The sequence below is a fragment of the Trematomus bernacchii genome, unplaced genomic scaffold (assembly GCF_902827165.1).
Source record: "Trematomus bernacchii unplaced genomic scaffold, fTreBer1.1, whole genome shotgun sequence".
Lineage (NCBI taxonomy): Eukaryota > Metazoa > Chordata > Actinopteri > Perciformes > Nototheniidae > Trematomus > Trematomus bernacchii.
The window spans coordinates 2384189-2528367 of NW_022987608.1; the positions used below are offsets into that span (position 1 = coordinate 2384189).

The 144179-nt window shown below is 40.0% G+C and overlaps 7 protein-coding genes and 1 long non-coding RNA gene across 11 annotated transcripts; 2 read left to right on the forward strand and 6 right to left on the reverse strand.

Moving 5' to 3' along the window:
* Positions 1–427: 427 nt before the first annotated feature.
* Positions 428–14746, reverse strand: si:dkey-14d8.1 (zinc finger protein 354C). 2 transcript variants are annotated; one of them, XM_034131492.1, is made up of 7 exons: positions 14527–14746; positions 10620–10819; positions 9760–9843; positions 9559–9651; positions 7651–7761; positions 3956–4079; positions 428–2885 (listed from the first exon to the last, which is right to left on the reverse strand). In XM_034131492.1, the coding sequence occupies exons 1-7, from the start codon at positions 14549–14551 to the stop codon at positions 1237–1239; spliced, it is 2286 nt and encodes a 761-aa protein (XP_033987383.1). In that variant the 5' UTR covers positions 14552–14746; the 3' UTR covers positions 428–1236. The 2 variants fall into 2 exon arrangements, with proteins under 2 accessions (XP_033987383.1, XP_033987384.1); XM_034131493.1 differs by lacking the exon at positions 14527–14746 and adding an exon at positions 11305–11335.
* A 2107-nt stretch (positions 14747–16853) lies between these two features.
* On the reverse strand, positions 16854–22083 carry LOC117483247. The gene is made up of 7 exons (XM_034131494.1): positions 22023–22083; positions 20540–20647; positions 20377–20433; positions 20125–20283; positions 19837–19996; positions 19149–19249; positions 16854–17938 (listed from the first exon to the last, which is right to left on the reverse strand). The coding sequence occupies exons 1-7, from the start codon at positions 22032–22034 to the stop codon at positions 17774–17776; spliced, it is 762 nt and encodes a 253-aa protein (XP_033987385.1). The 5' UTR covers positions 22035–22083; the 3' UTR covers positions 16854–17773.
* A 7882-nt stretch (positions 22084–29965) lies between these two features.
* On the forward strand, positions 29966–40630 carry lmod2b (leiomodin 2 (cardiac) b). The gene is made up of 6 exons (XM_034131472.1): positions 29966–30453; positions 31232–31702; positions 33467–33727; positions 34894–35100; positions 36647–37069; positions 39867–40630. Exons 1-6 carry the CDS (start codon positions 30178–30180, stop codon positions 39891–39893), a joined length of 1665 nt encoding a protein of 554 aa, XP_033987363.1. The 5' UTR covers positions 29966–30177; the 3' UTR covers positions 39894–40630.
* A 5548-nt stretch (positions 40631–46178) lies between these two features.
* LOC117483099 (protein NLRC3-like) lies at positions 46179–56786 on the reverse strand (the record flags this gene model as incomplete). The annotated part of the gene is made up of 6 exons (XM_034131260.1): positions 46179–46908; positions 46986–47026; positions 50106–50276; positions 50671–50828; positions 54037–54205; positions 54988–56786. Coding segments are annotated over 6 exons (2370 nt in total), but the record flags the coding sequence as incomplete, so codon positions are not given.
* Positions 56787–57192: 406 nt separating this feature from the next.
* LOC117483073 lies at positions 57193–60274 on the reverse strand. The gene is made up of 3 exons (XR_004555953.1): positions 60238–60274; positions 59773–59874; positions 57193–57229 (listed from the first exon to the last, which is right to left on the reverse strand). It is a non-coding gene; the product is annotated as an uncharacterized LOC117483073 (long non-coding RNA).
* A 4301-nt stretch (positions 60275–64575) lies between these two features.
* Positions 64576–91896, reverse strand: waslb (WASP like actin nucleation promoting factor b). Of its 3 annotated transcripts, XM_034131525.1 has the most exons (12): positions 91526–91896; positions 90758–90782; positions 83989–84123; positions 83546–83632; positions 81909–82005; positions 79626–79649; positions 75390–75573; positions 74115–74157; positions 71690–71843; positions 69387–69916; positions 67934–68042; positions 64576–65543 (listed from the first exon to the last, which is right to left on the reverse strand). In XM_034131525.1, the coding sequence occupies exons 1-12, from the start codon at positions 91561–91563 to the stop codon at positions 65482–65484; spliced, it is 1488 nt and encodes a 495-aa protein (XP_033987416.1). In that variant the 5' UTR covers positions 91564–91896; the 3' UTR covers positions 64576–65481. The 3 variants fall into 3 exon arrangements, with proteins under 3 accessions (XP_033987416.1, XP_033987414.1, XP_033987415.1); XM_034131523.1 differs by lacking the exon at positions 90758–90782; XM_034131524.1 differs by lacking the exons at positions 79626–79649; positions 90758–90782.
* Positions 91897–98993: 7097 nt separating this feature from the next.
* On the forward strand, positions 98994–107612 carry LOC117483249 (hyaluronidase PH-20-like). The gene is made up of 8 exons (XM_034131496.1): positions 98994–99082; positions 99952–100674; positions 101417–101583; positions 102409–102577; positions 103138–103356; positions 104419–104580; positions 105798–105887; positions 106810–107612. Exons 2-8 carry the CDS (start codon positions 99964–99966, stop codon positions 107245–107247), a joined length of 1956 nt encoding a protein of 651 aa, XP_033987387.1. The 5' UTR covers positions 98994–99082; positions 99952–99963; the 3' UTR covers positions 107248–107612.
* A 4195-nt stretch (positions 107613–111807) lies between these two features.
* Positions 111808–115706, reverse strand: LOC117483314 (transmembrane protein 229A). The gene has a single exon (XM_034131604.1). It carries the CDS (start codon positions 115585–115587, stop codon positions 114517–114519), a length of 1071 nt encoding a protein of 356 aa, XP_033987495.1. The 5' UTR covers positions 115588–115706; the 3' UTR covers positions 111808–114516.
* Positions 115707–144179: the final 28473 nt, after the last annotated feature.

Consider the following 144179-nt stretch of genomic DNA (forward strand, 5'->3'; position numbering starts at 1 on the left):
TTTATATCAATTTTTTAAAGCTTTATACCCCAAATCAGCACTTTTGAAACAGGAAGTGAAATAGAGGGATATGAGGCATGGCTAGAATGGGTGATCTGTTTGGTATTTTGAGCAAAACACTTCATAGACATGTTTTTGATATCTTTTTATATATATCTGAGACCTATGCTATTGCCTAAAAATAGCATGATAGGTGACCTTTAAAAAAAAAGTTTGGATTTTGTTGTCATTTAAAATGAGAAATCTATCAATTTAATGTTATATATGGATCTATTTGGTTTAATTTAATGGATGGCAACTTATCAACCATTATTTGTGTAACTTTTGTGAAACATAAACCCTTATTATTAGGTACCTTTCACAGGGCTCATGACACACAGCTTGATTAAGAAAATCTTCCACAGATAACAAACCAGTGAGACAACAGTTCTTTGCTATGTGTGTTTATTTTTCTGCAAAACATCAAAAACAGGTATATATTCTTATTGACTTGAGTTAAGATTCACAGCAGAAACTCATCAAACCTTTGAAAAGCTTTCATCGTGTCCACGCTAAAATAATATTGTCATATTTTCATCATCATCATCATCATCATCAGAGCAACAACACACACCTACTGCTGGACGAGATGATATCCAGCCTGTTGTCTAAAACAAAAGCAGAGTAGCTGTGCTGTTTACATGGTTACGTAAAAAAGTGAGTGGTAAAAGTAGTTCCTACAGTTTCCACAAAGACTACAACATGTTATTATCACATTATCTACAAGTACATGCGTTGAAATGCTTCGTTATATCGTTACATGATTCATTGAGGGTTGGCTACGTTGACTAAGTACAATGTTTGGAAAATGACATTTCTTTCATCCTATGATTTTGTAATGAAAATGATTGACAACTCTGAAAAATACTTTTAAATGTTTACTACTCCCTTGTAGGCTATCTCACAAGTTAAGGGTAACATCATTTCCTAAACGTATTGTGTCACATCACCTGATTATATGAAACACAGCAGTGACAACAAAGGGCTTTATTTGTTGAAACTGTTAGAGCCAACCACCCATCATAACTCAAATTGGTAGTTTTTAAATCCAATGATCAGAAAACAATATCCTAACATTATTCTATATGTGTTTTCACTACCTTAACCACCATGGTGGCTTAACACACGCTAACTAAACGTTTATAAAATGACAATTATACAGTAGCTATGTGGAGAAGATACGAAATGTTTCTTTGATTAATAATCATCGCTCGCCTCCTCTTCCTCGTCGTACTTCCTCTTGACCGAGTGCTTCTTGTGCTTACCCCGGTGTCTCCGTTTCCCGGCGAACTCGGGGTTAGCGTCCCTCGTGTGCGTCTGCTCGTGTTTCTTCAGCAGGCCGGGCACGGAGAAGCCCTTCCCGCACGTTTCACACGTCCACGGCTTCTTGCAGGTGTGCGTCCTCTTGTGCACGTTCAGATGGGACGCCAGCTTGTAGGTTTTGCCGCAGACGTCGCAGCTGAACGGCCGCTCGTTGGTGTGCAGCCGGATGTGGACCTTCAGATTCCCCACCTGGGTGAAGGTCTTCTCGCAGATGGAGCAGCGGTACGGCCTCTCTCTTGTATGGATCCTCAGGTGGACCCTCAGGCAGTATTTGCTGGAGAACTTCTTCTGGCAGACGGGGCAGGGGATCTTAGCTTTGGGCACGTGATCCTGCTGGTGCCTCTTCAGGTCCGACAGGTACACGAAGGTCTTTCCGCACTGGGAGCAGAGGTACTGGCGGTCTCCGATGTGGTATCCCATGTGTCTCTTCAGCAGGCTGGGGACGAGGAACCTCTTCCCGCAGCGCTCGCACATGTGAGGGCGGTCTCGGGTGTGCCAGCGCTCGTGGTTGGACAGCTTGAAGGCCGTGGGGAAGCTCTTGCTGCAGTGCTTGCAGGGGAACGTCATCTGGCTGGTGTGGCACTCCATGTGGCGCTTGAAGTAGGTGGACTGCGTGAAGCCCTTGTTGCAGATGTTGCAGTAGAAGGGCTTCTGGCCGCTGTGAGCCAGCATGTGTTTGGAGAGGCTCTGCAGTTTGGTGAAGCACTTCCCACACTGCCCGCAGGCGTAGGGGCGCGCCGTGCTGTGCGTCTTCAGGTGGTTGTTGAGGAATGCCTGGGTCCTGAAGCTCTTGTTGCAGGCGGTGCACACGAAGGGCTTCTCTCCGGTGTGGATGCGCTCGTGGTCCATCAGCTTGGACTGGTACGGGAAGCTCTTGTCACAGACGCTGCAGGTGTATCGGTCCGCCGGGGGTCGGATCTGCTTCTTCCTCCTGATGCTGGGCTTCGAGTCGTCGTCTAACATCAGCCGGGCGGGGGGGAGGGGAGGCAGGGCGGGGAGCGAGAGGGAGTTGGTGGCGATCTGTGACACCCACTGATGCAGCGTGACCCGATGAGTGTTGGGCCTTTGGGCGTCTTTTGTTGCTGCTGCACTCTGAGAGGTGGACTTCACGGGCATCGAGACGACCCGGAAAGGGATGGCTTTTGGAGCCGGCTGCGCTTCTGGTTTATCCGCTGCTTCCCGTTCCCCTGGTGGTTCCTGTGTACTTTTCTTTTGCACCGATTCCTCCGTCCCAACGGTGTTTGCGGCACTTTTTTCCTTCTCTGCTCCTCCATCAGCTGTGTTAGCACCCCCCCCTGTCTCCTGTGGTCTGATGTCAGGGGTTTCAGCATCGTCTGACATCACTCCGAGGTCCTCAGCGTCACTGAGGGAGGCTGAGCTCGTTTCATTGGTTGTTACTTCTACACGTTTTGGGGATGGCGGCGGTGGAGGTGGAGGAGGCGGAGGCGGAGGTGGCTCGACTGGTTTGGGTCGGAAGGCGAGTGAAGAGAGGACGCAGTTTCCCACGGAGGACGAGATAGTTGCTGCATGAATAGAAAAAGTATGTCAACATTTAAACATATATGTACATTCATACAGTTACTACTGTTTATTTGTATTATTATTATTATCCTTATTTATGTGTATTCTCATGTGTACTCATGAGCGTCTTTGAGCATTAGGAAAAGCGCTATTAAAAAACAATGTATTATTATTATTATTATTATTCTGTATCTCAAGGTTCAAGGCGTTTATTGTCATGTGTGCATAGCTACAGTGTAGTTATGACAATGACAATGTTAGTTCCCAGGCTCCTCCAACAGTGCAACATGAATAAAACAGATACCAGGGTATATGCAGGAATCCTGAAGTGAAATGGAATACCTTTTAAGACCTTTTTTAAGACCCTTTCCATACATTTTAAGACCTCATCTCCACTTTGAGTTTTAACCGGTTACATTGGCGACACACTTTACCTCACATTTACTATATACAGTATTGATTGTCCTTCCTCCTTATCTTCCAACCATTTGGACGCAAACTTGCATTTCCCCATAACGATGTTGTTTAACAACCGGCGTAAACGGACCTTCGTGCGCTATCAAGCAGTGAGCGTGCGATGTCCTGTTCAGATGACGTCAAATCCAACGGGATGCCATAAATAAACTACACAGAATCACACTACACACCTACGCAATGATTACATTCAGGCAGACTGTAGAATACAACCTCTTTGGACAATTTATATACTTAATGAAAACAAGCTACAAAATGTAACACCTTGGAAAATGCCGTTTAATACTTTTAATACTTTTAATAGCCTTCATTTTCGCTAAATTGATTTATCAACTTTTAATACTTTTTAAGACCCCGCTGACACCCTGGAAAATAGTGCAAGTAAATAAAATAAAATATAATAGAAATTGTGCAGAATAGTCTGTATACAAGTAATTGGAATATTGATATATATAAGTTGCAAACAGATGAACGTTCTTTCAAAAGTCCAGGTGTTTAACAGTCTTATGGCCTGTGGGATGAAACTGTCCCTGAGTCGGCTAAAACACCTGGATTTCGGGGATCACTAAGGGTCCATCTTATCTTATCTGAAGTGTACCTTTAATACCCAGCAGCCCCTTGGCCTGCTGGTGCAGGAGGAGGGTCTTCAGGTCCCGGCTGTCGGGGATGAATCCGCCGCAGGCCTCCAGCACCGAGGGCTCGGCGGAGAGCATGGAGCCGAGCTGAGGACGAGAGGAAGGAACACGGACACAACAAATGAGTTAAGAGCATAGATTTATTGTTCAATATTAGGTTAGATCGTGTTTTTCTTACATGTACATTTAGAATTGTTAGACATATTTATTTAGAGTAGATCACTATTATATTATTTATACAAACACACACATGTCTGAAATTAAAAACCTGATATGAAGTAGTTGCTGTAAAAACGATAACATTTTTACAGCAACAAATTAGTTAAGAGTAGGGTTGCAAAGGGGCGGAACATGTACGGTAAGTTTCCGGTAAGTTTCCATGGGAAGTTAAGCTGGGGAATTTTTCCATATTGAAAACTTTCCATGGGAATTTATGGGAACTAACTGGGAATTGAGGGTAATGTAATCGAATTGTATCATTTTTAGGGTTGCAAAATTCTGGGAATTTTCAAAGATGGAAACTTTCCATGGGAATTAACGGGAATAAACTGGGAATTTTCTAAATTGAAGGTTGGCTGTTCATAGTGAACTTAAATATAGTTGGGGAAAGTATATTTTAGCATAATCTTGACTAAAACAAACAGATGCCATTCAAGCACACTTGAATATCCATGCCATTCCTCCATCACATGCACATAGCACACTGCTTACTGCATGGCTATTGAGACCACACCCCCTACAGGCACTGTGCATTCCTCCATCACATGCACACATGATTTCTAGAAGACTGGACCACACTTTTGAGCCCAAAGCACATTTTTGAACGAGTGGGGTTGGGGGGATGAGTAATATTTAACTCAACATTCATGTTTTTGTTCTTCAATGAAACAAATGATTGTTCAATACAATAATTAAAACTTGTTCTGTTCTACTTACAAATAATCTGTTGAAATGTCATGTTTTTTTAATTGTATCATTTTGCATGGAGGTTTTCTTATGACAAAACAAAATGCTTATATTTATGCTTGGATACGATACAATTCGATTACATTACCCTCAATTCCCAGTTAGTTCCCATACATTTTCCAATATGGAATATTTCCAAAATTCCCCAGCTTAATTTCCCATGGAAATTTACTGGAAATGTTCCGCCCCTTTGCAACCCTAGTTCCAAGTGAATCTGCGGCCCCCTGGTGGCCAGTACATAAATGATGTGGCCCCCACCACCATCCAAATTGCCCATCCCTGCTGTAGGGGGTGTGGTCTCAATAGCCATGCAGTAAGCAGTGTGCTATGTGCATGTGATTGAGGAATGGCATGGATATTCAAGTGTGCTTGAATGGCATCCGTTTGTTTTAGTCTGTTTGTTATGCTAAAATATACTTTCCCCAACTATATTTAAGTTCCCTATGAAGAGCCAACCTTCAATTTAGAAAATTCCCAGTTTATTCCCCGTTTATTCCCATGGAAAGTTTCCATCTTTGAAAATTCCCGGAATTTTACAACCCTAGTTAAGAGTATAGATTTGTTTTGCCTGTTAGGTTAGAGCAGGGGTGTCAAACTCAAGGCCTGGGGGCCAAATCCGGCCCATGACTTCATTTTATGCGGCCCCACAAGAGCTTGCAAAGAATATAATATGTTTATTACATGGTTACATGCCGATTTACAGAAGCACGTTGCCCATAAACTACATGTCCCACAATGCATCTCAAATTTGACTTTTTTCGCAGAATCTTATTTTTCAAAATGTCCTTTATTTTTTTTGACTTTTTTTCCAGAATTTAGCTTTTCTTTTTAAATCATTTTGTGACATTCTCACTTAAGAGACTTATGAAGTTATTACCCTATCCGATAATAATCCAATGCAGAGGCAATCATGTAATATAATACATTATTTTATATATATTAAATATTTATATATGTATTTTTATATAGTCTTATATATAAAACTGGCCCTTTGAGTGCAACCATGATGCTAATGTGTCCCGAGATGAAATTGAGTTTGACACCCCTGGGTTAGAGCATGTTTTTCTTTACGGACCGACAGATTATGATTAGGAAGTTTCCCTTTTTTCTATTTCACAAAGCTTCTGTTAAACGTTGCTCTCAGGTTGTTGTCAAATAGGTCAACATCTAAAAATAATCCAACCAAAACACAGCTTTTTAAAAAGATGTTCAATTAGTTTTTGTAGTCAGGCTTTACAATGTCTACAATTTGTCCAGTCTAAGAAACGTTTACATTTCATTCTTACTTTGTTTCAATGTAGAGCTATTATATTCGACACCTGGTCAAATGAGTTACTGTAATGTGTCCTGTGGATCAACTACAGAAGACATTTATTTGTTTTAATCCCCTAGGATCTGGGAGTAGCGATGGGTATCGTTAAGGTTTTAACGGTACTACTACTTTTATCGATACCGCTTATCGATCCGGTCTTTTAACGGTACTCTTATCGGTTCTTTTGGAAAACTAACTAAACAAATTGTGAACAAAATTAACATGTTTGTATCATTGAGTTAACTCCGTGTGTTGCTGCTAGCATACATAACACCTGACGTGGAAACGTTACTCGTGGATGGGGCTACAGAGCTACTAGAAAGACAGTCGAACCCGGTGCATTCCTCCGTCTGGATGTGGAGCACTTTTGATAAATGTTTAGACAAACTGCTCGTGTTACCGCCCTGACATGCTAAACTCTAATTGCACTTTTGGTAACGAGCATTGTCCACATCGAGACAGGTAAAGTTTAACCACACATTGGAGCGCGTTCTCTCCACCATCTCCTCCGTGTGTGTGTGTGTTGCTGCATGTAGCAGAGCGTGTGTGTGTGTGTGTGTTGCTGCATGTAGCAGCTGTGTGTGTGTAAACTGCCCCGCCCCCTCGCACACAGACGGGGGAGAGAGATCTCTCGTCTGGATTGGAAAGATCGAAATTACTAAAAATAATCAGACGCATTTTGCAGTCTTTTTGCGTATTAGAAACGGAGTTGGCGACACTAAAACTGCAATATAATGTTTGTGTAGCAATAATACATATGACATGTATTTTTTAGATGTCTCCAGTACCGATAAAAAGACCGATAACGTCGGAGCTTAACGGTACCACGGTCTTTAATAATTCAGCCCCGGGGCCCGTTTAATACCGGGGCTCGGTACCCATTCCTATCTGGGAGGAAGCTGTCGCCTCTCGGCCAATCAGATAAAAACGCACTTCCTGTCTCCAACCAGAAGCCCAATCAATGCAGTCTCTGTAGTTGGGCGTAAAGAAGTGGAATTCTTTGCCGAATGATTTAAAGGGCTAAAAGAACATTTTTATGTTTAAAAAAATGTATAAAGAAAGTGTAATTAGAAAGTATGAAGTTGACTTTTGATTGTGTTCTGGTTTTATGTTTCAGTATTTGTAATCAACTGCGACTGAAAGAATATTGCTGACTTTTTAACGGTCATTTCATTTGTTGTTGTTGTTTTGTAAGAAGCGGCAGGTAAAATAAGATTTTCTTCTCCCTGCTCCTTTCCACCATGCGCTATAAAAAAAAACACCCAGTATATGGTTTGTAAAGTGTACATGTTTTGTTTTAAAATAACTGCCATGTGTGGAATAAACAAATAAATCGAAAAATAACAACAAATGTCAGAAAGCAAATGTACAAGTGCATACCTGGGAGAGATTGGGAACAGGAAGAACTTGCTCCAGCTTGCAGACCAGACCTGCGGTGAGAGCCTGCAGCGCCACGTCGAACTTCGTCCCGTAGTGAACGGGGAACACTTCCTGCACGGAGAGAAAGACGTTTGAGTTGTGAGCGCCGATGTGTAAGAGCCATTTAGGCACATTATGTGAAGGTAGTTATTTATGGTTTGGTGAGCCAATTCCATATTCTTTTAAGTTAAAGGTCACCTATTATGCAAAATCCACTTTTTCATGTCTCTTCTACATCAACATGTGTCCCCTCTTCTTCATGTCTCTTCTACATCAACATGTGTCCCCTCTTCTTCATGTCTCTTCTACATCAACATGTGTCCCCTCTTCTTCATGTCTCTTCTACATCAACATGTGTCCCCTCTTCTTCATGTCTCTTCTACATCAACATGTGTCCCCTCTTCTTCACGTCTCTTCTACATCAACATGTGTCCCCTCTGCGTGAAGAGACTCTGAAAGTTTCAGTAACAAAGATTCTCTCACTTTTTGTCCTGATCCATTTCTATAAAAACCTGTCTGAAAATGAGCTGATCAGATTTTGGACACTTTATGATGTCATAACGATGTTTTGGCTTGTGTAACCATTAGCCAATCAGCAACCAAGGTAACCCCCCACCCCCCCACCTTATCACCTGAATCTCCTCCAAGAGCACCATTGTGTTCTTTGTAACCAAATATCTCTCAGAGGGGCGTGGGGAGGGGCTCCTTATTTTCATCTAAAGTAACAGACAGAGGGTGTTTCTCAATCGCGAGTAAAGCTGCTGCAGAGCCACTATTTCAAGCATACTACGTCATCGAGTGCCGCCGAAGTACTGTTCCAATCTCCAGCATACTTGGAAATCTACCGAGCCCGGCGTACTCCGTTTGGAGAAATATCGAGGCTGCACATGAGTAGACTTCGCCGTCTTAAAATCCCCACAATGCTTTGCGCACGGACCAATTTCCCCAAATCTGTGGCGGAAGATGTAAGGCAGGGCCTCTCATATGACGCACACCTGCACACTTGCTAGCCTGTTCCACTCTTTGTTTTCCGAATGGCAGGAAGTATTCTTGCCTCGCTTCTGAAGCAAGATGCTCGGCAGACATGTGCTACCAAGCAAGCGTACTCGCGATTGAGAAACACCCAGAGAATCAGCACTTTTGAAACAGGGCTGAAACAGAGGGGATTATGGGATGCTGCAATGATCTGTTTGGTGTTTCAGCCAATCAGAGACAGGTTCTGTATATATCTGAGACCTATAATATATTGATGAAAAACAGGATAATAGGAGACCTTTAACTCAAATGAACTGAATAACTATGAATTATAATTATAGCGTTTTTGTAACTTTTTGTTTTGCTTATGGACTGCTCTAGTTTTATGATTTCTTATTATTTATAGAAAGCAGAATGTAGTGTGCGTTCTCAGCTATAAGTGACACAGCAGGAAGTCTAGAGAGGAAGTCGGAAAAAGTTTGTGACCGCACAGATCCCTACGCCTGTTGAATTTGTTTGTTTGTTTTATTTAAATGCCCTTCAAATGTTGCAAGTCGGCAGTGGGCCGCCAGCTGATCCATTGACCCTCCCAATAAAGCACTTGAATGGAACAAGCAAGGTATTTAGATTTCTTAAACGTACGAGAGTCAATACTCGAATTTGCCTCGTCGACTAAGTGGCCTTTGAACATTCTGTTTTGCATAATCGGGCACTACAACATGGTTGGACAGATATAAATGAATGTATTGTGCTATAAACACATATATACATATTCACTGTGTTTTAATAAAACCACATCTAAATGAGTGGCAGATGTTAGTGTAAAACAGGAAATAGCTTTTTGTGATGACAACCAACGATGGTATATTACTATATTAACACAGCTGAGGATACCTGGAAGAAGCGCTTTTTTTCTGCTGGGTTTTTGAGCAGGTTCTGCACAAGCACCATGAAGTTCGTTTGGGATTTCTCCACCTCTGGGTCCTTCTGTAACACAGGACATACCGTCACTTAGGTTGAATTGACACACACGCCATGTTTAAACGCGTCCACGACTGCATGATTTCTCAGGGAACAGAAAAAGTCCTTTCTTACCGCTAAGACTTTCAGCTTATTTATGAGCGTTTGAATGGCTTTAGAATCCGGTGGGCCGTCCTTTTGAAGCAAATCCAAAATGATCTACGGTACAGGAAGAGACACTGATTATTATAAGTGAAAGCATGAATCAAAACCTAAGTAAAACAAATCTCATAAGAACTGAAATAGACCTCCTCGTAGGCCTCAAGTATTCAGGACATTCTGAGCAGCTTTTTAGATGTCCATTAACTTGAAAGCAGAAATTCTGCACAGTGAATAGAATAAGAATAGAATATATCTATATTTGTCATCACACAAAGTACAATGCAATTTCCTTGGCAACTCTCACTGCAGTAAAAAATAGACACAATAAATAAGCCTACATCAAAGATACAGGGATATAAGCTATAACTTTAAACACACGTTTTGTTCTTGATGCATGTAATAGGAAATATACGGAGTTCATCTTAGGGTACAAGGACAGATATAGGAAAACAAGCTTTTGTACAACAGCTACTTTGCACAATTGTAATGTATTTATAATGTAATGTCTTACGTATGCATGCATTTTCTTAAAGGTCCCATGTCATGGCCATTTCTACTGATCATAATTCCATTGTTGAGGTCTACTAGAATAGATTTACATTGTTCAATTTTCCAAACTCACATTGGTTTCTCATACAGCATTATAGTATGTGTATTCACTCTCTGTCCTACACGGCTTGTTTTGCCCCTTCTGTTTGTTTGTTTGTTCACCATGTAAAGCAGCCTTGGGTCCCTTGAAAGGCGCTATACAAATGTCATCTATTATTATTATTATTATTATTATTATTATTATTATTATTATTAAAGCTCCTTTGAATTTGATATTCGCTCACCCTGGCTCTCAACCCCAGGACGAGCTGCGCCGTCTGCTTGAAGCTGATGAGGTCGGGGACAGTTTGCGTCACCATGGTAACAAACTCCTCCACTTTCCCGTACTGCTTGACGTTTCTCTGCCGGATGACCTGCCAGATGTACGAGTAGGTGAGCTGCAGGGGGGAGGCCATGAGGCGGAGGGAGGAGAGGGGGAGGGCACCTGTGAACAGTCAAAGTCAACTTTATTGTCAATCTGTCAGTTTGTGAGAACGAAGCGGTATAAAAACAGTTTTATCCCAGCAGCTATTGCACAAATTAACAAATCATAGGAGCGTCACACAGATGCCTATTTATTTGATTATGAATTTTGAATGTCCATGTTTGTACTAGTGTTTTTCTTTTTAAATGTTTTTAAATATTTTGAGAATTGACGGAGCAGGGTCTACTTTTATTAGAGATGTGTCTGTTGTCTGTGTTTGTTTTAATGTGTTTTTATCTGCAAACTAAATCTACCTACGGGTACAAATAAAGAACCTGAACCTTGTGTGTACAGACAGAGAGATGGAAATACCGTTTCCCACAATCCCGAATATAAAATATACAAATATATGTATGCAAATATGTATATACCTATATACAGGGGTGCACATAACTTTTTTAGTGAGTTACTCAGATGAGTACCAAGAGACAGCGTTTGGTACTCACCCCACACGAAGCGTGGTCCTCCTCAGTGTCTCCTTCACTGTCCTCAATTTACACTTCTTGCATGCTAGATGATGAAGATGATGAAGATGCACCTCCCTGTCTCTTTTTAAGCCTCCGATTTGCTTTCTCCAAAACTTGTTGCCAAAACTGTGAAGTCCTTGCATTTCCTGAGGCCAAGTTGAAGGATCAAATACTAAGAAATGATCACATGACTTGAAGTCATATCTGATTTCAAATGTGGGAAGTAACAAAGCACACTTATTTACTCAAGTACAATTTTGAGATACTTGTAGTTGACTTGAGTATTTCTATTTTATGCTACTTTGTACTTCTACTTTTACTCCACTACATGTATTTAATACCTTTAGTTACTTTACAGATGTGGATGAATGATGTGAAATCTAATCAAGTGTTAAATCAGACTTTAGTTCCACCTGGAGTAAATCCACAAGCTACCCTGCAGTATACAAAGTCATTCAAACTAGCTGCACCTTTACCAGCTTTGAGAACACTTGATCAATCATTATAAAACATATCATATATATTATTCTGAAATGGACCAATCTGCACAATGACTACTTTTACTGTCTCTACTTTCACTATATTTTGATGAGAATACTTTTCTAATTTTACTTGAGTAACATTTTGAATGCAGGACTTTTACTGTAACAGAGTATTCCTACACAAGATCTGAGTACTTCTTCCACCTCTGTCTGATTTCAAACTCTTCCATAACACCCTGAGTAAGTTTGCAGCTGTGTGTTTCACTCCACTTTGGTGTAAATAAAACTGCAGCAGCTTGACCACAGAGCGTGAACGTTGTGATCAGATGATTTTGCGCAGTTCTCCAGTGTGTGCGCGGGGCACAGAATGTGCACAGGGGAGTCTCCCACCGCAGCCAGTTGGCGGACTTTTGGCACAATTCTGTTGTTTATACCGACGTTAACCCTGTCTGTGCACACGGCGACCAACTCTGTCGTCCAGTGATCTAAGCCTCTGCCTCCTGGAAAGCTTCACAGGTCCGTCGGTTATGTCCTGCGCGGCTCACCCAGCTCCAGTTCAATCAGTCATAGAAAGATTTTTTGCAGGGAGCGAAACGGCAACGTAGCTGCTTAATGTCTTTGGGTTTTTTGACATGCCTAGTAGTTTACTCCATTGAGTGTTGACAAGAAACACGTGTAGACGAAATATGTGTTTTGTTTTGATGTTTTGAGGTACGCAAAGGCGCGTAGTGACACAAGTGACGTTATGCAATTCAGATTTGTGCCGCGCATGCGTACCTGCGTACCAGTTATGTGCACCCCTGCCTATATATACACAATCAAATACACATTAATACATATACACACATTAAGACCTAAATAAAAGCACAACAATCAATATATACAAAAATAACAGTTAGGAAGATTTCTGTCAGAGAAATAGGAAGCAGGTTTACTTTGTTTTGGTCTATTGACAGAGAAGTAATCGCCAGCTATATCGATATATATCTTAACTATTCATCCATGATTGACAGGAAAGGCTGTTTTCAGCTTCTCAAATATGGCGCATTTTCTCAGTTCCTATTAAACTGGATATCTTCTGGTTTTGGACGGACAAAAGCAGACAACTGAAGACACCACTTTGGATTTTGAGAAATTAGGATAGACATTTCCATAGACTAAACAATTATCCCAAAATGATCTGCATGTTAATCAATAAAAAGGAATGATAGCTATTATAATACATATCAAAATGATAACAATAGGGCTTCCACTAATTGTTAATTGAAGCAGGGCCACCGCTTGCAGACAGGCAAGTGCTTGGGGCCCCGGACCAGAAGAGGGCCCCCAAAGAAGGTAGGCCCACAGCAATGACAACATGAAACACCCTTTAATTTACTGCAACGACATGTCGGGAAACCCCTTCAAGGCGGCCCCATGCATAGCGCGCCGTTATCTTAAGTTCCGTTGCCTTGCTCTGCTCCGGGGGGGGTTCTGTCGGCTGTGCGTGGTGATGAAAAGCTGCTTCGAGGGGCCCCCAGTGAATATTTGCCTAGGGCCCCCACAGACTCTAGAATCGGCACTGAATTGGAGCAAAGGGTTGCATGAACACGCCTGCATGTTTTAAAGCTGTGAATGTTGAGCCTGTTTTAATGATAATGAATTATGGTTTTACTGAAGTTTAACTAACTTATTTGCCCTTCAGTAACAATGTATATCCACCGTCTATAAATTATAATAACATAACAACGTTTGTAACACGTGTGTTACAGACAGTGGTGTAAAGTAACTAAGAAAATGTAATTTTGAGGTACTTGTACTTTACTTGAGTATTTCCAATGTTTGCTTCTTTGTACTTCTACCCCACTACAGTTCAGAAGTAGATGGTGTACTTTTACTTCACTACATGTATTTAATAGTACCTTTAGTTACTTCACAGATGTGGATTAATGATGTGAAATATAATCAAGTGTTAAATCAGAGTAAATTCACAAGCTACCCTGCCGTATACAAAGTCATTCAAACTAGCTGCACCGTTACCAGCTTTGAGAACACTTTAATGATCAATCATTATAAAACACATCATATATATTATTCTGAAATGGACCAATCTGCACAATGAATACTTTTACTTTTGCTACTTTAACTATATTTGATGCTAATACTTTTCTACTTTTACTTGAGTAACATTTTGAATGCAGGACTTTTACTTGTAACACAGTTTTCCTACACTCTGGTACTGCTACTTTTACTCAAGTACAAGATCTGAGTACCTGGTTACAGTAAACCACAGGATGTGCAGGGGGAACCTGTAGGGGGCGCTGCAGAGCTGACACATGATGAATGCAGATAAGCTGCAGATGGGTTGGTTTAGGATGAAACTAAGCGGGTACGTTTGCGTGTGCACGTACAGTCGGGAAGAGAATGAGCGCCAAAGTGTTACCTAGTTAGATTCAAACTAGTCTGATTAGTGTTTAGTGGGAATACTCCTGGTTGTTGTTAGCTTAGCTTACCACGACGCATCCGGAGCAGAGGACGGTTTTATTTTAAATCCAGCGGCATGGACCATCCCTGCTTTATCTTGTATTATTAAACAGCTGCAGAATAACCTTAGAAAACTCTGCAACACGTAACATCAGAAGCGAAAAGCCAGTTCTCCGCAACACGTGGTTTTCTTTGAGTCTCATTTTCTAACCGTTGTTCCCTTAGCTACAGTTAGCTTGGTAGCTTAGCAACTTACCTGTGGTATCGGACCGTTTCTCCATCCTGTGCCCGCGTGGGTTCCCCTACTTCATGAGAATGTGCACCGACTACACAGATACACTCACGGTGTTGTAGTTTAGCCCCAAATATAATGTTTAAAAGTCATTAAATGCCTTTCTTCCGACAGTCAAGCCAGGAAGAATAATGGCGGCCGCTGGGTAGCAGCTTTCCAAAACAAAAGTCCGAGTGTTTCCGGCGGAAACGAGTGTACAAAATAAAAGCACGGTGAATTTGCAAAGAAGGAGCAAGTGGAAGAGCGATTTGTCAAATAAATGATCATCAGACTTGTATATAATGAATTGTATTTTGATGTTATCATTTATTCTTACTAAGAAAAATAATAACAGTTAAAAAAAAAAGTATATCTTAATGTGTAATAGTTTCTTTATATACTTTTTTAAATGTTATTTTTTCGTTCTTGTTTTTTCCTTTTTTTCAACTGTGTTTGTGTATGCACCGTGTACAGTTGGCAATACAATTGTTCCTGATTTCTGATTTAATATTTTGTATATTGTAAATCCTTCACATTTCTGCTCCACACTACTTCTTGTCCGGCAGTGGCTCAGACAGTAGGGGCTTGGACTGTGAGTCGTAGGGTCGCCGGTTCAAGTCCCCAACCAGACCTAAATATGGAGTGTGCTACTTGGAGATGTCCCAGTTCACCTCCTGCTCTGCCGTGGTGCCCTTGAGCAAGGCACCAGACAACCCCCTTACCCCCCCACTCCCATTGCTCCCCGGGCGCTGTACAATAGCTGCCCACTGCTCCTAGTACTAGACTCCTGGCACTACTGTGTGCTCTGCATGTGAGACCATTAAAGAGGGTTTCATCCCTCTGATTCTATCTATCTATCTTTTAAAATCTGCACATTTCTCCACTTTCAATATAGTTTATAATGTTTGTCATATTTTATTATATTTGACTGTACTCATTTTATGACATAATTATATGTTGTGTAAATATTGTCTTTATTCTGGATGTTTTACAATAGTCTTAACATTGTTTTTTAAAATAGCTTTTATAATAGTACTATTTTAATTTGATTCTATTCATTTGCTACATATTCTTCTTTCTGTGTCTTCGTATGCACCATGTATACCAAAGCAAATACCTCGTATGTGTAACTTGGTAATAAAACCGATTCTGATTCTGATGTATAGTTAAAAGACATTACATTTGTTAGATGCTTTTATCCAAAGCAACTTACATACTCAATACTGTGGGCAATCCCCACAGGAGCAATTTGGGGGGAAGTGTCTTGCCCAGGTACACAACGACATGCTGACTGCAGTTGGGTTTGAACCAGTGCTCCCCTGATCGGAACACCAACGCACTAGTCCACTGCGCCACACGCCACCTGACAATATGACAATATCCATCATTGCTCATTGTGTTGCATAACAAATGGTTTAATTATTACAAATTGAATCACCAACACATTTTATTGATGCTATTGTCATTTGTGCAATCAACAACTATGGCAATAAAAAAATGCATCATTATTTTGCAGACAACAATAATATGATGTACCAATATATATATATTTTTGACATTGTCACAGAAAATACATATACAGTAATACTGACATTGGGCAGAAAAAATATTGTAAACATTTAGTAAAACGGGCCAAATGATCATTATAATCTGTTACATCTTCTACAGTAGCAGATTATAATGATCATTAAGGTACTTATAATGTGTTTTCCCAGAATGTTCACAGTATTTTGTCAAACCCTGTATACATTCATTACTTGGTCTATTTTCCAATTGCAAAATTACAATAAAAACATCATTAAATGTTTTTTTACTAGTAACAAAATAACTTAAACATCTCATACAATACAAATGCACATTTCCACCGAATAAAAAAAAAGAAAAGTATGCAATTTGGTCACCAGAAAAAAACAATTGTTGTAGACCTCATGTACTACATTTTTAATAAAGGTATATCTTTCCATATTTCATTGATGTGTCTCGGCAGTAAATCATACAAGTACAGAAAACTGTTATTCAGATACTGACCATCCTCTGTATTTGAGGCTATACAAAGCGTATGTGGTCTGAAGATTCTTTGCCTGTCGACTCATACGGGTCTGCCGACATCAGTCGCGTTTGTAACTGGCATTTCCTCCAGCCTACGGCCAGTTCTTTTGTGGCGAGAACAAGCCCTCCTTATGCTTCTCACTGAGCTCATCCGACCGTCCATCTATCCATCCCTATCTCCCTCACTTTCCCCCGTCCTGTCTGTCCTGTCTCTCCCTCCCTCCCTCCCTCCCTCTGACACATGCAGCACAACAGCGCTCACACTCGGGTAAGTCATGTTCTCATGACTGAACATGATTGACTCAGTGAATAAGGCTTTAAAAACACACTGACTGTGCCCGGGCAGCAGCGATAGATCACTGGGCAACAGCTTTGAAATACAATGAAGGGATTCAAAGAGCCTCTGGCGATGGCTATCTGCCATCTGGTCAGATACACAAAGCAGAGCACTTGTCAAAGTGCTCGGCCTGTTGTTCGTGACTATAGCAGGTTTGTAATTTGACCGATCGGAATAAAGTCAACAAGTCAACAAGACAAGCTGCTCTTTGATTCCCCTTTTTACCTCTGATGCTTTACCGAAAAGCAGTATTGATAGGAATGTGCATCATGTACCCCCCAATATGTTTTCAGTAGACGTAGAGCAGGTGGGATTCAGTGTGTTGACTGTTTACTCTACAGCAGTGAGTCTCGGAAACTAACAGCAAACAAATTGATGACAGGAGTCCCATCTCAACAGGTAAAGACTTCTGCCAAACAAAGTGATATCATGTTTGATTCAAGCCTCCGCGGATAGCTCAAAACTGGAGCATGGCAACACCCTGAATTGACATGAGGCAGTAATAAATAAAAAAAAACTCAGGCTGTTAAACACTGGCCAAGACAAGACAACTAATGTACTTCACCAGCCATTTTGGATCACAGCCAGCCAGTGTGTAGGGCGTTCTTCCACTGGTCCCAAAAACCTCTTTGGATAGTTAAGTGCCAGAAGTGCTTGGGGAATATTTTGTGACACACCTGCTTTCACAGCAGGTGAGTCGTCTCTCGTAGTCCGTGCACTCAGATGAGTATAAGCAGTGTCAGAAAAAACATTTGTTTATCCAGAAGGCTCCTGGCACTAACAGAAGAACCTGGAGAGTGAGTTGTTATTCTGTGTTGCAGATTTCCCTTTTCTATTAATCATGCTTCATCCGCTCTCATGTTCAGGGATCGCCTCCCCCACTGGCTGAGTGTCAGCGGCGTGGGTGAGTGTTTGAAGTGGGATGGAGATAGACACAGTTGAGAGCGTGTCAGAAGGGGCCATTTGGCTATTTTCAGTGTTGCAAACTGGTAAAAGCTTCCTAGACTTGACCTGAAAGTAAAAAGAGAAAGAGAAAGTAAGACTCACTGTCTCAAAAGTGTTTTTTCGTTCCTGTTTTCTATGACAAATAATACACTTCCAAAGCGGAAATCATCACTTTAGGTAATGATGAGTTCTCAAAGTACTGCTGAATATTTCATGATGTTAACTTACCAGGAATTGCCTTCCTGGAAGTGCTCACCAAAATGAAGGCACATTATCATGAAGGGTTAATTAGGGCGAACCACAGTAACCCAAAGAGATTAGAGTGAGTGTTGTTAATGGAATATTTTCTACCAATAACGGTATGTTTAGATGGAGGCGCCTAAGTTTCTTTTAATATAACAACAACAACAGGATAACCACTATAATTTGAGGTATATGCCATCTGTTATATAACGCCAGGATATGGTCCTCTATAAATAACTAATTGTGAAATGGCTCCCAGCGGAATCATTCATTTATGGAGAGCCGGAAGTCCAAAGTGAAAGTGCTCCTTGTGGTATAGAATCTATTCAGTCCTTTTGAGTTGGACATTATCACCCTTTTATACATTCATGCAATTATTAGCAAAAGAGTTATTTCTGACGCTAGTTTCTACAGCATGGAGTATGTACATTAATGCATAGTTTTTGTTTCTTAGTCCAATTTATAATAAAATAGAAAGCATATGTTTAATGGCTAACTTGTGTTTTACCGGTTGCTTTATGGTGTTGTGTTTTGCCTTGTAACTTAAATCCTTGTGTCCTTTTTTACCTGCTAGAAAATGTATTATTTTAGCATTTAGCTTAACTTAGCTTCACTCTCTGTGACACTTTTGGTTGCAAAACACAACATGGCCACAACCTACTTCTACTTCTTACATGCCATCTTTGGTCTACTTTGGTTTACTTATTGCACGTTGCTTTGGATAAAAGTGTCAGCTAAATGCAATGTAATTTAATAATATAATGTCTACAGCCATGGTAGCATCTCTGTGGTGCAGCAGTGCTTCGAGCTAAATGCTAACATCAGCATGCTAACATGTTCACACAAACAATGCTATCATGCTGATGTTTAGCCAGGATTTTTACCATCTTCACTGTCTTAGTAATGACCTCATGCTGGTCAATTACTTTTTTTCACACATGTGTCTATGTATTGTATATTTATCTATCATACAAAGTGAAAACTAATCTTCATGTTTCATAAAGTAGCTAATCCACTCTGAATAATTACTCACCAGCCACACTATGATGACAACACAAGCTGTGAAGGGGATGAGAGCCAGAAGCAGTGGATATCTGTTGGACCAGCTGTACTTACGACCCTCCCGCTGACCACCTGGAACAAGATAATATATTTAGAAATCTGATCCTGACTATGCCAATCATCTTTTTTAAATTCTTTTACTTTTTTTTTATTCCACAAATATATAACAGACATGAAGATGTACATAACACAAATCACACCCGCCTCAGTTTACAGTCTACTCAAATCTACACGTTATTGCTCACACATACATACATTACCCCTTTCCTTCCAAGTCTTGGCAAATGATATATGAATATAGACATTCATTCATTCATTCATTCTCTGACGTTTCCCTGGGTAGACAGGTATGCTTACAAATCCGAAACAGGTTGCTAATCATCTTCATGCTTTTTTATTGAAATAGCATCAGGGATTCAAGTGGTTCTGTCTCTCAAAAAGACTCACGTTGACAAATGCATGGTGTAAAAACACACTTAGCAGGCTTTTATGACCTTATAACCCCTTAATTACCTGTGTGTTCAGGGTTAGCTTGCATATCCGGTTCCTATCCCCGGTTGTGTTTTCTTGACCACAGAATCAATATCTGCCAACAAATAGGCCACTAAGCTTCTTTAGTTGTTGAGGAAGCCATTACAAATGCAAATGCATGACCATACCTGGTTTTTGTTGTGAATTAAGGCATGGTGGTGGCTTGCACGAGAAACCGGATGTTCCTTTAGAGGCCGCATGTAAGACGTCTTTGATGTAGTCAAAGTAAAGGCCCGACGTCAAGCTCCCTTCCTGATAGTGACACTGGAAGAGTTGCATCGCAGTTTCCTGGGGGATCAACAGCACAACAAGCAGCTCTGATAAACCTCAATTATGTAATTATATGTGCAAAACAGACCCTGAATGTGCAAAATATGACTTCCTAAAACTGAGCTCAATCCTTTCCAATTACTTACGAGCTCCTCATGGTCAAAGGTGAAGCGTAAACTCTTCAGCATCGCAATGAAGACGACTACGTTTTCTTTGTTGGAGGAAATGGTGCCAAACATGTTGGCTAGCTTCCTTAGACTCTGCTCCAAAGGATAGATGTTCAACACGACCCAGCACGTGCCAGCCTGCAGATGTGTACCAAAGAAATTATCACTATTTGTTCAATCATTAATAATCTGTTTGACATTATTCCTTCTTTCACTTCCTTATATACTCACCACTTCTTTGGGAATGTAACTAACAGGAATCTCATAATCAGAGGGGATATTCTGCTTCTACAGCGGAGAAGATGACAGAAAGATTTGTGTAGGGTTAAATACAAACACTAGAAACATGTATATGAATGTATGGGTAATATGCATCAAGCCTGTATTAACTCACCAATAATGACAGCTTGCTCACATCGTCAGTAATCGGCGTCCCAAATTTTCCAGAGCAGAGATTTAAACTTGTGAACAGACTCAAGAGGAGACAAGGTGCTTTCAAGATCTAAAAGACAGAAGAAAATTAATGCTCTGAAAAAACTGAAAGGTTGACTTTAATTAAATGTTTTATGTCAACATAACCTTATTGTGAGTAATTTCTTTTGACATTTAAGGATTACAGAATATTTTTATATACACAACATCAAAGCAGTCAACTCTTTGATGACCATAATTTCCATTACAACATGAACGGTATATGAAAACACGTGCAAATAATGTCATATATTATGTGTACAAAAAACAAAGAAAGGACAATTTCTTTCTCAAACAGGATTCGATATACTGTAGTATAGTTTTACTTTGTTTTCAAGGACTCAGGGACTTTCAAATTATACCAAATTCTCTGCTTTTCTTTTCTGAACGAGACAAGCTACACCTATAAATACATTTGTCCAAAGGTAATACACTTGTTTTTTGAATTTTTAAAGCAAAAAAAGCCAGACATTCTCCTCCATTTGCTGTTTTTTTACATTAGCTTAGGCAAATTAATCATCAATGAAACTGATAAAATACATAATAGTTAGTTACAACCCTAGTCCAAAATAAAAACTATTTAGTTTTATTATCATTAAGGCGTGAAATGAATCCACGGATTCATTTCACGCCTTAATGATAATAAAATAATAAGACACTGCAGGACCAAATGCACAGACATTTTTTTGACATCTGCTTTGACTATTTGCCACTTGAAAGACTTTAAGATATCAAATGCAAAAAGCATGCAATGAGGTTGAATCTGATGAATCACACTTCAAAGTTGCCAGAGTGAGTGTTGGCTTCAAAGGATTTTTTCATCCTTGTAAAATGAATGAAATGAATGTGCAGATGGACGTCTGGGAACACACAATCTCTTCTGTTCGATATATTGAGTCAAAGTAAGTCCTTTCTCTTGACTTCCCCTTTCAGGAGATTACTGTCTGCTTTTTGTGCGACTGTGTCTTTGTGTGTTTTGAAAAGCGCTATATAAATTAAATGCATTATTATTATTATTATTATTACAACACCAGCAGTGACTGTAGACCTCTTAACACGTTTAGAACTGATGTATTTATATATTTAATTGACACATTTATCACTATTAAAAGAAATACTGAGGTTTTGTTAGATGAGTTATTCTTATTTTTTACACTGCATGTTTAGATAGGAAATATTTAAGCACTGATGTCTTAAATTCACACATTTTTCACTACGATTTATTCAACACTGAAAAAATAAACACTGTGAGATAATTGTTCTGATTGTACAGTAATATATTGTAAGAATAAAGAAGAATATACAAACATACATCTCTCTCTGTTATTTAACCATATAATACAGCTGCATCACTGAATACACTTTTACAACAAACTGTTTATGTAACAGAAATAAATTATACTTACTTTCTTCCTCATATGGAGCAAGAATCCGTGGTTGCTTAAATCCAAGGCATGAAATGAAGTGTTTCCAGTTGAGAGACAGAGCTTATTGTGTGTGTGTGTGTGTGTATATGTACATGTGTGTGTGTGCGTGTGTGTGATGTCCGAGCGTCTAGTGAAACTTGAGGATGGGCTGCAGTCTGCTCTCGCTCCAGACAGATTGGAGAAGTGATCTGACGCGGTGGAGAGGCCGCCTACAGGCTGAGTCACCGTGTCACACACTGCATCTGTCTCAGACTTTTTCCATAAACTCCTACGTATCAGTGTGTTCATCAGGAGAAAGTGGGCGACTGTTCTCCGGAGGGAATATTCTGCTTAGAATAAGTCAAGGTTACTCCCAAAACTACTGTTTTTTGACAAGTGAGAATTAGGTTTTTGGTACAGCTTGAAGGTGTTTTGAGGGTGGCTGATTTTCATTTTTTCAGTATTATTATCCATTTGGATTAATGGATTTCATCATCATCATCATCATCATAATTTATTCACAACTAAAAAAAATCATGAGACATAATGGAGACATGTGAAATGGGACACCTCAATAAGCTATAGGAAGCTTGAGCCCAGACAATAAGAACATAAAACGTAACATATTTTCTTTATATATCATTAATACATAAGGAATTGAGAGAGTTCACGCATTATTATGAAACATTACAACCCAAAAACATCCGACACCGCATTTCATCTGATATATTTGCTTAACAAGTGTCGCTTTAAGTGGGTTTCAGGCTCGAAAATGACATGCCCAAAACAAATGACTACAACTTCACTTCTAAAAGGGTTATATGAATAATTTCTTTTATCAAAGCAAGGTTACATCTGTGAGTTGGATGTAGAAGTGTCAGAATCAATATAGATTTTTCTCAGTCAGAGTAAATTCAGATGGAACATAGTAAAAAAAGGTAAATTCTTACCTCCGCCTACAAAAAACCCATTACTTATAGTGAAAACCACCCTTGGATGATGGGTTAGTAGACTAAAAGCTTTAGGAATCCAAACTGTAACATACAATAAGTACCCTGTATCAAGATTGAGGCAAAACAAGTTAAATTTGACCTTTTTAGAGAGGTTTAGCAAAAACAAGTTCCAGGCGGAATAGGCTTTCGGCACATTTGGGTATATCTGGTTCCATCAGTGCCATTTGACCTTTTTCAGGGACCAGACTATAAAAATGATGTATTACATTGAATTATCACCATAGGTATTCATTCCATTCAAAGAAAAAAAATTTAAATTAAAAAAATTAATAAAAAATTAAAATATTAAAAAAATACTTTTTTTTTTTTTTGAATTTGTGAAAATAAAAAAGACCCGCCGAGGGGGGCTTTGGGGCTTAACAGGCAGACAAAGATACACAATTTCTTTTTAATAGATTTTATAGATAGAATAAGATTGTTTTGCCTATTAGCAAATACACCGTTGAAGTCAGTAAATATGAAGTAAAAGCCAATATCATGTATGTTGTTGTGTCCCTGGGAAAGACACTTCACCCCAGGTTGCTCCTGTAGAGATTGCCCATAGTGAGTATGTAAGTCACTTTAGATAAGAAGTGACATGTAATGTTGATTTCTATTATCAAATCAGTATCAATCACAAAGGAAAACACGTAAAAAACAAGTAAAAGTGCTGCACGTCACACAGTATTATCACTAACCTTTGCCATCACTGCGGTGTGGAATGTTAAAGCATTGCACAATATGATATAGCCTGATTTTAATACAGTCTATGGATTTAGCGTATGCTCTGTAACAGGTATGTGACCAAATGACCTCTCGTGAATGAAGTCACAATCAGGGTACTTTGCACAGGAGAGGTGGAAGTGAAAACGCAGCAGAGCTGAGTCAGGTCGTCTAGAACGGGTTACGTCTAACCCAGACATAACAAACACACGACTGCAGGCACGCGCTCACATCAAAAGGTGAGACTCATTGTTAACATAATTACACTTTTGAGGTGTTAGGTGTGACAGATTTACACAGATGTGACGTTAGCATGTTGTAAGTGAGTCCAGCTTGAGTTTGTTTTATGATAATAATCTTTATTGTGAGCAGGAAGATATAAATGAGGAACTTATGGAGTTTGCCTTTCGATGAGAGCATTCAGGATGCCTACAAGCGGCCATGTTCAATATAAAAATGTTTTTTCATATCGTAGAAATACGACATGGTTGCAGGAGTGTCTCACTGAGTGGACAGCCACTCATGAAGGTAAACATAATACTGGTTGTTAAAACATTAGACAATCACAACAGGAGAACGTTCATATTGTCACAACATGTATTTAATCCCTTTAGTTACTTTGCAGATGTGGATGAATGATGTGAAATATAATCAAGTGTTAAATCAGACTTTAGTTCCACCTGGAGTAAATCCACAAGCTACCCTGCAGTATACAAAGTCATTCAAACTAGCTGCACCTTTACCAGCTTTAAGAACACTTTAATGATCAATCATTATAAAACATATCATATATATTATTCTGAAATGGACCAATCTGCACAATGACTACTTTTACTTTTACTTTAAGTATATTTTGATGCTAATACCTTTGTACTTTTACTTGAGTAACATTTTGAATGCAGAGCTTTTACTTGTATCATCCTTCACTCTGGTACTTCTACTTCTACTAGTACACGATCTGAGTACTTCTGGTACTTCTACTTCTACTAGTACACGATCTGAGTACTTCTCCCACCTATTTTCACATCTATAATTATTGAATGTTGAGTACAGCACACAACCATTTTCCCACCACCATCAGATCTTTCTGTGTGTTTCTGAGCTCCACTAGGTGGTGACGTGTTCGCCAACAAAGTCCTGTATGATGCGTCTGGATCTGGAAACTTGGAATGCATCGAGCTTCTTCTGCAGAACGGAGCCAACCTCAATGTAGCTTCGCCTGCCAGCTGCCCATCCACAGAGCTGTGAGGACTGATACCAATCATCCAGCATTACTCCCATGCATACATCTTAAGAATATCAGAGTTTTAGATGTCACCTATAATGCAAAATCCACTTTTTCATGTCTCTTCTACATCAACATGTGTCCCCTCTGTGTAAAGAGACTCTGAAAGTTTCAGGAACAAAGATTCTCTCTCTTTTTGTCCTGATCCATTTATATAAAAACCTGTCTGAAAATGAGCTGATCAGATTTTGTAACCATTAGCCAATCACCAACCAAGGTAACCCCCCCCCCCCCCACCTTATCACCTGAATCTCCTCCTAGAGCACCATTGACTTCTTTTTAACCAAATATCTCTCAGAGGGGCGTGGGGAGTGGCTCCTTATTTTCATCTAAAGTCACAGACAGAGAATCAGCACTTTTGAAACAGGGCTGAAACAGAGGGGATTATGGGATGCTGCAATGATCTGTTTGGTGTTTGGAGCCAAACACTTCAGAGACATGTTTTGTATATATCTGAGACCTGTAATATATTGATGAAAAATAGTATAATAGGGGACCTTTAATGTATATGATATAGTTACAGAAAGAAAGACATTCCTGGAGTCAAGTTGCCATTCCTCTCCTCTCACTTAGAGGCCAAGTTGATCAAACTGTGAAGTGTCTCTCTCTGCACCTCACAGCTCTGCCGTCACTCTGGTGATTTTCCACAAAGAGCCTTCTGTGTATCACTGCAGTTTCATCACTGAACAACACTGCAGCAAAACCACAATCTAATGAACATGTTTCCCGATGTCCTGTTTTCTGGTTTAAGCATTTGTTTTTCACTGTCTCTGGTTTTCACTCTCATGCTGTTTCCCTCCCTCCCCTCTCTCTGTCCTTCTCAGAAAATATTAAATTCCAAAACAGCTTGATTGGCACCAATGTAACAAGGACAATTGCAGAAAATCCTTCTTTTGTGTTTGTGTGTGTGTGTGTGTGTGTGTGTGTGTGTGTGTGTGTGTGTGTGTGTGTGTGTGTGTGTGTGTGTGTGTGTGTGTGTGAGAGAGACCCATGAAGAGCTGATGATATATATACGTGTCCAAATCAACTGTTTATCGTCACACATGTACACTGCACATAAGTGGTAATTCAGACTCTGCATTTAAGCCATCGTAGTATTTGGATGTACTATACTAACCCTCCATCATAGAATTATCAGAATCATGTGTGCCTTGCTCAAGGGCACCACGCCAGGTGAACTGGGACCTCTTCAAGTACCAGACCACACTCCATATTTTAGGTCTGTTCGGGACTTGAACCCTACTGCCGGACACAATACTATACTATACACTATATATTATTTACTATATACTATACTATACTATACTATACTATACTATACTATACTATACTATACTATTCTATACTATACTTTGCTTACTGTACTATACTAACCAGGTTGACTGATGACTGATATACTGTGTATATACTGTATATGTGTGTTTTTTAATTAGTTGAAAGCATTACTATTAAGTTTAAATACAAAATATGTATTGCTTTCAACTAACCTAATAAAGTTATGTGAAATCTTTTGACCTAATACATTTAATTAAAGTCAACATTTCAGTTTTTCAGTGCATACAACCCACCAATGAGCCAACAAAACAAAAACATTCAATAAACCACTTCCCAGATTTTTGTCTTTTTCCATTCTGTGAGTTTGTCTCTGTGTCGTGGCTCGCAGATGGTCGGTAACTTTGTAAGGAACTCTTGGACTACGTCGGTCAACATCTGTCCTGTCATCAAGCGAACCTGGAGAAGACGCCAGAGTGGGAGGAGATATCTGACAAACTGAGTAAAACTTTAAATCTGTCCAGGATGTTTAGCCATGGATAAGAATGTGTAACTGGAGGCTTGTTGTTATTTCTGTGTCTCCAGGCAGGCAGACATCTCTGCAGCACTTCAGTCGACTTCTAATCAGAGGTCACATGACCCTCGGGATGCTGAATGACCCTGAATCTTGCTTTCCATTATCCTCCGAGACTAAATAGCTACCTGACCTACAGAGAGAACGACCTCTAGGGCCGCCTCTCCTCTACGTGAAACACTTTTTATCTATACCTGTGTGATGGAAACACTCATCAAGAGTCACTTTTCTCAAAATATATTAAATGGGAATGCATTTTCTCTGAAGGCCTACCACTTATTTTAAGTGTCAGAAAAAAATATTACTTCCTATGCTTGAAAAGTTAAATGTTTTCTCTCTTTATTGAGTCTTCTTATTTTGCATTGACATAGCACATTCTGTCTTTGTTAAAAGGCGATTGATTAAGGGCCATGATGGATTACAATTCTTTTTTAATTAAGGTGTTAGGAAAATATCCTGTGTGTCCTTTCACAAAGAAAGTACTTTGTGAAAGGACACACATGGCTTTCATTTACTTGTTGGATTGATCTGTCTGGAAACATCTTTAAATCTGTCCAATAGCAGGTTTTTATTTGATGTTTTACAGACAGTTAGTGACAGTTTTTACAAAAAAAAACCTTATCATTAAGAAAAAGACGAATGAAATAGGTGTGTAATATAGCATATGCTATCATTTCAATAAACGTATGTGTTTCTTTATTTTTTGAACCCTAATGTCAATGTGTCAGTGTGAATTTCAAATACCAGGCTGTTCACCCATGTCCCATCTACCTTGTTTACCTTGACTTTTTTACGCATAAGAGCTTACCCGGGTAACCTAAAAAGTGCAGACTAAAAGAAAGTGTTCATAAAATGTCTGCAAGAGAGCAACGAAACAGCTGGTCATTCGGATAGGGCCTTAAATGCACTTTCCACTCACACAGGTGTTTTCACTTCATGCTTATTAGACCTCAGCTCAAAGAGAATATAGGCAGGGAACTCGGCAACCAATCAGAACCATTTAGAGGTGAGACGTCCCGCCTTAACAGGTGCAATCAGACGCAGTCCTGAGAAGAAGTCTAATTAGGAGGTTAAGTGAAAACACCTCACTTTGTACTGGCTATACGTGATCATATTGTCTATAATCAATAAGGCCTTCTACAAAGTATTGTCCCATATGTATAAGAAGTTATTTAGCAATAAATCATTTTTGTTAAACAAATACTGGAACAACTGTGGTGTTTTTACTTTAAAAGCAGTTTAGGGTTTTTGTGCTCTTATTCCATGCTGGGTCTGGCTGTGTCTAACAACAACTATCACTCAACAGCAGATTAGCACAACAGAAATATGAGCTGTTTAAAGCCCTTAATAATATCAGCAGAACTCCTGTTATTGTATTATGATCTCTGTGCCAGATTGAAGGATCTGTGATGATAGTGATGGTGGGGCAGTAATGCATTTGCATGTGAAAGTGTTGATGTATTTAAGAGACATATAACCTCACAGCAGAAAGGTTTGCATTCTCTAAATACAAGTTGAGTAAATTGGCACTCAACCAGACATAAAAAGGGGAACATGTGACAGATTTAATCCTGAAGTCAAGCTTATTTACATCACAAATTCTGTAATGCAACACAGGTCATAATTCTCCCACTGTTATCCATTTGAAGCATCAAATAAAGTCGAAGCATTTAAACAACAGTCAACCACCATGCTAGCAGTTCTCTGAAGCCTGCTTGAAGCTAAATGCTAGTGACATCATTTTCACATCTCTGTCTATGAAGATGCTAACATGCTCACGTTAAGTAGGTGCAATGTTCACAACGTTTACCATCTTAGTCTAGTGTGTTAGCATGCTAACATTTGCTAATTAACACTAATGTAATGTGTAGTGACAGGCCATCGTCCAACCCAGTCTCACGGCATTTCGTGTTATAACCACGAAATTAATTTAATCTATTGATTTGTGTTCACCAACATGATTTTTGATGTGTTTTCGTGTCACACAGAACGATTTTAAAAGCAATGTATTTCTATTGGTAGTATATTTCGTGCCTGCACCACGTCTTTTTGTCCGGTTGGGTCTTGGAATACCAGAAGCTGGTCTTACTCAATATCTTACCCTAAGCCTAACCCTAACCCTTTTATTTTAAATTGTATGATGTCGGAGTTTTTTTGCCGTCCGCGAGGAAAATAAATGGGGCTCAGAGCCTCAGATTACTGAAATCTGTATTTAAAAAAAAAATGTTTCCTTCGAATTTGTTATTATTTGGTGCAGGCACGAAACATACTACCAATAGAAATACATTGAAATCGTTCTGTCAGAATACTGAAATCTGTATTTTTTGTAATCTCTTTTTCCTTCTAAGTTGTTATTATTTACATTGCTTTTAAAATCGTTCTGTGTGACACGAAAATCGTGTTGGTGAACACGAATCAATAGATTAATTTCGTGACTATAACACGAAATGCCGTGAGACTGTGTTGCATCGTCAAACTGCTAGCTAGGCTAAAAACCCTAGAAGCTGAATTAATGTATATTACTGGAGCTTAGGGCCTTATTTGAGTTTTGATGGTGACTCTCATGTCAAAATCTACTAAGTTAACAGAAAGCTAACAAGTTAGAGGGTAGGAAGAAGAAAGAACCAAAAAAAAAAAAAACGTACATATCTCAGCCCAAACCTTAATCCTAAAGTAACAAAACATAAATAAACCCTTCAACCCTAGCTATCTTCTTTGTTTCATCCTCTAAATGTATATCCGGCAGTTTTAAAATCATCCAGATCAACTGACAACAACAACAACAACAGAAGATATACAATTGAGTATTTGGGTGATAGCTTATCTCTGTTTATCGTTTTATAGCTCTCTTCTGTTGTGTCCAGTTGTTCTTTTTTGGCCCTGAACAAAGCCACTCATGCTGTGGTGACAGACAGCTACGTTGACAGGCCACAGTATCTGAGCTCACATGCTTTTTGTGGCTCTCAAAGCAGTGCCTCCTAAAAAAGACGCTGCATCATGGGGCCCACACTTTGGTACGTTCCCCTCTGATCCCTCTCTTAAGGCCAGAACGGCAGCTGGAGAGATTAGACAGGAGAGGAGAGGACACACACAACACACTCATAGCAGTACGAGAGGCCAGGATAGATCTGGTTCAGACCGGTTGGAGTACGTACTTCACCCAGAACCATTCACCTGAACTGGACCTCTTATGACCGTGGATAGCTAACTCACGTTGGACCTTTCGTTGGACTCTCTATCTCGTTCATTTTGGGATTCAGCCTGGTTAACGTAAAACTCTAGTGTTTCTGCGGTTCAAACGCTCCGGCCATGAGTTTTTTCGGGTACCGCAGAGAGTTGAGTAAGTACGAAGATGTCGATGAAGACGAGCTTCTGGCTTCCCTCAGCCCTGAAGAGCTGGCCGAGTTGGAAAAGGAGCTCGTGGACATCGATCCTGACGCCAACGTGCCCATAGGACTCAGACAGAAAGACCAGACGGACAAGACCCCGACGGGCACCTTCAGCAGAGAGGCCCTCATGAAGTATTGGGAAAATGAGACCCAGAGAATATTGGAAGACGAGATAGCTGGAGGAAGCCTCAAACCGGTCAGTATTGATGTTTAATTAGATTAGCTTGGCATTTCTACAATGTGCTAGTGGCCTAAACGGCTTGTTTGAAGGTGTATTAGATGGAAACCAAGACAAAATACTTTAAAAAGTTCAAAGTAAGTAGCAATTTAAAGGGGACATAAGAGGAAATTAATAACTTTCTTCCACTGTTTCTTCAAAAACCATATGCGATCATTTAGCTCAATAATATACATGTCTTTAAAGTGGACCCATCATGCTATATTTGAATAATATAGTGTAGGACCATACCTATATAAGGCATATTTATCCTTTTTTTTTTTCAAAATACCAAACAGATCATGCATTTTAGCCATGCCTCATTTTGCTCAATTTGCACTTTTTTAGCCCTGTTTTTGCAAGGGCTTATTCAGTGAGAACAGCACCATCTAGAGGCCTGGCATATGTACTACAGCGTCTCCAGCGCTTTCGAACGGCAATGGCCGTGGCTGTCTCCTCCTGATTGGTGGAGTTGGCCCAATAGCCGTAGCGCCACCGTCCTGACGTCAGGACAGTGTTCAAATCTGGATCAGTTTTTATCAGATCCGTTGCAGCCCCTTTTTTAGAGATTTGGGAATGGAGGAAAATAGAGAGGGTTGTGTTTTCTGACACTTGGTGAGTTCCCTGGAACACCGGGGACACATATTCATGTATAAAAGACGTACAAAAGTGCATTTTGCATGATAGGTCCCCTTTAAGAAAACTAAAAGGTACAGCTTTGCATTTGAAACACTAACAAAATGTGATCAAAATACAGGATGAAGAACAAGAGGAGTGTGTGACAGAAGAAAACAGCGGGGAAGAGGATGAAAAAGATGTTGAAAACGAGAAAGAAGACAAGAAGGAGAAGGAAGAGGAAGAAGAGGAGGAGCCGGATGAAGAAGAAGAAGAAGAAGAAAGTGAGGAAGAGGAAGAAGCTGTAACAGAGGAGGAGGAAGAAGATGAGGAGGAGGAGGAGGAGGAGGAAGAAGAAGATGAAGAGGAGGAGAAGGAACAGAATAACAAATCTGAGCCTGAACCCTCAAAGGATTTTGGGGCGCTGAGTTCAGCCCCAATGCTACTGAGGCCACAGAGGGCGGAGCCTATTAGACTGACTCCTCCCCCTCCACCTGCCGACCCCAATGCCACCGGAAACCCCACCGTTGTTGACGAAGCTCTTCAACAAGCTTTGAACAACAGCCCTGAACTCACGGAGGTCAATCTCAACAACATTGATGATATCTCTCAGGTACGAATGCAGACAGGAGAAATTCACTGATGTAAACAAACGAAAATCAAAGAAATAAGACAGAAATTAACTAAAAAAATATAAATTCCGCTAGTGTTACGCAGGGAGTGATCCAAGTCTTGTTTCGTAAATATATTTGTTGATCCAATATCCTCCAAAAGTACAATTATCACGTTTCCAATCATTAATTGCCCTGTGCCTTTTCTATGGCATGCTTGTTTCACCTTGGTAAAAAAAACATTTGCCTGTACTGGTGCGCTAATCCCACCAACACCTGTCTCCAATATGTAAACAATAACAGCAAGAAAACAAATCTCGAACCATTAAATTACATAAAGCAATAAATAGCTACAACAAAACCTTCAACATTTCCCATGATCCCCTGTTTCCAACATAGCTTTGAGATTTAAAGTGTATGTTGAGCTTCCTAGCATCCTGGTCTTTGCTGTTGGGTAACGTTTGGTTGTACACCAGCTTATTTTTAGAACCGGGCATTTTGTCATGGTTGTGTAACCGATAGCATAGTTACATCTTTGGCAAAGCCCACATATTATGATTGGAAAATTACCAAAATAATGGCGTCCACAGCTTTGACAAGGAGTCTGTTTTCAGTAAGATCTGGAGGTTTGAATGCTGGTCAGAGATGGCAAAAGTACACACATCCTTTACTCAAGTAGAAGTACAGATACTTGTGTTTAAAAATACTCTGGTAAAAGTAGAAGGACTGAGTAAACTTCTTTACTCAAGTTAAAGTAAAGAGGGCTTTGAAATGTACTTAAGTAAAAAGTACCCATAACTAGCAGCTGTTTTAAAGAGTACCTGACCTCCCTTTATATTAATAGAACAATAATGTCATTGTTAGCTAATGAATGTTTCCATGCTGAACAACGGCAACATGACAACGTTTTCATTGGTCCCTCTTCTTTAGAGAAGACCAGGAAATGATGGATACACGGATCGTGTTCAAATCAATAGGCACGCAATGACTCTAAATAATAATGATCACGCCACCAAACACACATTCAAACTAAAGGAACCAGCCTGTTTGGGAAATGTGAGAAGTAGAAAGTACAGGTATTTGTGTTCAAAATGTAAGAAGTAGAAAGTACAGGTATTTGTGTTCAAAATGTAAGAAGTAGAAAGTACAGGTATTTGGGTTCAACATGTAAGAAGTAGAAAGTACAGGTATTTGTGTTCAACATGTAAGAAGTAGAAAGTACAGGTATTTGGGTTCAACATGTAAGAAGTAGAAAGTACAGGTATTTGGGTTCAACATGTAAGAAGTAGAAAGTACAGGTATTTGAGTTCAACATGTAAGAAGTAGAAAGTACAGGTATTTGAGTTCAACATGTAAGAAGTAGAAAGTACAGGTATTTGGGTTCAACATGTAAGAAGTAGAAAGTACAGGTATTTGAGTTCAACATGTAAGAAGTAGAAAGTACAGGTATTTGGGTTCAACATGTAAGAAGTAGAAAGTACAGGTATTTGTGTTCAACATGTAAGAAATAAAAGTAAAAAGTAGTCAGAAAAATAAGTAGTGGAGTAAAGTACTGATACCAGAAAAATGTTCTTAAGTACAGTAACGAAGTATTTGTACTCCACTACTTCCCACCTCTGATGCTGGTCAAGTAATAAGAATTTCGCAATAGCCCTAACACTATCAATTTATCAATTTTTCAAAGCTCCTTGTTTCAAATTGTCCTACAGTATAGGAAATATTTTTCTTGCAAAGAACTTTGATGATACTCTTTTTATACTTTTTAGGAAACCCTTATCCGATTTGCTGAAGCGCTGAGGTCCAACACACACGTCCGGGTCTTCAGTCTGGCGAACACTCACGCTGATGACCCTGCGGCTCTGGCCATTGCTAAGATGTTGAGGGAGAACTCGTCCATCACCAGTCTGAATATAGAGTCCAACTATGTGACTGGGAAGGGCGTGATGGCACTGGTTCAAGCTCTTCCTGGGAACAACACCCTGACCGAGCTTCGCTTCCACAATCAGAGACACATGTGTGGAGGACAGGTCTGTTCACCTTTACCTCCCATTTTGTCTCAATATAACAAGCAGTTTAGGGAGTAACAGATTACATGTAAAGGGATTAATTCCAATGTTATCAATAAAGATCAATATATTATAGGTAGGCCTGGAGGAAGGATCTGAAATTACAGGAAAATTATGATATGCACAACCAAAAACAACTATAAATGTGTCGAACTTGTGACACTTTTACTACATTCTTAATGCAATATGTGGACAACTGATTTGTTAAAGCAAAAATACAGTTTGCTTTAAATCCATGAACTATACCATAACATGTACATGCACTAAAACAGTTTTTGTCAGCTCTACTATTCTATAGCCTAAATTTAAGAGTTTCTTATTTTTTCTAAGGTTGCATTGTTCTGTTGTCTTACACAAAATACACTGAAGTAAAAAACATCTTATTCATATTTATTTCTCTTTAAATAATTTGCATTGATGTTGAGGTAAACCAAAAGTAACGGAAAGTAATCAGGTTACATTACTTTTATATTGTGCTACTCAGATTACGTTACTGAATACATTACCCTTACAGGTAACTAGTAGTTGTAATGGAATACATGTTTTAAAGGTCACCTATTATGCAAAATCCACTTTTTCGTGGCTTTTATACATAAACATGTTTCCACTCTGTGTAAAGAGAATCTGAAAGTTTCAGGAAAAAAGATTTGCTCACTTTTTGTCCTGATCCATTTATATAATGAAAAAAATGAGCTGATCAGATTTTGGCCACTTTATGATGTCATAACGATTTTTTTGGCTTGTGTAACCATTAGCCAATCACCAACCAAGGTAACCCCACCGCCCCCCCCCCCACATTATCACCTGAATCTCCTCCTAGAGCACCATTGTGTTCTTTTTAATCAAATATCCCTCAGAGGGGCGTGGGGAGGGGCTCCTTATTTTCATCTAAAGTAACAGACAGAGAATCAGCACTTTGGAAACAGGGCTGAAACAGAGGGGATTATGGGATGCTGCAATGATCTGTTTGGTGTTTGGAGCCAAACACTTCAGAGACACGTTTTGTATATATATATATATATCTGTGACTATAATATATTGATGAAAAACAGTATAATAGGGGACCTTTAAAGTAACCCTCCCAACCCTGATAACAACTCTTGCTTACTCAACCTTTGCCCCTCCAGGTAGAGATGGAGATGGTGAAGATACTGAGGGAAAACAACACCTTGATCAAGCTGGGATACCAGTTCAACCTCCCTGGTCCCAGGATGAGCATGACGGGGATCCTCACCAGGAACCAGGACCGCCAGAGGCAGAAACGTCTTCAGGAGCAGAGACTCCAGCAGCAGGGGGCGCCAGAGGGAGCCGGATACCCCAGAACCAACGCACTGGTATGTAGCTTTGTTTATTCCCATTTCGCCCCCAATCTATTCCCATTTCGCCCCTTTCCCATTTCGCCCCCTGTCCCATGCAGCCCCAACAACAGCCTCTGATTCGTCAACAGACTTCATGCAATGCTTCATGGGATGCATCATTAGATCTATAAACTCTAACCCTAACCATAACCCTACCCCTAAGACCCACGACCAAGCAAAACAAGTATAATTTCTTATGTGGCCTAATGTAAAAAAGGGGCGAAATGGGAAAGGGGCGAAGTGGCAATGGGGCGAGATGGGAAAGGGGCGAAATGGAGAAGGGGCGAAATGGGAATATTTAGGGGCGAATTGGGAAGGGCGAAACGGGAAGACACCATGTAGCTTTGCGATCACATTGTTGAAATAAGCCGGTTGTCGTGGCTTCCTTCATTAGGCACTTTCACACCGGAGTACTTTTCCCAGTATAGTTCCGATATAGTTCAGAAAATGTGCGTTCACACCAAAAAAGAAGCTGGGAGTCCCAGCAGCTTCTACTGAAGCCTTCCCCAACTCCGGGGACTTCCGGCCGGGGACTTCGGGTGGCAGTATACGCCGTGAAGTTGTTTGCGGCCTGCCAGTAAACCCAAAGCAGAAGAAGAAGAAGTGACGTCAGCGGCTTCATTTGCCTAATCCTCCCTCAGGGACTTATTCCGGTGTGAACGCGATCTGTACTTAGTTAATCAGAACTGAAGAGTTCTGATGAACTAAGTACTTGGTGTGAAAGCGCCTATTGTCTTTCTATCAAGCCACTATAGACGCCTTAATAAAGAGACATTTTTAACTCGTTTTCTTTCCTTTAATTGAAGAGTTGCTTGGCCTCCGATGGTTTGGATGATGTTATGCGATGTGTTTGCTCAAAATAAAATAACAAACTTTTACACATGCAACAAAGAAAAAAGGCCTTTACAATATTCAAAACAAATGGGCAAAACTTAAATAAAATAACACACAATTACTGTAGGTATCCTTTCTTTCTTGATAAGGCTTATATAACTTAATAACTTAAAGGGTAATTGGACGGTTAAAAACTGCTTCGACGGCGTCTTTCTAGCAGGTTGCCCATCACTGCCACTTTTTAGAGGAGGCACCGTGGGAATTGTAGTTTTTTATAGTGTGTTGACTACAGACGTCACAATTAGGTGGCCTTTCTTATAAAAACAAAAATACTGGCTCTAACACCGGTAAAACTTACATTTTAGGTACGTTTCCATTGACAGTGACAGAGGGCCAACTTTACAATCCCCGAATGTCAACAAGCGCTCCGGTCCCAGCTGTGTGTATCACTTTTTAATGTCCCCGTTGCCGTCGTGTTTTGAGCTTCTTGCAGCGCTTCATTTATGCAAAATCTTCGAGTAAACACAGCGCATGTTTCGTCAAATTTGTGAATGTTCCCTAAACATTTTTGGGCCTTTGAAGCGTATTTGCACCTGTTGGCCACTGTACATTTCAACCACTTTCAGCACATTAGCCTTTTTTAGTTATAAATACATTTCTAATAATCCATGTTCCTCTCTGTCTCTAGAAAGGAACCTCATCACCTTACAGCTCACCCAGAGCCTCTCCTTGGTCCTCACCCAAACTCAACCGCAGCGACCTGGTTAAAAAACAAACTCCTCCGCCTCCTCCACGACCTCCGCCTCCTCCTCCTCCTCCTCCACCTCCTCCTCCACTGCCACAGGAGAAGAAGAAACCCACCAGGATGATTGCGGAGGTCATCAAGGCACACGAGGCGGGCGGCAAGAAGGTGAAGAAGACGAAGGGTAAGAAAGGCAAGAAAGGGAAGGAGGAGACGAGCAGCATCCTGAAGGAGCTGAAGAACGCCCTGAGGCCAGTGATGGTGGAGCGGAGGGGGGAGGAGGGCAGCCGGCCGTCCACACCAATGAGGTCCGCCCACGACCAGCTGATGGAGTCCATCCGAAACAGAACCGGCGGCAGCCTGAAGCGGGTGAGTGGAGGACGTTTAAAGGTCACCTATTATGCAAAATCCACTTTTTCATGTCTCTTCTACATCTACATGTGTCCCCTCTTCTTCATGTCTCCTCTACATCAACATGTGTCCCCTCTGTGTAAAGAGACTCTGGAAGTTTCAGGAAAAAAGATTCTCTCTCTTTTTGTCCTGATCCATTTCTATAAAAACCTGTCTGAAAATGAGCTGATCAGATTTTGGCCACTTTATGATGTCATAACGATGTTTTGGCTTGTGTACCCATTAGCCAATCACCAACCAAGGTAACCCCCCCCCCCCACCTTATCACCTGAATCTCCTCCTAGAGCACCATTGTGTTCTTTTTAACCAAATCTCTCTCAGAGGGGCGTGGGGAGGGGCTCCTTATTTTCATCTAAAGTAACAGACACAGAATCAGCACTTTGGAAACAGGGCTGAAACAGAGGGGATTATGGGATGCTGCAATGATCTGTTTGGTGTTTCGAGCCAAACACTTCAGAGACATGTTTTGTATATATCTGAGACCTGTAATATATTGATGGAAAACAGTATCATAGGGGACCTTTAAATCATACTTGTCATCCGATGGTCATCTCCTGGTCCTTTTTTCAAACTCCAATCTTGTTATCGGTGGTAGTGTCCCCTTACTACTGTGTCGGATGGAAGAAGAATCAGAAACAGGTTTATTGCCAAGTATAAGTTTACACAAACGAGGGATTTGCCTTGGTGTATATGGTGCACATGTAAACACAGTCAAAGAAGATACATTGTAAGAAAAAGACAAAAAAATAAAATGATTATTACAAAAACCCATTATTAATTGGAGAGAAGAATCTAGATAATTATTTACATGAAATATAGATACCAAAAAAGTACGTACAGTATAATATGACACTCGAAAAAATAAATTAGAGTAACAATGAATTATGTACAGTATTGGCATGAAAAGTGGAATGGTGTGCAGATATAAAAAGAGGTAGCTTTGTATTCAAAAGTGAAGAAACTCGGAGGGTAGAGCAGGACTGACAGTATTGAAATTAACTGTCAGGGAATAATTTCCATAGATGTTTACCTTTTGCCCTCTGACGTAGATGACCAACCTTGGCCATCTGTTATCTCCCTCAAGGAGGGGGCTGCTTTAGCCATGTGTTGTTGTTGCCAGTTTATGACCGGGCAACTTTCGGTCAGAGATGGTTTATTGTTACGACCGGGCAACTTTCGGTCAGAGATGGTTTATTGTTATGAGGACATATGGAACGCTTCCTTCTCGGGGCTTGATGAACCCAAGGTGTGACATCTTCGAGGCCATAAGCGTCAACTGCAAGTCATTCAGTGTCCCCAGCTGTTTAGTCTATCTAGTGAAGAATGTTGATTACCCTCATCCAAACTGGTTAAAACCTCTACGAGAGGACGGTTTCTTCAGAATTGATTATGGCATCTCATCCGTGTGGTCAGATGCCATATGATATGTCTTGTGAATTCTCCGGCCGAAGCTCCAAATAAACGATCAGTGTTTGACATCAAAGCTCCAGCTCTCCATCGTGTCTCTCTTTGAGTCCTGACTCCAATTGCTTCAGAAGTTTCCCCCACATTAACAAGATATTGTTCGTATAGTGTGCATTCATGTAATGCATAGTGTCTACGAGCAGGTGATGCAAAACTGCATTACCCCTACAGGCAAACTGAAGCAGAGAGAAATGTAAATGAGAATTACACAGAGTCATGTTATGTTCTGGCTCTCGACTGTGGTATTATCACAATGCTTTTACAACATATAAATACAAAATATAGCCAATAATAATGTGGGGCAAGCCTTATAGAAAATAATGCATCTGAACTCTGTTACCTTGGTGAAGAGGGTGAAGTATTACCCTGGCTGAAGCTTTAGTAAAGCTTGTTATATTGTTGGAGTGGAAAATCAGCTCTGCCCTCAGATGCCGGGGTCTTCTGGCTGTGAAATTCCTGCCACTTAGAGAAGGTATTTATAGAAACCGTTCAGTGAAACGTTGATAAAGACAGATATGACACTTTACATGCACACACACACCAACAACACACATCCAACAAGAACTGCCCACACACACTTCATCTGTTTACCCCACTGAGGATTGCAGGAATTATAATATTAAAAACATTATGTTTAAAACAAAGTGGTTCCTCAAAAATCCACAAACAATAATAACAGCTTGAATGTCAATCAGCGGGTTACTGTACGTTAGCATAGCATAAAGACTGGAAACAGAGGGAAACAGCTAGCCTAGCATCTTCCAAATGTGACAAAAAATGTTCACAAACTTTCTCTGAAATGTACGGAAGACAATTAGGGCCACATAAATTCTTCTTAATGTCAGAATTATTTTTTGTCAGAATTAAAGAAAATAATTTACCTTTGGTCAGATCTAAAAATACAAAATGTCACATGTGGCCTTAATCCTCTTCCCTAAAAATGACTTGCAAGCTATTTATTTGTAAAAAATAATGACTTACACATTTTTGAGAAACTTTAACAAAATAATTAATTGAAAATGTCTCATTATTTTGAGATTAAGATTAATAACAAGATATTTTTTGATTACATTTGTCCTACATTAACAACTATAACATTTTTGTTAAAATGCTTAAAGATCTGTTAAAATAAAGATTTCACAGCTGAGGAAAGTTGGAGTCTGGCCAGTTTATACCACGGAGAAACCAGCCTAAACCCCATGAAAAGTGGACAATAAAACAGTGGTTTGAAAACCCATAATCATCTATTTTATTTCCTGTATGAAACTGACACAGCATTGATATTTTCCAGGTGGAAATCCAACATCACCTACGATAAAACAAGCAGACGTACAGTACAGAGGGCTGTTGGATGCCATGCTGCCGAATGATGACCCTGGAGGGATAGAAACACAAAATGGGATGCTAAGTAGGCAAAAACTGAATTCTTACTCATGAAAAAATATATATTTACTGGTAATTTGCACTGCAGTTATAACTTTACATGTTTTGTTTTTTTTACGTATTTACACATAGAAATGAAATAATGTACCTGTTTATTGATAAGCTTTCAAATTCAATGTTTTCTTGTAAAATTGTAAATATGTTGTTGGTTGAATTATGTATTCATTTCTTAATATAGCCATTTGGTGTTTACATTACTTCTTGTCAGTGTCTATTCTGTCTTCTTCTTTGGTTTCTGGATGAGGTCCATTTCAAAGAAAAGGGTCACGCTGTTATGTAGCAGAGTTTTTTCTTCTTCATTATCAGTGAGTCAGTTTACTGGTCAAGCAGCACTCATGCATATTCCCACTGAGACACACTCACAATACACCCACTCCTGTCAGAGCGCGTTAGAGCACGGCTTTTGCTGTGTTACTGTGTTTGAACAATTCACAAAGCATGACGAGTGAAGGGAGAGAATAGACACTCACTGCTATTAACACTGACAGAGATGAGACACAAATCACAAGATCACATTTGGAGCAGCTACTGGGTGACGCTACACTACATAATGAATAAAAACCAAGACTGTGACACTGTAGAAATATCTGTTTTAGGGCTAAATATACTTAAAGTCTGTCATCAGCACAGAAACTGAAGCATTGCTGTGGACGGAGGCATCGACAATGTTATATATTAGCCACCTATCCAAAAGGCTCACCTAAAAAAATCTGTTTGAGTTTATGTTTTATTAAAAAAAAAGTCCCCTGACATCAGACAGTGTTTTCTGAAGGGAAGGGAAGTCGCTTTATTCAACGTCACCAGACTCCTTTCACAAAAACAGTGTACCTGGTTTGTTAGTTGGGATTCACTTGAGTCACACAATTACAATAACTATCTTGTTGAGGCAACGGTATATCAGCAACTGTTGTGTTCTGCAAAGTAAAGATACTGTTTTTGAGAATAGAGCCTGCCTGCTATATCAACCCAGTCTCACGGCATTTCGTGTTATTAGTCACAAAATAAATTTAATCTATTGATTCGTGTTCACCAACACGATTTTCACATTTTTTTCGTGTCACACAGAACGATTTTAAATGCAATGTATTTCTATTGGTAGTATGTTTCGTGCCTGCAACACGTCTTTTGGTCCGGTCGGGTCTTGGAAGACCAGAAGCTGTGTGGTTCATAAAAACATGTTCTTACTCAATATCTTACCCTAAGCCTAACCCTATCCCTTTTATTTTAAATTGTATAATGTCTGAGTTTTTTTGCCGTCTGTGAGGAAAAGAAATGGCTCAGAGCCTCAGAATACTGAAATCTGTATTTTATGTCATCTTTTTTTCCTTCTAATTTGTTATTATTTGGTGCAGGCACAAAACATACTACCAATATAAATACATTGCTTCTAAAATCGTTCTGTGTCAGAATACTGAAATCTGTATTTTTTTAAATGTCTTTTTCCTTCTAATTTGTTATTATTTACATTGCTTTTTAAATCATTCTGTGTGACACGAAAAAAATGGCGAAATCGTGTTGGTGAACACGAATCAATAGATTAATTTCATGACTATAACACGAAATGTCGTGAGACTGTGTTGGCTATATAGAGACCTGTTATAGTTTACCATCACTTTTGACATCACTTGTCCTAAAGCAAGTGGTGAAAATATTATTAAAATAGTGCTGACTTTCTCTAAAGTGGCGATAATGTGTTTAGTTTCTGATGCTCCAAACTGATGGCTAGTGTAGGTCGTACATTAACTATTAATAAGTACCTCATACTTCAACAAATCTGAACCAAGAAGAAAGACATTTTAACCAAAAAACAGGTTGAAATGTTAAAATGAAAGTAGTCGGTACAGTAGGTAAAACTATTCTCGATTTATTCTGGATTGGTGGGATTAAATTTGAGATTTATTGATTGAATAGGGGTTAGGGTTTAGGTGTCAGGTTTTTAAGGAGAGACCAGGGGGTGAGAGATGATAGAGTCTGAAGGGTGTGAGCTATTAGCATCCTAATCCTGGTCGTGCTTTTGTTAATGTTTCTTTCAAGAGATCCTTAATCCACAGTGCAGCTGTTTAAAAACAACACGGTCAGGGGATCAAGGGTGGCAACAAGGAGGAAAATACAAATGACATAATAGTTAACCCTTTACCAAAATAAACCAGACCTCTTAGGAGAAACTTTACACTTACATAATCATTGGATGGTTTTAAAAGTGGGCAATTAGTAATGACAACATAGATATTTTGCTGGCTCACATGTTGATACTTTAAGTTCAGTCAGACAACTCACGTGTTTCTTAATATGTTTATTAGAAGCAGCGTATAGTTTGAGTTTGGCGTCTAGGCTCGGGCCTCATCACTCCACAGATTTTCAAAGAACATTGAGTGATGATTAGATAACTATCCCCCGAGCCTACAGGTGGAAGCTGGGGTGGAGGCTGGGGTGGTGGTGGGGCAGGCAAGCAGCAGCAACATGAAACACAGCAGCAGGAACATGAACGTAGCAATAGCAAGTGAACACAGCAGTGCAGCAGCAGCATGAGCGAGGCAGAGGCAGGAAGACCTGGCAGCTTAAATAGAGCGGCATGTTTAGGAGAAAGTGTTTGGTTGGTTGCAAGAGGGACGAGGTGTGTCACGTGTTAATGTATCATTGGTGCTCGAGTTGACTGCCTGAACTAGCTCGCAGGCTTTGCCCCATTTTTTATGTTAAATACCAATGGTGCAGTATACCCTCCACATACTGAAAAGCAGTTCTCAATGGCATTTCCACATCAGTTCAGTATGCACAATGCATTCCTCAGACTAAGTGTCCTAAGAATAAAAACTTCACTTACTCAAGCACAGCACTTTGTCATATCTGTCAAACTGTCAATAGGGATCCTTACACAAAATTCATGCATAAAATGGAGAGACTTCCTGCTTGTTAAATGGGGTCTCAGCACTCAGGGTGGTCAATTGTCCTCATTTACAATTCATGATGGAGGGTTTCTGCACTGTAGGGAAATGAAGTCATCATAACTGTTAAGTGTACACGAGTTTACGTCATATTTCTTCAACACTGCTCTTGTATAACATCTAGCTTTAAGGGCAATTTCACTAAGAGTTGTCTTAAGATTCCTACTCAGCTAAAATCAGATTATTTAATGTCTTGCTGCATCGTAACAGCAATAATAATTGTGTAAATTGTATCAGACATTATGAGGCACTTTTGCATCATCTCCCAAAAAAAGACATTTGACATCCAAGGTGATGTAAGAGACATAATAGCAGTATAAATAATACCCGTTAACAGCCACAAAGTGAACAATGAGTGTTCAAATGGAAAGAATCTAAAGGCAAATAGTGCCACATCACTTCTATAAATGCTTTTGTTTATGTGCTTGTGTGTATTGTATTGTGTGTGTTGTTCAGGGGGGGGGGGGTCTCTATGGAAGCAAGCCTTGCTGACACACTCGTGGAAAGTGTAATACCGCTCTAATCCCCTCATAAACTCTGCAGCACACAGGACTAAAGCTGATGAGGACCATCACCTAAAAATAAATGGTACAGGCGTAGAATTGTTGTGGTCGTTATTGTGACAGTTAATTAAGGTCAATTTTTTCAGTGACTTTTTATAATATTGTTGGAAGTGCAACTTTTACACTTAAACAAATGTACTTTTTCTTTTGAGAAATTGGATATACAGTTTGAACTGTTAAATCGCTATGATGGTTTTTAAGGGTCACTAAGGGTAAAAAAGAATTTACGCAGCTGTCATAATCGAGAAAAACATTGAATTTCCGAGAGTTAAAATGACAAGGAAATAAAACGAATAAGGATAAACTTAAAAAACAGTCTTACATTCCCAGAAAAACATCCCTGAAATTAAAGTCATAAACTTACCAGGAAAACAACAGGTGATAAAAACATGTTTTTTCCTCATCATTTATTCCTATTGCATAAAACACACAGCATGGCGTTGATCTAACCTTGGAAAGTGAAGCAATATGTTGTGATTTTCATTAGTAATATTACCCCTCTCCCCCGGCTCAATATTTATTCATTTTATCCTACATCCATTGGCCCTGATAAACAGGTCATACACACAGCTGTACTGCTACCTGGCTCAGTTGTTGATGTAGAAGTACAGTGTGATAATCCTCTGCTCAGCTGTTCCCAGATCTGTCCAATGCCCGTTACTGCAGGTGATGAGGCCTGTATCCATCACACACACACACACACACACACACACACACACACACACACACACACACACACACACACACACACACACACACACACACACACACACACACACACACACACACACACACACACACACACACAACCTTGACAGACATCATTGCCCTCTTTAACACTGGAAATTATGAATCCTAAAAACATGTTTTGTTAAGGCACATCTATATAAGAGGCTTTGAAGGCAAAGGAAGCCAAAATGCAAGCGTATGTAAATACCCAACCCAGTCTCACGGCATTTCGTGTTATTAGTCACGAAATTAATTTAATCTATTGATTCGTGTTCACCAACACGATTTCCCCCTTTTTTTTGTGTCACACAGAACGATTTTAAATGCAATGTATTTCTATTGGTAGTATGTTTCATGCCTGCAACACGTCTTTTTGTCCGGTCGGGTCTTGGAAGACCAGAAGCTGTGTGGTTCATAAAAACATGTTCTTACTCAATATCTTACCCTAAGCCTAACCCTATCCCTTTTATTTTAAATTGTATAATGTCTGAGTTTTTTTGCCGTCAGTGAGGAAAATAAATGGCTCAGAGCCTCAGAATACTGAAATCTGTATTTTATGTCATCTTTTTTTCCTTCTAATTTGTTATTATTTGGTGCAGGCACGAAACATACTACCAATTTAAATACATTGCTTCTAAAATCGTTCTGTGTCAGAATACTTAAATCTGTATTTTTTTTAATGTCTTTTTCCTTCTAATGTGTGACACGAAAAAAATGGCTAAATCGTGTTGGTGAACACGAATCAATAGATTAATTTCGTGACTAATAACACGAAATGCCGTGAGACTGTGTTGAAATACCAACCTTTTATTGGAGTGAACAATATAATAATTCATTATTTGTCACGCCTCACTGATAAGGCTTGGAGTCCATAACATCTTATTAACCGCTATAGAAGCTAACATCAGCAACAACATCGCTAGGTTTTCCCCTAAACACATCTTAACAAAGGTAATTTCTTACATCAAACAAGTGGAAATGTGTCTCTAAAAGACAAATAATTTAAACCGTGAAAAAGCAAACACATTTTGACAGGCCACTGTGTGTTTGTTGGATCTTTGTTACACCGTGGTAAAGACGTTTTGTATTAAATCTGCTAAAACCTAAATTAAAATATGATAGCAATATTAGCATGCTACTTGTTAGCATGTATAAAAAAGCCTAACATGGCAGACTGGAAGGCCAAGATTACGACTTAAAAGTAAGATGGGGTTAGCAGTTAAGAGCTATTTAACGCAAAGATGAAATTGAGGAATTACAACCTTTGAAATATTTAGGAATAATTGTGTAGCAATACACTCTTGCTGCTAAAGCCTGGTCTGGTGTGACCAGGTAGCATATACAGGCTAATGCTAGCTAGTAACTTTATTGTTCGATTAAATACATCGTTTTTCTCCATTTGTGCTACCATTATATTAGGTTTTGATGTAATTGTTACATGTGTTTTAAGTAGCTGCTCTTGCCTCTTAAGCAAGTTACAGTTTAGCTTTAAAAATCGTTACTCTGGTATCTTTAGCAAGCAATGCTAACTACAGGGTTCTTACACCTTTTCCAAAGTCAAATTCAAGCACTTTTCAAGCATTTTCAAGGTGCATTTCAAGCTTATCAAGCATCTTACAGCTGTTGTAAATTACATATTTATATACACATACTTATCCTCAAATGATTATTTCCCTACCTCACATTAAATCAGATGTTCTTTATGCTATAAACAACCAAATGTGTGTTTCGTGATAGCATTCTACATGAGGATGATAAATTAAAGAAAAATAAAACAAAGTGTAATATTTCAAAATGAGTGACCCATCTGTAAGTAGACTGGGCATCCCATATACAGAACCGCAGTGACGCGTCCTACAACCCGGAAGTAAACTTCTTCCGGTTCCTTCGACAAAAATGCAATGCAATTTCTCCATAGGATTTAGGAAAACTTTTATTAAACTTGTGTTTCTTTAAAAAAAAAAAAAATAAGTATATTATGCCCCTTGTAGCACTTTGAGATTACTTTTAGCAATGAAAGGTGCTTTACAAATAAAATGCATTATTATTATTATTATTATTATTATTATTATTATCATTAGGTTGGACACTCCAAGGGCCCCCCCTATTCAGGAGCCATCGGATGCCCCCCAGAGTCTCTTCACCCCAACTGGACCCCCTGATGCCGAACTCAGTCGTCAGGTGGAGAAACTATGGCAGATAGGTGTCCTCCCCTTTCAGGAAGAGCCAGGCATCACCAGATCCAAGCGCCCCTCCAGTCCAGTGGACCCCCTTCCAGCAGCTCATTGACCGGGTCCTGCGTCCCACTCTCAGTATGCAGATATCCGGATGACTACATCGTTCAAAGTGAGGTGTTGGGGCAGGTAAAGGCGGGGCTCCAAGCTAACCTGAAGAAGAGTGAGTTGGGGTATCTGGGGTCGATGGAGGCTCCTCTTTGGTGCCGGGATGGGTGGGAGGTGGTGGTAGGTAGCAGCAGGTGTATGTGCAACACATCTTTCTTCTTAAGAAAAGCTTTAAGTACAATTTATTGTTTTTGTTCATTTAATATTGAGGAGAGCCAACAGGAAGTCTCTCATCAGCTGCAGCCTTCTTCTTTATTTTCCAAAATGCCTCCACGCTCCTCTTTACGTCTCAAACTCGCCCCGTGATGAATAAACTGAGAACAAATAAAACCTGAGCTCCATTAAAGAGTTTCATATCTTGATGAATGGAGGATATGGTTTCAGTACTCACAGGTCTTCTGGATCGTGGCTCTGATCGGGTGTCCTCTGATCCTGTAGGGATGAACACAATCCAACAGTTTAAGATCCAGTTTAAAATAAGTGTTAGTTCTTTGAGTCAGCTTCAGAGTCCTGATCTCAGGCTTTACATCCCATCATATCTTCTCTGCAAACACTACGACTGCCTGCCACAGCTCTCAGCTGCATTACAGGAAGTAACCAGTCATTGGTCTAGATCAGGGGGGTCCAAACCTTTTTCACAGAGGGCCACATACAGAAAGATATATAAAGGTCTGGGCCGCTCTCTAGAGGTTTGTTGCCTCATAAGTTCAGTTATAAGTCAGGAAACTCAATCAAATGAAGGTAAAGGATGCTTGTTACTTGAGGATGCTTTAAGAAACAAAACAGCTCTCAGCTCTCATTTCATTTCATTTCATTTCAATCTTTATTTCGAACAGATTAAAAATAACAAATAAAAAATAACAAATGTGAAAAAACAGAATACCGTATTGTTAAAATACAGTATTTATCCACATTCACGATAATATTTATATATTCAACAACAAAAAATCTTCATATTAATAATAATAATAATAAAAAAATAAAAAAAATAAATCATATGTGTCCGAAAGGGAGTAGGATGAAGCAAATGCTTATTAATTCCCACCCCTTACTTGATCAATGATTGTCCTTTAAGTCATTGTGCAAGTTATTCCTACTTACATTTACAAAATGTTATACATACATATACAATAATTTCTCATCTTCAATCACCTCTCTTCATTCTCATAGTTTTCCAAAAAAGTGTTTCTGTACATCCTTTTAAACTGAATTATGCTTGTGCTTTGTTTTAACTCCTGCTCCAAACCATTCCATAAAATCACCCCACAGATTGTTATACTCATACTTCTCAGAGTTGTTCTGACCTTGAGTTGTTTAAAATATAGATTTCCTCTCAAATGATACCCACCCTCTCGGTCTATGAACAATGTTTTTAATTTCCTAGGAAGTAGATTATGTCTTGCTCTGTACATGATTTGTGCCGTTTTAAATTTAACCAGATCAGTGAACTTCAATATGTGTGACTTCAAAAATAATACATTAGTGTGTTCAAGATATCCAACATTATTGATAACTCTTATAGCCCTTTTTTGTAATGTGCATAACGGCTGTAGGTTGGTTTTGTACGTGTTTCCCCAAATCTCCACACAGTAAATCAGATATGGCAATATTAGTGTGTTATATAGAGTATACAATGAGTTGTAGTCCAGAATGTGTCTGGCTTTTCCCAATATTGCGATAGTCTTAGCCAGTTTTGCTTTGACATGAGTGATATGAGGTTTCCAGCTGATTTTGTGGTCTAAAACCACACCAAGGAACTTAATTTCATATACTCTTTCTATGTTTATGTTGTCTAGTATTAATTGCACCTGTGGATTTGTTTTATGTTTTCCAAATAACATAATCTTTGTTTTGCTTATATTTAATGATAATTTGTTTGTGTCAAACCAATGTTTTACTTTAATCATTTCTGCTGTTATCACTTCCATTAGCTCTTTCAAATTGTCACCGGAACAAAACATATTAGTGTCATCTGCAAATAAAATAAATTTCAATATATTTGATACTCTGCAAATGTCGTTGATGTATATTATGAACAGCTTTGGACCCAACACGGACCCCTGAGGTACTCCACAAGTTATGTTCATGTATTCTGATTTATGTTCACCAATTTCAACAAATTGTTGTCTGTTGCTTAAATAATCTCTCACCCAGTCTAATCCCACCCCTCTGATGCCATACCGTTCCAGTTTTGTCAGTAAAATATTGTGATCTATGGTGTCAAATGCTTTTTGTAAGTCTATAAATATTCCCACTGCTTGTTTTTTATTGTCCATGCAGTTTGCTATTTCCTCACTTAATTCCATTAGTGCCATAGATGTTGATCTATCTTTCCTGAATCCATATTGACTGTCGTCCAAAAGCTGATGTGTTTCCATGAAATTGTCAAGTCTTTTTGTAAAAAGCTTTTCAAGGATCTTGGAAAACTGAGAGAGCAATGAAACAGGTCTGTAATTTGTGTAATGGTGTTTATCCCCAGTTTTATATAATGGTATAACTTTTGCTATTTTCATTTTATTTGGGAATTTACCAGATTGAAAAGACAAGTTAAAGAGATGAGTCAATGGTTCTGCAATTTCTTCAATAATATCTTTTACTATAATCATATCAATATTATTCCAATCGGTCGAGGATTTGCTTTTACATTTTCGCACAGTATCTATGATTTCTTTTTCTTCGACTGGTGTGAGGAAGAAAGAGCTATTATTTTCATTCCAGAGGTCCGTATCTTCCCCTTTAGTTGTTTCTACGGTTTTAATTTTTTCTGCCAGATCTGGCCCCACATTTACAAAGAATTCATTAAAACCATTAACCACATCATCTGTATTATTAATAACATTATTTTTGTCCACAAAAAACTCAGGGTAACCTGAACTTTTTGCTCCATTTCTAATGACACTATTTAATACTTTCCATAAACCAGAGGGTTTACTTTATTCTGTTAAACAGGAGCTTCAGATTGATTATAATTACAGGAAATATGAAGGGTTTATTTCACACTTGTTATCAAAATAAGTTATTGGGCTTTTTTCTTATCAAGTTAGATATGTTAGAAAACGTTTTCAGCTTTAATTGACTGAATTTATTTTAAAGGTGGGCTTATTAACACATGAATACTACTGTGTAATATATGTTTACGAAGTACAATATAAGACAAGCAGAAGTTTCCTTTGTGGGCCATATTCCATTATACTTTCAGAATTTGCTGAGGGCCGATTCCGAGGGCCGCATTTGGCCCCCGGGCCGCAGTTTGGACACCCCTGGTCTAGAAACTAAAAACATCCCATAAGAACAGACTACCTTTCCCACTCTTCTGTAAAACCCCATATGTCTGTTAGAGAGTTGATTACTAAAGTGTGGCTTTGCATGTTCAGCTGGCCTTCTATAGTTGATGGAAGAATGAAAGAGCCTGCAGTCAGTGGGTAACATCACTGATCTGTTTCCCCAGTGAGAGAAACACCTCCCTGTGGTTCATACAATACTGCTGAACCAGCAGAGACCCCTTACTGACCTGAGGGTCTCCAGTCTGCAGTCTGGACTCTCCAGAAGATCTCTCAGCAGCTTCTCATCTGAATCCTGCAGATCGTTGGCCCTCAGGTTCAGATCTCTCAGATGGATGTTGGACTTCAGAGCTGAGATCAGAGCAGAACAGCTGATCTCTGACAAACTGCAGCCACTCAGTCTGAATAAAGAAAACATGATGAGGATACAAATCTGTTTATATCAGATGTGTTACTCAACATTGAAATGAATGGGAACAAAAACATATGTCTTCTTCAGAAAGTCAACTTTATCCTGTAAAACTAATATTACTTCAGATGAACTTTATTCAGACGTTATCGTTTACTAAATATTAAAAACATAGATTTACTTTTCACAACTAACATCTATTTCAGTTCCTTTAAGAATCAGACAACATTTATCTCTGCAGTTCTTACTTTAGTACCTACAAATGAAAGTATGAATAAAAGAACATTTACAACTTTATAGATGTAAGTTAATTATGTAGAAGAATCAGGTTGAATAACTAATGAAACATGAGATCTCCAGCAGTAACAGAGAGTCAGTGAACTGACCTGAGAGTCTCCAGTCTGCAGTCTGGACTCTCCAGAAGATCTCTCAGCAGCTCCACTCCTGAATCCTGCAGATCGTTCCAACTCAGGTCCAGATATCTCAGATGGATGTTGGACTTCAGAGCTGAGATCAGAGCAGACCAGCTGATCTCTGACAACCTGCAGTTCCTCAGTCTGAATAAAGAAAACATGATGTAAGTTTAGAAAACAATGTTCCTGTTTGAAATAACTCCAGGTTTAATAATCTGTTCAGAGTTAAACAGGGTTTTAAAGGTCTCCTATCATGCTATTTTTAGGCATATATTATGGGTCTCAGATATACACAAATATATTAAAACATGTCTATGATGTGTTTTGCTGCAAATACCAAACGGATCATGCATTTTAGAAATCCCTCACATCCCTCTGTTTCAGCTGTTAGAGGAGAGCAGGTTCGGGTCCTTAGCTTGAAAAAAGAGGAGGGGGGGCTAATGCCTGATAAGAATTACTCAGCTAAATGCTGCCGTGATTGAACTCCATATCATGTTCCAAATCAAGGATTATCTCTGAAACAGTATGGAGCTCAAACTCTTTCTCTCTCTCAGGTTTACCACAAGGTGAGTTCCTTCTGATTTCCTGCTTCTTTTTTTTAATTTCTTTTTTTAGTCAGTTTATTGAACATGCCAGAAACAAAACATACAACAATAATAATAATATATATATATATATATATCATTTTCTTTCTTGTTTCTTCTAACTCATAATAATAATTATAACAAAGTACAAAAAAAAAATTATAATAATACAAAAGAAAACAAAAAAATAAATAACAATAATTCTCAATTAGTTTATTAATGTATTCTTCACACACATGCTCTCTCCAGTACAGGTTAGCTCCGAGTGTTAGCCAGTGGGCGCTGTACAATAGCTGCCCACTGTTCCTAGTACTAGACTCCTGGTACTAGGATGGGTTAAATGCAGAGGTCAAATTTCACTGTGTGTGCTGTGTGCTCTGCATGCAGCATGCGTGACCATTAAAGAGGGTTTCATCCCTCCCAATTCTATTCTATTCTATGCTAATGTAAACACAGACCCTATTACTTCCAGAACACGTCTCATTGTTTCTGACAGCAACGTTTCTGATTGGCCCGTGGGTGTAAAGCCCACCCACATTTTAGTAATGTCGTCATGACGCAGCAAATCTGGATCAGCTCCGTTGTTCCCCCGTTTTTAGAGATGTGGGTACGGAGGAAAAGAGAGAGGGTTTTATTTCCTGACACTTTGTGAGTCTCCTGACACCGGGGACACATGGGACACATAGGGACACACCGGGGACACATAGTGACACACCGGGGACACATAGGGACACACCGGGAACACATGGTGACACACCGGGGACACATGGTGACACACCGGGGACACATATTAATGTAGAAAAGACATCAAAAAGTGCATTTTGCATGATAGGTCCACTTTAATGTCAGAGATGATGTAGAAACAATCCACTGATAATCTGGAACTTTAACTTTGATCAGATGTTTAACAACTCCTTCATCTCCCTCACAGCTCATCAGTACTGACAGCATCTCCACTGACTCATGGAGCACAGAGTGAGTCTGAGGAAGCTCAAACACTCTCCCTCACACATTCACCTTCTCTTTGTTACTCTGATCCAGTGTTAATTTTGGCAGCTGTTTTTGATTTAGTCTTAGTCTTAGTCTTTAGACGAAAATGGTTATTAGTTTTAGTCACATTTTAGTCATTTCTATTCTTCATAGTTTTAGTCTAGTTTTAGTCGACGAAAACTCAAAACGTTTTAGTCTAGTTTTAGTCGACGAAAACTCAAAACGTTTTAGTCTACTTTTAGTCGATGAAAAATTACATTTTAGTCAACTTTTAGTCCAAATGTTTTCTCTCTTTAAACCAATTCAGTTTGGCAAATACAGGTATCTGACATTGTAATCAAGGTGACAGCATCAAGTGTTGAAATTCGTAAAGCAACATTTCACTCTCTTAACACTTTACTTGTGTAATATCTAGGGATGGGTATCGTTAAGGTTTTCTACGGTACTACTAGTCTTATCAATACTGCTTATCGATCCGGTACTTTAACGGTATTCTTGTATTTACTTTTTGTTCTTTTTTAAAGGAAAAAACGAACAAATTGTTAACCGAATTAATTGCTTTATTTAAATGTGAAATAAATGAAATATATATAATTATGTTAAAATATTGTACTGTACTTGAGTAAAATGTTGAGGTACTTGTACTTTACTGGAGTATTTAAATGTTTTGCTACTGTGTACTTCTACTCCACTACAGTTCATAGTTAAATGGTGTACTTCTACTCCATTACATGTATTTAATACCTTTAGTTACTTTACAGATGTGGATGAATGATGTGAAATATAATCAAGTGTTAACTCAGACTTTAGTAAATTCACAAGCTACCCTGCAGTATACAAAGTCCTTCAAACTGGCTGTACCTTTACTAGCTTTGAGAACACTTTCATGATCAATCATTATAAAACATATCATATATATTATTCTGAAATGGACCAATCTGCACAATGACTACTTTTACTGTTGCTACTTTAAATATATTTTGATGATCATACTTTGACTTGAGGAACTCTTCCTACACTATGGTATTTTTTTACTTAGCTACAAGATCTGAGTACTTCTCCCACCTCTGCACACCTGATGTGATAACGTTACTCGTAATTGGGGCAACAGAGCTACGAGTTAAGGAAGTCGAAAATTGTGCATTTCTCCGACTGAATATGACGCCTTTTGGCCGGCTGTTTGGACAGACTACTCTACTCGTGTCAACGCGCTAACGCGAAAACATGGCAAACGAGCTTTGTCCACATCGAGTCTTGTAGAGTGTCTCGATACTCTCTGAATGCTCCGTCCCCGGCAGATCTCTGCCGCTGCAGCGTGTCTGTTAGGCCCCGCCCCCGCACACAGAGAGAGAGGGAGATCGCTCTTCTGGAGTGAAGAGAGCGGAAATAATGATATTGCAAGTTAGAAATGTAAGATGCATTTTGACAGACAAGACAGACACTTGGGGGGAAATACCCTGCATTTTGAATGTCCACCATTAACACCTTAGTCCCGTCTCGTCTCGTCAACAAAAACTAAATATACATTTCGTCAAATTTTCGTTATCAAGAATCTATTTTTAGCTCGTCATCGTCTCGTCTTAGTCATGTAAAAAAGGTCGTTGACGAACATTTTTCGTCATAGTTTTCGTTGACGAAATTAACACTGCTCTGATCAATATTCAGTCATTAGCAAAAATGGAAAAAACTATTTTAATGTATTTTTTTCAAATTCAGAAAATGATAAACACAAACAGATGAAGTTCAGTCAGTGGACTGACCTGAGAGCCTTCAGTCTGCAGTTTGGACTCTTTAGTCCAGAACTCAGCAGCTCCACTCCTGAACCCTCCAGCTCGTTGCCACTCAGGTCCAGATGTCTCAGATGGGAGGGATCAGACTTCAGAGCTGAGGCCACGACTTCACAGTGAGCCTCTGAGAGTCCATAGCGAGCAAGTCTATATTAACACATATATTACAACATGTGTTAAAAAGAGGAAACGTAATGACCTCAAGCATTTGATGAAAAACATATTTGACATGTTCTGATTGAGATTTGCTGTTAGTCCATTTTATATATAATAATATATGATAATAGAGTGTAATGAGTTGTCAGTGTGATCTGATCACATGTCTGTGCTCCTGCTGTCACTGACTGTTACCATAGAAACAGAAATTACATAAATCACTTGACAATATTAGAGATGTACATATTTAAATGTTAATTAATATTTAGATGTGAATGATGGATGTTTTGGTTTCTCTGAGCATCTGGAAATGTATTGTGCACACAAATACAGTTAACAAACCAATAAAGTTTCAATATTTTAAACTGAATACCATCAGATGTTCTCACTATATGAGTATTAAGACATAACTCTGGTATTGGTGGGATATGATATAGATCTGATTTGAAACTCTAAAACATTGTGATAAAAACGTGTGTGTGTTTAATGATAAAGAAACTACTAGAAAGTACTAATAACTGCTAACTGTAAGTCCTGCTGTGTGATCACATGCTGAGAAACCTCTAGAGTCCTTCATGTGTTTGACATGTCGCCTCCATCACTCAATATGAAGAGAGAAACGGTTCAGTTTAACTATTATTATAAATAAATAGAAGAACAGTGTTGGTTTATTTTGCTCTCAGTATTTAAACAGCAGAAATGTTATAGTGTTTATTGAATAATTAAACTTCTGATCCACATTAGTTTATAAAGTTAATCACATCTGGACTTACTGTGCCTTCCTGCAGTTCCTCACAGCTGGAAGCAGTCTCCGTTTCCCCTCCTGTGATGTGTTGTACTTCTCCAGGTCCAACTCATCCAGAACCTCCTCTGACATCTGCAGCATGTAGGCCAGAGCAGAGCAGTGGATCACAGAGAGTTCCTTCTCTGATCTGTTCCCTGACTTCAGGAACTCTGTGATCTCTTGATGTACTGAGTGGTCCTTCATCTCTGTCAGACAGTGGAAGATGTTGATGCTCCTGTCAGGAGAGAATTTATCACTGTTCATCTCCTTCAGGTTGCTGATGGCTCTCTGGATGATTTCTGGTCTGTTGTCTGTGCGACCCAGCAGGCCTCCTAACAGTCTCTGGTTGGACTCCAGAGAGAGGCCGTGGAGAAAGCGGACAAACAGGTCCAGGTGGCCATTTCTACTTCTGAGGGATTTCTCCATGGCTCCCTTCAGGAAGACATCCAGGGATGGGTAATCCTGATCACTGTTTTTACTGTTCTCATAGTCCCAGTCTCCCTGCAGGAAGTGCTTCAGTACCTTTGTGTTCCTGTTGGTGTAACAGTGCAACAAGTAGACTGCAGCCAGAAACTCCTGAATGCTCAGATGAACAAAGCAGTAGACAGTTTTCTGGAAGATCAAACTCTCTCTTTTGAAGATCTCTGTACAAACTCCTGAGTGCACCAAGGCCTCAGTGATACCAAGACCACAGCGCTGCAGGTCTTGTTGGTAGAACATGATGTCTCCTTTCTCCAGATGTTCAAACGCCAGCCTCCCCAGCTTCAGAAGAACCTTCCTGTCAGCCTTCGTCAGCTGCTGTGGACTCGTCTCATGTCCCTCTTCATACTTCTGCTTCTCCCTCTTGGTCTGGACCAGCAGGAAGTGAGAGTACATGTCAGTGAGGGTCTGGGGCAGCTCTCCTCTCTGGTCTGTAGTCAACATGTGGTCCAGAACTGCAGCAGTGATCCAGCAGAAGACTGGGATCAGACACATGATGTGGAGGCTCCTGGAGCTCTTGATGTGAGAGATGATTCTGCTGGACAGCTCTTCATCACTCGATCTCCTCCTGAAGTACTCCTCTTTCTGGGCGTCAGTGAAGCCTCGTACTTCTGTTACCCTGTCCACACACTCAGGAGGGATCTGATTGGCCGCTGCAGGTCGGGAAGTTATCCAGACGAGAGCCGAGGGAAGCAGCTTCCCCCTGATGAGGTTTGTCAGCAGCACGTTGACTGAGGACTGCTGTGAGACATCAGACACAACCTCATTGTTTCTGAAGTCCAGAGAAAGTCTGCTTTCATCCAGGCCGTCAAAGATGAGCAGCACTTTGCAGACAGCCAGCTGCTCTGCTGTGACCTTCTGTAAGGTTGGATGGAAAACATGGAGCAGCCTGAGAAGACTGTACTGCTCACCTTTGATCAGGTTCAGCTCCCTGAAGGAGAGCGGGATCACCAGACTGACATCTTGGTTTCCCAAACCCTCGGCCCAGTCCAGAGTGAACTTCTGCACTGAGAAGGTTTTTCCAACTCCAGCGACTCCGTTGGTCAGGACCGCTCTGATGAGAGTCTGTTGGTCAGGTAAGGCTTTAAAGATGTCCTGGCACTTGATTGGAGTGTCATGGAGGCTCTCTTTCTTGGAAGCTGTCTCCAGCTGCCTCACCTCATGTTGGGTATTAACCTCTTCACTCAGGCCTTGTGTGATGTAGAGCTCAGTGAAGATCCTGTTGAGGAGGGTTTCACTTTGATCAGTTCCTTCAGTCACACGTTCACATCTCCTCCTCAGACTGAGCCTATGTTCATCTAAAACCTCCTGCAGACCACTATCTGCTGAAAGAGAAGGAAACATGAGAGAATCAGAAAATGCTTTTGAGAATATAACAATAAAACTAATAAAAACAGACTGAGTTTAAATGTTTTATAAACATTTTAATGTCTATGTTCTTCAACAGAATACCTAATAAAAAAAAACAATGAACCAGGAAGAGGAATAAGACACTGCATGAGTTCGGCCTCTTACCTCGTACAGAGCTGGTCTGACTGGCTGTCTGCAGGCCAGCTCTGGTTCTGGATCTTTCTCCACACTGGGGACAGGAGGGGTCTCCTGATGGAGGACGCTGCTCCCAGTATGAGGTGATGCACTGTCTGCAGAACCAGTGTCCACAGCTGGTAGAGACTGGATCCTTCAGGACGTCCTGACACAGAGCACAGCTGGACAGCTGCTCGTCCACAGGAACACCACTCTTCCTCTTCCCTCTGTGGAACACATCCTTTATAACACTTCAGAGGGGCTGATTCTCACCAAAGGTACAACAAGGGGGCACATTCTAGTTTGATCTTTAAAAAAAATCTATATAATATATACCCTTGTGATCAGGTATAGCTTACAATTCACATGATCATAAAACCAGAGAGCATCCTGTCTGGATTCATCACCCAGAGGAGCACATGCTGTATTAACCTGGTACACTATAAACCCAACTTGCATAGAATCTGCTGTGAATTAATATAAATAAACATATGGAAAGGATGCCTAAATAACAACAAAATGATACTGATTTGTAAAAAGCCTGAGTTAATGCTTTGTCAGGTCTGTCTCCAACACAATAAGCATAAAAACATTTAAAAACAATTTTTTTTGAAGAGACCAGTTTGATTAAAGCTAGGCTAACATTAGCTGCTCCATCAGCACTCATAATAACTTAATGAAGTCATAAGTACAGCAGTGACTATATTGTTAGCACCACATACAGTCTCTGGTTTAAACAGGTACTTTAATAACCCTGATTTAGTGGGAATGCTGATAACAGCATTCCCACTAAATGTTACGCTACGGACAAAAAGTTTATTATTCCGCCGGCTTATTTTGGCCCTCTTCTCCTCCCACATTCCACATCGCAGAAACTCCGTTCAAACATCAAAACGTTCAGCTCGGTCGGGAATCGATGGCTATCACTTTTCTCATTCATAACTTTCATAATTCCAGAGATACATCCCATAATACATCCCATTTTTAACCATTGAAGTCAATGGAGAAATTCTTCAGACTTCAACAAATCTTCATGTGACTTCAACTGCTAACTGTTCATTCATACTTTCACTCAGAAACCTCATTCCAACTTTAAAATGTTACACATCTTTCTGACATTATTCGTGTAACACAACTTTTAAATCTGATTCTTACTTTTAGAGATATTAAACATTGTTCAGACCTTGGTAAAGAGGCTTTCTTCAGATTTTAACATTAACTAGAGTGCGTGATGTCACAGCTAGAGTGGAGGAAATCTTGAAATTTGCCTTCATATTTGTTTTTAAAACTGCCGTAATTCCCAAACCCTACATTCCTGAGACATAATTTTTCATGAGTAACGTAGGAAAACATCTCATAGCTTGAAAAATGACAAATAATTAAGCAAAATAATTAAACAAAATGGCTCTTGAGGGCATGAAGTGACAAAAACGTTCAACATGCCTCAATTAAAGCCCATTGTAATTTCAGGCTGGGGGGGTGTCATCAAATGCCGTTGCCATGGCGACAGACCACTCGCCATGAAACACGATGACGCTGTAAGTCCAATGGACACGGTCCGATCGTCCCCCAAACTTTGCTTGTATATCACCGGTCCAGCCCTCAACAGCTCTACGTCAATTATCGGGTTTCATCATATGCCGTTTCCATGGAAACGCATCCCTCGTCATAAAACATGATGTCGCTATAACTCCTATGAAAATGTTCAAAATGTGCTCAAACTTCACATGTGTGCTAACAGTCCAGCCGTGAAGACATCTACGGGACATGCCGTTGCCATGGCGACACAATGCTCACCGTGAAACACGGTTTTCTCATAACTTCAGTGAAAATGCTCCAAACGGCCCAAAACTTCACAGGTTTGGTAACGATGCAGCCATCAACACATCTAAGCGTATTATGGGATGTCATCAAATGCCGTTGGCATGGCAACAGATCATTCGCCATCAAGTTAGTTCAAAAGTTTGGAGTTCAAATATTCTGCTGCTTTTCCAAGCCTTTTTACTTTCTTTTCTTCTCTCATCACACATTCAAGCCCCCAGTGTTCATGTATCATTTCAATTTAAATTATTCACTTTCTTCTTACACATTACATTTCGGCATAGCAGTTTAGCGTCAGCTTTTCAGCATAAAGCATTCCCACTTGCAATTTCTTCAGGAATTGCATTCTCTAGTTTAATATGAGCTGCTGGAGAGCTCTGTTCTCCTCTCTGATTCCCCTCAGACCGTCAGAGACCACAGGAGCACCATCTCAACACTGAAAGGTTTTTGTAACAGAGCGTCACAAACTTTACACTCAAGATGAAATGTTTCACGCTGCACGAATACGCAGGTGACATGAATTTAACATCTTCACTTCCTTCGTGTTGCCAGGCATTGATCTGGGTCTTTGTATTGACTCTACATGTGATTTCACAAAACTCTGTTGTATCTGCTAACGCTAAACACAACCAGCTCACCAGGTTATCACTATTATTAATAAACATCTTAAAAAGACATATCATAGACATGCCCAATTTGGTAAATAATGTTTTGGACAATATATTTAGTTTTTAAATCAGAATTCATCAACATTTTTGCTATTTAAAACCATTTTATACACAGATACAATGATAATATAATTGCATATTGAAATATCCTTAGATAATGTTAGCTTACTCTGCTGCGTTTTCCCTTTACAAACTGCTCACATGATTTCATTAAAGAACAGTTTGATATATTAGATTACATCAAAACTGGATCCTCTTCAGTTTACAGCGGAAACTCTTACTTTGTGTCTGAGGGTCCAGGTTCATTACTGAAGTCTAGAGGTTCCCACATAGACCTGTCACTCTTCAGAGAACACATGGAGACCGTAGACCCTGCTCTCTGTCTGTGGAAACAACACATGTTTAAACATCATTAGTTCATTTAAAGAGCAGCTTTTGATCTATGACTGTTCACCTTATGAAAGATTTTTAGAGTCGTGATTGTGGGTTTCTGTTGTTCAAATTCATTCGAATGTGAAACGTTTTACATATTTGTATTTTATTTGCTTAATTTAACACAAAGTCCAACATGGAGAGTGTGAGGATGATTTCACTAGTAGATTATTTACTATCTCTGATGATGACAAGAAGCAAGAGATCAATTACACTTTGTTAATGTACTCTACTGGGTTTCATTAAACAGTTTAGATTATCAGATACCAACAAACTGAATCCTTTTCAGGTCAGTTTACAGTGGAAACTCTTACTTTGTGTCTGAGGGTCCAGGTTCATTACTGAAGCGTGGAGGTTCAAACATAGACCGGTCACTCTTCAGAGACAGACCGCTGGAGACTGAAGATTTGTCCTCTTCCTCATCTTTGAAATCACTCATCTTCTCCAGTCTGACACACACACACACACACACACACACACACACACACACACACACACACACACACACACACACACACACACACACACACACACACAAACACACACACACACACACACAAAATACATCAAATCAGTCAGACTTCAGGCCGCTCTCCATTTTGTCTGCACTGGGCTGTCACATGTTATGTAACTCTGACGAATCAGAAAACAGGAAATAATACAAGTGTACAACACTTGCAGAAGTCTCATTGGACTCTAGGACGCAGATTTTTAACCAAGTTATTTTCTGACATCCAGTAAAACAGAGTAAATAATGAATGTGTTACAAAGCAGATCCTGGTGTTAACACTCACCCTGTTGTCGTCCTCCTGCTCCGAGCTGTAAAATGGCGTCTGGCAGTCTGACTTCATACTTTCACCTTCCTGTTTCATAACCAGCCTCACCAGCTGAAGCAGTTCACACACAGGGACTTTGTTCAGTGAGATAGAAAAAGACATGCAGCTAAAAACAAGCTCAACAAAGTTATCAAAAGGACACAAGATCCACACATCAGCGTTCATAGGATATCATTCAATCTGCTTTATATAACAAACAATGAACAGCGACTTAAATAAAAACACAAGGCTAAATTTAACTAATTTACAAGATGTGCCAAAATCAGGGCTGAAATAGAGATTTCACCTCTAGCAAGGTGGAAGGGGGAAAAGTGTTTTAGTTTTTCTCGATTGCTAACACACATTTCTTTTTAAATTGCTCAGTTTCTCAGAACACTAAAAACAATTCACAAAACCACACACCCTAAACCCTAACCCTAGCTGGAGGGAGAGGACGTGGACAAATAAGAGTATGAAATGAAATGTTATCAACCATGGTTTGACGATGAGAGAGGCTGGACAGAGGGTTCAGCCTAATCTAAGCCGATGTACTGTCACCTCTGTAATCCGGACACTTAGACTCTGCATAACTCATGATATATCAGTGCTTATATCTGTTGTGTGAAAAGTATTTACTTCATTACTGTAATTGAATTGTTGGCATGTTGCATACTATAACTGTACACAAATCCTGCACAATGTACTGTGGTAGACTTACTTTTATGCAACACAGACACTGACCAACCCCTATGTCTTTGTTGTTTATCTGAAGGACTGAGAAACAAAGAGGTGCAGGTGGAAAGCTAAGGATTTTCAATGAGGCACAGGAAGCAGCAGTTACAAACTGGGTTTTGGCAAACAATGCCATCACACTTAGAGAGATCCGAAGCATAGTAACTATGTGGTGAGATGCATGTTGCACAATGTTATTTTTGAATAAAATGTGATTTTTTTCAACAACTCATTTGTATTTCTTCATTTACTGTATTTCTGTAAACTCAAGCAATCTTTCTCTGCAGAAACCTCTATGTACAGAGCATAGCCCATAACAGATGAAAGTGCTTTAGAGTATGCTCAGCAGTGTGTAGTTGGGTGGTCAAACCATCTAGTATTATGAATGAAGTGTGTTATATTTGGTGCAAAAGTTTGCATTTGGTAAGTGTTTATGTGGTTTTCAGTGCAGTTCTTCACTTAGCAGGAGACATGAGGTGTTTTGCACTTTGGGTGTGTGGTTTTGTGAATTGTGTTTAGTGTTCTGAGAAACTGAGCAATTTAAAAAAAAATGTGTGTTAGCAATCGAGAAAAACTGTAATACTTTTTTTTGCATGTAACATTATGTAAAATTAAGCTGTCTGTGGCTCTTTTCTGCTGTAACAATGTACATGTCCCCTCTGTGGGACTAATAAAGGTGTTCTGATTCTGAACTACGATGCTCAGCAGCTCGCTTGACAGAACTTAGACGCTGGTATCAGTTTGGTTTCCCACCAATCACGGGAGTATTGTGTATAGAAAGTGTTGAGTTATATTTCTCGCACTACCTTACATCCATGAAGGCAACATGACAGAGGGAGGGCTGTCACTCAGGATGCCAAACTACTCTTTGGCAAGCCCCGCCCCCCCAAGCAACATCAAGTTTGAAGGTGGAAAAAACTGTGAAACCTGAAAAAAATAATTGTTTTGAATCTGAAAATGTAAAATCTGCAACTGAAAAAAAGAAGGATTCAAATATCAAAATATGTAAAAGGAGTGGAGCTGTCTTTTTATGAAAAGTAATTAAGCTCGCTCCGACTTCTTTCTCTTTTTTTTTTTATCAAAAACAGCTAACTATTCAGTCAGATAGCAATTTATTATAAAAGTAAAGCAAGTACAATTTCAAGCACTTTATCCAAAATTCAAGCACTTTTCAAACCTTGAAAAACACCACATGAAATTTCAAGCATTTTCAAGGATTTCCAGCACCCGTACGAACCCTGTATTTTTTAATAAGCCGTTTCTACCTCATGATTTACTGGATAGAAAATATTGATACTTTTTTTGAATAATGCAACAGATCTGTTGTTTCTCCCTAAATTGTCAGCACTTGGTGTCTACAGGAAAAACACTTTATCCTCACCGTTTCTGTACAGTAGAATATGGACATGGACCCGGTACAAGCATCAGGTTTGTAAAACTAAAATGTCTTTAGGCTATTCCTTAAAGTGGACCTATCATGCTATATTTGAATAATATAGTGTAGGACCATACCTATATAAGGCATATTTATACTTTTTTTTTTTCAAAATACCAAACAGATCATGCATTTTAGCCATGCCTCATTTCGCTCTATAGAGTGGCGAAGTCCCTCCCCTTCCGGTGGACCTCCATGGGACCTTATTTCGGAAAAATTATGTATTGAAGTCAATGGAGAGAGAAAGATTATCTTTCGATCCCGTTTGAATTGTGCCACGAATTACACATATGATGTTTGTCAATTTAAAAGATAATTTTGCAAGTCAAAAAAAAAAATATGTGTCGTAAAACTGTGAAGTAACACATTTGTTTGTGTGAAACGCTCAATGAACTACATCTCTAGTCAACAACACACGTCACCAAGATGGCAGTCACTACTGTCTTGTCAACAAAACGATTGACTACCCTCACTATCACCACAATGAAACACGTCCTGAAGAATGTCATGCAAAGCTGCCAGCCTGCCTTCCTTTGATTCTCTCTGAACTGCCTGGTCGTTTTAATGTTTAATGTCAACCATTTGTGCAGATAGCATGAAGTAGAGAAGATCGCTAGCGTTAGCGTTAGCATTTCTCCCCCGGGCTTAAATTGTGTATTATAGAATGATCACACCGGTAACAGTACTCCTCAAAGGGTTCACGAAATATGACTACTACTCTTACTGTTTAACATTTTGGGTTACTTAATGTTACTTCATGTTAAGGCTAATAAAAATGACAAGGCTGTAATGCTAACTAACGTGCTAGCTACTAGCTAGCATGATCCAGAGTACTCCTGGTCCTTTCATCAGACGGGAAGCGAAAGAACGAGCAAGACCCATTGCTGGTATGATAACAACCTGGTACTAAGCACACAGGCATCTTGTTAAAGTTATCTTATCTTAGCCAGCGCCATAGAGATAGATTATATCTATATAGCGCTGATCTTAGATCTCAGTGGAGGAAAACAATTGTGACATCACTTACGCGACTCTGGGATTTGTAGTCTTTCTAGTTACGTATTTTTCATAGTCTTATATTTCAACAGTTTTACGACAAACTGTGACTTTTTTTGACATGGAAATTATTTTTTAAGATTGACAAACATCATGTGTGTAATTCATGGCACAATTCAAACGGGATCGAAAGATAAGTTTTCTCTCTCCATTGACTTCAATACATTATTTTTCCGAAATAAGGTCCCATGGGGCGGAAGTAGATGGGCGTGACTTCGCCACTCTATTTGACATTTTTTAGCTCTGTTTTTGCAAGGGTAGATTGAGTGAGAACAGCACCATCTACAGGCCTGGCATATGTACTACAGCGTCTCCAGCGCTTTCTAACGGCAATGGCCGTGGCGGTCTCCTCCTGATTGGTGGAGTTGGCCCAATAGCCGTAGCGCCACTGTCCTGACGTCAGGACAGTGTTCAAATCTGGATCAGTTTTTATCAGATCCGTTGCAGCCCCTTTTTTAGAGATTTGGGTATGGAGGAAAATAGAGAGGGTTGTGTTTTCTGACACTTGGTGAGTTCCCTGGAACACCGGGGACACATATTCATGTATAAAAGACGTACAAAAGTGCATTTTGCATGATAGGTCCCCTTTAAGCTTTACATAATGAATGACCTGATTCCAACAAACAGTCATTTATTAATACTCCGAAAAAAAGATAAAAAGAAAAGAAGCACAATTTCAATTGAACCTGTAGTGTAACAGTAACAAAAAAATAACAATAATTCACAATGAATAGCCGAACATAACACTGTGGGCTACCTACATGTGTAGGCTATACTGTTTGTAGTGTATTGGGTTCTTAAAGCATATGTTCCAAAATGATACAGATCTCAAAATGTCCTGTATTCATGCGCCAAGTCTCCTCTTTCAATCTGTGCAAAAATATAACAAGACTCAAACTCTGGAGCAAATGTACAGTCGACAGCGAATGAAGCTATATATTCCAAAAAAGAGCATTTTAGTATTTTTTTCCTTCTTTCTTTTAAGAAAATACGAGTGCTAAACTAGGTTCCTTTGAATAAGTACAAATAAACTAGAGAGCAATCGGTTACGAAAATAGTTTTTTCCCTCCTGACGGACATTGAAGACACGATTGATGAAGGATTTGTGGCGACTAAGCCCTCCCTTCACCCACTGACCTAAAGAAAAATAGACAATTTCCTGAAGAACTGCACATGTTAATCTGGGGACATGGCAGAGGAAACATGTGCGATGAGAGGAGGCAGATATGAAGCGACAGATGGAGGTAAGGGTGCAGAGAGATGGGAAGACACATAATGGAGCCGGCAGACAAGATGGAGATAGAGAAACAATGACCTAAGATATGAAAATGTCAAACAATCACAGATTAAATGAGGTATTGCACAGATTAATACAAAAAAATAAGCATAAAAGGCAACACAAATATACAGCAAGTTGATAGAACATTTACAGTTAGAGTTTTGTAATTAAAGTTTCTTTTAAGAACTATTTTAGTGTTATCCACGGATAAGGGAGGGTAGGATCAAAAGATGAAATATCGCTAGTCATCCCACTCATCATCATCCTCAAAGTCTTCATCATCTTCATCGTCATCGTCCTCATCTGTGGGAGAGAAGAAGAGATATCAAACAATGTGTATTCTCCAGACAAATAAAGATGTATTTATAGCAGCAAGAAAAAGTGTAATTTCCTTCTGTCTGTTGAAAAGGATATCACTTTCTATTTTCTTACTTCAAGCGAAGAAGTATTTCCCCAATAGAGAAAAAGGAACCAAGAGGGATGTTCGAGACCGAAGAGAAAGTGGTGAAAGTCTAATTTATTTTTGGGCGACAGTGTGTCATTTGACATACAGTTAGTGACGCAAAATGTCAACAAACTGCTCCATTTATAGAGGTTTAAGAGGCAAGGTGAACTTCTCAATCCACTCAAATTAATAGTGAAATAATCAGAACTGAATACATATACGTGTATATTAATATATATCAGTGGCGAACCGTGTCTATCACAACTGGACCTTCTGTAGACACACACACACACACCCTCCGCAAGAGCATGCAAAGAATATAATACGTTTATTATACGGTTACATGCCACTTTACAGAGGCACGTTGCCCATAAACTACATGTCCCAGAATGCATCTCGTTTTGTGACATGGCACTGAAGAGACTTGCAATTATTTGCCCTAGACTTCTGCTTTCAGACGTAGTTAATTATGAAGTTATTACCCTATCCGATAATAATCCAATGCAGAGGAAATTATGTAATATAATACATTATTTTATATATATTAAATATTTATATAGTCTATATATATTTATATAACCATAATGCTAATGTGGCCCGGGATGAAATTGAGTTTGACACCCCTGATCTAGATCCTCTGTCTCGAGCCAGTGAACTACCGGGCCTTCTAGAATACCCTGGAACCGAGGGGAACTCTGAAAGAATACGCCCATTGGTATATGATTGGTTGATCAAACTGTCAATCCAAAGGTACGCTCTCATTCAGTGCAACGGCCAGGGTTTAATATTTACTTGCACTATATTTTTCTGTTTATCTGTATTATTGTGTTGCACTGTTGGAGAAGCCTGTGACCTAAGATTTTCATCGACATAACTACACTGTAGCTATGTTCGTATGACAAATAAAGAACCTTGAACCTTGTATTCTATCAAGGATATAGAATACCTTGGTTGAAGGATATTCTACCCAGAGACCCAGACAAACATCTGATTGGTTGCATTTTTTTTCTAACACAAAACCACTGAAATGCGTAGTGCATGGACCGAGAAGGACAAACAAATCAACGTAACACTGTAATATTACAGATACCATTCTCATTTATTCATTTTACATACATTTTATTTATATAATTAAATCGATTTTTTGTTTGTTTTATCCGAGTGTTCCAGGGTATTCTCTGAATACCTTGAAGGCCCTGACGGTTCGCCACTGATATATATACATGTTTGATGTAGATTGGATATTACACCTGAAGCACAGTCTGAAAATAAATACATTTGAGTAATATCATTTTGTGCTTATTCTAACGGAGCGTCCACACAGCAGCGTTAAAAAAATCTTGAAACGCTTCTGCCCATTCACTTTGAATGGGGTGACGTCACTTTCCCTCACTTTTCGCCGAACTGCATTGTGGGAAGCAGAGCGGAGACTTCCAGGCATCTCAGGATTCAAAAGTTGAGCAACGTTCAACTTTTGAAGCTGAGGTGGAAGCGTCAGCCAATCAAATCCCGTGTATGCAAATCTGACAGTTCAAGCGCTAGCCAATCAAACCGCGTGTATGCTGGGAGAGACATACCGCAGGTCATTTCCTCATATTCCAAAAAATGGAGGAGAAATTAGCGGTAGGGAATCACCCGGTGCTTTATGACCAGTCCCTAATTACCTACCGGGATACAAACCGGAGGAGCCAGGCATGGAGGGAGGTGGCAGAGACAGTGGTAGGTTTTCGCCTGTTTGGGGAGTTTATATCCAGTTTACTTCGGGCTTTTTTGCTTCGTATGTCGGGGGCGGGAGATTCATGTGATTGGTTGTTGGTCGCAAAAAATCCCCAAGCTTCAGATACGCCCACCTCCAAGATTTTTTTAACGCTGCTGTGTGGACGCTCCGTTACTCCTTTTCAGACACTCATCATTTTGAATTTGCTCCGTTTTCTACTTATTTTATTAGTGTTTTTTTCATTTTGTACTTATTTGTGACAATAAGTCCAAATGTTAAGACCCTCATCTGTAGATTTTACATGCATTTCCTTCCAAATGTCACTGTTTATGTTCATTATTACTAACTCCAGGTACTGTGCTGTGTTAAGACAGTTGTGTTTGACTCGTTGCTTTGGACTGAAGTGAATAATGTTAAGTAAATATTAAGTGTACTTATGACAGTATGTACACGTTCTACCGTGCAGAGAACAAAGATTATAAGAGAGTTGATGGTCAGGTAGATAGATGGTGGATGTTTGTGTGTTTTCACCTGAGGAGTGAATGGCCTTGCTGCGTTTCTGCATCACCTCCATCAGGGCCCCCACGATGCCTGCCGACAGGGCGGGGGTGGAAGGAGCCGAATCGCTATTTTCTTCCCTCTGTAAAGAAGCACAGAGTTAAAGCACAGGGTAAAGATGAAAACATATTTTCAACATTTCATTTGTATAAAGGTCTCAATAGTTTAATATGTATATATGTCACCTTCTAATTGCTGCTACTCATTTTTTAGTCATGGTTGTGAACTTATTTATTTATTTAAATGTCTAATGTGTGCTATTCTCTATATTTAACATACGATACCATAACGATTAAAATGTTTTGTCGGATCAAGTCTGAAAATGTACTTGCATCACAACATGCTAGCTACTTTATTATTAGTGTACTACTTTTTATCTGCTATGTCACTTTTGCTGTTATAAGATAAGATTAGGGATGCTCCGATCGCCAATTTTGGGGCCGATCGCCGGAATCATTATCGGCCGATTCCGATCGAGTGGGCGGGGCCTATGGGGATCTTCCATTTAAAGTGATGTTTACAACTCAGTTAATGGGGCTCATTCACTGGAGCTTCCACAAACAACAACCAACATCATTATTACATTCAAATGAAGTACATTATTCAAGTTTACATTAACTTTGGATAATAACACGGGAGAGATGAGCGGAAGCGCTCTCTTGTCCTCTCTCCCTCTCTCCCCCTCTCTCTCCCTCTCTCTTGACAGCCTGTCAGTATCTCATGCAGCTCACTGATCCAGTACTGAGTGACCCGACAGTGAAGAATAAACATATTTATAACTGGTTTAGCTTGTTCCAGAGATAGATACAATAGCTAAGTGTGTTAGGTCTAACTCTTAGTGTGTGTGTTGCTCTGCTCACCGGTCCGTCACAGCGGGTGGAGCTGCAGGATTTCTGCTTCACACACACGTTGCATACCGCTATTTTACTGTCTTTTTCAGACACCTTTAAATACTGCCAGACTGGTGAAGCCATTTTGGCGAGCTTGTTTTGCCGCACACAGAGAAAAGTGTCATGTATTTTACGTCATCATTTTACGTCATGCGATCGGCTCTCGCGATCGGCATTTTTAGAAAGCACCGATTGGTCGGCAGAGAGTGAGTATCGGCCGATGTCGATCGGAGCATCCCTAGATAAGATAGTACTTTATTGATCCCAATTTGTGTTCCAGCAGCATAAAAGACATGGCATTGTACAATACAAATTAAAAAGACTAGAAATAAACAAGAAAGTAGAAAAATATACATGTTGAATTTACAAATGAACAATAACAAAAACAAACAATAAAGCAAGTTATTTGATATACATAAGTATGTGAGGGATGGAATATTAAATATTAAACTGAATATAAATGTTATGCATTTCCCCGCTGCGGGACTTATAAATGATTCCGGATTCTGATCTCTGATATTTGATTGGCTACTGACCACTTTGAGTTGGATTCCTTGTCGGATTTGCACCAGAAGCGAGTCTCTGCCCGTGTTGTTGGACACCGGCCGCTCTTTCTGCTCCACCTTCTTCAGCTGGCGTCCCTCTCTGATCTGACTCAGCAGGGCCGACTTGGGCACCTCTCCTTCGTTAGCCTCCATGGGGGGTGGGGGGGCGGGGGGAGGAGGACCAGGAGGAGGTGGAGGAGGAGGGGGAGGCGGAGGTCCTTCCATCGAGGCAGGAGGAGGCGGAGGGGGAGGAGCCACGTGGATCGAGGCATGGGCAGGAGGAGGGGGAGGAGGGAGGGAGCCTCTGCTGGGAGGAGGAGGAGGCGGAGGAGGACCGGACATGCCCGGGCGGGATGGAGGAGGAGGAGGAGGAGGGGGCGCGGAGACAGGAGCTCTGGAGGGGGGGGGAGGCGGAGGGGCTCCTCGACCCCGGGCGGGAGGAGGTGGGGGAGGAGCTGAGGCGTGGTGGGGGGGAGGAGGAGGAGGAGGAGGGCCGCCTCGGGATGGAGGAGGAGGAGGAGCTGGAGATAAAAGACAATCAGAAAACTTTAAGAAATTGCGTATTTAGTACTGGTGACATTTGATCTGATTTTTATTTTTCATTTAATGTCAAAGTCAACTTTATTGTCAATATTTCAGTTTGTGTGTACAGACAGAGAGATCGAAACACCGTTTCCCACAATCCCGAATACAAAATATATATACAAATATGTATATACCTATATATACACAATCAACAGACACATTTATACATATGCACACATTAAGACCTAAATAAAAGCACAACAATCAATATATACAAAATAACAGTCACTTCAATATCATTATTATTTTCTATCTGTTTGACTGTGTTTTCATCTTTAGATGCTGTCGTTTAGTTCACTTGCTCTCTGTGTATTTTCACTTGAAAGCACTTTGTAACTATGTTTTTAAATCTATCTATGATCATCAGTCAGAGAGCACACTGCAGCCGGGAGCAACATCCAGATCTCCTCTCATGTCCTCTTTACACTTGATCCAAAAATATGTTCATAGAAAAGGGACAGACAGAAGATCTGGATGATCACAAAGAATTTCACAGCACTGTCAAAAATGCATCGTGCAGTTATATGTACACACCACAAGGGGCAGCCTTCACCTGCTGTTAGAAACTGTAGGAGCCAAAATGCTATTAAGCCTGAGTTTATTTGTCGTTTTATTATCGTTTCAGGGTATATGCAGGAATCCTGAAGTCAGATGTAATACCTTTTAAGACCTTTTTTAAGACCCTTTCCATACATTTTAAGACCTCATCGCCACTTTGAGTTTTAACCGGTTACATTGGCGACACACTTTACCTCACATTGACTATATACAGTATTGATTGTCCTTCCTCCTTATCTTCCAACCATTTGGACGCAGACTTGCATTTCCCCATAACGATGTTGTTTAACAACCGGCGTAAACGGACCTTCGCGCGCTATCAAGCAGTGAGTGTGCGATGTCCTGTTCAGATGACGTCAAATCCAACGGGATGCCATAAATAAACTACACAGAATCACACTACACACCTACGCAATGATTACATTCAGGCAGACTGTAGAATACAACCTCTTTGGACAATTTATATACTTATTGAAAACAAGCTACAAAATGTAATACCTTGGAAAATGCCGTTTAATACTTTTTAATAGCCTTCATTTTCGCTAAATTGATTGATCAACTTTTAATACTTTTTAAGACCCCGCGGACACCCTGCCGTTTGTTTAGACCACTTTTATTTGTATTTGTTTAGCACTTCCGGGTGTGTGTTTTTTAGAGGGTGAGCATTTGCTGATTTGATTTTTCTGTTGACCGTGTGGTCCTAGTTATGTTATCGTAGGTTTCCTTTTTGTTTATGAAATATGATTAACCTTTCAGCTTCTGAACGGACTCTTTTTGAAAACGCCTCACAGCCTTAAGCCAAGTTTAGCCTCTCAGCGACTCAAATTAGTGTGAATTGTGAATGATATTTCATGTCTCGCAGGTCAGATAATGATCAAAAACCAAACTCAAGAACAAACCAAAAGGGCAAACAATGAACTAACTTAGTAAGCGCAAAAACGTCAAACACTATCATTTCAAGTTGACATGCAGAGCAGCATGCGGAGGAACCTACCGCTCCAGCTGGGCGGACCTGAGGACAACACGACCACACAGTTAGATTACTGTCAAAAGTGTTGGATTTCCCCTTTTTTGTTTCAACGAGAATATAATCTATTTTATCTTTCCAGGCCCGAACACCATTTGTATTTCCAACATCTAAAGAGCGTTACCTTGTCTCCGTAGCTCATTTTTGACAGCTTCTACACCTCCCTTCTTCTCGATGAAGTCGTAGATGACCTTGGAGGTCTCCTTGTCCTTCAGCTGAGCCTCGGAGATGCCGCACATGTCGAACAGATTCTTCAGCTCTGGGTCCAAGTTATTCAACTGAAGGAGGAAACCAGATTTTGGGATTATTGTACTGAATTATTAGAAAATGCTCATGTAACAGAGATACAATTGATAATTGTCATTGGGGCACATTTGCTCCAAACTGTATTAACATCAAACTTTGTTTCAACTGAGAGGAAAAACTCATCAGCTGATTCTGTGCCATTAAATCAGAATCAGATATTTAAAAAAAGTATTTGTGAATCCTTTGTGATGTCTCCTCTGTGAAGACAACTTCAGAAAAGTAGATTTTCAATAAACTACAAATTATTAAAAAAACTACAATAATAATACTAGCTGTTATGCTGCCCCCTGGTGGCGTGGGGTAACACTACCAGGAATTTTCTTTCTGTGAGCCAACCAGGAAGAAATCATTATTGAATGATCATTATTTACTACCAGGGCCGGCCCTTGGCATAGGCAGTATAGGCGAATGCTAAGGGCGCATCAATCTATGGGGGGGGGCGCCGAAAATTGAAAAAAAAAAAGTTAGAAATAAAAGGAAATTTTTTATTTTTTATTTCATAACACAATTTCCCGATTTTGGATCAACAAAGTACATCTTATTATCTTATACTAACAGAATTACGCCTATATTGCGTACAGCGCCCATAAACTATGGCGCACCCCCCCCCCCCCCCAAAATCAAGTTGAACTGCCCCAGACCCAGTAAAAACCAGAGGTTTATGTGAAATAGTTCTTTTTTTGAAATAATGGTTTTAGTGTGCAATTATAGGTTTTAATTTTGTATTTGTGTTAATTTAAAATAAATCAAACTCCCAAAAAACGTATACAGCTTTTATTAACATTGGAATTTACTGTGTAAGCGGCCGGGGGGGCTTGGTGGTAGGGATGGGTACCGAGTATTAAACGGGCCCGGAGGCTGAATTATTAAAGACCGTGGTTGGTACCGTTAAGCTCCGACGTTATCGGTCTTTTTATCGGTACTGGAGACATCTAAAATATGTGTCATGTGTATTATTGCTACACAAACATTATATTGCAGTTTTAGTGTCGCCAACTCCGTATCTAATACGCAAAAAGACTGCAAAATGCGTCTATGATTATTTTTAGTATTTTTGATCTTTCCAATCCAGACGAGAGATCTCTCTCCCCTGTCTGTGTGCGAGGGGGCGGCGCAGTTTACACACACGCAGCTGCTACATGCAGCAACACACACACACACACACACACACACACGCAGCTGCTACATGCAGCAACACACACACACGGACAGAACGCGCTCCAAGGTGTGGTTAAACTTTACCCGTCTCGATGTGGACAATGCTCGTTACCAAAAGTGCAATAAGAGTTTAGCATGTAAGGGCGGTAACACGAGCAATTTGTCTAAACATTTATCAAAAGTGCTCCACATTCAGACGGAGAAATGCACCGGGTTCGACTGTCTTTCTAGTGGCTCTGTAGCCCCATCCACGAGTAACTTTTCCACGTCAGGTGTTATGTATGCTAGCAGCAACACATGGAGTTAACTCAATGATACAAACATGGGTTAATGATTAGAGGGAACTGAGTTATTTAGTTTGTTAAAGTTTCAGCCATTCTGTTTACAGTTCTGTCATCACATTATTTAATAAGATTTGTTAAAACACTGTGGTTTCTTTTGATGTGAAATATTATGTATTTAATTTAAATAAAAAGCAATGTTAGTTTTGTTCACAATTTGTTTAGTTAGTTTACCTCATTTTTTCTCTCCAAAAGAACCGATAAGAGTACCGTTAAAAGACCGGGTCGATAAGCGGTGTCGATAAAAGTAGTAGTACCGTTAAAACCTTAACGATACCCATCCCTACTTGGTGGATGCCCTCTCAGCCCTGGTCTGGCGGAAACACTGACTGACATCATCCAATTAAATCAGTCCTTGAAAGCTTTAAGTTATGAAATCATCTGAATTCATCTTTTTCATTTGCTGACGGTAAGTCCTCTGACCCGTGTGATCTGGTGCTCATCATCCTGCACGCTATAATTACTGATGATGTTTTTTTTGGGACTGAGTCCATGGATTATGCAGATACAGGTTGAGTCTCTTCCCTCTCAAATATATCCTCGTGTAACCCTCCTGATGATGACTTGGCTGCGCAGCTCCGTTTAATATTTTTGGAGGCGAAATACAATTTGAAGAGTCTGAGGGATGTGTGACTGAGGATCAGATCACCAAGAGGCCAAGTTTTAGGAACATCTGGAGGTAGCATACGATGTGTGAGACACGCCTATGAACACATTTCAAATACATTCTTGTTTTGCACTTACATCAAAACCGGTATTTGGATCCCATCCTACGTGCCCGATGTGCCTGTGAGAGAAGAGAAAGGGAGAGCTGGTGAGAAGGTGAAGATAAATGCAGCACATATCCCCAAAATAGGGAAGAAACACACAAGTAGAAGTTCAATACATTGCAGCCATACACTCCTCTGTTTTTGAATTCCTGAGGGCCCAGTGGTAACCTGCAGAATCGCTTAAAAGAATATGAAAGCTGCCTCGGACTATTCCTGAAAAGCATCACTCCGATATTCCTGCGTTACCAATAACTCCTCATGCTGTATAGGATCAGAATCTAAAGGATTCCCGACTGGATTAAAGCCTCGTCCAGATCACCAGTCCTTATATGGGCATGGGATATCGGAGTCATATAAGAAAGTAGAATAAACTCAACGACCTACAGTCATGGAGCTGTTGTACTGTGTGTAATCTGCAGTTGTGTCTTGAACTGAACAGATTAACACTATTTAATCCTCATTGTAATGCTATCATCATGTATTAAAGCTGCTGTGCAGTGTATTGCATGTTAAACAACAAAAAATGATCCAGGATAAGGATTTTCTTTACTTCCTCTAAGAAAAAAAGGACAGTAAAAGAATCGATTTCATTCAGAAATGACAGTTTAAATGTAAGCCTGCTGCCTGCCACTCGTCCACCGGCAAACTGACCAGACATCGATCCATCTATTAAACTATAAATTGACGCAGATCATCGAATAACATTGTTCAATTATTTGCCTGTCTGACCCTCATCATTGGGCTCCTTGTAGATACAAAAGGTGCAGTATTATACATTTTTCGATGTAACAGGCGAAAACTTCATAATCTGTATTTACCGCCAATCAAATGACAGCGAGTGTTTTTCTCACAAAAAGGGGCGTGGCCTTGCGCAGAGGGAAAGTACCAGGATGTGTTGCTCTCATCTATAGCCAGAATGCATTCAAAGTTTGCAGGATCACACAAACCATACGGCACAATATGCATCACGGTAGGACATATCTGTGGTGGCTCAATTAGCTAGTAGCTAGGCTACTTTGACGCGTTTAAAGTATTAAAGTCTGTACTTAAGTTAAAGTTTAAGATGTTAAATGAACAAAGTAACGCAAAGAATAATCAAAAGCATGACCACACCGAACTGTTTACACACTGAACCTAGCTCAGCCTCATTGTCTTTCCACAAACCCTGACATACAAATGTAAACGACAGCTAAAGCATTTTGGCTCCTACAATATGATAAAGAGTAATTGAAAGATGTATTTGACTCACTGGAAGTTGCTGGGTGTGCCGATGTCTGCCTTGGTCAGCCTCTTTTTCTTGGACTTGCCCTTCTTCTCCCTCTTTGGGAATGCCGAGTGCACGATGTTGTTCACCTGAGAGTTGTTGTTGTAACGCTGCATGTTGCTGATCTCTGGGTTTTTGATGTCCACCGTAGCCATGGGCAACGTCGGGCCTTAATAAGGAAAGACAATAAAGATTAGGGTATGTATAATACAACGTGTGGAAAACCTAGAAGTCAATTGTTTCACTGAAATATAAAAAGAGGCAAATCTTTAGATGTGGGGTTTTGCACTAAATCTACTTTAACGTGGAATAAAATGACCTTCTTAAACACAGACAGGGTCAGAAATAAGGTCTATTATGAAATGCGAACATGGAGCTTCTTTAGGGACAGCAGTGCTGCCTATGTTACGTAATGAATAAAATAAAAATTATGCCCCGACAATCTGGAACAAATTGCCCGAATCATGCACGTCCGCAGAAACTCTTACTATTTTCAAATCGAGACTGAAAACATATATTCTTGCCGCCTTGCCTAATAAATGTTTTCCAAAGCAGACTAAAATATAGACTGTTTGGCAAAAAAGAAGCTGGATATTTTATTTGGGCTTAAAAGATATGAGATTATAACAATACTTCAGGTTCAAAATGACAGAATACCAAAACATAACAAGCACAGTTCACAATGTCATTGATATAAAAGCTTTTAATATGTTGTAGAACGTAGGTTTAGTGAGCATCCTTTAGTCTTAGTTTTGAGTCCTTTTAAGCAAGTTCACTCAATCATCATAACTGTCAGTTTGTTATTTCTTTAGTAGTGAAAAGACAGTCTATTATTTACTCCTTTTGATATGTTATTCTCAATAGGGCCATGACAGGCAGTAATGACACCGGGTTATCTGACTTAAAACTGATATCTGCATACAGTATGAACGCAACATCTGGCAGCAATGCAACAAATATTTTTATTGGAGTCATTCTGGCTTTGGTTTGTAGTCTGGGTAGAATTGACAAATCACGTTTGGGCTTTGATAGGTAATGGGTTTCCACGCGGAGAGCTAAAGAGGCAGAAGAAGATGCTCGGAAAGCATTGGCTATGGTCTGTCAAGAATTTACGTTTTTATTAGCTTTAAAAAAACTAAAAAACGTATACTGTACGATGACCGGTGTGTGATATATTGGGCGTTGAGACTAAATTGCCGTCGGAGAGAAAACCCATAGATTTGTTTGCTCAACTACCAACATAAAACAGACAAACAATTACATTTATTTGAATGTGAATAATAGATGCACTTTTTGCCTTTGTACATACATCTAAAGAACAGGAATAGGTCACTTTTTCTTCTTTACATGACGACACTAAATTGGACTGGAGGCGATAAGATACACCCACATGTCACATAACTACGCACTAATGTGAACCGCTAACAAACAACCACAGGAACTCTGTCACACACGTGCAGCCAAACAACGTGGATTTAAATCACTATTAAGAGGTAGCATTGCCTCCGTACCTTTGAAACTTTCACTACATGGACTTTTGGGTGTTTTGCTGGGCGATGGCGAGGCGGAGCGGCTGCGTCGCCTCCTCACCCGGTCCCAAATACACCCCCCCTCTTTCGCCCCGCAGGTGCTCATACCGACACCTAAAAGCATTTTGTCCACCAGGTTTTGAGCTCCCTCTCCGGAGGGTACGGAGACTGGAGCGTTGGGTGGGTACAGTTCGTCCTGAGGGAGAACCAGGCAGTGTAAAGAGGTCAGGCAGCTCCCTGGACTCAAACCTCCACCTCCTCCTCCTCCTCCTCCTCCATTGACTTCATAGTTAGGATCCTCAGAGGGAGCGGACAGGAAGGTGGTGCAGAACATCATCGTGGCAGATGTTAGCAGGGCATGAGAGATACAGAGAGCTCAGATAGAGAGAGTCCAAAGAAGATCCAGGGTTCAACAAAATGACTTCTGGTTGAGTTTTGGCTCCAGAAAGATCTATGGTATTGTTTCTCCGACAAGAAATATGGTGCGTCACATCCAGGAGATTCTCATTCCCAAGATTGACACACAGCTTCCGCTTTAATATGACGTTGTAAGTCGAGGAAAAAGCGCAATCCAATTGTTGTCTCTTCAGAATCGAGTCCAGTCTTCTCGGAGAAAAGATTCTCATGAAATCAAATGATGATGATGATCGCAAAGGTTTCCCAAAAGCACTGAAAATAAGCCAACTTGTGACGGACTTAGTGCATTTACTGAAGTAATATCCTCATCAGACAGAGTTTACACGCTGTCTGAGCTGTGAGGGCAGACATCCAGCAGTGCCATCAGAAAGTAAGAAGGGCCCGCCAACACTTTAAGTTTCCACTTCCTTTCACATTCCTTCCATCACAGCAAGAGTTTCCTCCTATGCAAATTGTTCACCAAATGTCCCTGCTTTATCCGTGTGTCTGAGCTCCGCATATTTTCTATCTGTTTTGCAATCATTTTCTATCCCTTTGACTTTCCATCTCAGCGGGAAGCACTGTCAGATTATCTTTGCTCGGATTGGCCCCCAGCGAACATTTCCCCCCCCCCCCACCTCCACTACCGTCTCCTCCCTCTCCCTGCAAAACACACGAATGGATCTAATCCCAGCAAATCATTCTGGATTTAGTGCTGGATATTATTTTTTTTACGTAACCCATTAAAACCCCATCCGTGCGTAATCCCACGTTAATCTCAGGGGGGGGGGGGTTTGAAAACATGGTGAATCTGCACGGTGAGAGAAGACAAGAAGACGGAGAAATGAAGACCGGAAAGGGATGACAGGGCAGAAATGATGAGAAAAGGGCAGAATAGACGGAAAGCAGACTGGAGATGACAGACAGGAATGCCGTATGGAAGCTAAAAGTGAGACAGATGGAGATGGAGACGGAGAGGAGATGCTCCTGTGGGTCGGGCATGGATGACTTTGGCACCAATTCAAACACAAGATGCTCAGAAATGACAAATCCAAGACAGGAACATGACTCGGACGAAGCATCCTTTTAATTCTCCTTTCCTTTGCATGATCTGAAAACAAGCTATAACAGAATATCAAGGCAGAGTCTGTCAATAAAGTCAACCCATTATCCCAGAAATGGTTTATACCAGCTCCGAGTTACACGGTGGTTTAGCTACGTCACGAATGACAGCATCTGACCACACGTGACCCGAAAAGCATCCGCAGGCCAACTGCTGTTCAAATATAAGCTGAACGTGGAAATGTGTGTGCATGCTCACACGTATTAATAAGCCAGCTGTTTCAAACCGTGCTTCATGTCAGCCTTGAGCTCGACCCCAGGCTGTGTGTGTGTGATGCTGCTTGTCCACAAACAAAGTGTGCGTTTCTGCAAATGCATTCCTTCTGTAACGTCATCATAATTAGTGAGGGGCGGGCCATGAAGGGCACGTAGTTTATAGATAGAGGCTCACTTTAAGGCAGGGCTGTCAAACTCAATTTCATCGCGGGCCACATTAGAATTATGGTTGCACTCAAAGGGCCGGTGGTAACTTTAAGACTATATGAATATACATAGATAAATATATATAATATATATAAAATAATGTATTATTTAACAATATTTCCTCTGCATTGGATTATTATTGGATAGGGTAATAACTTTATAATTAACTACGTCTGAAAGCAGAAGTCTAGGGCAAATAATTGCAAGTAATGGCAAGTCTCTTCAGTGCGCATCTCACAAAATGAGATGCATTGTGGGACATGTAGTTTATGGGCAACGTGCTCCTGAAAAGCGGCACGTAACCTTATAATAAACATATTATATTCTTTGCAAGCTCTTGTGGGCCACATACAGTGAAGTGGCGGGCCGGATTTGGCCCCCGGGCCTTGAGTTTGACACCCCTGCTTTAAGGTCACTGTGATATCTTGGAGTGTAACTGCATTGTAATTAGGGCTGTACTGAATAGTTCATTCGTAAGTTCCAGAAGTTTTTTTGTGATCTAAATTGACATTCCTGTTTGGGCAGCATTTAGGTAACTTGTGTGCGTTTATTCTATTTTATTTTATGTTTTTATTGTGTTTTTAGCACGTCTTCATTTGTATGATGTTTTAATGCTTTGTGAAGCACTTTGTGACTATGTCTGTGAAAAGCACTTACTAAATATTTCCCATTTGCACAAGTCTGATTCCCGCTCTACACTTCTCTCGTGTTTATTTCTGAAGCTAACGTCAGGACACATTTGAAAACGTACCATTTGGAGGGTCGCGTCTCTTCTCTGTGAACACACATACAAATTGAATCGTTACAATGCTGTGCTATTTAGTGGGTTGTGTTAGTGAGAAGCGAATGTGTCAGACAGAGATTTACAAAGAGAGTTTATTGGTGAGTGTGAGGCTCGGCGGCTTTGTGCATGTGCTGCACAGAATGGAAAGTTAGGGGAAGTTTGCCAAGCGAAGTGTGTGGTTAGCGCATTTTAGGAGACGTTAATCAGACATTCTTCACAGCCACGACTGCTAGTGTTAAATTCGTACAGACATTCAACGCCAGAAAACTGACGGCTTGAATTTTCCAATGGCTGAAGATCACAGAAGAAGACGTGTTGATATCATTTGACACCCGGTGCAGACGGCTGAAGGGCAAGAGATTAAAGAAGGATCCGTTTAAAGGTGAGGAAGTGACCCCAAGGAGAGGAAGTCAGGCGGTCTTAACCCTTAGATTGCATAAGTGGGTCTTTTTTTACCCGGTGAGGTGGTTTTCTTGAAGTATCTTTGTAATTACATTTTTTTATCATTTCATATTCCAGCTATTCCTCAATAAACATGTTTTGGATATCATGCCATTAAAATTTTAAGAAATTGTAGTTTTTGTATTACTACCCCAAGCTTCCATAAGTGGGTCAAATATGACCCGCATGCATTTTCTATGTGATCCTCTGGGAAAACGTTTTAAAAAATGTCTAAAATGATAAATAGTGAAAAATTAAATATAAAATATTTCTAGTGTGAACCAAAATATAATACTAAATATTATACAAGAGATTTTTCATAACCAAAATGACAAAAATGGCATAAAAACACATATTATTCTAATACGGGTCCTTTTTGACCCACTTATGGAAGAGTGTAGGGTCCAGTCACTCGTGCATCTAAGGGTTAATCAAGCAAGAAATATATAAAAATGTGTTGGTGATCGTATGGTGTCGCAAAAACAATGTCAATCAGTCAAACATTCACGGCTCATTTCATTGGATAGAAAGACAAGATAGGTGTTTTAATGCAAAAATAAATGTTGTTAAATTGCCTTTCAGTTTTGTCTTTTGCCAGTTAAGTCTAATTGTTGGTGCTGGATTAAAAAAAAGTAAATATAGTAGAGTAGGTTGTTCGACAAACACACAATTCTTTGCTGCTCAATCTTAATTAATAAAAGAGGGCATAACTCAAAGAAAATAACCATGATCAATTGATGACACTGTGGAAATATTATGCCCATGAGGGAATTCCTCTCAATACTTGTTTCCATGTATTTCTTTTGCCAGTCAGTATATTTGTTCAACCCCCAGAGGGCAGTGTTGTGATGCATCCCAGAGGTTTTGCTTACAGTTATTCTGGATTTATCATAAACATTTGACAGAAAACATTATTGTGATTTGACTTTGGAAGTGTCATAAGAGCACCTTAATGACGGCAAGGTTTAAAACGGTGATATGGGTTTTCAAAGTAAATCAGAGGAAGCAGTAGATGGTATAGTTTTAGCAGACCCAGGCAAAGCATTCTTAAACATGTCCAATACATGACTCTTTGGTGAAGTGTTGGTTTAAATAGACTCGTATATCAGGCCTAAAGTATGATTTAAGCATCTGTATAGTACTTCAGAATTCATTTGGGTCATGTATGGAAGTTAAAACCATTTTGCCCAGGTCTGTGTGGTTGAGAATTGTAAAAAAGAATGACAAGTTTAGAAATGAATATGATCTTGTGTTCACACTAGTCAAGCCAAGGGATTAATTCAAGCCAAAACCTCCTATTGCATCCTTTAAAAAGACACATAAAGCAAAGTATAGACAGAAGCAGACGTGACAAACTGACTGCTTTTGAAAACGACTTTCTGCATCCGTGTTTTAATTTAACTTGAAATAAGCTCAAAGACTGAACTGTGAATATAAATAGTTTCCCTTAAAATAGAAGATACAGAATCTCATGATTTAATAAGGTTAGACTCTTGTTTACCAGTCAATTCTAAAATCAAATACAGAGTTCAATCCCAGATCAAATGTAGGTTAAAGGGTCTTAAACATATTGTATTCAGCGATTGTAATGTTAGGTTAAAAGTCTGTTGTTTCTTGTGTTAAATATTTGTCTTTGTTCACGTTGCAAATACAGCTGCTGTAATGCAAGAATAACGTCAGACTTGATCTCATAGAAACAATGGATTATTTTGAACACAAGATATATATTTTCTAAACCCGTCATTCTTTCAGTATGTTCGGTCAGGAGGAAGGTTTGTAGGCATGTTTGCCGCAGCAGTAAGTAGGTACCAGATTTCCTCTGTCTTCTCCCGATGAGCTCGTTCACATGGCTGCGGAAGCGCTTCGTCTCCTCCTCACTGGCAAAGTTCAGACCCACCTGGCAGTTCTGTGACACACACACACACACACACACACACACACACACACACACACACACACACACACACACACACACACACACACACACACACACACACACACACACACACACACACACACACACACACACACACACACACACACACACACACACACACACACACACACACACACACACACACACACACACACACACACACACACACACACACACACACACACCACACACACACACACACACACACACACACACACACACACACACACACACACACACACACACACACACACACACACACACACACACACACACACACACACACACACACACACACACACACACACACACACACACACACTTTGTTAAAGTTTCAGCCATTCTGTTTACAGTTCTGTCACCAGATTATTTAATACGATTTGTTAAAACGTTGTTGTTTCTTTTGATGTGAAATATTATGTATTTAATTTAAATAAAAAGCAATGTTAGTTTTGTTCACAATTTGTTTATTTTCATTTTTCATTTAATTGTTTATTTGAATAGGGACTATGCACATTAAAGGTAGGGTAGGTAATTTTGAGAAACCGGCTTGAGATCGCTAGAATTTGAAAATACACAACCGGAGAAAATCTGCCACTTCCTTACAGAGCCCCTCCTCCAACACACACGAACGCGCACATGACCAATGAGGGCACGAGATAAGTTTGTGCACAGATGGAAGGCTGACAGGCAGGTAGGCCATCCAGTTATTTTAGCCGGGTCGGCTCAGATGATTGGTCGTGCTTTTTACAGTACTAAGGCTTCCACAGATGACATTTTTTTATGGATTTTTTGTCAAAGCATTTCAGATATTCATTGCTATCGGGATGTTAAGAGCATTCCATGGAATATAACAAAAAGTGTATCTCGAGCCGGTTTCTCAAACTTACCTACCCTACCTTTAATGAACACTTTAGACAAATAATGCTTCAAGTGTAAATATGCCGGATTTTAGCTTTGAGCTAATTTCCATCCGTAGTCCCTGACATACAACATATAGTTAGTTTACCTCATTTTTCTCTCCAAAAGAACCGATAAAAGTACCGTTAAAAGACCGGACCGATAAGCGGTATCGATAAAAGTAGTAGTACCGTTAAAACCTTAACGATACCCATCCCTACAAAGAGATGTCACAATGACTTTTGGTAGGTAACGTGGATGTGGGCTCACATATGACAGTTCTCATATACATTTTCTGATGAACATAAACTCTGTAGCAAAGCGTTTGTACTTGATTTGTTGAACAAAATCATCCCCAGGAATAAACTGATTTCCAAAATATATTTTTTCTTGTTAAAAATGTGCTTTCCAAATCCCCCCCCACAGTTTGAATGTCAATATTTGTTTTTTTCATCAAGGATATCAGCGCCCTTTCTCAAAGACTTAAATGTATTTTATTCAATGTAATGTCTCTGGTGTTAAGACGTAGTTTGCATGAGAGGCAGATCCTGAAATTGACTACAAATGAAGAAAAAAGTATTTATAAGACAAAGAGTATAGGAAAACTCACATCTCCAGTAAATGTGATGAAGTAAGGTTTGGGGAGGTAGATGCTGAAGTTGTTGTACAGCTCCTGTTCAAACATCATCTTACCCTCCTGTGGGAAAACACACAGACACAGTTAAATAAATGCTTCACCATATATATCAAACACTAACAGCATCCCACAGACTTTACCGTGTGGCTATAAAATGATGAGGTGGTCAGGAATATGAAATGGCGGTACACCACATACGATACGATAATACTTTTATGGTCAGATCAAGTCTGAAATGTGACTTGCATCCCAGCAGCTCCATGTGTAACATCAACATAGACAGATATCAAGACACAATATATGAACAACAAACATTTAACATAACAGCATAATATATTATATATAATATTATTGGTGGTGAGTTCCATCATCCCTCAGCTACTACAGTGTTTATGTGCTGCTCTGTACGTCCTCACCTTGATGTCCCACACCCGGATGAAGTAGGATCGCAGCGGGTTGTCTTTGACCAGACAGGCCACCCCGCAGCCTCTCTTGTTCCAGATGGAGTTCCTGTCTGCGGTGTACAGCTGCACCACGGCCGAGGACAGGGACTGGAGGGAGAGGAGAAGAGAGGGAGAGTCAGGCAAAGCCAAACCAAGAGGTTTCTAACAAGGGTTTTAACCTAGTACAGCCCAATATGCTAATACAATATGCTAATACAATATGCTAATACAATATGCTAAAATGAAAATACATACTGTGTAAAGTAGCGGTTCCCAGCCTGTGGGCCGTGACCCCTAGTGGGCCGCGAAGGCATTGCAAGTGGGCCGCCAAATTATTTGCAAAACATTATGATTTGAGTGGAAACATTTAATTATTAAGATTTTTTTTTATTTGAACCTCTTTTCCTTTCTCTTTCTTGATCCTCCTTAGCAACGGTCATTACAGTCCTTGACAACGGTCTGTGTCACATGTTCTGAGTTGACCAATCAGAACTTTATTTAGCCTCTGTATTGTTTATGGTTGAATGTGGGCGGCGAACATATTTTAGATTCTTATGTGGGCCCTGAGTTGAAAAAGGTTGGGAACCGCTGGTATAAAGGAAATTAAAAGATTGATCCCTATTAAACCAAAGCTCTCGTCACACATTCACTGAACCCTAAATTAGACGTCATGCGAAGAAGCTGTATGTGAGAACGCAAAATGTCCCAATACGTTGAATTGCTCATTGTCCGGATAATTCACAATGAAGATGTTTGTGTGTTGATGAGGTTTTCATGGGTTCCTTTACATGAATCAGCAAACCAAAATGTCTAGCTGGCGAGAGGACGAGATTCGTACGATTCTGTCGGTGTCAGACAAAGTCACGAAACGGAAAGAGACTCAGTTATTTATGAGCAAATTACTAAGTTTCTCCATAAGTGAGAACACCGCTTACATCGACAATCTCTTGCTGTGCACCTGGAAAGTGAAACTCAGTACGATGTTAGGACCTGATTCCCCAGACATTGCCCAAAGTGCAAAATGAAAGCAATGAATTGATGGCAACACTAACGCAGGTTGGTAGCAACGTAACCTTCAATGTGTCTCTGAACTCATCAACTGTCTCAGGCTGGAGCCACGAGGACGATAACGCAAACGGACCGAAATCGATATCAAAAAAGTCTTCCGTCCACACGCAATAGGCACCAGAAACGTGTCCGTTCACACGAGACTGCTCGAAAGCGCTGGAGACGCTGTAGTACATATGCCGGGCCTGTAAGTGGCGCTGTACTCCTGCCACAAAAGCAGCTTAGAAGACTTCCCGTGCATGGTTGCCATGGTTGCCCTTCTGTTTATTCTCCACTGTGGACGCTCTGGCTCTTTTTCTCCCTCCCCGAGGCAAGCGTTTGCTCCTGCTGTAAATCTCCCCGGTAGTCCACCAGCAGATGAAAAACACCCACCTCTCCGCCTCTTCCAGGGGACGAGGGGACCGTGCGGCAGAGTTTCAGTTAGATTTTTTTTCGCCGGTCAACATGTCCGTTAAAGTTGAAATCTTCCGGACAAAATTAGAAAAGTGCCGGTCAGAGGTCTTCTTTGTTATTTATTGAGCTTTAAAACAAATGAATTACGACTCTATATAATAATATAAGAATAACAAACGGAGCCTCTCTTTTCCTCCCCCTCTTCTGAGAGCCCAGCAGCTGATCTCTGAGCAGGAGAGGCGGGGCTATTGCTTCAACGTTATCAGGAAATGATCGTATAGGCGTAAACACGGAGCCCCCCCCCAGAACGTTTCGTACGCAGATCTACCCACCTTGGGACCCGTTATCGTTATCGTTTTATGCGTGTCCCTGTCGGCCTCGTGTGGCCGAACCGTCTATATGATAGAGAACTGTAGCGGATATGACCGTTATCGTCCTTAATCTGCAAAGCCCATGTTTGCAAAACTCAAGATCTGCTGGAGATACAGCTCTGCGTCAGTCTGTGTTTACAGCACCGACTCTGCAGTGGATAAAGAAAGGCAACAGCTGCCCTAGTTGTTGCTGTGTAAGCTGCACAATGACACACGCTGAGAAGCACAACTGTAACACACTCAGACACATCCATGATCATAAGAGCAGATGAGGCTCCAGCAGGTTTACAGGGGGCCGGGGGGGGCTCATACACAGCAGGGGGTCTGACTTCAGTCATTAACACACAGATGAAAGCAGCGGCAGCTCACAGGGAGTCGCTGCTGATCACCTTTTCAACTCAGTGCTTCCTGGAAGATACTTCAACAACGTGATGTGTAAATGTGATGTTTAAATGAAGCAGATGCAAAGAGGTAGATTTTATTTAAAGTAATGCCAGCAAGACACATATTTCCACAGCAGCAAAGATTTATCTGTGTTTTTTCTGGTTATTTTCTCTCTAAGCATGTTGTCTATTTTATTTTTGCTTGTTTTAAGAGCAGTTTATAAGTCGAAAACAGTACAGCTGCAACTTAAACTTTAATAACATTGAAAGCAATGAATGTCCCTAGTCCCTTTATTGATATTTGCCAACTGTATGAATGATTACTGCATGACAAGTAGCACTTATTGCATGACAAAAACAATTATGTGGCTCTCTTTCTGCTCGTCCTTGTTATCATATCTGCCCACAAATTCCCTGGCTTCAACTTCTCATGAACTAAATGAAATCGTAAATTCTGATATCTCGGTACAATCGTATGCTACGTCTTTGTCAATAGTCTTTTAACCATTGACCACTTTTAAAAACAATGTTGACAGCAATCCAAAAAGATCTGACCTTAGCAATAAATCAGAATTGAGCGCTAAGGCTAGCAGTTTGAACAAGTTCTGAAAAGGCAGGTGAAGTTAGAAGCTACAAAAGTTCCTTTAAAAATGTTTCAAGTGAAATAGGACCACTTGTCTGTGTCTTATAAGAAGAACTGCCAAAAGACTAGTTCCAAACATATAGACAGTCTTTTAATTAGGCAATCAAATCCTAGGCCCCCTCAAAAATGTAATTCGGACTACACACTGTTCACAGCCACTGTAGCAGACAAAAGAGAAAAGACACTATTATACAATTTAGGTTGTAACACGTGCACGTGGAGGAGATGTTACACCATAAGGATGGTGTATGATGCGAGTCTAACCTCAATGTATCAGCCAATTAGAGCTCTCTCTCTCAACCTCCGCTGCATTATATTCATTTAATAGCCCGATGCTACTACTAATTGACATGCATCCAAATTTCAACCTACATTTAAGAACTCAGCATCAACAGACTATGAAGATATGACAATTTGTCGCCTCATAGCAGCATTACAGCTCTTAATTATGTTGTTTTTTACCCTACATCAAATCGGATTGTATGAATTCCTCTTTATGAAAGAATTTCTATGCAACAGCGATGTTAATGGTGTCCATGCTGCTAAATCCCGGGGCTTCATCTGCCCATGGAGCGCTGATTGTTCCTGACAGGGCCGAAGGCAGGAAGTAAAGCTGCGTCTATGGCGTCATCAAGACCCGACAAAAAAATAAAAATCATACTTGCTTACAGTCACACACAAAAAACATCTCTCTTATTCTTTCTGCTACTATGATGAAGCTCAGCACACACACTGCACAATCACTATCTTACTTTTTCCACAGAGAAAAAATCCATCCTGATTTAGGAGAGTTTCTGGAAACTACCTTAAAGAATATATTCAAAACTTATATTCTGTGTGAAAAAGGAAGTCAGGACATGCAAAAAAAAATCTGCTTTCTGCAGAAGCCAACTATAGCTGACTCATTTTGAATGCGGTCCAATAGCCATTTGGTCAAGCTGTTCCATATTGGCACACAATCATCACACCTCTTCACATGATCTTCTGGAAGGACAGCAAGTAAAAGATGGGTAGGAACATAGAAAAGGAAGCGAGGCAGTGTAGGGAGAGGGACAAAGGGACAGTGTGTGGGAGTAATAGGAGACGGATGGGATGTACAGGAGGAAGAGATGGGCTTGATGAAGTCCTGAAGAGAAAATATGAATGACAGCAGATGATAGTAATGCTGTAAGGAGAGACTAAACAGGAGGAAGGAAGGAAGGAGAGAAAGGGGGCAAAGTGGAGGAAAAGAAGATTAATGTTCCACTTCTCCAGCACAAATCACCAGAGGAGGCTGACCACAGGACTTCCTGTATGAGAGGACTGCTGATCAGGCAACACACACACACACACACCCCCACACACCCTTTGCCCAGTCAGACTGTCGCTGATGGGGAAAACAGCAGAAAGAATACCAATGAGCAAAACCAATGAGTAAGAGCACTGTGCATGTACCTGTCTGTGTGTTGCTCTTTATGTGTGTGTGTGTGTGTGTGTGTGTGTGTGTGTGTGTGTGTGTGTAGATGCATTATTCAGACATGCAGCAGAATGCAGGTGGAAATACTAACATGTACTTCCTAAAACATGATCCAAGAAGGTACACAACTCACTAACTAAACTACACACTAAATGCCCGTACATGTCATGTGTATTCTGTATGCTTTGTTGCACTAAGATACTACATAAAACTAAATTCTGTTTAATGTGATATAAAAGGAGAACAAATCTCCATATTTGAGAAACTGAAACAGCATCTTCTGACATTTGTGCGTGAACAATGAATTGATTGTCAAAATAGTAGGAGATTATTTATCTGTTCATTTATTGGATCGACTGATCATTACATCTCAATAAAAAATACAATTATTAATTTTTTTGTAATTTGAATGAACTTTTGCCTCTCCAAATATTTGTTTTATCAATACTCAGCTACCGTCTGAAGAGCAGGCGAAAAAGTAGTGCCACAGAATTTAAAACATGTAGAGTGTTTTCTATGTCATTGAAGCAACATTACAGCAGAAATATTCAGAGCAAAGCTGCTGAAAAACATGTCCTTTGTACAGTATCACTGTTGACCATAACCTCTCAATACTGAGTGAGAGAGATCTCGGTTACCTTAAAAGAATAAGCTAATATGCAAAAAAGCTTTTAAGAGCCAGAATAAATCAAGTGTAACTCGGCTGAACGGAGCCCATTAATGGCTGTGCATCTTACAATGAACAGTACAAATAAAAAGGGAAGGCAAAAGTTGACACAATTTCTGCACAAGCACATGACACACTCTCACTCAGTCGGCCACTAAATCACTGGTGGGCATCCTAATTAGATTGGCTGGGGAGACACACAATGTCTGTCTCCTTCACTCTCTCTCACTCACCCCCACACACACACTGACTCTCTCTGCATGCAAAGTTGTGCACTGACACACAAAGCGTAGGACTGCCAGGAATGTTCTGGATTGTGCTCACATGCGAAGTGACAGGGCTGAGCAATTTGGAAACAAATATCTAATTTGTTTTGGACTGATATATGCAGACACATTATGATAATTGTTTGCATAATTGTTCATACGTTTGTACAATACGATCTGTAAACCAGGGGCCGAAACAATTCTTTAAATATTGGACCTCTTGCAAGTTGGATATTGCACAAGTGCATTTTGCAATTTCGATAGGATTCTAGTCCAGCCACCAGTGACACCATTGCCAAAATGCCTGAGGATATTCGTCATTTTATTTTGTTTAAAACAGGTTATATAGGTGTAGGAAGACACACCTCAGGAAGCTGCAAGGGAGGGGGTGAGGCTCGCACACTGACAGGCTGACATCATGTATGATGGGACAGGAAATGCCTTTCCAAAGCCAACACACACACACACACACACACACCTCACACACCAAGAAAATATGTCAGTCATACACAACCTTTACTGTACACACTGAGAGGTCAGTATGATCAGCATGGGGAAAGTTACAGGAGAACAGGCAATGTCTCGGCTTAGGGCTGGACGATTTAAAGTAAATCACATTTTTCTCACCTATATCAATTTTGATACTGTCACAACATTGTAGGTTTGATGCCTTCACAAAATATTTATACAATGAGAATTTTGATACATAATCATCCGTAACTTGGATAAAATGATTAAGCAGTTGGCAAATACAGTAGTAGAAAAGCTTGAACAGTCCTGTAAATTCAGAAAATGACATCACTTCACTGTAGTCCAGCCCTTCAAACCAGGAAAAGTCAACACTTACTGTATGACATCGCAATATAATATTGATATAAACTAGATTTTTCTACACCTAGAGCACATGTATGTATCTGACACTTGACTTTCAACATGTCTTATCTGTCAATGCTATCAATAACAGGCAAAGGAGAGGCATTCTTTCCAGATGATATCACTGGTGACATAGTTTCTAAAAAAGCTTCAAAGCAATTTGGTTATATACAATGGGAATAATACAATTTTCTATATCCCACATGAACACGGTGAACTTTATATGGATCTCAAACCGTGCCTCTTATTCAGGGTTGTCCTGTGCACACAATTTTTTGGGAAATTTAACAAAACCCTCACTGCTGAGAGAAATATCATCAAACTTCACAGTGAAAGATTTACACATTTGACTACCTTAAAGGTGGTGATGCAATTTTCCGAGAGTTTCCAGATAACTCAAACACCCTTATTCCTTTGACAGGTCAGCCATAATAACAAAGATTTAAAGCTACCATCCACTACCTAAAAAAGCTTACAATATTTTAATTGTGATGAGCCACAGTAAAAAACAATATGCTGCTCTGGGAGGCAAACATCCTGTTCTCTGCTTCCCTGGGGAATAATAACTAGTTTGAACTGCTCCAATTCCTTATATAGTTGAATAATATTCATATGTACTAGCCTGTGGGTGTTCTGTAGTTGTAGTCCTGCAAGATGACAAAGAGGAGACAGAAGAACATGTAAAATAAATGTTAGGTTAAGCTACTGCTGTGTAATATTGTTGATTGCACATGTGTTGCATAAATACAGACACAGTGTAACCATAAAAATGAGTCAGCTGAATCATGCTACACGTGTTGCATCATATCAGACTCAATATTGAATCGTGACAGTGCATTACTGATCTTATGGACTGTCTTCACACCTGCTTTCTGCTCAGGTTTTGAACCTAGTCTGAGGACTTTTGAGATGTCCTAGAACAAGTCTGGTGGGCACATTCTTCACCGAGGACACACTTCCCGAAAACAACCAAGGTTCAGAGCTATGTTATGTAATGCAAAATAGCGCTGATTGATTTAACAGCTCCAAAAACACAGCTATTCACTCCTGTAGCCAATGCTAGGCTTAGCTCAGCCAGGCTAGCTGTCAGCGGTGTGTCAGGAGGATTTCCTGGGTGCTTTCAGGTGTGTCAAGCTTTAAAAGTTCATAGTGGAGGCCTGGAACAGGGATACAACTGTTTTTTTTTTCAAATGGGACGATGAACCCAGCCAACTCTCCCTTTTCTGCTGTCAAAACAAACCAACCGCTAAAGTATTTCCCCGGGAAAACAACAAACTAAAGGCCATAAACAAACCGTTACATCTCACGAGCTAGCCGTTGGTCGCGTGAAGAAAACAAACAGTTAGCATGTTTACTGCTATCATACATAACATTTAAATTGAAAACTTACAATGCATTTCCTGCCAAGGTAGTTGAAAAGGCAGTCATTTTCCTGCGGTGTCAGGAGTATGGAACCGACGTTTGCTTGCCGACGTTGCGGCGGATGTCCACTCATTATTGGGGATCAATTTATAAAGTGTGCACCGACTGTAACTCGTTATAGGAGATCCAACAACATAAACAATCCCTCGGTCATCCGTGGCCTTCCTGCGACCCCCTCACACCGGTTTATCCTGGAGGTCCACAAGAAGGGGTGCCAAGAAATGTATGTCGTTTTAGGGATGCAGTTGTCCTTTTTAAAATAAGGTCAAAACTGCAGCGACTGAGCGAAGAAGGAAAACGCTAAAAAAAAAAAAAAAGTTTCCTGGGAAGTCCACCCGCCACACAGCCCAGAGCCAGCTCCATCCAACATGGCAGGGTAAGGACGAGTTCATTATCTGGGAATAGGGGTCACACGTTTCCTAGCTGTGTCCTACATAATCAAAAAGGGTTATATTTGGGAACAGCAAACAGTGAGAAGATTATATAGAAGTAGATAACATGACAACTTTATTCTGGTAGAATGTAAGTACGGAAATGATGCTAAATAGAATTACAATCATCAGCGTACCCCCTATGCAGATGGTTTGATCCAGTCTGCCCGTGTCTTTTATGGCAGGAATGTGTGTGAGTGCAGAATGGGAGGAGATAAGAAATAAGGTGCAAGTGGGAAAGATAATGGCATACAATGCTCCCTGTAAGAGGAATTATTCAGCTGAAAATGAATGCAGAGCTAAGCCTACACTTTAATTTAAGTCTTTAAGGCTGAATAGGTGTTCAAGATGGAAATTGCCCTTTAATGATAATGTGCAATTATATTCTTGAAGTTAGAGAGGGGTCATGGCCCAGCTAAAGAGCTGTTATCTGGGGCCTATTATTTCCTAGACCATAAACATTCTCTGAGATGTGAAATGATTGGTGCTCCTGAAGCTGAAATGCCTCCAGGGACTACAGGTCTCCCCCTTTCATTGCAATAATCCATAAATAGCCTATATATAAAGCAAAGTACTATTAAGACTGCTCCAGTTACTACACATAGCCTCAAGGGTAAGACTGATAAGTGTGGCTTAATTATTTTTTACATTACATTACATGTTACTTGTTAGACGCTTTTATCCAAAGCGACTTACATACTCAATACTGTGGGCAATCCCCACAGGAGCAATTTGGGGTGAAGTGTCTTGCCCAGGGACACAACGACATGCTGACTGCAGTGGGGTTTGAACCTGTGCCCCCTGATCCGAACACCAACGCACTAACCCACTGCGCCACACACCTCCCAATTCTCCAAAGTGTACTTTTAAGTTGTTTCTACAGAATCCTTTTCAATTGACTGAGACACCCCTATAGGGCACATTGTATAATATCACAACTTAAAGCCTTTTTACATCTGACACCTTTTCATAGCGCTCATCAATTAAACAGACATATTCAGAGGCTACTATGAGTAGCCTCGAACAAGGGCAGGATACATACATATTTTACTAATGTGCCCAAAGGGTGTTTGTAACGCTCTGCAACATGCTCCGTTGGTAGCTTTTGAGAAGTGTTTACATGACAATGTAGCTATTGCCCTGTTTTGCACAGTTTGGATAAACATTTTAGACTTGTTGAAATAAACTATTGCACAGTTCTACATCTAAGAATGTGCGTGAAACTAACGGCAGTTCTCTTCTCTTGCCGGGTTGGTATTGTGGTAGGTCACTTGTAACACCTGTTCTGTTTGATTGCACATTGACCAAACTCAGCTTTTATTGATAAAAACACTTTCCATTATGTCAAGATGAAAACGCTACAATATTGCTCTTAAGGAACAAAATATGACTTTAATTTAACCATGGAATTCTCTTAATATTTGCAATATTTTATTGAATGTTGAGTTCAGCCTTATCAGCACTTAGGTGTGAGATAGATAGCTTTAATCCAATACAGACATTATGATACCTTCCTTCGCTCACTGTTCTGCAATAAATATGATCCTTATCTAGGCTGTAAATTCGTTTTATAAACCTTCACTGAACGTAAACTAAAGCTGCCCTGGACATGCTCTTTCACACTTACTGTACTTCCATGTTCTTCCACTTGTTTCAACCTGGTTCCGCGCTCTTCTCAAGAAAACTTGTTAAACTTGAAACACCCGACTAACAAGCAGAGAATCGCCTGGAGGAAATCTGCATACTCCACCTCGCTTTGGTTTGGCAAAGTGTAGAAGTGTTAGAAATGACTCATAATGAACATGAAAACATGACATTTTGTAGCAGTTAATGAGGAAAGGAAGGGCAGGAGATTAATAAAAGCAGATGTACAGCTGAAGAACGAAAGTAAGCAAAAACATAAGTAGTAAAACTTAGCAGTGTGTGATTTTATCCCAGTGCATTAAACCCAATTTTCCTATATGTAGTTACAACGTAAGCAATTACATCAGTACATTGTGACGTATTGAGAAGGATACAGATGCTCTATTCACAGAAACTAAATGATACTGACAGCTACTGCTTGGTATGCACTTACTCACACAAAAACAAGACAAGTGAGCGGAGCAGATACTGTTGTGTAAGCTACCTAACTGACATTTCTGAGCAATGACAACATGGATGTGTGAGGTTGGAGACGATAGGTATTTTGATTGCATTTCTAGAGAGAATGTTGGGACGTTTTGAGGTGTGGTTGTACAAGATATTTATCCATAGTCAGTGCATTACCTACAGTAGATGAAACCTACATGTATACTAGCCTGGGAACAAAGCTATGAACTGCTGTGGAAGGAGTTTGCAGAGAAAGCGCATTTTAGCTCCGTATAAGAAAGGCCTAACTTAAAAAATAATGCTATATATAGAATATTTTCACTGCCCCATGCTGTCAGACAAAATATATTAAATATGTTTTAATCAAAGTCACCAAACTTCATTGACAAAGACAGTAATTGTACCTTGCATAACACACGAGTTCCTGATATAATGCTGACTTGATTAGTTAGTTAGTTAGTTAGTTAGTGTTATTGTAAGATTTCGATACGTTTTGGAAAAAACCACAAAACACAATAACACAAGCGTACTACTATTTTTGTCTATTAAGTCAGGTGGCGTTTAGGAGAATATAGATGGATATAACGGCCTCAGTGATCCGTTTGAAAGGACTTAACAACAGCTGGGTAAAGCAATGAAAATATTTTAATTTGGAATTGTTTAGTTGAGCCTTTTTTTAAGTGGCTCAAATGCTTCTGTACACAGCAGTACATAGCTTACCTTTCATGTTGGTACTCTTGTTTCTCCAAACTGGAGGAAAAACAGTGACTAAGGATAAGTACTTACAGTAATACAACCCCAATTCAAGCCACCCAAACTGTCCCTTTAAGTGTGCCCTGACGTGTTTGTAATATAGTGTGTATTTAAGTAATGGAATACCCTGTTCATGTGTTTTGAGGGTTATGCAGAGCCACCTTCTGGGGCTCCCCTTGTAAAACATTTATTTGACCCACTTTCCACAACAAAAGAGGTTATGAGAGGAGGAAGAGGACAACATGAATATTATATCTTGAATTCCGGAGGAAGACATCCCCTACAGGCCTCTGTATGAATTATTAATGAAGTTGGCCTTTCTACATCTCCTCCTCATGTAGAATATTTTGGGGAAATATCACAATGAGGTCATGACAACAGGCAAGTATAATGGTGTGCCAGGGGCGGCGCTTTGCTTTGTAAATAGGAATCAGGTTTGCATCACGTACTCAAATGCATTTAAAACAAAACTCAGGAAAGGGAATAATGGTAAGAGTTGCACCATCTGTACTTCCTATCCACAAGATGGCAGCATCACAGTAGATAATATACTGCTGATGCTCCTCAGTGCACTCAGCACATTGGTTACTGGATCAAATTATATTAGATCAACATTTATGCCAAAACACAATACCCATCCTGTGCTGTTGTGCAAAATGCTGCATGCATACATCATCAGGCAGCTGGCAGAATGAAGGGAGTGCTGCCCATCTGTTCAAATAACAAATATTTTCACGTGTGTTATGTGTCATGATTTGAAAGCAAAACAATGCAGGTCATGCAAAGCAGAAGGCGTTTACTTAGTTTTGGCTTCCTTTGCAAACCTGTGCCGTGGAAAACAATGACCTGTTATGCAAATGCAGGAATAAGGAAATGTCTTGTGTCTGTTTTGTCAATGTGTAAAAAAGACTTGATTAGTGTGAAATGTAATCTATGAGCTGACTGCATGGGGCCTATCTATCAAAGATGACAGAAAAAGATTAAAAGGGTTAGAATAAACCTTTTGTATGTTGTGCAATAAACATTTTAGATTTTTCCTCCATGGTTAACAAAACAATATTAAAGTCTCTAATACTGAACCTTTGCAGGAACCTTCCCTAGTTCTTATTTTATCTAATCCAATCTAATCAAATCTAACCTCATCAAATCTAATCTCATCAAAATCTAATCAAATCTAATCTAACGTGAAAAACAAAAAATAAACCCATTTCTCAGTAACTTCCCATTTTTATAATTGGTACATTTCTTGCTGAGTCATGAGTGAACATTTGTTTTGCTTAAAAATTAGACTGACACGATCATGTTTACTTAAAGGGGACCTATCATGCAAAATGCACTTTTTGATGTCTTTTATACATAAATATGTGTCCCCGGTGTGTCAGGGAACTCACGCAGCGTCAGAAAATAAAACCCTCTCTCTTTTCCTCCGTACCCAAATCTCTAAAAACGGGGCTACAACGGAGCTGATCCAGATTTGCGTCCGATATGACGTAATATCGGAAATGTGGACCCACGGCACTATCAGAAAGTTGCTATTAGAAACAATGCCCGACTGTTTTGGACGTAATATGGTCGGTGTTTACATTAGCATCGCTAACACTCAGAGCTAACCTGTGCTGGAGAGCATGTGTGTGAAGAAGCAGGAAATAAAAAGGAACTCACCTTGTGGTATAACCGGCTAGAGAGAAAGCCTTTGAGCTCCATACTGTTTCAGAAACAATCCTTGATAATCCATGATATGGCGTTTCATCACGGCAGTATTTAGGCCCAATCCCAAACCACGCCCTACACACTACCCCTCCGTTTGCGCGTTCGCGCGGAGGGTCCGCCACATTAAGTGCTGTTCCAAACCAACGAGTGTGGAGAGGTGTGGAGGGGGAGTGGGCTATCAAGCCCTCAAACAGCGAGTCTGCATCGGTGCTGACTTGAGACTGGTCTCTACCTGACCGGAGTCACGCTGTGTGTGTCCGTCGCTGTTTACAAGTAGTTCCAGCAAACATCCACTGATAAATTGCGATGTTAACAACCTCATGATACCTGTGTTTAGTCTAGAAAAAGGTAAATGTGTGCATTTTATTATAAAGTTGTGTATATTTACAGACTGTTGCAAAAACTAAGAAGCTTATAAACATCAGGTTTAAAACTAAAAGAGCTTTACAAAAAAGTAACACAATGAAAGATGTTTGGAGTTTTATTTGAGTTCTTAATTTACATTTTTTGTCTAAGAGATGCTGATTTGAAACCGTTGTTACATACAGTTACGGCATTTCCTGTTTCTGCCGGAGAGAGGGGAGTTTGTCCCAAAGCTTGCCGCTGTATTTACTCACTCCATCTGACAGGAGGGAGCCTCGTTGAGCTGCGAGTGTGGCTACAGACGGAGTTCACTCCGCCACGGAGGGGTAGGGTCGAGGGAGTGGTTTGGAATTGGGCCATAGTTTAGACAGTTGCTGCCGGGTCCTGCATGAGCTCAGCCCCCTCCTTTTTAAAGCTTTATACCCCAAATCAGCACTTTTGAAACAGGAAGTGAAATAGAGGGATATGAGGCATGGCTAGAATGGGTGATCTGTTTGGTATTTTGAGCAAAACACTTCATAGACATGTTTTTGATATACTTTTATATATCTGAGACCTATGCTATTGCCTACAAGCATGATAGGTGCACTTTAAAAGAGATATATTACACTTATTCTCAGGTTTGTTCTTTTATATTAGGTTTCTACTCAAACATGTTGACCTACTTTAATCTTAAAAAAACACATTATTTTTCTCATACTGTCTGTCTGAATATAGCTGCGTCCACCCTCTCACTGAAACGCCTCGTTTTAGCGCCCGTCTCTTTAAGCCCCCTTCACAATAAAAGCCTAATCTGATTTGATTGGTCAGTGTTTCATGGTTTTCTGCATTTGTGGATCTTCTCTTTAAACGTCATGAAAGTAGTAGTGACATCACAACCTTACAACATTTCTGAATAGCTTAGTGTATTTCTCCATCTATTGGGCGTGTTAATACTTTCACGGTGTTATTATAGCACCTAGATCTGTTTATAGTAATAAAAAAAGACACAAAAGTCTCAGTTTTTACATTATGGAACATCCAATATTTCTGTTTGCCATGTATATAAATGTTATGTTCATAAATGTTGTATGTGACTGGACTACGGATGGAAACTAGCTCAAAGCTAAAATCCGGCTCATTTACATTTAAAAGCATTATTTTGTTTAAAATGTTCATTAATGTGCACTGTCCCGGTTCAAATAAACGATTAAATGAAAAAAATGAAAAAATGGTAGTATTATCTGAATAGGAACACGCATACGCAGACAGCCCTCTCCTAAAAACAGCCAGTATTCACACTGTGCCTCTAACTTGTGAGATGACCACCACCATTTGGTATTACGTGTCCCTGACCAGACGCGTAAACACACACAGGGTAAACAGTCCAACGAACAATTACTCGTGACATTGCAGTGAAAATATATTCTTAGTTAATAAAGTTATTTTTGTCTGGAAGCAACTCCTCTGTTGCCACCTAGGCGCAAACTTTCCTGTCTCCTAACTGGAGGGGCAGAATGTAAACATGTTGGCTGCTTATATGCAGCGTATTATGCAATATTTTACAATTAGGCCCACCTTCAACCCAATGGTATTGTTTTATACCATATTGAACATTTTCAATTGATTGATTTCTTAATAGAAGGGAAAAGGAGGCCAAAAATGTGACGAATATGGCATTATCTTGAAGAAATTAGTGTCTAACTGTACTTCTATGACTCCATATATATCCAAATTCCTCACAAAATTAAATTATGTGTAACCTCCAAAAAAAGGAGACATGAACTCGTTATGTAGTTGTGAAACATTGAGCAAGTTTATCAAGTAATCCCATTTGCTTTCACAGCCTCCATTGTTTTAATTATTTATTTCAAGTGACAAACACCGATGTCAACACCAGCTCAATAACATAGGCTCCATTCTGATGCCCTGTACATTTCCCCTCACTATGAGGACAGTGAAAGCACCGTGACCTCACACCCAGGTGTTTCTTCCTCTCTGCTCCAAGATAAACTTGGCACCGTGCGATCGAAACGAGACGTCTTTCTGATACAAACAACGGAGAGTGAAGGGCATCGCTGTACCGGCTCTAGCCTCTGCTCCCCCTCACTATATCAGACAGTGCCATCTTTAGTGAGGACACATTGTTCCAGTCAACACTTCCTATGGTGAGACGGATCCACTGAAGGCATGTCCAGGTATTGTGTCTTTTTCATCTGAAAGTTGGTTTTGAGTTGTGGTTCATGATTGTCGAGGTGGATTTCCAAATATAGATCAGTTTAGAATTAAGCTGTGTTGTTCTTGGGAGGAAACTCAGATTTCTGTCAGATTTTAGGCCTGAGTTGAGAGCTGAACAGAATACGGAGAAAGGTACAGTATATTATATAATAAATATGTAAGGTAACTTAAGACAGTATACTAGCCCATAGATAGAAGAAACTAAAAAGAACAGATGGTGGCCATTAACTTGTTCCAGGTCTGAGTATTGTTTTGCTTGCCTGATTATAGTTTAATTATAGCAACATTACCAGAGGCCCTAAGAGGCAAGTGAGAAAGAAAAATGATGGCGATCGAAGTCTTATTTAAAGTGTTTTCTGTCCTGTTTTTAGGACAAGCAAAACAATGTTTTTTCAGGACAGTCTTTTTAGGTTCCATAAAAAAAAGTTGTATCTGTAAATAATGGCCAAACTGTTGTAGCCTGTTTATATTTGTTGTTTATTTTTGTAAGGTATTATTGTTTTTAACTGTGAAAAACATTTTTTAATTCTTTTTATTGAAATGAATCATTGTTTGTCTTGAAAGATACATGTCTTACTTATCCAACAAAATGCTTGATGTGTCTTTAATGCTGATAGTCCCATTTATTGCATGGTTAGTGGTGCATTTCAGCCTCTAGTGGTTGACATGGGTATGACAACAACGAACACAGTTGTCCCGAAAAAAATGCTTTGTTCCACGTTTTTTTAACTTGTTCCGTAAACATTGTCTACCAATATGTCCATGTATTATCATATTCGACTGTGACATGATGTTTGATTGTTTCTGTCTTTACTCTTCTTTTCCTCAGCCAGGGTGAAGGATGGTCACACAGAGGAGCAGACGCTGTGTGATGCTGCTTCTCTCTCTCACCCCATCAATCTTCCCCCCTCTGCCCATCTCCTTCCGCCCTGCTCTCACCCTCTCCGCCTGGCCTGCTGTATCATTATCTGTAACAGCCTCCACCCTTCCTGTTGGCAACACCAGCATATCAACCATTTCTAACGCCCTCCCCACTCCTGCGATCACCTCCACCATCAGCCCAACATATTTTGACCAAACTTCCACCAGAAAAAGCATAATTTCCTCAGATGACTTGCTTGCTAAAAAAGCCCCTCTGTACGAAAACCCACTATGCAATTCGTCCAAAGTGACTCCTGTGTCTTCTGACAAACTACCTCTTCACACGGCTGAACATCCAACAAGTTCCCCATCTTCTCCTCTACCTCAAAGTTCGTCTACCCAACATCCCTCTACTGTTTCAACATCATTCCTCTCCGCATCCTTCTTAACCACTCAAACATCACCGCCTCCTTTTGCCAAAACTTCACCCAAAATCCTCACATCTCCCCCAGAAGCAGCATCCCCTCGTCGGAGCAAACCACTTCTGCCTCCCCCCCTCCACCACACCACAGTCCCGATGTTCCAGCACCAGCCTTTCATTGTGAGTTGGAACATTCCTGATCGGGTGTGTAAGTGGTACAACATCTCACTGGACACCTCGCCATTTAAAGGAGTGGCAACACCTGCTAAGGTAGGAGGAAATGTTTGAATCATATAGTTAACTATTACATTCAAATCCAGGGTGGGAAAACACATGCTGTAACCAAATCACAAACTAATTTACATGAAGCTGGAAGGACATTTATGGTGATGTGTTTTGTCATTTGAACGGCTATCAGCGAGTTGTTGCATGTTTTACATGTCTGGAACATAGATTGTTTCTTGTTTCGACATGTTTTACAACTCCAGTTAAATGCATTACAGGTTGATTTATAGAGGCCTTTTATTACTGGAAATCTTACATCTGTTCTTGATGTCTTTTAAAAAAAATTGTATATATTTTTTTTAAATCTTTTTATATGGTTTTTTGCAGACATGGCACTTTCAGCACATTAAACAAAGTACAGAACAATTTGTTTGTTAAAGGAAAGAAAAATACCCATCCCCTATCCCCTACCCCTACCCCATAGGTCATAGTCACAGCAAATAGGAAACAATGAAAAAATAAATAATGATAATAATAGGGAAAACATTTTTTATCTAAAACAATTTGATAACTAATATGATATATTTGTTCTTTTATCACAAGTTTGTTGAAATGTAATGTTTAAACATACCAGGCAATATGTGATAATTTGCCTGCATTGAAAAATCAAAACATTGGGTAAAGACCCAAATAAAACCAGATAAAATACAAGACAGTAACAATACAATATAATAATAGAATAAATACCATAACATGTTTGCATCACTTTGTCTTGTTCCTGCTACAGGTCCCAGGTCAGTTCCTGTCTCTGTTCTACACTGACCGGCTGGGTCTTTACCCACATGTAGACCTGACCAGTAGGAAACAGCTGAACGGTGGCATCCCACAGAGAGGGGACCTGAGGGCCAGTTTGAACAAGGCCAGAGCCGACATCAACTACTACATCACATCCAAGTGAGCATTTATTGATTGACACGTGTGCTCTGGGTCTCCTATCATGCAAAATGCACTTTTTTAATGTATTTTATACTGCCGATATGACGTAATATCGGAAATACGGGCTGGCTTTACACCCACATTAAAGGTCCCCTATTATACTCTTTTACATCAATATATTATAGCTCTCAGATATATACAAACATGTCTCTGATTGGCTGAAACACCAAACAGATCATTGCAGCATCCCATAATCCCCTCTGTTTCAGCCCTGTTTCAAAAGTGCTGATTCTCTGTCTGTTACTTTAGATGAAAATAAGGAGCCCCTCCCCACGCCCCTCTGAGAGATATTTGGTTAAAAATAACTCTGGTGCTCTAGGAGGAGATTCAGGTGATAAGGGGGGGGGGGGGGTGGTTACCTTGGTTGCTGATTGGCTAATGGTTACACAAGCCAAAAAAATCGTTATGACATCATAAAGTGGCCAAAATCTGATCAGCTCATTTTCAGACAGGTTTTTATAGAAATGGATCAGGACAAAAAGTGAGCAAATCTTTTTTCCTGAAACTTTCAGAGTCTCTTTACACAGAGGGGACACATGTTGATGTAGAAGAGACGTGAACAAGTGGATTTTGTATAATAGGTGACCTTTAAAGTTTTAGACCCAGAATAAGCGCTTCTCTAACAGGGCTGAAATAGAGGGGTATGAGGCATGGCTAAAATGGGTGATCTGTTTGGTATTTTGAGCAAGACATTATTTTGATATATCTGAGACCCTAATATATGCCTAAAAATAGCATAATAGGAGACCATTAACTTATACTTCTCCTCTCCATTACTTCCAGGACGAGCCAAGGCCTGGCTGTGATCGACTGGGAGGAATGGCGCCCCCTGTGGGACAGGAACTGGGGCGCTAAGAGAATCTACCAGACTCTTTCTGTGGCTCACCTCCTGCAGACTGAGCACTCCCTAAATCTGCAGCAGGCCACAGAAAGAGCCAAGACTCAGTTCCAGGTCAGGACACCCACTGTGGAAATGAATAAAACACATTGTAGAGTGTGAAAAGATAACTCGGTAATACTCGAATACTGTACTGGATTTTGAAGTGATTATCAGAAATCCTTTATTCGGCCCACAAAGGTGAAATGTACAATGTTACAGCAAAGTGAAGATAGAGATGAAGAAACCTTTTCCATAAAAGACATTTACATAGTATTTAAAATACAAATTATTACAATTTAATGAAGTACACGTTCAGGTAGAAAATAGGTAAATCGACGATATACTGTATTACACAAAGTTAAGAAAGAAGGTCATACATATGATATGAATAATTTGCATCAGAAATGTGTCTACAACAGTAAAACGTACGTGATGCAACAATGTTAACAATCACATAATAAGATATAAATAATAATATAGTTAATTTTTCTGCAGAATAAGTACTTTTTCCATACTTTTACTTTTAAATGTGTTGCTGTATTTGAACATTAATGTAATGGTACTTTTACTTAACTAAATGATCTGAATTCTTCATCCACCACTGCTTCTTCTTTCCGTTCGTTCTCTTTTAGGTGGCAGCTAAGAGTTTGATGTCCGGGATGTTGGCGATGGGCCGAGCCATGAGGCCTAACTACCTGTGGGGCTTCTACCTGTTCCCTCACTGCTACAACTACGGCTGGGAGGAGCCTTTTTACACCGGCCGCTGCCCCAGGGAGGTGAGGAGGCAGAACGACGAGCTGCTCTGGCTGTGGGAGTCCAGCTCCGCGCTCTACCCCTCCATCTACCTACAGGTTGGGCAATAATCAAAGTCAACTTTATTGTCAATCTTTCAGTTTGTGTGTACAGACAGAGAGATCGAAATACCGTTTCCCACAATCCCGAATACAAAAACAATATATAAAAATATGTATGCATATATGTATATATACACAATCAAAGACACATTCATACATATGTACACATTAAAGGTCACCTATTATGCAAAATCCACATTTTCATGTCTTTTATAAACATGTGTCCCCTCTGTGTAAAGAGATTCTGAAAGTTTCAGGAAAAAAGATTCACTAACTTTTTGTTCTGATCCATTTATATAAAAACCTGTCTGAAAATGAGCTGATCAGATTTTGGCCACTTTATGATGTCATAACGATTGTTTGGCTTGAGTAACCATTAGCCAATCACCAACACTTCAGAGACATATTTTTTTATATATCTGAGACCTATAATATATTGATGAAATACAGTATAATAAGGGACCTTTAAAGGTGGGGTAGGTAAGTTTGAGAAACCGGCTCGAGATACACTTTTTGTTATATTCCATGGAATACTCTTAACATCCCGATAGCAATGAATATCTTAAGTGCTTTGACAAAAAATCCATAAAAAAAGTTCATCTGTGGAAGCCGTAGTACTGTAAAAAGCACGACCAATCATCTGAGCCAGCCCGGCTAAAATAACTGGATGGCCTACCTGCCTGTCAGCCTTCCATCTGTGCACAAACTTATCTCGTGCCCTCATTGGTCATGTGTGCGTTCGTGTGTGTTGGAGGAGGGGATTTTTTCCGGCTGTGTATTTTCAAATTCTAGCGATCTCGAGCTGGTTTCTCCAAAATTACCTACCCCACCTTTAAGACCTAAATAAAAGCACAACAATCAATATATACAAAAGTAACAGTCACTTCAATATCTTTGAGAATGTACATTAGTGCAAGACATGTCCATAGCAGCGTAACAAAAAAAAGTGTCTGGTGCTGGATTTGAGTGTCTGTGTGTGTGAAGACATGAATCCCTACTGTTCATTCTGAAATTGTACTTCCTTAGATGTTTTTTTAATGCATCCTGGCTCTGTTTCAGGTCTCTCTGGCTGACAATCCCAGAGCTGCCCTGATGGTGAGGAACCGTATTCAGGAAGCGCTGAGAGTGTCTGCCCTGCCCCAGGGACAGGGAGGAACCGCGCCTGTGTTTGCTTACATGAGAGCTGTCTTTGTTGACGAGAACAAACGCTTCCTCAGCCAGGTACCTGAGAGCCGTCCAAAGGGAGACATGTTTTAATCACAACTCACTCAATATAAAAGATGCAATATGTTGTGAGCGTTTGGCATATTAGGAGGCACTCTCAAACAGATGACATCTCTGAAACTGTTAGAAAAATATCACTCGTCACCGGCTTGAGCTTCAATATCAGGATCAATGTATTTATTGTCCTTGCAAGAATGGAAGGAGTCATCACATACAGAGCATTTGATACAACTAGTTCCTGAACAGTGTCCTTCACATGCTGATTTACAAGAGAGGGAGTTACACAGTCACAAGATGGAGGAATATAAAGCAGTATTCAATGTTTACTTCAGATTAGCTCCACGTCAGAAATGATCATGCTTGTCATATGTCTATCTCCATAGAGGCTGAATCATCATGTTAATCACATAGCTATCATATGCCTAAAACAGTCCTGATGCTCTTCTAGGTAATCATACATCCTGTCATGTACACAGCTACAGTTGGGATACCTTTGTTATCATGTGTACTCTGATACTGAAAGAGTACATTCAGTATGTTCCCAACAGAAACAGTTCATTAGTGAGTGCCCACACTTGACTAGATTAGCTTAAGTTACCGTTTTCTCTCAGCAGTGAGGTCAGGTTTGAAGAGGAGTTTGGTTTCTTGGTGTAACACCAGCCTGCTCAGGTGGTAACCCTCATCATTGTGTAGTAAAATGTCCCCTGAGTGTTTTAACTATAGGCCTTTATGGTGTTTTGATCTAATATCACTGCTGCATTAATGTGTGTGTTGCATTTCACTGTTGTAGTTGTTTAAGGTTGTGCTAATTTGAACTTCTTTATTGCATTATTACACTTTAGCTGATGCTTTTATCCAAAGCCACTTACAATGTGTGCCACTAACCAAGAGGAAACTTATTCTGGACAGCAAGAATCCTGCAAGTACATAAGATAAGACAAGATAAGATGGAACTTTATTTATCCCCTTGGGGAAATTCAGGCGTTTATAGCAGCAACAGGGTCAGAGTTCAAAACAGGATTCACACAAGGTAAAAATAAAGATAAAATAGAGTAAAAATCAACTCCAAATAAGACAAACATGTTTAATCACAACAACCATAAATAAACAACACAATATGCATGCATGTATAATTGTCTAATTTGTGAATGCATGCAGCAATTTCTGTGTATATACAAATAAAACAATGCATATATTTAACCATCTGTGTGCAGGCAGACTTGGTCAGCACCCTTGGGGAGAGTGCAGCAGTGGGGGTGTCCGGTGCCGTGCTGTGGGGGGCCAGCGCTGACTACGATGACCAGGTAACATCACCCTGCACCCCCCACTGACTGCTCAAAGACATGAACATGAACTGATGGCAGGTTGTGAGAGGATGATAGAGGAGTCGCTCGTCTCTGTGACTGACTGATGGATCGTGTTGGTTGGCAGTGTGACGTTTTAGTTAATCCAAGGCAGGGAAACCAGGATTAGCTCAATGAAAGTGACTCTCACTGGATGTTTAAACTCTTCTTCACTATAGAGTGGTGCAGCGGTGATGTATTTTTGTAGGTCGACCCGGAAGTTAGCATTACAAGGGGTCCCTCGTCAAAAAAAGTCAGATTTTCCCATTAGATTTTGGCATATAGCATGTTTTCTTCAGCAGGATATTCTCCACATATTAACACCTCTTTGTGATTTTTTAAAATGCAATTGGCAACAGCTGTTTTTATGACATAGAAGCTTCGGACATTCAAGTGTGTTGATCCAGTTTATCAGTTTGTACTGCCCTTATGAGCACAGGCTGTGCTCTCAGTGTTTTTGTCTTCCTGTTCCTGCCTGTTGGCGTCAGCTGATAGAGGTGTTGTGGTTATATCTTGTTATGCACAATGTTGATTATTCTCTCAGAACTAGCTAAATACATGGGTCTGGGGTAGAGATATTCAGAATTGGTTTGGCATCTGCTGTGTCAACTCATGGCACACGACATGTGACACATTTTCGATTATTATTAGTGATAAACCTATTATCTTCTGGATTACGGTCACGGTTTTGAACATGTGGTTAGTTATGTGAACAAAAATGCAACAAAACTACTTGTAAAAGATCATGATTTGGCTAAAACAAGTTATTTAAGTTCTGGACCTAACTTTAAACAAGCCTTGACTTTGTTTTGACCCATTTTGCAACACTAACCTTATCATTCATGGATTTTCCTTCTTCCTCTCTTGTTCCTTTTCTCCGCAGACGTCTTGTGCCGCCCTCTCCTCCTACCTCACCTCCACCCTCAACCCTTACATCACCAATGTCACCGTAGCCGCCCAGCTCTGCAGCAACTTCCTGTGCCGAGGGAATGGCCGCTGTCTCCGAAAGAACTACAACTCAAATCACTACCTCCATCTAAACCCCGAGAATTTCAGGATCTTGCATGTTCAGAAGCACTTCCTTGTCCTGGGGAGACCTTCCCTCTCAGACTTAAAGGCTTTCAGCAGGGGGTTTAGCTGTCAGTGCTACACAGGACTGAGCTGCTCTCCCAGGACTGACAGAGAGCTAACGAAGGCCCTGACATTTAGTGTGAAGCAAGGACTGTACCAGAAATTTCACACTCTGAATAAAGCTATGTTGGAGGATACAAAACAAGCCGGTTTTACCAAGGACAATGGTCAAACGAATCTGAAAGTTTAGCTTGTTGTTGTTGTTTTACCTGATGTTCTTTCACACTTCTTAAACCAAACATTCAGACCTGGGAATTACCTGGTTTTGTCATAATCCAGTGCTGGTCACATCATCTGTTATTTTTAAAGTACTTACCTCATCTTGCCTGCATATTATGACCACTGACATAATGTTACATGTGCCATAGTCTTGCCAAAGAACACAGTATTGCCAAATCTCCAACCTACAAACAAAAACTCTGCAGTATAAAGTGAGAAGCTGCGACAATAGTATTCCCTCTGCTTGGTATTTGCATTTGATTTGACTGTATATGTAAATAATTACAAAGTTGTTGGTTCTGCGATGACCTTGAATGTCACAATACACAGAGCGTGTGATGACTGAGTGAATGAAAAGTTATTGGGGGTTCATTGGGATACATTCATGGTAAAGGTATTGCTGTTGTTAGCATAAAAATATGATTTTGCTCACTCCTTGCACAGGTGTTTTCACTTATATTACCTTATTAAAGCTCCTCTCTTATAAAGAACAGATGTAACTAATCAAGACAATTAGCAGCTTTGCTAGACCAAACTTCAACCTGTGAAGAGGTCTAGTCAGAAAAGTGATGTTTTCAAACCTCTTAAGCCCCACGGACCCGCCGAAGGGGCCGAAACCACAAAATCTGCAAGCAAAAGTGTCTGAGGGCTTCTTAAAATGTAATAAACTATGAATGTTTTATATCCATGTAACGGGAAGAAACTCAGCTAACTTTTTTTTTTTGAAAAAAACCCCACAAAGCTAGTGCTGAGCCTCTAAATTAGCCACAAGCGAAAAAATGCTAACGCATTACTGCACAGAAACTCACTCATAACACCCTTATTACTTATCGTAGCTGCACGTCCAACCCATGGATTAGCATCGTGAGAAGACACAGAATCGATCGGTACCTACATTATCACTCCATGATAAGAACTTGCGACTTTATAAACAAAAACAGACATCAAAACATGTGGCGCTAGGTAGCTAAAACGGCAAAATGGCTTACCTGTGTCGTTGTCTGGTCAAAAGTGGTCTTCAATGGCATTAAACGATAAAAACGCTGCTGAAGGTTAATCCATAGGTTAATCCAATGTGTCTGTGTCCCCTTTGAAATGATTTCTGATAATCCATAAGCAATAAACCTAGTTTTCCGTTTTCAGATGTCAGAGCGTGAGATAGGTTTCGCTCTGGGCAAAACTGCATGCGCGAAGCCCCCACTTTTTTTTGTTAACGTTGGTGTGTATGTGAAAATTCCCCTTCTATTCTATTGGCTCTAACGGTTGAAAAGAGATGTCAATTACCAAAATCGACCAATGGGTTCCAGAGAAACGGCAAAAACGCCCATTTCCACCCAAATGACCCCAGAGGTGGAGTTATTTTTGCTAAACCTCTCTAAAAAGGTCAAATGTCACTTGTTTTGCATCAATCTTGATACAGGGTACTTATTATATGTTGTACTTTGGATTTCTAAAGCTTTTAGTCTACCTTACCATCCTCCAAGGGTAGTTTTCACTATAAGTAAAAAATAATTTTGGGACGAACACTATAATTTACAGTTTTTTACTATGTTCAATCTGAATTTTCTTTAAAATAAAAAACATCTATATTGATACTGACTTCTCTACATCCAACTCACAGGTTTATCATTACTTTGAGAAAAAAGATTATTAATTTTCCCCTTTTAGAAGTGTAGTTATAGTCATTTGTTCTGGAAATGTCATTTTCGAGCCTGATACCTGGAAAACAGGCTTGGGGCCTAACAGGTTGTCACATTAATGGATTTTTAGGCCACTAGAGAAGAACTCAACAAGAAGCTAGTTAAACCTTTAGCATCCTGCCAGGCTGTTTTGGCTGTTGTTGTTAGCAAGCAGCTACCTACTTTCAGATGCTGCTAATGTGGAGCGACATTAACATTCAGTTGGAAACATTTTGATTGCTACTGGGTGAATGTAAGTAGTACTTTTATGTCATTTCACAATCTTCAACCCCCTGAGAGAAATAAAGAACTAGCTTATTTGCTTGTTTTTGTCAGCAGATGAGTGATTCTATAATTTAGGGTGCATTTCACATCAACAAAACAGTACAAAGAAAGTGTTCTTTCTCAATAGAACAATCAGTGGTTCAAGTTAGTATATTCCTCAGTGTAACATATCCACTAGTTGCAAAGCTTAAACATTTTTTTATTTTATTTTATTTTAAGGGAAAGGATGTTTCACTACTCAGTTTGTCAACTATGTTACGGACAAACTTGATGTCATTACAATCATTTGATTAAGTCCTGCACTTCAAGTAAAATCAAATTTGAAAGGCTCTTGAGTCTATTCTACCATATATCCAAAGATTTTTTAAAGTTTAACAAATAATTGTATTAAAGTTTTGTTTTTTCATGTGATATGTTCAGCACTGTCATTAAGTTTAGGGATATTTTGTATTATAAAACTACCATACAGGTCATTTTGATAGTTTTAAGAGATGTCATGTAAAACTCCAACCTGTGTAGATATACATTATACCAGGGGTCGGCAACCTTTTTGATATGATGTGCCATTAAAAAAATTCATTGTTATCAGCGTGCCAACGATCGAAAATGATCAACGGGGGGGGGGGTGTTGAGGAGCTTGACGCTGGTGAACTATCAACAGGAGGGTGGGGGGAGCCTCGCTGCGGGGAAGCAGTGTGTGGACCTGTCAGCACAACTTACATAATTCCGAATTTAACAAACACATTTAAATAATTGGTTTAAACGGCATAATAATAAGGACGATCGTCCGTTCTGTGATTCTCCAGAACACACATGTTATGATATTAGGGTCAGGCAGAGTGAGATGAGATCGCTGTCCCTTTAAGAGAGAGAGAGAGGGGTGTGGCGTGTGCATGTGTGTGTGTGTGGATGGTAGAGCGACAGTGAGGGAGCGTGTGTATGTTTCTGGAAGTGAAACGAGGCAGCAGAAAAACAGAGGTCTGTAATGTATTTTGTGAAACAGAAGAACAGCTAAATAAATGCATCCCAAGAAGAGCTCGCCTCTCTCCAGTCATTTAAGCTAAAGTGGGTTATTGAACCTGAAGCTTGTTGCTTCTGCCCTCCTCGACTACGGTCTGGGAGCCGACAGGAAAGTTCAACACACAGATTGCCAGTCCGCCCCTTTGTAGCATATTATTTCAATGAGAGATGAGCAGATCGCCAATGGGCTTTCAACTAAAGACACAGCCACGCAAAAACTGTGATATTTGTACAGCTCCTTATGGGTACTGCAATTTGTGCTTTCCTCCGTGGTGAAACGATCAGCACTGCACCACGGAGGAAAGCGGCAGAAAGTCACCTGGAGTTCAAGAGAGCGGGGCTGCGCTGCGTGCATGGCTTCCTTCTGCATGTAACGGGGAGACGCGCTCTGGCGGCGGTCTCGTTCAGGATCCGAAAATACAATTTAAATATTTTGCACACTTATTCCACTTAATCCTAGTGTGCCACTGGTTACGGTGCCGCGTGCCAATGCTGGCACGCGTGCCAGGGGTTGCCGACCCCTGCATTATACTATAAAGGATATCAGAAGCACTATTTTAGATATTTTAAATTTGAAAAAATGAGGTGCAACATAGTTGACAATGAAAGTCAAACATTTGACGCAAATAACATAGTTGACTGGACACATTATTAACCATCAGCACTATGTTCATTTCAAGGCAGAAGTGCAAAATTCCATTGATAATGATGTGTAATGACGTCTACATGTCATACAAATTGTCAACTAGGTTACCTGTCAACTAAGTTACTACAGTTATTACAGTACTGGGTAACTTAGTTGACAGGTAACCTAGTTGACAATTTCCCTATTTTGACCCATCATTTCAATGGTAGGCCTTGCTTGGATGACCACATGTCATTTTCTTGAACAGGTTAACATCACATTTGAACATATAATTGAATTAAAATCATTAAACAATTGTAAACCATAACAATGTACGTAACATTGTTGATGGTCAATTAATATACTCATTGACAATGTGCTATTATACATAAAATATTGTAAAAAATTAGAGGACAATCACCACAGTGTGTTCAAAATGTCTGCCAAAGAGGAACATGGCATCATGTGATGCTGGTGACATGGTATTGGGACAAACCATTTTTGAGTTAAAGGGGGGAGTTCTGTTAGTAACATAGTTGACAGAACTTTTGCGGACATTCATATATTAAGATATTTAAATTATTTAAAGGAGGAAATCAATTAAAAATATGTTATTATTCTTTAGTATTTAGACTTTTGAAATAAATGAATACTTTTTTTTATTTACTTTAATTCATTATTTTGAAACCAAGACACCCTCAACTGAAAAACGGACAGAGCAAAAACTGACAATTTAAGAACATCATGACACATTTCAAGCTAAATAAAGCATAGGATACACATAATGTTTGTGTGATATTATAACATGCTTTCCAATAATAGGCAAAATATGATATTTTTGAAGAAAATAGTTAGAATAATTATAATTATCATCAATGGAAATCAATGGACATGGAATGTACCCTAAATTGTAGAATCACTCAGATACTGTACGTCATTGGTGTGTTGATGGTGTTCTCTGGGAGTCTGGGTTCACTTGTTTGCTTGTGTTAAAAGATAACCTCCAAGGTGGTTTTGAGAAAGAGATGAGAGGTTGATACATAATTGGTAATGCAAACATATTTTAACCACTGCAGGCTTTGTGTGATGCAACAGTGAGTCATCAGAAAAACTTCCCTTTTTGTTGAATTGTCTTGGTTTCTTTCATTTTCATATCTTAGCAAGGAAGCAGTAATGAAAGATAACACACACAATACATTTTGCGTGTACCAGGAAATGACTTGTGTGTTCTACAGGCGTAGGCCAACATTACCTCTCATGTTGTTTGTGTACTTGTTTCCTGCCTGAGCTCAAATATGTTCAAAATGAGATTGCTTGCCTATGAAAGTGACTGTTCAAAAAAGACTAAAACCCCTGTTGAATAACGTAAATGCTATTTGCTAACATTACAGTAAAGGAATGAATGAATGCCAGTCGTGCAAAAGGATTTTTTTAATTCAGTTGTAAAGTCGTACAATATATGCCATTGCGAGTCAACTCTTCTAAAAACATTGTGGTCTTTTTTTTAAATTGGTGGGTGACACAGCACAAAGTAAAGTATAATTAAAGTCCGTTAGCCATGAAAATCTTAAAGATCTACAAAGTCCTTCACTCTGGTTTAGTGAACGCATATGTTTAAGAACCTCTATAGCTGCCAGGTTGGACAAAAAAACTATAACGCCAAACTAATGGAGCTCAGCGCAAGTTCAACCAGGAAGACCCTCTTTACTCATTCATTTACTATGCTACGTTACTACTCTCTCTCCTCTCAATAAGTGATCGGGGGCGTCGCTCCCCAGCTTAACCAATCACTTTGCTCTATTCTCACAAGCCTATCATAGCTCTCCGCTAACCCTGTTAAATTTGCTCTCCCCCCTCTGTCAGCTGTCATTTCAGGTGACTCAACGCAACCCTCCTCCACCCCTTTTTTCACCTCCTGTCCCTCCGAATCCAGGGTCAAGCTAAGCCACTCCCCTTCAGACCGAACCCAACTATCCATTCCACCACCACCAGTGTCTAGACCCCGGGGGGATCAGAGTTTTCCCCTCCCGAATGATACTCCTGCACTACGGGGCCTAATCGCCAAAACAGCATTACATTCATTTGTGTATTCCTGGCAAAATGTATTCTTACATCAAAACCGTCTCTCCTGATTGAAATGCTGTTAACCTTCAGTGCTATTTCTATAATTTCTGACGTTTAAACATGTTAACACCTTTTTATTAATAAAATAAAGTGTATGGTGTACCAATTACCCTTCCAATTATTTGCATACAAAATGCAATTTGATTATTTAATAAACAAACTCATTACCTTATTTTACAAGGGTTACTGAACCCCATTTTGCATCTGGCAAATCAAGAGCTTATCTAAACTTTTAGAAAATGGTAACAAAACAGTGTGAATGTTAAAGAAAGGATCAAGGAGTGTCTTTCTAAATGACTAATACAAATCTGAATAAAACAGGTTCAGGTGCTCGCTATGCAAACTCCAAATAATGTTTACTTACCCAACAAAGGGAGTTGTATAGAGTAGACATGTTTGCTAAGATTTACCACATTTTGTTTAGTCACAGTGCAAGGTACTGATTATAGTTTCTTAAGGCATAAAACCACTGTAAAGCATATGTGGAGGTCAGAATATGCTTTATTTAGGGAATATTTAACCAAAAAAAAAAGTACTTCTTGATTTAAAATGTGTCTGCACTACACTTAGTTCATGTTACACTGACAAAGAATTTAGATTGAATATGCATTTGTTTGTGTTGAATATAGAACAGCTGTAGTTAAATGTGCATTATGTTGGTGTGTTTTGATAATGGAACAAATGTACCCTCATTAGATAGATAGATAGATCGTACTTTATTGATCCCAAATTGGGAAATTGTTTAATGCTTAAGGTTAGAATATTTCTATAATAACAATTTTGAAAACACTGCGGTGCTTTTTATATAAAAATGTGGAGCCTCATGGACACCAAGCCTTGTTTGTTTGAGTCTGTTTGCACAGGAAGGCACTGCAGCAGAGTAACGTTTGGTTTATAAAAGATTCACATTAAAATCTCACTTCATCGCTCCTCTTATCCTCTCAGCCACAGGTGTCCATGCTACATATATTAGGCCTGCTGGGTTTATATACTCTCATAGTTGCCATGCAATCCAGGGTCATATGATGAGTGAAAAAAGGTATTAGATTAAAAACAAATTGTGTTGTTTATGAGTCTTACGGCTTTTCTAATGTCTTAATCTGTAAACCTTCCTGATGTTATTTCTACTTTTAGCATGCAGATATGAAAACCAGTTAAAGCATGCTAATGTTAAAATGACATATCAAACTCAAACTAGACCTGCCATAATGCATGTTATGTATAAGATGGCAAGTCTGTCACTGAAAAGTCACACTACCAAAGTCCTGAAAATTGTTAAAATATTAATATTACAACTATATTTTACATCGGACAGATAAAAATGGCAGTAGGTCATCTGAATGTAAACAGATAGGTGAGCAGTTCAGGGTTAGTTGTGTTTGACCTGTGTTTTGGATCCAGACATATCGAATAATATTGAAACCTATGTCCCTATTTTCTTTATTAATCTCTGTTAGTCCAATGTCTGCAAGACTTTCCCTTGAGTTAAACATAAAAAAATACACATTTACAGTATTTTTTTCTCCAGTTGACCGTTGACCTCTCCATTGCCCTCGCTCAGACCGGTCACATCTTTGGTGCACTTGACCCTCAGCAGGGCGTTGGAGAGCACGTCCTGATACAGGCTGATGCCAACCCAGCCCGGCAGGTACAGCAGCGTGATGAGGCCCATGAAGTTGTAGGGGTAGTGGGAGTAGTCCCAGGAGCAGGCTCCGAACTGCCGGAGGACCAGGCCCCAGGAGAACTCCCAGGCGTAGATGAAGCAGACGTAGAAGGGGAGCCTCCGCCACGGGCCCCAGCCTCTCCTGAAGTGCAGGTGGAAGTAGAGCTTCTCCACCAGGAAGCTGCAGCTGCCGTACATCAGGAAGGACCACAGGGACGTGTGGCCACTCAGGGTCCGGTCAGACTTCTCCACCAGGTTAAAAACAGAGGTGAAGACCACCTCATCCAGAAAGCCGTGCATCCCAAAGAACAGGAAACGCACAAAGCCTGGCAGACCTTGAAGGGGATCATGACCTCTGTCCACCAGGCTGGGTTTGCATGCAGGGTCTGGGGTGCAGGGGGTGTGCAACCTCAGCTTTGACAGCCCTCTGTGGAACACCAGTCCAAAATACAGAGCCAGGATGTAATGCACCACCAGCTGCGTGCCGGACACCACCCTCACCTGCTCCGTCAGGGTGTTGATGTTCCCGATGAGGATCTGCAGCCCGATGTAGATGGAGGGGTAGAAAACCAGATGGAAGACCACAGGCCGATCTCGGAAACACCTCTTCTGTGAGAAGATCTTCTCCAGCGCGAAGTGGGTCAGTGAATGCATGACGCACAGATACGGGGAGGAGAAGCCCACCAGTTTGGGGTCTCTGTGGTTTAAAAACCCCTGCAGCGACGAGAGCAGGACATCCAGAGTCACGCCGTGCATCCCGTAGAAGTAAAGCCGCATCCATCGAGGCAGCTCCCGCAGAGACCCCTCCGCGTCCCCTGCCCCTCCGGATGGTTTCTGTCTGCAGGGCATCTTTACCGGTGTCAGGCCCCCGGGATCAGGGTCTGCTGCTCGGTTCCGAGCACCGTCTCTGGCCATGATCAGTCACTTGTTGTTCAGAGGTTCAGCTTCCTTCCTACACATTGTTGTCTGTGTTCCGCTGCAGAGCTGCGGCTGGCCGGCTGCAAGCATCTCCTACACCGCATGGCTGCGTTCACGTACCTCGTGGAAAAACACGTTTATTTGTAAACACCAGCTTGAGAAAGCAACTGGACAACAAACGTTTGGTTCAAATTTCAGTCAGTGCTTCTCACAGTAACATGTAAACCTGCAAACATCTCACTTTGTTTCTATCTGTACACATTAAGTATCTTACATTTAGTTCAAAGACGTTTGCCTTGAGGCGTTTTAATTTTCCAATTTTTTACCAGCTGTCTGCCACATTGTTTATTTATGTTGACCATGATAGTTTGCTAATGTTTTTGTTTTGAATGACGACATATGACTAGAAGTGGGTCAAGTACTCAGATCTTATATTTAAGCAAAAGCACCAGAGTGAAGGAATACTCTGTAAAAGTACAAGGTGCAGCTAGTTTTATTGACTTTGTATACTGCAGGGTAGCTTGTGAATTTAATCCAGGTGTAACTAAAGTCTGATTTAAGTGTAGATTATTTTTCACATCATTAATCTATATCTGCAAAGTAACTAAAGTTATTAAATAAATGTAGTGGAGTACAAGTGCACTAACTACCTCTGATATTTAGTGTAGTAGAAGTACACAGTCGCAATCAATCAAAAATACTCAAGTTAGTACAAATACCTCTTGTACCTAAGTACAGTTCTTGAGTAAATCTAGTTCACACCACTGATCAGCACAAACTGTCTCCTCACACGTGACACTGGGTGAGTCATGTATTGTTTACAGCCAGTCTTCTCCTCCCCTCCTTTATGGGCACACTGCCACACTTTTGCAAGCACACCAACCGTTGATCTGTATGCAAGAGTGAAACCTTAACCTTAACTAATGATGTGTATTCATAAGTCATACGCAGTGGTGGAAAGTAACTAAGTACATTTACTCAAGTATTATACTGAAGTACAATTTTGAGGGACTTGAGTATTTCAATTCTTTGCTACTTTGTACTTCTACCGCACTACAATTCAGAGGTAAATGGTGTACTTTGTCTCCACTACATGTATTTAATACCTTTAGTTACTTTACAGATGTGGATGAATGATGTGAAATATAATCAAGTGTTAAATCAGACTTTAGTTCCACCTGGAGTAAATTCACAAGCTACCCTGCAGTATGCAAAGCCATTCAAACTGGCTGCACCTTTACCAGCTTTGAGAACACTTTAATGATCAATCATTATAAAACATATCATATATATTATTCTGAAATGGACCAATCTGCACAATGAATACTTTTACTTTTGGTACTTTAAGTATATTTTGATGCCAATACTTTTGTACTTTTACTTGTAACAGAGTATTCTTACACTCTGGTACTTCTAATTTTACTCATACAAGATCTGAATACTTCACCCACCAATAATCATATGTCGTCATTCAAAACAAAATAAATGGCAAACTATTATTGTCAAAATTAATAAACAGCGTGGCAGCTATAGTGAATAAAAATGTAAAATGCCTCAAGGCAAACATATTTAGAAGTTGACTAAAGGTGTGCCAATAGAAACAAGTTCGATATTTGCATACACGTTTCAATGTGCTGAGGTCATCACAGTCACTTTGTGCTGTGTGTTTTTTGCATCACACGAACAAAGTTTCCAAATTTCCAGCAGCCCCTGAAGGCAGCACAGGAGGGTAAATGATGGAGGAGGTGGTGCAGCTGTATTTCTGTGGTGGAGATGGGACAGTGAGGCTCTGACAGGGTTATTAATAAAACTCAAGTTCCCCTGCGACGTCCTGACGCTGTTTAATTACGACTCACTAATTATAATTACATCAGAACACTCTGCTGTAATATCAGAACAATACGGGCCATCAGAAGAGCCATTTGTTAATGCAGCAGGCCTTCATTAATCCATCAACTCATCAGGATGTTCACTGTTACAAGAGGAAGTATAGACTATCCTGCGTGATAAAAGATGAAACATAGATAGATGGCCTTTTATGTAAGTGTATGTTAATTATTGGGAAAATACTGAATGTACTCTTCCAATATCAGAGTAACATGCTAACAAAGGTATCCCAACTGTAGCTGTGTACATGACAGGATGTATGATTACCTAGAAGAGCATCAGGACTGTTTTAGGCATATGATAGCTATGTGATTAACATGATGATTCAGCCTCTATGGAGATAGACATATGACAAGCATGATCATTTCTGACGTGGGTCTTAATCTGAACTAAACACAGAATACTGCTTTGAACCGGTATTCCTCCATCTTGTGACTGTGTAACTCCTTCTCTTGTATATCAGCATGTGAAGGACACTGTTCAGGAACTAGTTGTACCAAATGTTCTGTATGTGATGACTACTTCCATTCTTGCAAGATAATAAATACATGGATCCTGATTATTGAAGCTCAAGCCGGTGACGAGTGATATTTTTCCAACAGTAATGAGCAAAGTGAAGAAGATTTGGTTGTTGATGAATTAATGGAGGAGATGCAGCCCTGCCACAATGTCTCCAACCACTTCCCTAATGGGTTTCCTGTTACTATCTTTCTATTGATGCATTGTTGTTATGAGCTGTAAATAATAAGTACAAGTTCTTCTTACAATGTATCTTAAAGGTTCAGCTCTAACTTGGGTTCAGACTAGGGGGTTTCTTGGTTTTTCCTGAATGCAAAGTGTTTGCAGTTTGAGTTTATTTGAGTTTTTATTATAACTAAACAGTCTTTAAAGGTTTCTCAGTATATTCACAATATTTCTTTGCATTTTGTGAGGGCTGTGTGAGTGTCAGCATACTCTAGCATGCAGCTTTGTGTGTCCAAATGTTTCTCTGTGTGTATTTGTGTTATCAGGACAAATGTGGGGGTGCAAATAGAGATATCTCAGGTCTTTCTGAGCCACAGAGATAACAGCGTGTCTGTGCACGGTTTAACCAATTAAAATCACTTCTGCACACATCAGCCTGAAACAAATTGTGCTCAAAGGATTCATTTACAAAAGTGCAAAATCAAACATATTTACAGTTTGAAAAACATGAAAAATAGTTATTAAATAAACCAATTTCTTCAATAAGGAAATACAATTTATACGGTAAAAGCATTTTCTGCTCCCTCCTTACAAATACATCAGAGAAATGCAAGATTTTAATAAACCACTTCAGGAATAAACATGTATTTATCACACCATAACAACTCTTGAGCTTGCACTATTTTTATTTATGTATATTGTTTTGTACTTGCGTACCATGCTGTGAATGGATCTGGCCCTTCCTACATCCAGATCCAGGACATGGTTAAATCATACACCCCAGCACGTGCACTCCGCTCTGCATCAACCAAACGGCTCGCTGCACCCGCACTGCGAGGGGGACCCAAGTTCCCATCAGCAAAAACATGTGGGTTTGCTATCCTGGCTCCAAAATGGTGGAATGAACTCCCCATTGACATCAGGACAGCAGAAAGCTTACACATCTTCCGGCGCAGACTGAAAACTCATCTCTTTCGACTCCACTTCGAGCAATAAAATTGCTATCAAAGCACTTATATACTAATAAAGGACTGGCTTATCTAAAGCCAGTTGAGTAGCACTTGAAATGGTTTGGCTCTATGAAACCTGATGTACTTATATGATTCTGTTTTCTTCAAGTTTGTATCTTCCTGGTCGAATGCACTTTTTGTAAGTCGCTTTGGATAAAAGCGTTAGCTAAATGAAATGTAATGTAATGTTTTTTTAATGTCTTATATATATTTATGTTGCACTGTTGGAGGAACCTGTGACTTAATATGTAATGCAAAACTCAACAATAAAACCTTTGAACTATGAAAACTATGAACCTTGGTTATTTATTATAACAATTAATCAGCATTCATCATTAACAAACAGAAAAAATAATAAATGCTCTCACGTGACCTCATGATTGCACGAGGAAAACCCATTTAAGTGACGGAAATGACGCTCCTCGGTATTTTCAAAAATAAATTCTACCTGGAGAGACGAATCTGCCGTTCACTGCCATTCATGTAAGTGTAAACCACGTGAGTTTAATGTATGTTTAAATCGTTTAAATACATGTAGAACCGACACGTGTGCAGACTGTGCACCTATGGTCGCACTACAGAAACGGGAAAAGGGACGGTAGGGAAGTTTAATTACTATTTACTGACGAACAGAAGGGAGAAGGAAATGTTTGGTAAGTGTGTGTGTGCGCGTGTGAGTGTGTTTGTGTGCGGGTGAACGTGTGTCTTCACCTGTTAAATTGCTGCATTACATTTTCTCAATCTCCAATCCACTTTAATCTGCACTATAAATAAGATTATAAAAGTGATAGATAATAAACTTGGAACAGTTTCTCCTGGAATATTGAGTAATAAAGCTTATTTTAGAGTTGAAAAACGGTACAAGTTGAGTACTACTGGCCTGAGTAGTCACAATTGTGCTTTATTTCTAACAATCTATCAAAAATGTGTCCATACTGAATGTAAATACTGTAATTTAACTATATGTTTGTCTAATCTATACACACTGCATGCCTATCCTCTGCAATTGAAAGGACATTTTCAGATCAAATCTAATTCACTTCATTGTCTTGACCATTACAAATATATATTACTGTTCATTAATGTATACCTTAGACCAGGGATGTCAAACTCAATTTCATCGCGGGCCACATTAACATTATGGTTGCACTCAAAGGGCCGGTTGTAATATAAATAAATAATATATATAATGTATTATATTACATTATTGCCTCTGAATTAGATTATTATCGGATGGGGTAATTAACTACGTCGGAAAGCAGAAGTCCAGGGCAAATAATTGCAAGTCTCTTCAGTGCGCATGTCACAAAACGAGATGCATTGTGGGACATGTAGTGTATGGGCAACGTGCCTCTGTAAAGTGGCATGTAACCGTATAATAAACATTTTATATTCTTTGCAAGCTCTGGCGGGCCACATGAAATGAAGTGGCGGGCCGGATTTGGCCCCCCGGACCTTGAGTTTGACACCCCTGCTTTAGACACATACTGTTGCTGTTATGACACGTGAATGTTCCTTCAGGGATTAATAAATGTCCATTTTATTTTATACCATATACCATCTTTTAACTGCAAGCTGTATAAAACAACCACCTTCTGTGTTCATAAACATGTTCTCTCATATTGCAAGTAAGTTTAAAACAAGGTATTCAAATAACGTGGGAATTATGAATCAGACGGAGTTAACCTTGGGGGTTTCGGATAATAATCTGTTTCCAATATAATTTGATTCAGTGAGAGAGATAGAAGAGGTCAGCGCTGACTCATATATTGGATCCCTTTGTATTACTGTGCTACAGTATATTGCAATTTAATTTCTCAGAGGACATAGAGTCCCTGACAAAATATTCATTATTTGAAAGAGTTAAATGAGAAAAACAGATTTGTAATTCAGATACGAATTATGTCACAAAGTTATTGTGCAACTCTTGTGGGCGGGAGCCACTCAAACTAATCATATCCTCATGTGGTAGTACTGTTTCTGAATAGATGTCAACAATAAAACTCCTGCTGTATCTACTGTAGCTATAGTTTAAAAACGATCATAGTGTACTCCATTTCTATACTACTGTTTATAGTGTTTTACCCTTCAATACTGCTCATACTGTTTATACTCTTGTTTTTTATATCCGTCTTATGTGTATACTATTCTTACAATTTACTATACCATGGTGTCCGCGGGGTCTTAAAAAGTATTAAAAATTGATCAATCAATTTAGCGAAAATTAAGGCTATTAAAAAGTATTAAACGGCATTTTCCAAGGTATTGCATGTTGTAGCTTGTTTTTAATAAGTATATAAATTGTCCAAAGAGGTTGTATTCTACAGTCTGCCTGAATGTAATCATTGCGTAGGTGTGTAGTGTGATTCTGTGTAGTTTATTTATGGCATCCCGTTGGATTTGACGTCGTCTGAACAGGACATCGCACGCTCACTGCTTGATAGCGCACGAAGCTCCGTTTACGCCGGTTGTTAAACAACATCGTTATGGGGAAATGCAAGTTTGCGTCCAAATGGTTGGAAGATAAGGAGGAAGGACAATCAATACTGTATATAGTAAATGTGATGTAAAGTGTGTCGCCAATGTAACCGGTTAAAACTCCAAGTGACGATGAGTTCTTAAAATGTATGGGGTCTTAAAAAAGGTCTTACATTTGACTTCAGGATTCCTGCATATACCCTGTATACATTACACTGCACTTTACTGCTTCTTTTGCACTTCTGGTTAGATGTTGACTGCATTTGACAGTTCAGGGGAATCTAATCTAATAAAATGTAATGCTCATCCCCTTTTCTCCTTGGCCAAGTTTCCAAAAACCTTCAGTGTATGACATCATCAAGTGGCTCTCTTGCGGTTTCTTTGGTCTCCAACACCCTAGTGTGTGACCCAGTACTTTTATGTAGCACTCAAAATGGTTTGGCTACTTGAAAGCTAAAGTCCTCTGAGCTTGTATCTTCGTAGTTGCTTTGGATAAAAGCATCAGCAATGTTACTCTGCTCATATTGGATTTCATTCACACTTTGTACCGATATACTGATGTGATGTGTGGTGACTGGTGGTGCCACTGGAACACATCCCTGTAGATCTAAAAGCCTTGGTTTTTCAGAATTATTTTGACTGTGATGTTTCACGCATCAGATACTATACTGTCCTTCAGGGAAACATCTGCTTGTCTCAGAGTTTGAGTCTCTGTGTTGCTGAGATAAAACACAGCAGACCTTGAGTTTATATCCGACAGACAGCCGGTCTGTTCTCTTTGTGTCTCACTGGGAGGGTTTTGTGCATTTAAATATGTTTTAGTGGGCTCGTTCTCAGCTAAGTGTTGTTTAGGGAGTAACCAGACCATAACGTCTACCATCCCCTTTACACTTATAGAATAAAACAGATCAAACAGCCTCACCAGAAGCCTGTTTGCTGCGTCTGTTTGCTGCGTCTTGTTTGTTGCTGTTTTGTCAGGCTTGAACACTAGATGGCAGCAGTGTGACAGTCTCATGGTTTGGGCGGGCCTCGAGATGTTATTATTTCACAGAAACAGAATAATACCATGTTACTTTGCACATTGAAAGGCATAGCTGTTATATTGGAGCATCATTGTCCAATGTGGCCACTCCACAAGAAAGACTTTGAATGTGTGCCTGAATAACAACGACACATTATATACTGTGTCCTTGCCTTCCTTTATAATAACACTGTGTGCTGATGGAAATGTTAACAATGGGATTCAAGCTTATTCTCCTGCTGGTGTCATTCATATCAGGACCATTTAAAGCCCCATCTGAATATATTTAGCTTCTAAAAAAAACACACTGCATACTTCAGGCTCTTGTCCATTTACAAAAGGCTATTCAAAATACCACAAACAGATTGATCACATTAGGTGCTCGACAGCCTCTCCCAAAACATGTTCTCATCAGATACACACCCTGTTAGGCTCATTACTGGCTGTGAATGGCTGTAAGATGAGGCTGTGTGATGTTTGATTGATGTGACGCTTGACCGAGTCCCGCAGGAAATGAATGTGAATCTGCGCACGTGCACTTAAAAAGAGAACCTCTGAAAATGTAATTTCAGAACCCATTTCCTCCAATTTGAGCCATTATTGAATGGACCGCTGGCCCCATGCTCTCACATTGTCTCATAGTGTGTGTGTGTGTGTGTGTGTGTGCGTGTGTGTGCGTGCATCTTCATCTTCCCCAGTTTTCAAATGCTTGTTTGTTTATTTGATGTTGTATGAAATAAGGATGCCTGTTGCTTTTGTGATAGTCTACGTGTGTGTGTACGTACATGTGTGTTTTCCTCCAGCAAGGGGAGAAGTAGGAGGGAGAGGATCAATCTCAGTCTTCCCATAAGGTTTTGCACTTTTCCCGGGGGAAGTGAAGGCTCTTGTTTGCATTTCCTTGCTCATTAGGAATTCTGTGCAACCCTAAGACCTTTGGGATTGGGGGGGGGGGGGCGGGCGGACTCACCCTGTCTCACCTAGTCTCACCTATCCTCACTCTCCTCTAAAGGTCCTCTCCTTGATATTCTAATTCCTTTATTCGTTACTCACCCTCGCTCTTCCCATCTTGTATTCAGTCTCCACTAAACCACCCCGACTCCATTTCTTATCAGATATCCTTTTAATACTTCTTAGATTATGCTGGAGTCTTTCAACTGCTTCCTCTCATCTGTATTTTCATATTCAAACTTCTCTCCTCTCCTATTCCCTCCTGTGTGAGTCCCAGTGGATCCACTTCTATAATTAATCTGGGCCTCTCCTGCTTATCCTCTCCTCCTCTCCTGCTCTCCCGTTTCATCCTCTCTCTGCAGTCACCTTACTGACCCCCCCCTTTTAACCTTGTCATCTTAAATAACCCTCTCACTACCGCCTCCTCCCTTTGCATCTCTTCAGCCTCCTTCTAACCTTCATTTCCTCCTTGTCTTTCACCTCTTAACCCACTTACCGCCCACCACAGCGCTCACATTGTCTCCAGTAGGAAATCTTTCACCTCTTTTCAGCAGAGTTTCACTCCAAATGCAACTGCAGTGTTATAACCTGTCATGCCCCCCTACCCAGTTGCACAGCCTTTACTCTCTTCACCCTAACCCTTCAAACTTTTTTCTTATTCTACAAAAAGTTCAGGAGAAAGTTGTTGTTTTTGTAACATAATCAGAATTCCTTTATTCGTCTCACAACGGGGGAAAAGTACATTTTGACAGCAAAGTATACATAAAGACGAAGACAATAAAACACTATTATTATATACAAAGTTATGCACATAGTATTTAAAATATTTCTGATGCATGTTGTCATTTAGATGCCAAACAAAATGAAAGTGTCCCCCATTGGTTTTTGTACAATTTGCTGAAAAGAAAAGGCCATTTAGAATTTCTTTAATGACTGCATTTTGGCCAAGATTTTTCATGGAAGCACACATTATTTTTCGTGACATTTCAAAAGTTCCATCAAAACCTGTTGGATAGAGAACATCAAATGCTTTACAGACTATACGCATAATGGTTATGATCTTTAAGATGTTTATGATATTTACCTTTTTTGTTGTTGTTAACAATAACCGTTCAAGGTTATTTTCTATAATTACCTCAGAGTCCCCCATTCCAACGCTGTAATTAAACGCCCTTACATGCACAAGAGACTCATAGGAAACAATTCATGCAATAAAGTGTTATAGTTTTGGTCCCTTTGCTTCACATAAAAAGCATTCAACTGGCACAATAAAGAGGGGCTTTTATTGTGAAGCGGGAACAAGAGACGCAGTGTGTCTCTGAAGGTAGCAATTACCGTGATCAAACATCAGAAATGTGTTGTCAAACCAACCAGGACTGAAATCTAACAACTTAAAACTTAGAAAACCCATTTCAGCTGCTTCTATCCGCCATCTTGTTCTTCCGGTCATGACCCCTACAACCAATATCATTAAATCTTAATAAAACTCCTTTCATCAGTGTTTGTAGGATAATACGCAAAATCATTTTATCCATTACATATTTAAGGATATATGTTTCTGTAAAGCTAATTCCAATAGAGACAGATCGTTGTACACCTGTCCTCCTCCTCCATTTTGTGTCACCTTTTTCCCAAAATAATGCAATAAGCAGTAATCAAATTGATATGATTAAAAAAAGGTCCATTACACTTGTGGACGAGTACTTTTACTTTTAGTACTTTAAGTATATTTTGATGTCAATACTTAAAGGTGGGGTAGGTAAGTTTGAGAAACCGGCTCGAGATACACTTTTTGTTATATTCCATGGAATGTTCTTAACATCCCGATAGCAATGAATATCTTAAGTGCTTTGACAATAAATACATTAAAAAATGTCATCTGTGGAAGCCGTAGTACTGTAAAAAGCACGACCAATCATCTGAGCCGGCCCGGCTAAAATAACTGGATGGCCTACCTGCCTGTCAGCCTTCCATCTGTGCACAAACTTATCTCGTGCCCTCATTGGTCATGTGCGCGTTCGTGTGTGTTGGAGGAGGGGCTCTGTAAGGAAGTGGCAGATTTTTCCGCTTGTGTATTTTCAAATTCTAGCGATCTCGAGCTGGTTTCTCCAAAATTACCTACCCCACCTTTAAGTAACTTTGGATGCAGGACTTTTACTTGTAACAGAGTATTTTTACAATTTGTTATTGCTATTCTTTTTTGACTCGAGTAAAACATCTCAGTACTTCTTCCAACACTGTCTAGAAGTAACAAATGATGAGAATGACCCAAATATCCTTACATCTTAATTAAACTATTATCCTTTCATCCCTGTGTTGGTAGAATAATACGCCAAAGATTATTTTCTCACTGAATATGAGACGCGTTACTTGTTTCTGTAAAGGTTAATTCCAAAAGAAACAGAGGGTGTTTCTCAATGTCAAGGAAGGATGCTCCAGAGCCACTATTTCAAGGATGCTACGTCATCGAGTCCCGCCGAAGGACTGTTCCAATGTCCAGGCTCCTTGGAATTCTACCGAGGCCGGCGTCCTTCGTAGCGAGACATTTCTAGGCTGCACATGTGTATCCTCCGCGGTCTTAAAATCCCCACAATGCTTTGCGCACGGACCAATTTCCCCAAATCTGTGGCGCAAAATTTAAGGCGGGGCCTCTCATATGACGCACACCTGCACACTTGCTCGCCTGTTCCACTCTTCGTTTTCCCGAATGCCAGGAAGGATTCTTGCCTAGCTTCTGAAGGAAGTGACTCGGAAGACTTGTCCTACCAAGAAAGCGTCCTCGACATTGAGAAACACCCAGTGCCTCGTACAACTGTCATCCTCCTCCATTTTGTGTCACCTTAAATAATGCAATACGCATGAAGCAGTACTGAAATATATATGATTAAAAAAAGGGCCATTACACTTGTGGACGAGTACTTTTACTTTTAGTATTAAGTATATTTTGATGTCAATACTTCAATATCCTTTCATCCCTGTGTTGGTAGAATAATACATAACGTTTCTTTCCCACTGAATATGAGATGTGTTTCTGTAAAGGCTAATTCAAATAGAAACAGAACTTTGCACACCTTTCGTCCTCTTCCTCACAGCCATTTAAAATGTGTCGACTTTTCATTTGCCGGTACGTTTTGAATGTGTCACCCTTTTTCCCCGTCCAAAATCCCATTTATCCTTTTCATTCTTCTGTCAGATAGTTGTAATTCCCGCCCCTACCTTAATCCTGCTCACCTGCATGACCTCATTCTAGCCCCTTCTTACTCTCCTGTCAGCTCTGACAATTACGAGTCTTTTGTTCCCCGAGTTGACCTTAGCTCATACCAATTACTCTTCCTCACCCCGCCCTCGTCATCCTGCAAACCCACTTTGTTAAGTCACTCCTGATGCCCTCTGTACTTGTTGCCAGACATCCTCTCTGTTTCTCAGTCTAGACATCCAGGGCGCCATTAGAGAGGATGGCATGATTTAATGCCTAGTGTGAAAAAAAGGTGTGCCATGTGACTTCTTCTGTGGTCTTTTGCAGGTATGCTGGAACATTTGGTAAATACTATGTGTGAAGGAGCCGAAATGCTTATTTAGCCATTGTTGATTATCTCTTTTTTAATACTCTTTATTGAATTTGACAAATGTTAACACAAGACACAGAACAATCCACAACACCTTCTTCCTATCTTTTTAAATATCACACTTTCTTCGCTGTATATAAATGGCCAGAATATGAATTTACACCCCAAAGCAATGGAAGTATTTCCCCCTGTTACAATGGCTCTCACATAAAGGGAAAATGGAATGGTGTATTTTGTTAGGTGAAAAGCCTGTGAGGAATTTACTGAGTTTCCCTCAGTCTGTTACATATAAATGTGGTTCTGATTAAGTTGATAGATGCTTGCCAATCATCTTCAATATATCCCAGATCATTCTCCTATTTACGGGGATTATTTGGCATTTCGTATGTGTCAGCAGAGCCGAGGATTATTTATTTTTTATTATTATTTGTTTACGCCACACACAAGTGTTATTAGTCACTTCCTGCAATTGTCAAATAGTTGTGCTTCAAGGTATTTAGTCCACCTGTTGTGTGGTGGATCTGGTTTTGGTAACTTTTGTTGACTTTATGGTCTCGCTGTAATTGTTTGTTTCGTTATCTTATTAAATTGGATGGAACACATACTTCAGTACCGACTGCTTATCGGGAACGAGTCACGATGAAGCACCAAACTTAGCATCTTAAGCGACTTAATTCAGTGGCAATTATGTCGCTTCACTGTGCATTTTGAGCCCTTGTGCATCCTATCCATTTTGTTTACCATCCTCTGTACGCCCCAGGGGGGGGGTCTGGGAGATTGTAGCCATGGGATACCGACTCCCTATAAACGTGCTCTGATTGGTCGAGCCTGCCATCAGCTCGGCTACGGTTCAGACCTGCAGTGATGTGGATATGGATCATTGGTGATGCTTTCACTGTCTGGTCTTTTTCCGGCGGCTCCTCAGCTGTCTGCTGTGATTTCATCAGTACAATCCCTGTCTGTCTCTCTCTTTGCCCGCTCACAGACAGAGAGAGAGAGAGAGACACTGTTGAAAGAGAACAAGTGAGAGCAGGAGATGGAGTTATCAGTGGGATGTCTGATGGGTCAGTGCGATGTGGAAAGCAGAGCGTACGTTTTACTGTGGAGTCATGAAGTAAACAGTGAAAAGCAGCAGGTGTCCTGACCTGTGACCTTGTGGGTATTTTATTGTTTGTCTGCCTTTCCTTGTGTCATTCCTCCTTGCTGAAGTTTCCAGTGGCAACTCAGGTGGATAGGAAACTCTAAATTGTGAGGTTTGAATGTGTTTTATGTCAATGTGTCGATATGCTCCAGTAACAGGTTGAAGAAAAACAAATGAGATGGATGGTTTTAGTCCTAATTTACAGAGGTGATTGTGTGCAACAGTTTCAAATACAAACCACATTTGATACAATACAGCTTTAAAACCTCCAGACCAAAGTGCTTTACAGTCAAATAAACAAACAACAAATCACACAGCACAGTGTGTAGAAGTGCACAAGTAAAAACAATAGACAATTTAAAAGATGTCAAAACGCAATTTATGCTTCTATAATGTCAGTGGGGTTAGGGTTACTAACCAATCTCAACTGGGGCTATCAAATATTTGCTGATAAAATATACAGAATGCATGCAAATCATTCCTCTAAGAGTAACAAGAGAACGTTTTATTTGATCTCATCAATAGGTGTTTACAAAATGTCATAGTCCCTTAATAGAAGTCAGAGGAAGATACTGTACCTCTATTCTCACTCTCTAAATCCTATTCTTAGCACAACTTCCTCAAGTCTTTGTCGAACACAACAACTGCCAGGATATGGAAATAAGACACTGTGTTGAACTTTATGATCTCAAAATGACTCGCAACCCCCCCGAAATAAAGTTGTTACAGTAAATGAAGACGGCTGTCAATATGTGACTTTGCTCTTGTTGGCAAATGTCAATGAGGAAAATCAAAACAACACAAACAGAAGCGTTCCCCTAATGAGGTCCCATGGGTTAAGGAATCAAACGCTCCCGTGGATCCGCGTGAAAGATTCACCCTGAAACGTGGCGGTTTTCTTTGTATTTGTTCTGCAGGAGAATATATGGGGTTAGAAGGAGGTCATACTACTATAAAGATGCGTATGGATGGCTTAACATATGACTTATTTATTACAATTAATAAATGTATGTCCATCTCCAAAATGCCTTTCAACTTATGCATGAATAAATCACTTAGTTGATCATTTATTCCAGCACCATACCCCCCCCCCCTTGAATTTCTTTAGGTTGCCATGTATTGACTTCCTGTCTGATTTAAATCAATGAGAGCCTGTAGGCGAGCCTCCAACAGTTGCTCATTGCCTGAACATTACTCACAAATGACCCTGTACTTTCTTCCCCATCGCTTTTACATGTAATCACTGGGTCTGATTATTACCTCAGGTAACACAGAGCGACTGTCATCTAAATGATTGCTCCAATATGAATGTAAGTCGCTGCACTTTTTCCTTTCAGGTGGATTCCTGAAAGAGTCTCACTCGATAAATAATCAGCGTGACACGTCTCAAATGTTACTCTCCCCGAGGAACGCCACTGTTTAGGCCTCCTCTGCTTATTAGATCTGCTCTCCTCATTTGTCTTTCTTTGCCTCGAGTCATCGTTCTTTCTCCTCTCAGTTAAAGGGGACCTATCATGCAAAATGCATTTTTGTACGTCTTTTATACATGAATATGTGTCCCCGGTGTTCCAGGGAACTCACCAAGTGTCAGAAAACACAACCCTCTCTATTTTCCTCCATACCCAAATCTCTAAAAAAGGGGCTGCAACGGATCTGATAAAAACTGATCCAGATTTGAACACTGTCCTGACGTTAGGACGGTGGCACTACAGCTATTGGGCCAACTCCACCAATCAGGAGGAGACAGCCACGGCCATTGCCGTTAGAAAGCGCTGGAGACGCTGTAGTACATATGCCAGGCCTGTAGGTGGTGCTGTTCTCACTGAATCTGCCCTTGCAAAAACAGGGCTAAAAAAGTGCAAATTGAGCGAAATGAGGCATGGCTAAAATGCATGATCTGTTTGGTATTTTGAAAAAAAAAAAGTATAAATATGCCTTATATAGGTATGGTCCTACACTATATTATTCAAATATAGCATGATAGGTCCACTTTAAGCTTTTTTCCAAACAACTCTTCTTTCCCCTGCTCTCCTGCTCTGTCTGTTTTCCCTCTTTTGCATTCTTGTCCTCTGCCTCCCTCCTGCTCCTATAGGAACATGTCTTTGTATTTCAGTTTGTACTCCAGGATCAGATATAAAAGCACCTCCTTACTGAAGTTGCTGCTCCCTGCAGAGCTGCTGAATGTTTCACAGGATGCAGATGCTGCATGCTCTGCTTATATTTGCATACAATTTGCATGGAGGTGATCACTTTCAGAAAAATTACATCAGCATTGTTTATGTGGAGGGGGTATGGTGGCTGTTACGTGCCGTAGTGTTTGTGTGTGTCTTTCTCTCTCTCCCTCTGATTCCCCAGGTGCAGCCTGATTGTCTCCAGGTGCAGCCTCTCTCCCAGGTGCTCCAAATCCCCAATCAGGGCCTCCATATAGGACCTGAGGAAGGCTGCAGTCGCTCTCCCTTTCTCCTCTGGCTGCATGGGTGCAGCACGTTGTCTTGGGTCTCTGTGTGGGACCTGGTTGTCCATTATTGTTGGATTAAATCTCATGTGTGAACAAAGAGATCAGTTTCCTCTCTTTTTTCTCGTGCTGGTCGTTCTGTGTTTTGTTACTCCCCTTCGTACCCCTAGATTTTGGAGGGAACGTAACAGTGGCTATATGGTGGTGTGATCAAATGTACGGGGGCCGACAGGTGGAAACGCACTAAAACGTCCAAAAACATTTCAATTCGGAGAAACATGCTGCACTTTAAAAAAATATAAAAACACAAATGTGCCCTAACTTAAGAAACATCTTCACCAACTTGACAAACATGGGCAGCGTTTAAATGAAATGCTGCAAATTCAAAATGTTGCAAGAATCTCAAAACAAAATGGAAAAAAACACTGGAAGCTAAAAAGTGATGCGGTGAAGATGTTTCTTCATTTGTTTTGTTTTCATATCTGTATAGTTTTTGAATATGCAGGGTGTTTTTGATGCGTTTGCACCTGTCGGCCACCATACCATTGGATATAAAAACAGCAATCAGAAAAATAGCATTAAATGTTTAAATATCGGTAGGTTTTCAGTTTAAAATTATATCTAAAAACCGTGAAACACATTCTTCCCTCACTTATAAGACACAGGTACATACTTGATTTGACCTGTGACCTTTGACTTATCACTACAGACACACCTCCACACCACAATGCAATCTCTTCCTTTGTTAAGAACTTTCTCTAGCTGTATGAGTGCATTTATTCCCATTGATTGTGTTCTGCATTGCCTCACTTCAAAATAAGCAGAAGCACAATAACAATTCAACTGAACCGTGACTGGCTCTTGTGCTGAACCATTACTTCTGACTTCAGGGGACACATTGTGATGTTTCCAAAGGGCATAAGATGTTGCAGGAACAAAAATAAAGACAGGAGTGTCATTAAAAACTTCATCCATCTTCAGAATAGTGTCTGCCGAACAGTGAGCAGCAGGAAACAGTGGCTGCAGGCGACGCTCCAGGAACACACACTGCAGCATCTGCTCTCATACAAGCCTCTCTTATTGCTCATTGTCTCCAAAACAAGATGTTGCTCATAAATGAGGTAAACAAAGTGATGGAGATTATACTCAGGCACACAATTCTTGATTTCTATTGGTGATAATGGACAAATCAACTCGACTGCTTCATTAAACTGTTAGATGAGCACAGCACTGCACAGCACTGTTTGTCTATGAAGGGGACACAAAAAGAGCTTCAAAATAAAATGCCTAAGTACCTGTATTGTGCATTTAAAAGTGACTGGCCCACCATTAGCAACCCACAGATACCTGACCCTTGTGTGTAGGCACATTACAATCATTATTTTCATATATCCAACACTACAAGTGGTTTGATGACTCAGTTCTAAATATCTCTGCATAATAATTTGTCCTTGTTTGTATCGTGTGAAAACTACAAGATACATTTAAAACCACTTTACACCAAGCAACAGCACACTTATTTTTAAGAAATTGCACTAATGTTCCTTCGTTCATTGTCGAGACTCCTAGTATTGAAGGTTTTGAGTGGTCCCCCTCTTCTGCCCCTTGTCCACTGAGGCTGTTTTATGGCGTATTTGGAGCCGGAGCCCGATTTGAAACCAGTTTATTGTGTTTCATCTGCTAAAGCGCCGGCTCTCGGACACAAAAAGTGGTTTAAATCAGGCACCAACTCTTTGCATTGCTGGCACCACATACATCAGTGTGAAGCAATAACCTACTTACTGTACTGATCATGATGAAGTGTAGAAAGTTGTTGGAGAAGTCATGCTTGCAACTCAATCTGGTTTAACTCGGTAAAAGGGCAACATAAGCTCTGACACAGTCCGCTGTTGTTGTTATTGTTGTGAGGAAAATGGTGCTGGGGTTGCTGGGAAAAGCAGCAATGTAAACGTTGTTGTTGTGAAGTGGCATCTCTTGGGCTCTAATTAGTGGAAAGCAACAGTTTTTTCGGAGCTTCACAAGGTAAACCAACTCTGAACGACAAATTCTAGCCCCAGCACAAATGGAAAAGGGTACTCATGGCCAACTAATGCAAAACTGTAATAAGCACTTATTAGAAACTAGTAACTAATAACTGAATTCAGTCATATGAGAACAGGCTCGGCTGTCTTTCTGTTTTGTTTATCTGCCTCTGTCAGGGGGGAGAGTTTTGTGTGCTTTGACTGGTCGATCAACACGCTATATTGATGCAGGCCAGTCCCAATCAAGGTCATAGGCTTGCTAATCCCAACAGACTAGGATTACTCAGCTGCTTTTTGCATGGAGGGGAGCTGATAAATGATGGTCCTTCAGTCGAGTGGCCTTAATAAAAAAAAAACATCTACCCAGTGACTCCTCAGCAGAACACAAGATTCAAGGCTTTTATTGTCATTTGTACATAGCTACAGTGTAGATATGTCAATGAAAATATTAGGTCACAGGCTCCTCCAACAGTGCAACACAATAAAACAGAAAAAATAGGGTTAACAAACACTGAAATAATACGAGTTGGAGAGGAGCCAAAGACACGGCAGCCTTAATCACCGGCGCCATATGATATGCATTAGAAGCCTCTGAACCCTGAAACAAGGACATGTTTTGATTGACATTAGAACATTCTTGCCATAATCATCCATAAACGAAAGAGAACTGGGGATCCTCCTTTATCATCATTACCCTTATCTGCCTGTCAGCATTTTTACGGCGCGTTGCAGAGGTCGGGAAGTGTGCTATAAGGTCATGATGACCCTTTTAGCGTGCTGTGACAGGAAGTATCTACTCCATGACTAATCATTGCGGCGTCATGTACATATACATATAGCTACACAGACTTATGCATACATACAGTATCTATACTCCCAAATACCCCCCCAGCTCCACCCTCTCAGTGTCAGTGACTAACTGGGTTAGGGGTGGGGCGGACATTTCTCTGTGTATCACTGACCCGTATTAAGTTACATCTTATTCCCCAGGGAGAGGACATGATCCTCTGTGTCATTGGAAAATGAAGGGTGAACGGAAGTGGTGGGGGGATGAGAAACAGCAAAGATACGAGGGGGTCGAGAGTGGAAATGTTAATGTTGGGAGACATGTAGGGAGACACGTCACAGCAAATCGTGGAGAGGATGAAGGGAAGCACACATGTAGAGAGTCAAATCCCCTAAAAGTTGAATCCATGTCAAAGGGTCTTAAGTCTATGATAATGGTTTGTAGAGGTTTTTTTGGTGTGGGTTTTTTAAAATGTATTTCTAGTTTGATTGACTGCTCACGTGTAAAAATCCAATATAGCGAGGCGAAGTCCCGCCCATCTACTTCCGACCCATGGGACCTTATTTCGGAAAAATTATGTATTGAAGTCAATTGGGGAGAGAAAACGTATCTTTCGATCCCGTTTGAATTGTGCCACGAATTACACATATGATGTTTGTCAATCTTAAAAAATAATTTCCATGTCAAAAAAGTCACAGTTTGTCGTAAAACTGTTGAAATATAAGACTATGAAAAATACGCAACTAGAAAGACTACAAATCCCAGAATCCCGGTCCCGCATGCTGGCTCTTATGAACCGACTAACTCCCCTTGTGTGTGTGTACAGCTCTCAACATGCCCAGACTTGGAGTGATTTTCACCTCTTTTAATACTTTCCGCCTCATTCTGAAAGAAAGAAGTGAAATGTGCCAACGTGACGGCCGTCTTGGTGTGTGGTGCGAGACGGGAGATGTAGTTCATTGAGTGGTTTCACTCACAGTTTTACGACATTTTTATTTTTTTGACTTGCAAAATTATCTTATAAATTGACAAACATCATATGTGTAATTCGTGGCACAATTCAAACGGGATCGAAAGATAATCTTTCTCTCCCCATTGACTTCAATACATACTTTTTCCGAAAAATAAGGTCCCATGGAGGTCCCCCGGAAAGGGAGGGACTTCGCCTCTCTATTATCTCCCATCTCTGCACAGATACCGTTATTCGACTATTATCATTTTGCCTTTATTCATTTATTCCAGAAGAACAATGAGTGACGCTTACAATCATTTCATTAATTGAATATTCATCTATTTCTGTTTGCGTTACTGTTATTCTCTTGATAATCAGTATATAAATAACAGTTAACAATGTAAAGTAGCAACAGTAGCTACTAAGCTAACGCTACCTACCTATCCAATTACTTACTGACTGAATAAAAGCCAAACAAAAAACAGCCATTACTGCTTTTTCTGATTTAAAGTATGTTACATCCACCACGTGTTCTCCTCCACAAACCAAATTAAATTGAAATAATAAAACAACTATGAGATAATCATCATAGCCCATGAGGTGGATTATAATGCTAGGATACTTCAGCAAACATTTATATATTTTTACTGTTCTATTTGAGCGCTTGATAAGTCAAATGTAATATTTTTATTGTCATTATAATAATATTAACACACTATACCAGGCAACGTGTGTGAGGGGTGTCACGTGAGAGGGGATGGGAGGATCACATACTGTTTTTTACTCTACCAAAAGGAAATAAAATTGAAACTAAATCTGATATAACGATGAAAGATCTGTTGACTCGGTTGTATCGGGGCCAAAGGAGAAATCAATTAAATGATGATAAGACATGGAGGTGTGAGACATTAGCACACTTTGATGGTGATGATGGTCACAATCTGCTGGGAGATCATCGTAGATATCTCTCTTTCACACAATCCCAGCTTTTCTCTCGCCTTCTGTCTTGACTTCTCTGACTTACCTTTGCTCTTTTAGTTCCCGCTCACTTTATCTCTCCGTCTACACTGAAAAATTGACTTAAAAATTACAAGTTTTATGTCAACAGATTCCACATAACTGTATTAGCTTAGTTGAAAGCAATACTATTACGTTTAAATATTAGGTTAGAACTTAATATTCTCTCCAGTCCACATCTATGCCACCACTCCTCCTAACACCACCCACACACACTGCTGTTTGCCTGTCTGTTAGGGCCCGCCCGCACGCACGCCCCTACGCACGCCCGACCGCACGCACGCCCCTACGCACGCACGCACGCACACACACACACACACACACACACACACACACACACACACACACACACACACACACACACACACACACACATACTCACACACACTCACACATACACAAAAATACACTTAGCAGCTGAAGCCCATTTCCAGTGAAATGTCAGGGGATTGCCGAGCCGACCATTACATTCTGCCAGCGTTTATAATCACTGTGCACAACCTTAAATATGATTAGGACGTGTGAGGCGATGTGTGTGAAAGTGAGTGCAGTTACATTAACACATACGAATGTATCAGTGTGTGTGAATTAATATCTGTCACCTGTCATCTGTCACAGAGGACAGGCAAAAGGACAGGATGAAGAGATAAAATAGAGGACATATTCATAATTCTGCATTTCCCCAGGTGGATGTCGTGCTCCTTTTAGACTTAAACTGATGTATGTGTTGAGCAAATTAGATGTAGTGATGTTCTGTGTTAGCAGATGTACACTAATTCTCATATTTGTTGGATATTACAGCCTATTTTCGATCAATACTCAAAATGTGAGACAATCTCCCATGTTGTTTTTCCCGTGACTGTGAAATGGTATGGTGCTGTTTTGGAACCAGCCTTATTATTCATTGCATGTAACAGCGTTTTACGGAGCACTGAGCATGGATCTGCCATAAATGATCCAATTACCTCTGTGCTTAACATGATTTTGCTCATGTTATGTTTGGTTTACGATACGGGTCTATGCATGTTACCTCATTGCTTACACGCTAGGATGTGTTTTCTGCACTTTTGGCACATGTAAATATATAATTATACCTTATTATATATGTGTTGCAAACCCAGCTCTGGGTGCAGCACGGTCTAAGATTTAAGTTTGCATTATATCGTATTTTTTGAAGGCTGGATATATCTATATTTATGTCACAGTATGCCACAGTTATGCCTCGGAAAATGGTTTGTTTTTCTCCTTTTAGTCCAAATTGTTCTTTGTGGAGGCTGCACATGAATTCATGCTGTCACAGCTGGAACACCAGTGGCCTGTGCACACATGTGACTGTGTGTGTGCTAATTTAGGACACGGGACTAATGACCAAATTATAATTCAGCTCATGCTTGCAGGCAGGAGAGGCACATGGACTCACAAGTACACACAAACAGGGACAAAGGAAGGAAAGAGCAGTGATTTGTGACTCTGTTCATGTCGCTGTGTTTTTGCACACATGTATATATGCATTTATTACTATGTGTGTGTCTGTGAGTGTGTGTGAGATGACGAGGTCACTGGGCCGAGCCTCTTAACTTCATAGTTCAATTTGGATTTGCATAATCCCGGCGTTAATTTCCACAGGGTGCATCCATCCAGCGTATCTCCACAGGTGACGGGGGGGTTAGACAGCTATCCCATGTTCCCCTGCTCCAGCAGCCGAGTGCGAGGAACACGGGATAAAGAAAAGCTGGAGATTTATTCTTGCCGTCAGACTCACTAATCCTAGAAGAGCGGAGAAGTCAAAGATTAAACAGAAATAATGTGAAATTACAAGAAAACTATGAAAATAAATCATCAATATAAAGTAGAAATTATCCATATTATTATTATTACTATTAACCATAACATACAGACTGCAGTTTTAATTTACTCAGAACATGACAATCGATGGCAAAATCTCGCTTGTCACTCATGTATAAAGGAAGAATACAAAGTATGGCTTAAAGTTTTGTTTAATCTTGTCACTCTTATCACTGTAAGCTACTTATTTAAACACATTCATGGATTATATTTTATGAGAAATATATGCATGTAAACAACATGCCGAGACTCCAATGTGAGAGCTCAACAATGTGAGTTTAAGAAAGATCAAATAGCCTTTAGGTCTATTTATAACAGTCTCATTACAGAGCATTACAGCTCTGTTGCTTACTGTATGTCATGTCTGATTTACTTCACTCCCACTAATTATGACTATCGATTTAAAATCAATCCAGTGAACCCTTTTTCTGTAGGTTCTCCTTGATAACTGCCCCAACTCTCCACGCTTTCACACGTTTTATCGTATCAGACAAGTTGTCAACACTCAGTCCAGCAGAAAGACGGAGAAACAGAGGTTAATGGTGTCAATAACCTGGAAAAATCAGACTGTCATTTCCCTCGGGGTTTACACAGTAGATAGCTGGATCAGTGGCACCAAGATGGCCGCCGCTGTCTGACTGTGCCCCAGTGACACATTTCCTGTGTGTGTGTGTGTGTGTGTGTGTCGGTGTGTGAAGTCGCATCTCTATTTCGACTTAATGTTTACTCAGCGAGTCCCAGCTCGTTTCTGAATAATTCAGTCTTGTTCATGAACACACACACACACACACACACACACACACACACACACACACACACACACACACACACACACACATCCCAGTGGTACCGAGTGTGTGTGGTATCAAACACTTTCTGTTATTTTGTACCAGACATGCAGTGAAATAATTTGAATCTCTCTCCACTTCCTTTTCTGTCTCATCTCATCTTCTTTCCCTGCTGCCTTTTTGACCCTTATCTTTCTTAGATTTCTCTCTCATCTCATTGTCCTGCTTTAACTTCACATATTTCACCTGCCTGCCATCTTGCTCTTCTTCCCTCTCATACACAAGTAAATGAGAAGCAAGGAAACACGTCTTACTATTCTAAAAGGTTCAGCCTCTGAGCTTTTAAAGCTGCATAATTGAGTATTCTTGGAATTGAGAAACAAAGAGTGAATCCTGTTCACACCAGAAAGTGGTATAATGAATCCGTGCAACATATTAGGTTCTACAAACACGCACACGTCGCATAGTTCATGAACTATGTTAGCTGGCAGGCTAAAGCCAAAATTACACCAAGCTTTCCTCATTCTTAGGATCCTCTTGGGTCCACAGGATTTTAATTTCCTCTCTAAAGGTCACTGCCTCTCTGCAAATATCTGTCAATCTCCAATTTGTTGTCAGACAAGTCTGTGCATGCGCTACAAGTGAAAACTATGCTAGACACACAAATGGTAGCTACATTTGAAAAGAGGCTGTGTTAAGAGTTTTGCATCTACTCGCATCTCTACAATTCATCTTTAAAACAATATAAATACAATAAATTGAGAAACACTACATGGAGGGAAATTTCCCAAACATACTACTACGAAGAAACATACTTCAAAAACTAGCATAAGGCTAGCGCTAGTCAGTCACGTTAGCTGGCTAGCTTTTCTTTATTCTATTACTGCTCTGTTTATCCTGTTCCTATGAAACAACTGTTTTATTGAAGAGGCTAAATACAAGGTATCTGAGCCAATAGGCTTGTAAACCGGTTAGCTTAACTTGTTCTTATCGGGAATTATCGCAAACTAAAACTTTACTAAACTCATCATGCTACAGCCCTAGCTATCGCAGGGTTGCCAACTCGTGTGACACACGCTTTCACTCTCAATCTCACGCTCTCACGCTGCCCAAACTATTCTCACGCCAAAAACAAGATGAACCGGCGATCGTTTTTTGGCTGGTTATTTACAATGTTGAGTTGACAGCTGCTCAAGCTGTCGATCCGCCCCCACCACTCTTAACAACGTTAACAGACAGCAGAGCAGTGGGAGCCGGTTGGTCAATCCCCGACCCGTATTGCGCATGCGCAGATCTAAGATCCAGTAGAAATGATAAAAAAGTAAATGTCTGCTGCTTATTGTTCTACTAGGCCATAATAGAGTCAAAGAGTATATGAGAGTGAGAGTGTGTTAATTAATATATTTGGCAGTTTGGAGTAAGTCTGTAGATTTGTCTGTGTGTGTGTGTTTCATGTATAGGCCTCTCACGATAATTAATTTTGTTGGATACATTTTCCCGGAAATTTGTATGACCATTTTAGACCACTGACATAATGATAATATATAATAATAATTCAAGTACATCCTTTCAAACTGCTAGTCACATCCTCATGTAAAAAAATCTCACTCCAGCCAGGTACCCAAAGTTGGCAACCCTGGCTATCGTATATGCTAAGTCTGCATGGATAGGAGGAAGGAAATAGGAAAAGGAGCAAGGCAGAGCAGAAGGAAGAAGTAGAAAGATGTCAGTATGGAAATAGGGAGTTGACTATGAGATAAAGAGAAAAGGAGGTGACCACACACAAGGCAAGAACAAAAACACACTCACAGACGTCATTTCTAGTAAACCCCATTTCGCTGTATCAACAATCCTCATAATCTTACAATCCTCAGAAATCGGATATATCAAAGTATCCTTCAAACCTCTGTGCTTTTTTGCACTCGGAGATGAAATACATCAAGGCCTATTGGGTCTCCTCTCTTTCTTCCTTATTCCCCACCCTCCTCCTATCCTTCTTCAGTGCTCAGCTGCCTGGTTGTACAACCCAGTCTCACGGCATTTCGTGTTATTAGTCACAAAATTAATTTAATCTATTGATTCGTGTTCACCAACACGATTTTCACCTTTTTTTCGTGTCACACAGAACGATTTTAAAAGCAATGTATTTCTATTGGTAGTATGTTTCGTGCCTGCAACACGTCTTTTTGTCCGGTCGGGTCTTGGAATACCGGAAGCTGTGTGGTTCATAAAAACATGTTCAATATCTTACCCTAAGCCTAACCCTATCCCTTTTATGTTAAATTGTATAATGTCTGAGTTTTTTTGCCGTCAGTGAGGAAAATAAATGGCTCAGAGCCTCAGAATACTGACATCTGTATTTTATGTCATCTTTTTTTCCTTCTAATTTGTTATTATTTGGTGCAGGCACGAAACATACTACCAATATAAATACATTGCTTCTAAAATCGTTCTGTGTCAGAATACTGAAATCTGTATTTTTTTAAATGTCTTTTTCCTTCTAATTTGTTATTATTTACATTGCTTTTAAAATCGTTCTGTGTGACACGAAAAAAATGGCGAAATCGTGTTGGTGAACACGAATCAATAGATTCATTTCGTGACTATAACACGAAATGCCGTGAGACTGTGTTGGGTTGTAGCATGATACAGCAGAATGAGCAAAATGGCTATTGTTCGATTTAGAGACAGTTTGTGTCCTTTTCTAAAGCTTGGACACACAATGACGTCAGGCAAAAATTCTCCTTTATTCTAAGCCTTACAGTATTTTTTTTGATGCTCTTCGTGTCTTCCTCTTTTTCTCTTTCCTCCTCTCCTCTTCTTCACACCCCACTACTCTTTTCTGCCCTGCAACAAAGAATCTCCAGAGTGAACAATTCTCCTGAATTTATTTTCCGAATTATGACGGTGTCTGCCAACTTCTATTTATAGCCACCTTCACTTACTGTACCGTAAATCTACGCCGTGCACGTGTGTTCGTACATGCACACACTGTATCTGAGGTCATAATCAATGTGAGCAATGATATATATTTGTGTGTGCACTTGTGTGTGTGGGCTTCTGTCTGCCAGACTTGGTCATGCATAATGAAAATCCCTGGGTCTTGTCTGGGCTACCCCACTGAGATGGGATATAATTGATTAAATGGTTATTACATGCTAATCTACCATTATACATGCTATTCATGGAGTAAAGCCCTGCTGTGTGTGTTCAGGTGTTATTGGTGTGCATCTACGTATATGTTTGTGCAAATGCAGAAACGGTTGGATGTTAAATACATGAGCATTCATGCAAGTCTGAATGTGTGAGTGTGCCAGCAGTGTGTACAGTATGTGTGTAATAGTGTGTGTACGCATATTGCCAGGCTGATGTATTTCTGTCCAATTAGCCAGTGACCCAATTCTCTCTGGCTGTCTTCGAGTCATTCTGTGGTCGTAATGGATTCACTTTATCATCATATCCAATCTCCCAGCGCTGTCTGCATTACAGTGGAACACCGCTCAATTTAACTTGCGCATGACGTTCCTCTTACCAAGGACAGTTCAATCAATATCCTGTGGACGTGACCCCCCCCCAACCACACACATACAAACACACATTTTTCTCCCGGAAAGTCAAATCTGAGATATTATCCACAATTTGGAGCTGTTCTACTGACACTGATATGCTTTGTGGCTTTAGAGGTGGATTCGTGTCCATGCACAGTTTGGAAATGCAGGTATCTTATCTTCCATCTCCAAGTGGTGAGATTGTCAAGCTCTTTTTGTAGAGCCATCAATTGTACTATTGTGCTGTTTCCCTTTTTTTTTTTTACTTTGAATTGAGCTAAGCTAAACGGCTGCTGTTGGTAGCATTATATTTGACTTAGAGGCAGGATATGGATATCAAATGTCACCATTAGTAAGCGATTCAGTGCATTTCTAAATTACAAAGTAAATCAGACACCCTTTCCGTTTTTAAGAGTGCGCTTAAGACCTTCCTTTTTCATAAAGCTTATAGTTAGGGCTGATTAGATTCAGCCCCTAGTTTTGCTGCTCTAGGCTTAGATTGTCGGGGGACACCTTACTTCTTCCTTCTCTCTGTCTGTACCTGTGTAGTCTCATGTTCCGAATAACCCAGCTTCCCCAAATTTCTTTTTGGTGTCTATCTATGCCTGGATCCTGAGTCGTGGCTGTGCCTGTTGCTGTGGTCCTGATCTGAGTCCTGGATGGATATCTTCGTGGATTCATCTTCTTATTATAGACACACGCATTTCCAAACATTTGGACTACCTATGTTGTAAATGTATTATCTTTTCAATTTACACACGGCATCTATTGCACGTCTGTCCATCCTGGGAGAGGGATCCCTCCTCTGTTGCTCTCCCTGAGGTTTCTCCCATGTTCCCCTTTAAACTGTGGGGTTTCTCTGGAAGTGTTTCCTTGTACGATGTGAGGGTCTGAGGACAGAGGGTTTCGTATTGTCATACTGATATTCTGTACAAACTGTGAAGTCCACTGAGACAAATGTAACATTTGTGATATTGGGCTATATAAATAAACATTGATTGATTGAATAGTTTGATAAGGTTTAATAAAACAAACTGAACTTTCCAAAATTAGTTTTTAAGTTCATATTCCTCATGAGATTAGCCACTTCATTTATCACTTTTTACTGCCTCATTTTCTGCCTGCACTTTACAGTATAAGCAAGTTAGCCAAAAGGGAGCCGAACTACCGACTACCACTTTCCAATGTAATGCAATTTCCTTGAAACATTTCCGAAGTAACACCCACAGGTGATTTTGTATTAGTCCTGTGTGCCACTAGTTCCTCAGGAGAGTTTTTACTGCCCATATAAGAGTTGATCCATCTGTCTGAGAAACTGAATGACGCTTAGAGGTTTGAGGGAGCGAGGGGAACAACTACGGACACTGTAGTTGTGTATATTACCCACAATCCATTGCACTTATACATTTGATGCGAGAATATATATAGGTTAAGTGGCAGTCGTGCATATAAAACTGTGGTTACTTACAACTAAAGTAAGATGAATAAATTGAGTGTTTTTGAAACAGGACGTATTACAATACCTACATATTGTCTATTTACAAGCCTTAGTATATACATATGATCATATATTCACTTATTTGTCATGAACCAAAACTTTTATAGCTCTCTTTACCCTATGTATATCTTGTTACCCTCAAACTAAATGTTCCTCAACATAGATTTGAATAGCTATGATTGTTACCTCTGCTGAGAAGGTGGTGATTTCTGTTTGGTGTTTGTCTGTTTTGATTGTTTATCTACTAATTATAACTGTGGGATGCTTTAACGTTTAGTTGAGAGGCATTACATGACTTGAATTGTTATTTCTGTGCACACAGGATCAATGCTCCTATAAAAGGAGTGTAGGGGAGGCTGTCAGGGACACAGGAAATGGGAGAATCTTAAAAAGAAATACAAGTGAATTAACATAAATGTTGGACAGTAAGCGAAACAAATGTGTTCATATTTTTAAATGAAAGATAATTGAAATGTTGTCACTGCTGTGTTCTCTCCTCCACAGAAGCAGTGGTCAGCTGGCAGAGGTTTTTCCTTCTGGGTCACGGCCATCGATTAGTCCCACCGTCCTGATTCACAGAAGAAGAGATCGGCCAAGATCCAACACAACCACTCCTCTGCCAAGCTCCGCCTGATAACGAATAGATTGTGTCAGGAAGAATGTAAGAGGTTTGTAAAAGTATATTTTCCCGCTGTTCTTGAAGTGGCCTCCGTACAATATGCTGTTACACAATACTAATAGCGAGGTCAAGTGATTGAGAGGAAGTGGGACTACCATATTTTACTGGCTGTCCTTTACTTTATTTATTTTGTATTCTAACATTTTATGCTCTTAAAGGTGGGGTATGTAATTTTGGAGAAACCAGCTCGAGTGCGCTAGAATTTGAAAGTACACCCCTCCTCCAACACACACGAACGCGCACATGACCAATGAGGGCACGAGA

Bases quoted from the DNA above. Each gene is read 5' to 3' on its own strand.
- si:dkey-14d8.1 (XM_034131492.1), bottom strand. From the start codon at position 14,551: ATGGAGAAACGGTCCGATACCACAG. The intron at 9,652-9,759 runs GTAAGAAAGGAC...CCTGTGTTACAG, and splicing joins ATAAGCTGAAAGTCTTAGCG to AAGGACCCAGAGGTGGAGAA. The intron at 4,080-7,650 runs GTATGCACTTGT...TCTCGTCCTCAG, and splicing joins CTGTTCCCAATCTCTCCCAG to CTCGGCTCCATGCTCTCCGC.
- LOC117483247 (XM_034131494.1), bottom strand. The intron at 19,997-20,124 runs GTAAGTAATTGG...TTGATCCCCCAG, and splicing joins CCTTTGACCATGAGGAGCTC to GAAACTGCGATGCAACTCTT. The intron at 19,250-19,836 runs GTATGGTCATGC...ATCTTGTTCCAG, and splicing joins TAATTCACAACAAAAACCAG to GTGGTCAGCGGGAGGGTCGT.
- lmod2b (XM_034131472.1), top strand. From the start codon at position 30,178: ATGAGTTTTTTCGGGTACCGCAGAGAGTTGAGTAAGTACGAAGATGTC. The intron at 30,454-31,231 runs GTCAGTATTGAT...ATCAAAATACAG, and splicing joins CTGGAGGAAGCCTCAAACCG to GATGAAGAACAAGAGGAGTG. The intron at 33,728-34,893 runs GTCTGTTCACCT...TTGCCCCTCCAG, and splicing joins GACACATGTGTGGAGGACAG to GTAGAGATGGAGATGGTGAA.
- waslb (XM_034131523.1), bottom strand. From the start codon at position 91,630: ATGAGTGGACATCCGCCGCAACGTCGGCAAGCAAACGTCGGTTCCATA. The intron at 75,574-79,625 runs GTACGTTTTCAA...TTCCTTATTAAG, and splicing joins GAGACGCGACCCTCCAAATG to GCCCGACGTTGCCCATGGCT. The intron at 69,917-71,689 runs GTAACGCTCTTT...TTTTATCTCCAG, and splicing joins AAATGAGCTACGGAGACAAG to CTCCTCCTCCTCCTCCATCC.
- LOC117483249 (XM_034131496.1), top strand. From the start codon at position 99,964: ATGGTCACACAGAGGAGCAGACGCTGTGTGATGCTGCTTCTCTCTCTC. The intron at 103,357-104,418 runs GTTGGGCAATAA...GCTCTGTTTCAG, and splicing joins ACCCCTCCATCTACCTACAG to GTCTCTCTGGCTGACAATCC. The intron at 104,581-105,797 runs GTACCTGAGAGC...ATCTGTGTGCAG, and splicing joins ACAAACGCTTCCTCAGCCAG to GCAGACTTGGTCAGCACCCT.
- LOC117483314 (XM_034131604.1), bottom strand. From the start codon at position 115,587: ATGGCCAGAGACGGTGCTCGGAACCGAGCAGCAGACCCTGATCCCGGG.